Raw genomic sequence first — 144,179 nt, forward strand, 5'->3', positions numbered from 1 at the left:
AAATCTGTTCCCTGAGAATTCATAAACCAGGATTTGTCCACATCATTTAGGGGTTCATATTTGAAATATATACATGACTTGGGAAACACCAAACAGAAGAAATAATACAAAAAATGGTCATCAGCTGGTAACACCACTGAGGCACCAGTAGGAGCAAAGGTAAGCCTCTCTGGAGAGAACTACCCTCAGATAAGACTTCCGAGTCTCTTAGATTTCCCGGGCACAGTCCTAAATTTTAAAACACATGAAGTAGCATGCCACCTTTCTCCTCTATTTCTGTTTCCCTGTATTTCTGGGTTATCAGACAAGAAATAAAAGATTACAGAGATGAAAGAAAAACAGGGCATAAAAATTTGGAGTGTAGCCTCTGGATATTTATACCAGTATTATGCTGTTTTGGTTACTACAGCTTTGTATATAATTTGAAGTCAGGTAACGTAATGCCTCCAGCTTTATTCTTTTTGCTTTTCAGTGCTTTGGGCAGTCAAATAACAGCTTTGTGGATATATAGCTAGCTGAGTGGCTTTGTGCAAGATACCTAAATCTTCATTTTCTATTTTGTAAAATGGGAATCATTATAGTAATGTATCTCATAGGGTTATGAGAATTAAATGGGTTAATATATGGAAAGTCTTTAGAACTGGAACAGTGTCTGGCTTATAGGAAGCATTAAATAGAGCTGGCTGGTTTTATAGTCTTCGTCATTTTCACTAGTTATTGTAGGTAGTTGCATCATCCCACCTATCTCATAATTAGGTTGTTTTTTCTCCTATGTGCCCCAGATGCACATCCAACATCTGGCCTAGAATTCAATCTTTGGGTAAAGAGAGCAGTTATATATCCCCAAGTTACATGATTTCACAACTGGCTTCTTTGCTGAAGAGCAGTACAAGTAAGAACAGCAAGAAATGTAATGGGCAACTATTAAGACAGCTAATGGCAGCACATGTTTTTAGAATTTGCAATTTATTTTTTTTGTTTAGATATTATGTGCAAAGGCATCACCATCTCCCCAGCTCTAGCACCTTCCCCACCGTCATTACACACACTAGTGAACACTCACCATGAACCTACTCTGAGCAGCTAGGACACAGGATTAGGACAATTGGCCTCATCAGATTTCTGGTTGGAACCTTGAGACTGGGCAGCTCTACAAATTCTTGCAATAACTAAGTTCCATCTCTAGGTGGAAGTAGCTCCTCTAGCTCTAGGAGCTTTCATGTATCTCACCTTTTATCCAACCCTTTGGTTTTCCTTCATTAAATTACAGCAGGGACTCCTTATAGCACTTCTATCTTCTTGGTACTATCACCTGTTGATGAGGTTTGCTCTTCCTCTGAAAAATGAGATTGATGTTTACCTCATGATATAGTTGCGAGAATCCAGTAATACACATAAAAGAAAAACCACTGTATTTATTTTATGTAATAATTACTTAGCTTTGTGCTACAATTATTTATCTACTTGCTTTATCCTTGCTGAGGGATAGACTACATGTTCCTTTCTATCTTCTTGAACACCTAGCACCGTGTCATACACATATTTGAAATTTTCATTTACTCACCAATATTTATCGAGCATCTTAGATATTTCAGACACTGTCCTGTACTCACAGTTTACCATAATAAACAATCAATCCCTGCTTTGCTTGATGAAATTAGAAAAACTGACATTTTCAGTTACACCCACCATGCGTCCGGCTTGCAGATATAGCTATAAAGTACATCTTACTTACCTCCAGCAGGAACAGGAAGTTTCTCTGGGCATATGACACAAACAGCCTGCCTTAACTGTTTCATTAATTGGGACAAAAATATATTATGCAACACTTGAGATGGTGCTAATGACATGGCCTTTATTGAGTGTGCCAACATTCCACTGAGCATGTGTTCATTGTTGTCCTCAAAAATATGTGTTTTGTTTGTTTAAAAATCTGTCTTGGCTTGGCGCGGTAGCTCACGCCTGTAGTCTCAGCACTTTTGGAGGCCAAATCGGGCGGATCACTTGAGGTCAGGAGTTCGAGACCAGCCTGGCCAACATGGTGAAATCCCATCTGTACTAAAAATACAAAAATTAGCCAGGCGTGATGGTGGGCCCCTGTAATCCCAGCTACTTGGGAGGCTGAGGCAGGAGAATCACTTGAACCCGGGAGGCGGAAGTTGCAGTGAACTGAGATCACACCATTGCACTCCAGCCTGGGAGACAAGAGCGAGACTTCGTCTAAAAAAAAAAAAAAAAAAAAAAAGTTTAAAGTCTATCTTGTCCACTAGCCCATGAGCCCCTGAGAGTAGTAATTACATATTTTAACTTTTGTATTTCTCTCTGCCTTAAGAAAGAGCTCAGTGTCTGAATTTAGTAAATGTTCAGTAAAGTATTGATGGAATAGTGGAAAGGATAACAAAAAGTTTTACTGACAACCATAGCAAATATTTCAAATATATATCCACTTACTATATTTTTATTAATTTAGCAGACACTGAGTAAATACCTACCATGTGCTATTATTAACTATGCCAAATGTTATCACATAGTATATTATTCTGCCTTACTTTGACTACTTTGGAGGGTATCACTCTGCTTTTCTCTTTTTTGAGATTTACAATTTAAGAGCCCTAGAAGAAAATGGGAAATGCATTCTGTGAAGTTATGGAAAAAGATCCATTTTTAACATTAGCTATCACTAGCCAAACAGCTGAATTTGATATTAGTTTATTAAATCCAGACTTCTTATGGGTTTCTAAGCTTGCTTCTTTCAATATAAATTAAATCCAACCTTGAACATTGAGGGAAAAAAAGACTGAAAAGTAGCCAGCTGCTCCAACAGGAGCAATATACCATACTCTAGAATCACTCTGATTATTTTATACCTGAATTTGATTTAATATCTAGTTGCTCAGAAAAGTAGGCTATTAAATACGTCTTATAACCTGATCTTTGTATAATTTCTGGAAAATCTGGTCATTTAGAAAAAATGTTTTAAAATGCATCCTTCACTGACGGTTACAAATTCTAGTAACTTTTTTCTTCATGATATACTGACACTGAAATCACACTTGAAATTTAAATGTATCTTAGGAGGATTAGATATAAGCATTTACAAATAACTTGGTCATATAAGAAAGCTAGTTACTACTAAGCAACACTACAGAAATGATGTTAATAATATTACATTTATATTAGAAAGCAAAGGCCTTGAATGAACCTAATTATCAATAAAAATTACTTCAAAATCCATGTGAAAAAAGTATGTGAAGATTCAAAGTCAAAAAATAAAACAGTGTTTTACTATTAAGCATTGTATATTTATTTAAAAGCCATAAACAATATGAAAAAGCATGAAAGCATAAATTCCAGAGAATTTTTTTAATCAACCTGATCAATTTTACACAATAAAATATCATTAAGAAATATAGGAATTATGTGAATTGTATTAAAACTATGACATATGACAATATTTTATAAAGAAAGAAAATTTTAACTCTAAGAGACACAAATATAATTTTTTCAAAAAGAAATTTAAAATATCACATCTTATGCTAAATATATATAGATGTATTTATTATGATGCAGCAGGTTTTGGAATATAGGGATTCAGGCAAGTTAAAAATAAAAAGTTTATATGGTTAAACTTTGTGAATATTGTTTGTCTGATTTCCTATTTAAATATCAGACATCATTATAGGAAATATATAGTCTACTTACGATTACAATGGCACTTTCAAATATAAGGCAATTAATATTTTAGAAAGCAGCAACTTTTACTTTTTTAAAAAAAAGCTAGTAGCAGCATGTAAAAATGAGCATTACAAGAAACTCAGCAAAACAAATTTACCCTGAAAAGATGAATATAATTAAAAAACAAAGCACCTTTCTTTCATTTCAAAAAGAACTGTAGGCTAAGACCCTCATCTCAGAATAACCCCATCTAAGAACACTCAGGCTTTATTTAATAGGCAACAGCAGCAGAATACATCCCATTCTACATACTGACTGTGTTGAAAAAATGCAATCCATATGCAGGTAGAAAACTAAAGTGCAACAGAAGCAAGTTAATTAAAGTGTACTCACTTATACACTATGCTTTTAATTAGTTAACACAAAAATGTGTAATTGATAATTTATTATTGGTCCTACATATTATTTACTGGCATGCTGTAGACCATAAAGAAATAGAATGTTTGCTGTGTTTTATTATTATTACTCTGTGTATATACATATTTATCTATCATGTCAATAAAAAGAAGTAAAGCAGTATTAAGCAGCAGTGGAATTTGTCGCTTTCACTTTTTATAAAGTGCTACATAAAATGTCATATTTCCAAATTTAAAATTGTAACTCCAGTCCTTACCATGAGAACAGCATGGCGATCACCAAGTATCTTCTTGAAAAAAAAAAAAATTAAAAAAATGATCTCTTCTGGGTATCACATCAAATGAGATAAAAAGGTGTACCAGGCAATCTTAGAGATTTCGGAACTTATTTTATATATAAGGTGTCTGTGACCAAGAGAGGTTATGAATTTACAAATGTATTAAATGCAAGCTTCATATAATGACACCAAAGTCTCTAAGTTGCTCAGAGATCTTGATTGCCTGAGGCCCTGGCCAGCTCCTTTCCTGATAGTCTGATTCTGCCTTCATGCATAGGCAGCTCCTGATCATCCACGCCAGTAAATGAGAAAACAGGTGTGGAATATATAAACCTTAACATTAATGAAATGTTTTATTTTGTAATAAAATCAAATTTCCCACTGAAACCTTCAAAAACTTTGCAGAATGAGGTTTTGATACATGTGTATAAGTAGTACCTTCTTAGTACAAGAAAACATCATTATTTCTGTCTGCTTGCCTTTTTGTTTTTAAAGATGAAGACTACCATTGAAACAAGTTTGTCTTCAGTAGGAGGACATGTTGACGGGGAGAGAAGGTAGGAAAGGGTTAGGGACAGAAGCCAGGTTGTTTTATCCCAACAAAGTTTGCTCTAAAAAACTTTATTATTTCACTATCTATTAATATGAGAACTCTGGATTCATTTTCCCTTACCTCATGTTTATAGTGTTTTAAGCTTACTTTGTGTATGTTTACTGGGTTAATGAGTCACAGCTTTTTAGGATGAACTCCTATTCTACTAGAGAGACACTCAATTGAAACACACTTTTAGATTGTGTTCTTGCAAGCACACTCTCAGCTGTCAAAGTTAACACCCAATAAAAATACCCTACAAAGCAAAGAAATACACTTGCAAATAACTGAGTATTGACTGTAAGCCCAATCCAACTTTTCCATTTTTCAAAATCAACCATAGTTGATGGCTTTGCTGTGTCTATCCTGAACGTTGTGGTGGTGATCTTTCAAAATACATGAAGTCCTGAAATTGGAAAAAGAATTATATGTAGATATATAGACAATTAGGTATAATGCATGCAGTATTAGCCTTTGTAATTTATTAGGGGATTCCCCCATTCCAGTTAAATCAATTTAGGGAAATATTTATGAAGAGGACCTGCTCTGAAGAGCAGCAGTTACAGATTTGGAACTGTTAGTTTTCCATTTTAAGTGCCAATTAACTGAATCTCATCATTAAAAAGAGGAAAAACTTCATAATCTAAGGATTGGACAACCCCAAGGAGAACCCTGACAGGCAGAAAGGAAGGAGATATGAGACATCTTCTTTAGAGTTATTTCATTACGAAATCATAGGCCAGGCATTTTTAAGTACTGAGAATGACAAATAACATGCAATGATGACAATTATACCCATTGGATACCTAGTGTTATCCAAGTACTCTCCTGGTCATTTTACTCATGATAGCTACTATTCATAACCCTGAAAATTGTAAGTATTTTAATCTCCATTTTACAGAAGAGGAAACTGAGGCTTGCAAGTGTTAAACACTTTCTAAAACATGTAACTAGTCAGTGGCACAGTGATAAGTTGGCTTGGTTTCAAGGCTTATTCTTTATACTACACTACATTGTTTCTTCTCCATCAGAAGTAACAATTCTCTCAGGATAACTCAAAAATAGAAGACTCACAATGAGGAAGCAAGCTCCAAAAATCATGGCTTTCATCTTCACATCCAGATCTAGTGGGAAGTGAATGTCAAAATGGTCAGCATCTGCCATTGCTGACAACAAACCATTCCACTTCCGGATAATACTGCCGATGTTGGATACACCATCAAGGGATTTGACCTGGAATGACAAGAATGTGCCTTTATGATGACTGAAACGCATTGAAGCACAGGTTTTAATGTTCTGCATATCATTGTATTTATGTTGTCAGATAACATAGGAGATGACATTGTATTTATGTTATCACATAACATAAATACAATGCAGAAAAAGACTATGTAATCATATAATTTGAAATGAGAAAATAATGGCCAAAAAAGGGTTAAGTGCCTTGCAACTGGTTAATAACTGACCTGGGGTATATCTTAAAAGTCTCAGACTGCTGCTCTTTCTTCATCTTCAAATGAGTTATTAAGAGATTTTTTAAGAAGAGGTATGATTTGAACTGATTATGAAATTATTCTCAATATAGCAAAGGGTGGGAACTGGGAGAGAATCACTTCCAATCTAGGGAAACCTACGAGCAAAAACCAGGAAAAAAGTACTGTGCACTTCACATCACTTAAGTTTTTGTGAGCAAAATATACCTTGTCTACTTAATATATGGCCAGATACCAAAGAGCTTCAGTTTCTAAAAGGGGAAACCTGGCACTTGTCACAGGAAAAATATCCAAATACTAACTTCTAATGTCACTTGACAACGGGAATGATCACACACACCCTGCCCTAGCAATTTGGCTTATCTACATTGCTCTTTTAATACATAAGCAATGCTTAATGATATAGTGATAGAAAATAAGAACTAAGGAAAGTTTCTTGAGTATCATAGGAAACATAGGAACAACCAGTTTTGAAGACGATGAGTCTTGCCTAATTGTAAGGCATTTGAAAAACATTCTTTAAGAAGCCTAGGAAATATTTCTAGGAATTTCCTTTGTCAGACTTGCAGGGTAATGAACCAACATTTTGTAGCCAGTGAGATAAAGGCAAAACAAAGTAATTTTTCCTTTTATTCAAAAAATGTTATAACTATTATAAGTTTTATACATGTTGTTAGTGTTATCCAATTTCTTGAGGATGCTGACAGACCCGTATCCTGCAAATAAGTATTTCCACAGCTTTAGGAGTACTTGGTATGTTCTGTGACATGTTGGGTACTGGCATTACTTACAGCCTATATTCCCAGCCTAGAAATCTACGGGAAAAAATGGTTAATTACATATAGCTGAGAATAGAATAAATGAATTAGGTCAAGCTATTTACTCTCAGAATATTTAATGTTTTAAATGATTTCCTTTTATTTTTATCAAGCACTGAAGTCATAAAAAAAGCTCTCATTTTGGAAAACCTCAAACAATCCACTAACAATAATTTTAAAATCTTTTGATGTCAACTGGTTAATTAACTCTTTCCTCACACTATGTTACTCATTCACATTAAAAAAAAATTGTCTACAACCAGATCTTTCCACGGTCTGTTAATATGGGTAGGAAAAATATCAGAAACACTATTTTTACATAGTTTCACCTCAAAAACAGAATCTGAACCACAGCCATAAGTTGAGCATGGGCCACGAACTCTCATCACATTTTCTTTCTTCTCATTTTGGATACTGTACACGGCCCTGCACAGGTTCCAGTGTTCCGCAACAAAGCCAATGGTGACGCCAGGAGGACACTGCACCTCCAGCTGCAAATAAAACAGTGACAGAAGTTAGGATGCTACATGCACACACATACACATACACATACGCACATACACAACTTAGATGTGTCCTCACTCATTCAAAAGACCAGGGAAATTATTGTTGGGAGTGACAGCCTTCCATTTTACCCAGGCCATTCTTCGGGTTGTATTTCAGCAAAAAGCTTTAATGGATGAGGTCATGTTTGCCTCTGGAACAAACAGCAGGCTTAATTATAGCTTGTTATATAATGGACAGTTGTCCAAGCTCAGTGTTGGCAAGCTGCATAAACAGCTAATATTCATAACTCTGAAAAATATAAGTATTTTAATCTCCATTTTACAGAAGAGGAAACTGAGGCTTGCAAGTGTTAAACACTTTCTAAAACATGTAACTACTAAGTGGCACAGTGATAAGTTGGCTTGGTTTCAAGGCTTATTCTTTATACTACACTACACCGCTTCTCCATCAGAAAGAACAATTTTCTCAGGATAACTCAGAAATAAAAGGCTTACAATGAGGAAGCAATGGTCTTCTCCAAGTCAACCTCAGAGCTTGGAGATGAGGGGACCCTACACACTTATGCTGCTTGCTGTGCTGTAAAAGGGTTCACTGTCTCCTTCCTAGCAGTCTCATTTCTTCTGACTCAGTCTATGAAACAGTAACAAGCTGACTTTTTAGATTTGAAATTGGGTAAAATCAAATCTCAGACATGAAAATTATAACAGAAAACAAAAGACAAAAAAGGCATTTTGAAAATTACATATTGTGAAAACAACAAAATGTGTGTATGCATTTATAAAGCCATTTTTTAAGTTTTAAAATATTGTCCACTACCCTGTTTTTAGCTATTTATCTTCAACAATATTATTTTGTGAAGAATTAAGATCTTCCTGTTTAATAATAATGGATCATAAAGATTAAATTATTTGGTAAAAGCTCAAAGTTAAAGTTTTACTGACTATTTCTCTGGTATTACATGAACTTTCATAAGAATCTGGGGAAAGGATTACCCAGGACATGGACTAGGACTGCACAGATTCATAAATTGTTAAATTAAGGTATTAGTGTTCATATGTATAAATTCACACCTATATACAAATATATAAATTTGAGACCATCATAGAACTATCTCATATAAGTTTAAACCTATGAGATAAAAATCAAAATGTACAAAAATAAATTCCTTAAAAATTCATACCATGGTATACTACTCAGCCATAAAAAGGAATGAACTAGTAATAACAGCTTGTTTCAATCTCCAGGTAATTACTGTGGGTGAAGAAGATCAATCCTGGAAAGTTACATACTATATTATTCCATTTAATTAACATTCTCAAAATGACAAGATTATAAATATAGAGAACAGATTAGTGGTTATTAAGGGTTAGGGACAAAGAGGAGGGAGGAAGGTGGATGTGGTGACAAAAGAAGATTTTAGTGATGATGGAAGTGTTTGGTATTTGCATTGTGCTGACAGAAACAGGAATCTACACAAATGATAAAACTGCATAAACTAAATGTACACACACACACACACACACACAAATTAATACAAGTAAAACTGGATAAATCTGAAGAAAAATCCTGGGTAAAGTTATGAGACAAAAGTGTCACAAATTGGACTAGGCTTGTAATTTTTTTTTAGGAGTAAGGGTCTTTCTCTGTCACCCAGGCTGGAGTGAAGTGGTGCAATCATAAGTCACTGCAGCCTCAACATCCTGGGCTCAAGTGATCCTCCTACCTTAGTCACCCAAGTAGCTGGGACCACAGACACACATCACCAGGCCTGGCCAATTTTTTTTATTTTTTATTTTTGTAGAGATGGGGTTTTACTCTATTGCCCAGGCTGATCTCAACCTCCTGGCCTCAAGTGATCCTCCCACCTCAGCCTCTCAAAGTGTTGGAATTATAGGTGTAAACCATCCTGCCCAGCTGTAATTTTGATTTGCTTTCCTTTATTCTGGCTTCCTATAATTTCAGAAGGCTGTATCTATAGGCTTTGATTTTAAAAATCCAACTCATAAATACAAAGATAAATGCCTACTATATCCAAAAGGATCAAGGATAATAGGTATTCACTTCAGATATAAGGTTGTTATCACAAAGATAATAATAACAAAGGAGTAAGATATCTGAAAACAACAGAAAATATTCATTGAGTACTATACTATTTGCTAGGAACTGTGCCGAGGAATTGACTGAATCCCTAAAATGATCATCCTACCTGAAAAGTATTATTAATATTTCTATTTTACAGGTAAATAAGGCCCAGAGAGGGTTGTAAAAAATTAATATTTAGTAAAGGATGTTATTTAACAGATCATTTAAGTATTCCTGTTATCCTATGATGTACTGTACTACCCAGTTTATATATAAGAACACTAAGGCTCAAACAGGTTAATTAAATTTTACAGATTTAAGTAGCTGACATATCTAGAATTCAGACTCTGTTTCTCTCCAAAACTGCTTTTCTTTCCCCTACAGCAAATAACTTTCTTAGAAATGCACAGATAATGAGTAACCACACTGTAACTCAGCACATCTGTATTCTAGTTCCTGCCCTGTCCTTAGCCAAGTGTAACACCTCAGCCATTTAGTAATTTTGAGCCACTCTTTATCTGTGGCAAGGTATGGGTTGTGATGGGTACTCTAAATGTATTTAAGTCCCTTCCAATTCTAAAAGCATATGTTTATATTTAGCATTAGTTTATCTGGTGATAGGTAGGTACATTTAGATAAATATGGTAGGTAAATTTCTAATTAAGTAGATGCAACTGATGGAATCATAATTATTGACTACACAATGCCAATTGTGCTTGACCCACTTATTTAAGCACTATAAAGTAGCAACAAAAAGAAACAATCCTCTATGATTTTCCTTAGGTGAGACAATTTGGTTTTCTCTCTCCCAACTATCTTCTTCTATTCTGGCTGGCAGGGTCAGGGAAAGTCCTCCCTGTGTAATGGAAGGAGCATACTGTGCCGTGAAGAGTTGGATCAGAAGCAAACTGTGAATCAGACTTCCATTCTCTGACCTCTTGTCTGGCAGAGGGGCAACAGAAGCAACAGCAGGTGCATCTGAAGGGTCTCTGCATTGTCATGATTTCTTGGCCCATACAATCAGTGACCCGGAGGACGAAGGGCCTTAGTGTCCGATAGGCATTCCTGGTAAAGTCATCTGTGTCTTCGGTTACAATGTAAACCATCTGGTCTGAGTTGTTTTTAATATCATATCTATTATTAGTTTCAAAACGTGTCATCACTAAAAAATAAAATGAGAAAGTCATCTTAAAGTAGAAACATTTAAAATGGGCCTCAGAAAGTCCTTGTTTAGTATTTCTTAAGGGCTTAAAGCAACATAGCTTTTTTAAAGTTTCAGGTGAAATATGTGGAATTGATTAGAGTACCCCAAAAATCATATTATCTAAAAGTATTTAAGCAATTGTGAAAATTTAAAACACTTCTTTTAAGAAGTTCAGTGTAAACATTAACAAAATTTCTACATAAAAGAAAAGATTGAAATAACCCTTTTGTTTCAATTCCTGGAGTATCTGAATTTAGAAAACTTTAATTATAAAACTATTAAAAAGAAATTATACATTTGACCATTAATTAATCAGTTCATAAAACATGCTTTGAGGAGTAGGGTCATTACTAATTACAAACACGAAAACAAACCAAGAAAAGTCAAAGGCCTTATGTGGTGGCCAAATGAATGTGCATAGCTGGTTTAGTGAGGGTCCGTAATCCTGTAGAATGAACTGAGAATAGGCATCATTTTGACAGATCTTTTATTCTTACTTCCAAAGCAAGGGCACTGGACTATGATTCAGCGGTTTTGGATTCTATTTCCAGCTCTGCCACTGATTAGCTGACTGTGGTTTAAATACTATTTCCTGCTCTGGAGGTGATTAGCTGACTGTGGTGTCCCTGGCTAACTCATGTAGTCTCTTGGCTCCTCCTTTTACTCATCTTTGAATGGTAAATGTGGAGTAGGAACAATGAGTAAAGCGTAGGGCAATTGACCAGATAAAATGTAAGCCCTTTTCAAATCTAAGAGCTTATGATAATATGATGTATAGAAGGATACAATTACACAAAATAATTCACTTTATTACTTTCTTGAAGATACGGTAATAGAGCAGTTTTTTTTCTTTGAAACACTAAGACATGATCAATATAAAGAAGGAACTAGATATTAGATAATGCAGATTTCCATCTGATTAAAATACTGCTGAGCACTACAAAAATTATACATACTTTCCAGAGGCTCAAAATGCTGAAGAACATGTATGTTGTCCAACTGTTGGGATAAAACAAAGCAATTAGAAGACAGAAATAACAGAATTAAAATAACCTTGTAAAATAAACTGATGAAATATATATTAAAATGCATCAATTGATACCAAAATATATTTTTGAAAGTCAATAGAATCAAAAAAATTTTACCAACTGAAATCAGCTTATCTGCATCTGATCAGATGGATATTAGCACAGCTGTCCATATTAGAAAAACACTTTCTTTCAGTACCACTTTAAAAAAGTTGTCTGCTATATCAGAAAAACAAAACATCTACTTGCTGTAGTAATCACATTAGAAGAAGCTGTACTTACAGATTGTTCCTAGATAAGTCCCTACTCACTGGTCTCTCCACATGTCATCCATAGCCTGCAGTTGTTTAGTTAAGTTCAGAACGATTAACATGGACCAGCCATAGAGAAGGGAAGTCTCTCAGTGGCTTAAGGAGAACAAACAAGCCAGGATGAACCTCACATGAAGTGTCCCATTTTATATTATTTTATAGGTACTTCTAGCAGAGGTTTATACACTGACTTGTGTTCACTTGATCTACAAATACCAGGGTCTTTCCCAAGTGCACACTTTAATAAGGGAAGGGTCTATGACACCAGGAAGCATGTGAATAGGATTAGGGGAAGAGAAAGGAAACATTCTTAGATGGCAACCCATGAAAAGGATGGCTAGGTATATACCATTTGAGAAATATCTATCTTAGGAATCATTCTAAAGATGAGTAGCTTGATGGGCACATTATCTGTTACATGTGAGATCATTCTAGCAGAAGAGAATAAACCTTCTTGAGGATACCCTGATTATATTTGGATAATTTTACATCATTTAGACCATTAGACCATTCCTAATCCCTGAGCCCAGAACACTGCTTGAAGTGCCATATTTCACCAAACATTGGTTAAATACATTAATTAATGAATAATATGCAAATGTAGTAACACATGAAATTAAAATAACATACCTAAACATGACTGTTTTATGGTGTAATTAATTACAGGAGGGTACAAGGGCACAATCCATGCTTAATTAAAACCTTTTTCTTTTATAAAAACACAATTACATAAGGAGACCTAAACATGCCACATAAAATACCAAAAGTGGCTACTAAAATGGTTTATAGGTCATTTTAGAAATCTAGGATATTAAAATCTAGAAGTGAAAAGTAAAAATATAAACTACAGGCATACTCTGAAGATATTACAAGTTTGGTTCAAGACCAATGCAATAAAGCAATTATTGTAAGAAAGTGAGTCACCTGAATGTTTTATTTTCTTACTGAATATAAAATTATGTTTACACTATACTGTAGTCTACAGTGTACATAAGAGTATTAATTCTAACAGAAGTACACACCTTAATTTTAAAAAAAGTTTATTGCTAAAAACTGCTAACAATCATCTGAAACTTCAGCTAGTCACAATCCTCTTGCTGGTAGAGGGTCTTGTTTCTATGTTAATGACTGCTAACTGGTCAGGGTGGTGATGGCTGAAGCCCAGGTTGGCGGCAGCAATTTCTTAACAAAAAGATAATGAAGTTTGCCATGTCAATTGACTGACTCTTCTCTGCATGAAAGATTTCCCTGTAGCACGTGATTTTCTTTAATAGTATTTTACCACAGTAGAACTTCCTTCAAAATTGGAGTCAATCCACTTAAAACCTGCCACTACTTTATCAATTATATTTGTGTAATATTCTAAAACCTTTGTCATTTCAACAATGTTCACAGAATTCTCACCAGGAGTAAATTCCATCTCAAGGAAGCAGTTTCTTTGCTTATACATAAGAAGCAACTGCTCATCTGTTAAAGTTGTATCATGAGTTGCGGCAATTCAGTCACATCTGCAGGTTCCACTTCGAATTCTAGTTCTCTTGCTGTTTCCACCATATCTGAAATTACTTCCTCCACCGAAATCTTGAACTCTTCAAAATCATCCATAAAAGCGGCAATCAACTTCTCCCAAACACCTGTCAATGCTGATATTTTGACCTCTTCCCATGAATCATGAATGTCCGTACTGGCATCTAGAATGGTGACCATCCTTTCCACATGTTTTTCAATTTATTTTGCCCAGATCCATCTGAGAAATGACACCATCTATGACAACTATAGCCTAATGAAATTCATTTTTTAAACATTAAGACTTGTAAATCAAAATTACACTTTGATCCATGGGCTGCAGAATGGATGTTGTGTTAGCAGGCATTAAAACAACATTAATCTCCTTATACACCTCCATCAGAGCTCTCGGGTGACCAGACGTGTTGTCAGTGAGTAGCAGTGTTTTGCAAGAGACCCTATCAAGGGAGTCAGTCTGTGCTTTGAAGTTTTGACGTCAGGCGTTGACTTCCACTTTTTAGCTATGAAAGTCCTAGATGGCATCTTCTTCCAACACAAGGCTGCTGCATCTACATCCAAAATCTGTTGTTTAGCATAATCACCTTCATCAATAATCTTATTATAGCTAGGATCTTCTGAAAACCTTACTGCTGCTTCTACATCAGGACTTGCTGCTTCACCTTGCACTTTATGTTACAAAAGTGCCTTTTTTTCCCCCCTTAAGCCTTGTTAGCCAACCTCTGCTAGCTTCAAACTTTTTTTCTGTAGTTTCCTCACCTTTCTCAGCCTACACAGAATTTAAGAGAGATAGGGCTTTGCTCTGAATTATGCTTTGGCTTAAGGAAATGTTGTGACTGATTTGATCTTCTTTCTAAACCACTAAAACTGTCTCCATATCAGCAATTAGGCTCTTTGACTTTTCACCATTTATATGTTCATTGGAGTAATATCACTTTCAATTTCCTCAAGAACTTTTCCTTTGCATTCACAGCTTGGCTAACTGGTGCTAGAAGACTAGCTTTTGGCCTATCTCAACTTTCAACATGCCTTCCTCATGAAGCTAAATCATTTCCAGTTTTTTTATTTACAATGTGAAATTGTTTCTTTCACTTGAACACTCAGAGGCCATCACAGCATTATTAACTGGCCTAATTTCAATATTATTATGTCCCTCCCAGGAACTCAGTAACACGTGTTTGTTAAGGGACAGTTCTTTGACAAATTGGTAAAGTCACTGGCAAAGCCAAGACTCTGGAAATGATATAATCATGCTAATTTGGATGTTTTAGGACTCTTGGTAACCTTGATAAAGATTCATGTAATCTTCATGTGAGAGCTCAAAAAGACTAGGGTAGATAGTAGAAAAAGATTGGCTCTATGTCTTGCATTCACCCATAAGAAGGTATTTAAGCTAATAACAGCCACACAGTTTTCATCCATTGGGACAGCCCTCTATGTTCAAAAAATATTAGGCACATTGTGACCCTTATCTCATTAAAAATTCTCTTAACAATCTGATAAGGTAGGTATTGATAATACTATTTTACAGATGACAAAATTCAAGCAGCAAGAGGTTAGAAAAGTTTATTAAGGTTTTAGCGTTACTAGAGAGTAGGATAGAATTAAAAACCTGGTTTGTCTGGGTCCAAACCTGTGTTTTGTTTATTTTTTCAGTTATTTCTTTAACTCTAAATATTCCTAAAAGGGACAATTCATAAAATATGCTAAATGAACCTCCATAAGAATCATAAAAGAAATTAAGAAACAGGTTTTTAATATTTAAATAAACAAAGCTATACAATTTGAAAAGAGAATTGACTGTAGAAGATGTTAGATTCCCAAGAACAACTTCTGTATTTATCACAAAGTATGGAAATGAGACTTTCTAAACTTGATAAGCTACAAACATTTTATCTTCTAAAATAATGTAGATGTTTACTCTAGCACTTCGCCTGAATGAGTGGCTTTACATTTTGTCAATATTTTGTCCAAATAATAATTTAGGATAAATTTTGGCTTTTGTAAAATCCAAATTTTCCTGATCCAACTATATTGACTTCTATACACCAATGCTATAATATTATACAAATAGTTTTCAGCACAGAAGATTATCAGGGTCCCTGTCAATATACAGAATTGAAAAGAGAAATGACATATCTCCAGGAAATACTTGGCTGTCAACCTGGGGAGGTAAGTATTGAATTGGGAAGTTTCTTCTTTATAATGTATTTCAGCACTCCTTTCTCTAAAAACAAGATTCAGTCCTTTCTCTAAAAACAAAAAAGATTCAGAAGGTTCTATGGGATCTCCAATAAAGGAGTCTCCCTCTTATCCTCAGGGGATACTTTCCAAGCCCCCAGTGGATACCTGAAACCACAGATTGTACCAAATCCTGTATATACTATGCACAAATTTTTCTTTCCTTCTTTACAATTTCATGGACATATTAATTTACTGTAGATCTTAGTAACCTTTGCATAGGATTTTTTTTTATTATTAAGTCAAAAACCTTCACCTTTACATGGAAATGAAGACCTTATGGACTCTCTTTGGTCTTTCCTTGGCATATCCAAATTCCCAGCATTTCTACTCTTGTGTTTTGGAGACATAATTAAGTAAAATAAGTTACTTCAATGCAAGCACCATGATACTGTAAGTCAGTCTGATAATGAAGATGGCTACTATGTGACTCGGTCTGTATACTACAGGTAACATGTACAGTGTGGATATACTGGACAAAGGAATGATACATGTGGCAGTCCGAACAGAGAGGGACTGTGCAAGATTTCATCATGCTACTCAGAATAAATTTAAAATTTATGAATGGTCTATTTCTGGAATTTTCCATTTAGTATTTTTAGAACCTGGTTGACCATGGGTAACTGAAACCATAGGAATCAACGCCACAAATAAAAGGCAACTACTCTGCCAGCTTTATCTTATTTTCATTAAGCAGGTTTTTTAGTTTCAGACATGGGTTCTTAAACAAAACTAATTGTACACAAACTTTGCATATTACCCAGTTTTTGATCTGGATGCCCTGGTGGCAGCAGAATATCTATATAGAGGTTAATTAGGGAGTTACCGTGTTGTACGAAGGGGGTCTCTGGAACTTGGCCTGAAGAAATATTCTTTGTAGGGTTCATTATTTTTATTTATATTGTATGTTTTTGGGGGTGGCAAGAGTAGCTAATGAAAATAATAGGTGGTAGTAAAAAGCAATGGGCTAAGGCACTCAGCAATTTATCCATTGTGTTGTGTTTCGTTCTCTTTTGTGCTGCTTTTATTGATATTAACTCTTTATTTCTAAGCAAATAACACAACTACCCTCTATGATAGTTTTTCGATTCCTACTTGTACACTTCTTTCAAGAAAACATCTTATACGCCTTGAAGCTCAACATAAATCCTTATGAAAACATACTCATCCCACTATAAACATCCTTGTACTTGCTACTTCCCTTTCACATTTCTGAAACTGGTATCACTATTCTTATAGTTTCACAAATGGCATCTGTCATCACTGACCCATCTACCTTTATTCACTCTGTTCTGCTTTTTTTCTCTTTTTAATGGGTCCATATGGTCACATTTCATAAGAAAATAATTTGTATTTTCAGGGAGTACCTGCACTAAGTATTCCAGACCAGGAGGACAGTTTGCCATAGGAGTTGGCCCTGGCATCCATGTTATTGGAACAGGCTGATTTGGCACAGGATATTTGCCAGGCTGATACTGGACAGGATGGGTACCACCAACTGGCTGGTACAAAGGGAAGGTACTGGGTTGCTGTGGACTGTAGTATCCCATAGGCAAGCCTCCTGGGTAGCCTGCAGGTGGAGGGACAGCTGTTCCAGGGGGTCCTGTGTTCAAAAGAATTCAAAGTGTTATACATTATTAACACTACAAGTTAACATAACTTTTTACATGAGATGAAATAGATCACACGACATCCACTTAAATATAACAACTTGTTCCATTTTTGATTTGCACTTTATGCAGATCATTGTTGCATATGACCCAACGATGTATTAGAGAGACTTATTTACATAATAATTCATTTAATCCTTTTAAACCTTGTAATTATTCCCATTTCAATGGTACAAAAATAAGTTTTGAAACATTAGAAGACCAACATGTTAGCTTCTTAATAAATTAAGTTCCTCCTTGGAGATAATAAACTTACCTAATGAGGTTGGGATTAATTACTAACATATAATTACTACATATAATTACTCCTGCAAATTTTTTTTATTATGTCTATTGTTATTGTTTATGGTTACATAAAGTCTACTTTATTTCAAAGGGGTGCTTTTAATGAATATTTTAGGCTGCCTTGATCCAATCACTTGTACATATCTTCATCATTGAATTCTCAGACTGGTCCCCAATCCTGACCTCTTTTAGATTCAATTTCTTAAGGTTATTTTCTTAGCAGTTGGGCTGCTATAACAAAATACCACAAACTGAGTGGCTCAAACAACAAGCATTTCTTTCCTATAGCTCTGGAGGCTGGGAAGTTCAAAGACAAATGTTAGCATGGTCAAACCTGGTGAGAGCCTTTCCTGGTTTGCAGATGTTCACCTTCTTGCTATATGCTCACAGAGTGAAGGGGGAGAGAGAGAGAGAGAGGGAAAGAGAGAATCCCTCTCACGTCTCCTCTTATAGGGCATGAGTGCCATCATGAGGGCTCCACCATTTTGATTTAATTTTCTCTGAAAGGCCCCACTTCCAAGTAACATCACATTGGGAAATGGGGCTTCAATATGTGAATTTGGGGGCGATATAAACATTCAGCCCACAGCACTTATCCCTCTACCATTTCTCCCCATTCCACCTTCAATCAGAGATCTGATGAATTATCTTTGTCATTGTAAGTCTGTCAAGGAGCCTAGATTTCCTTAAATGGATACAGCATTTTATCATGCTTTAAGAGTACAGTCTACATATTCAATGCAATTCCCATCAAAATACTATCATCATTCTTCACAGAACTAGAAAAACAATCCTAAAATTCATACGCAACCAAAAAAAAGCCTATATAGTCAAAGCAAAACTAAGTGAAAAGAACAAATCTGGAGGCATCACATATCATTTCAAATGATATTATAAGGACATAGTCACCAAAACAAGATGGTACTGGTACAAAAACAGGCACATAGACCAATGGAACAGAATAGGGAACCCAAAAATAAACCCAAATACAGTCAACTCATCTTTGACAAAGCAAAGTGGGGAAAGGACACCCTATTCAATAAATGGTGCTGAGATAATTGGCAAGCTATATGTATGAGAATGAAACTGGATCCTCATTTCTCACCTTATACAAAAATCAACTCAAAATGGATCAAGGACTTAAATCTAAGACCTGAAACTATAAAAATTCTAGAGGATAATATCAGAAAAACCTTTCTAGATATTGGCTTAGGCAAAGACTTCATGACCAAGAACCCAAAAGCAAATGCAACAAAAACAATGATAAATAGGTGGGACTTAATTAAACTAAAGAGATTTTGCATAGCAAAAAGAACAGTCAGCAGAGTAAACGGACAACCCAGAGTGGGAGAAAATCTTCACAACTGATATATCTGACAAAGGACTAATATCCAGAATCTACAAGGAACTCAAACAAATTAGCAAGAAAATACAAACAATCCCATCATAAAGTGGGCTAAGGACATGAACAGACAATCCTCAAATGAAGATATACAAATGGCCAACAAATGTATAAAAAAATGCTCAGCATCACTAATGATCAGGGAAATGTAAATCAAAACCACACTGTGATAACACCTTGTTCCCGCAAGAATGACCATAATCAAAAAATCAAAAAATAATAGATGTTGACATGGATGCGGTGAACAGGGAACTACACTGCTGGTGGGAATGTTAACTAGTACAACCACTACGGAAAACAGTGTGGAGATTCCTTTAAAAACTAAAAGTAGAACTACCATTTGACCCAACAATCCCACTACTGGGGTACCTATCCAGAGGAAAAGAAGTCAAAAAAGATACTTGCATATGCATGTTTATAGCAGCACAATTCACTGCTATAATATAGAACTAGCCCAAATGTCCATCAATCAACGAGTGATTAAGAAAAATGTAGGAATATATATATATATACACATACACACACACACACGCGCACGCGTATACATACACGTATAAAAAGGAATGAATTAATGGCATTCACAGCAACCTGGATGTGATTGGAGACTATTATTCTAAGGAAAGTAATTCAGGAATGGAAAACCAAACATCGTATGTTCTCACTCGTAAGTGAGAGATAAGCTATGAGGATGCAAAGGCATAGAAATGATACAGTGGACTTTGAGGGCTCAGAGGGAATGATGGGAAGGGGGTAAGGGATAAAAGGCTACAAATTGGGTTCAATGTATACTGGTTGAGTGACGGGTGCACCAGAATCTCACAAATTACCACTAAAGAACTTACACATGTAACCAAATATCACCTGTTCCTCAAAAATCTATGGAAATAAAATATTTTTTAAAAAAGGGCACTTATAAAAATGAATTAGTACACAACAGCTAATGTTTGACTTCAGGAATTTTTTTTATCAAGGTCTCTTAAGATAAGCAGTGGTAACTTTGCATTTCACTATTTTAAATTCAAAGAATTGCCAACAATAGGTATGAGAATGCCATTACTGTATATCTATCTAGCTCTGGTTACTAGGAATTTTTTGAATAACTTTGATCATTGTTAATTTATTTTTGTTTCACTTTCCAAGTTTTTAAGATTAATTAATTAAAATTTATAAATAACTGGGTCCTGGTTGTCTACCCAGAAATATGCAACAGACCCTAACTTATTGCGAAGGTGTTGTAGCCCTAACTGAAATCCTGTGAGTAGTAGAGCCATAGCAGCCCACAAGTGATGTTCTCTGAAATGTTCAGAAGGCCAGGCTCAGATAAAGAAAGGTTTTTCTCCTTTAATAGAGAATTTAAGGAATAATGTCTTGTGGTTGAAAACAAAATAAATCGTGTAAGTCAAGATATTTTATGTTAAGATTTCTGTATAGTCGTCCCTTGATATTCATGGAGGATTGGTTCCAGGACTCCCTCAAATACCAAAACCTACAAAAGCTTAAGTCCCTTATATAAAATGGTGTAGTATTTGCATGTAACCTACTCACAGCCTCCCATATACTTTAATGATGTTTAGATTACTTTGTATAGCTAATACAATGTAAATGCTAATATAAATTGTTTTCATATTTTTATTGTATAATTTTTATTGTTATTTTTAATTGTGATTTTAAAATATTTTTAATCCAAACTTTTTTAAATCCATGGATGAAGAATTCACAAATATAGGGGTCCAACTGTGGATCTATTTTAGTTTAAATTAAATAAAACAACTTTTTATTAGCAGGGAATGCTACCTAAGACTTGAACTGTAAAATCTGAAGCCTTGGTGACAAGACATGAAGGCAATTTTTAAAAATGGAACTAGATTTTTCAGATTTTCAAAGATAGATGTTTAAATTTGGAAAAAAAAATCACCTCAACATATTGTTTCTTAAATTGTGGCTCAATATACCAAGTCCTTCAAAATAATCTGGAGTTCTTAGTAAAATTCCAGATTCTGGGCCTCATTCCAATCTATTGCATCAGGATCTCTACAGCAAAACTTAAGATTAACAAAACATTTTATTTCATCAATTCTTTTTTTTTTAATGCAAAATTCAGTGGTTTTAAGTATATTCTCAAAGTTGTACAATCATCACTGCTACCTAAACCCAGAATTTTCATCATACCAGAAAGAACACCCATACCCATTAACAGCAATTTCCATTTCCTCTTCCCCACAGTCCCTGAAAACCACTACTACCTCTGTGGATTTGCCTAATCTACACATTTCATATAAATGAAAACATATAATAGGCCTCTATGTCATTTTTTTTACACTCAACATGTTTTCAAGGTTCATCCATGTTGTAGCACATATAAGTACTTAATTCCATTTTATGGCTGAGTAGTATTCTATTGTATGGATATATCACATTTTAGGTATCCTTTAATCAGTAAATGGACATTTAGGTTGTTTTCACTCTGGGCTATTATAAATAACACTGCTGTGATCCTCCATGTACAAGTTTTAGTGTGGACATATGTTTTCAGTTCTGTAGCTAAGAGTGAAATGAGCTGAAATATTTGGTAACTCCATTATTAACTGCCAAACTGTTTTCCAAAGTGGCTTTACAATTTCACATGTCCACTTGCAAATATGAGAGTTCTACTTTCTCCATATCCTCCACCAATACTTGTTATTGTCTGTTTTTATTTTAGTCATGTTAGTGGGTATGAAGTTGTATCTTATTGTGATTTTTATTTGCATTTTTCTGATTACTAATGATGTTCAGCATCTTTTCATGTGCTTATTGGCCATTTGTATATCTTCTCTGGAGAACTATCTATTCAAATATTTTTGCCTACTTTAAAACTGAATCATGGCCGGGCGCGGTGGCTCAAGCCTGTAATCCCAGCACTTTGGGAGGCCGAGACGGGCGGATCACGAGGTCAGGAGATCAAGACAATCCTGGCTAACCGGGTGAAACCCCATTTCTACTAAAAAAAATACAAAAAACTAGCCGGGCGAGGTGGCGGGCGCCTATAGTCCCAGCTACTCGGGAGGCTGAGGCAGGAGAATGGCCTAAACTCGGGAGACGGAGCTTGCAGTGAGCTGAGATCCGGCCACTGCACTCCAGCCTGGGCGACAGAGCGAGACTCCGTCTCAAAAAAAAAAAAAAAACAAAAAACTGAATCATTTGTCTTTGTATTGTTGCGTTATAAATGTTCTTTATATATTCAAGATAAAAAGTCTTTTGCCAGATAGTTTGCAAGTGTTTTCCCTCATTTTGTAGGTTGTCTTTTCTCTTTCATAGTGTCCTTAGATGTGCAGAACTCTTTAATTGTTATGAAGTCCAATTTATTTTTTGTTGGTTGGTTGTGCTTTAGAGTGTCATATCATATCTAAGAAACTATTGCCTAATCCAAGGACATAAATACTTACATCTATATCTTATAAAAGTTTTATAGTTTTCACTCTTAGACATAGGTCTTTCAAACACATAGATCTTTGATTCATTAGGAGTTTTTGTGTATAGGGCGAGACACAGTTTCAAATCATTCTTTTGTATATTGATATTCATTTGTCTCAGATCCTTTGCTGAAAAGAGTATTCTTTCCCCACTGAATTATTTTGACATGCTTGTCAAAAATGTTAGCTGCAGATGTTTGGGTTTACTTCTTAGACTCTCAATTCTCTCATTGGTCTATATATCTATCTTTATGCCAGTACTATGGTATTGACTTCTGCAACTTTATAGTAAATTGGAAATTGGGAATTGTGAGTCCTCTAATTCTTTTTTCAAGATTGTTTAGGCTATTCTGAATCCCTTACATTTCCATATTATTTGAGGAATAGCTTGTCAATTTAAAAAATTCCACTGTGATAAGAATTGTGTTTAATCTGTAGATCAATTTAAGGAGCATTTCCATGTAACAATATTTACTTTTCATACCTGTAAAATGCCTTTCCACTTACGTAGTCTTCGTTAGTTTCTTTCAACAATGTTTCATAGTTTTCAATATGAAAGATATTTTACTCCTTTTATTAAAGTTATTTCTGGGTATGTTATTTTTAATGTTATTGTATGTGGAATTATAATTTTAATTTCTTTTTTACATTGTTTATTGTTAATATATAGAAATACATTTGGATTTCTGTATAATGATCTTATATCCTAACACACTGCTGAGCTTATTTATTGTGCTGTTTGTGTGTATATTTTTTTTGTTTTGTTTTGCTTTTTGTTTTTTTTTTTTGACAAGGTCTCACTCTGTCACCCAGGCTGAAGCGCAGAAGTATGATCATAGCTCACTGCAGTGTCAAATCCCTGAATTCAATCAATCCTTCTACCCTAACCTCCAAGTAGCTGGGACTACAGGGGTACAGGAGTGTACCACTGCACCCAACTTAGACTTTTTACATATATAGGATCATGTTTTCCACGAATGGAGATAGTTTTGTTTCTTTCTTTTTCTTGCCTAATTGCTCTGGCCAGAACTTCCAGTACAATGCTAAATAGAAGTGGCAAGAAAGATATCCTGTCTCATTCTTGATCTTAGATGAAATGAACGTTTTCAGTCTTTATTCCTAAATATAATGTTTGGTGTGAGTTTTCACAGGTAGTCTTTATCAGATTAAGGGACTTCCTCCTATTTCTAGTTTCTTAAGTGTTTTTATCATGGAGGATGTTGTATTTTGTCAAGTGTGATTTCTGTGCTTACTGATGTGGTCATGTGGTTTCTCTACTATATTCTATTAAAATAGCACATGCATTGATGGGTTTTAATATGATATTTAATATGATAAACCAATCTTACCTTGGGATAAATCCCACTTGGTGATGGCATTTAATCCTTTTTTATGTTCCTAAATCTAATTTGCTAGTAATCTGTTGCACAAGTCTGATCCTATATTTATTAGGGATATGATCTTTAGTTTTCTTTTCTTGTGATATCTATGTCAGATTTTGCTAATTGGGTAATACTGGCCTCATAGAATTAGCTAGGAAGAATTCACTATTCTTTCATTTTTATGGAAGACATTGTAAATGACTGGTTTTAAAACCTTCATGCAGCATTTAGTAAAATTTCCTTTTTTTTTTTTTTTTTGTGACATAGTCTCACTCTGTCACCCAGGCTGGAGTACAGTGGCACAATCTTCACTCACTGCAACTTCTGCATCCCGGGATCAAGCCATTCTCCTGTCTCAGGCACCCAAGTAGCTGGGATTACAGGTGCGTGCGAGCTAATTTTTGTATTTTTAGTAGAGATGGGGTTTCGCCATGTTTATCAGGCTGGTCTCAAACTCCCGACCTCAAGCGATCCACCTGCTTCCGATTCCCAAAGTACTGGGATTACAGGCATGAGCCACCGTGCCTGGCCAAAATTCACTATTGAAGCCCTCTAGGCCTTAGCTATATTTTGTGGAAAAGTTTTACATGACAAATTCAATCTCTTTACTTGTTATATAAGTCTGTTAAGGGTTTCTGTTTCTTCTTGAGTCAATTTCAATTGTTTGTATCTTTCTGGGAACTTGTCCATTAGTCTAGGTTTCCTAATTTATTGGCATATAATAAATTGTACAAACAATTGTTTATATTATTCCCTTAAGATACTTTCAATTTCTCTGTGGTAACAGCCTCACTTTCATTCCTGATTTTAGCAATTTGAGGTGCTTATTTTCATTTTTATTTTTGGTCAGTTTGACTTAAGGTTTCTTAATTTTGTTGATCCTCTCAAAGAACAATTTTTTGGTTTTGCTGATTTTGTTTATTTTTCTTTTTTCTATTTATTTCTGCTGTAATCTTTATTATTTGCTACTGCTTGGCTTGGTTTTTCTTTAAGATGGAAAGTTTGATTACTGATTTGATATCTTCCTTTTTTTAATGGAGATGTTTATAGCTATAAATTTTCCTCTAAGCACTTCTTATCTATATCTCACGTTTTGGTATACTGTGTTTTGTTTTCATTCATCTCAAAGTACGTTCTGATTTCCCTGTGTGTGATTTTTTTTTTTTTTTTGCCCCTATTGTCTTTTAAAAGTATTCTTCTACCACTGTGGTAGAAGAATATATTCTATAGGATTTTAATTGTTTTAAATTTGTTGAGACTTGTTTCATGACCTAACCACAATACTGTAGAATGCCATATGTTTCAAGAAGAATGTGTATTATGTTGTTGTTCGGCAGAGTGTTCTATTATGCTATTATGTCTAGAGTGTCTGTCGTAGACTGTCTGTTGTGCCCAGTTTGGTTTATAGTGTTGTTCACATCTTCTGTTTCCTTTTTGATCTTCTGCTTAGTTGTTCTATTTATTATTGTAAGTGGGATATTACAGTCTCCAACTATTATTTATTGTATTATCTATTCCACCCTTCAATTCTACCAGTTTTACTTCATATATTTTGGAGCACTGTTTTTATGTGTTTATATGTATATACTCATTCTGTCTTCGTGATGATTGACATTTTCATTATTATAAAATGACCATCATCTCTAGTAATAATTTTTTTCTCCAAGTATATTTTGTCTGATATTTCACCAATTCTTATCAACTACTAAGTTTGAGAAACACTGTTTTGATACAGCATTTTGCAAACTGAAGAAATATTCATAGATCATTAAAATCAATTTAATAATTCAAATATTAATTTTGAAAATATAGTCAACTAGAGAAGAATAAAATAGAAAATATGAAACTGTATTATTAGTATGCTATATATTCACTCTATATTCAGTATTGTCTAGTGAAACTTGTGTTACTTATATATAAATATATTGAATATATATATGTATTGTTCACTATGTGTTATATTAGATTATCATCAAGAATATTTGAAAGCCAATGATTTAAATATCTTTTTAAAGATCTTTTAAATGATTTAAAGATGGAAACAATGTTGCAACATTGCAATGTATAATCATATAAGTGCTTGTTTTTACTATGGTTGGAGATTTTTCTCTGTAGATTTCCACCTTGAAGAAAAAAAATAAATCTTACCTAAATATAGGTTAAACTGTAGTTTCCTTCTGAAAATTACCGCTTTTCCTTGTAATATGTGTACATGTATATATATGTGTTTTTTTGTGTATCTGCCCAAAAATTACTGGATTTTCAGTCGAGATGACAGCTGAAAGATGTTAGAAGCTGAGATTCACCTCGTGTCCAGATAAGTGTGCAAAAATGAACAAGGATACAACAGTAGAAGCCCAATTTGGGCTGTATTATTACAGCTCCACAAATGGTGTTACATTTCCCTAAGTAAACTCAGTTTTGGGAACTGTAAGTCTATAGGACTAGCGAATCTTCTGTCTTTTGTAATCAAAGAGCAATGCCACACAGCTTTGTAGGGAAGGGATTGACATCTCCTGAAAAATGTAGACACAGTCCCGGCTGGGTGCCGTGGCTCACGCCTGTAATCCTAGCATTTTAGGAGGCCGAGGTGGGTGGATCACCTGAGGTCAGGAGTCTGAGACCAGCCTGGCCAACATGGTGAAACCCTGTCTCTACTGAAAACACAAAATTATCCGGGCGTGGTGGTCCGTGCCAGTAATCCCAGCTACTCTGAAGGTTGAGGCAGGAGAATCTTTTAGAAGCCGGGAGGCGGAGGTTACAGTGAGCCGAGATTGCGCCACTGCACTCCAGCCCGGGCAACAGAGCAACACTCTGTCTCAAAAACAAACAAACAAACAAACAAACAAACAAACAAATGTAGACAGTCCCATAGGCAGCTGGTTTTTGAAAAGGTCACTCTTGTAGAATTAAAAATTCACTTAAATGTGATAAGGTGGAGATTATGGTCTCTCTCAGAGCCCCCAAAGAACTGGGTCCTGGATACCACCCAGATCTGGAAGAAAGTCCTATTAGAGAAAGCTATGTTTGTTAAAAAAAAGAAAAGAAAAAGAAAGATAATAACTAACACTCATTGAGCTCTCATCATATTCCAGCCCTTATTCTAACAACTTTACAAGTACTAAATCTTGTAATCTTTACATCAACCCTATATAGTAGATACTATTATTATCCTTAATTTATAGAGAAGAAAACTGAAGCATAGGGAGGTTAAATAACTTGGTGAAAGTCACTAGCTGATGTATAAGGAGGAGAATTAGAATTCCAGCATTCTGACTGCAGAAATGTCCTTAAATGCATCATGTTAATACTCCTCCTAGATCAGAGGCAAGAAAGAAGAGCACGCCAGGCGTGATTCTATGGAGGGCTTTGGCCTATACACTGGATTGGCACCTCTAGCTAGCAGCTATTTTTAAGTCCTTAAGTTCTACCCTTTCACCTCCATGGGACATCATGGGACTATGCAGTAGTCTGGGGTCAACCAAGACTGCGAAAGCCAGTCGTCTTTGAAGGTGAAGTCTAAGACATTTTGGTTACTCATAAAAATGCCACTCATAATAGTCATGAATTGTGAAATTCTACTAATACTAAAAAACAAGGCCAGGAGATAAATCAAAGATTCTTTTATCTATGAAATATTCCTCAAGCCCATTTCAAGGACCAGCTTCTGTGCTTGCTGCTAGAAATATAAGACAGAAAGACATACAAATGCATGCCTATCTCCAAGGGCAGCAAGTTCTGTGGAGGCTACAAAGATGGACAAAAAAAAGGTGAATGGTCACAAAACAAGTAATTGGCATAATCACAGATAGATGCATAGTGTATTAAGGGATTAGACAGGAGGGGTACCTAACCTATGCAGAGAAGGTATACTACGATATAGGCGCTAACCCACTAGACCTAACCAGCATCTCCATGATGGGGAAAGGTTTTACAGGCAAACAGACAAGAACAAGCAGGTGCATAGAGGAGGTTCACTATTGCAAGACAAACCGCTGTGTGTGGAGATTTAGTAGACAAGGCTAGAAAGATAGGATGGAGTGAAGATTATGAAAGACTTTGAACTTTATGCCAATCAAATGCAAAGTAAAGTGATTAGTTTTACATCTAGAATTATTTATATAGGAGGTCAGATTAGGTAGGAAGTACTTGCAAAGGTCTGGCTAGAAGGCAAGGAAGGCTGATTTTGGTGAAAGGAGCATAGAGTGGAGAAATGGTAATTGACATTTAAGATACAACATTGACTTTGAAGTGAACTGGATATGAGAAAAGATTCTCAAGTTTCTGGCTTGGGATCCTACAGGCCTCTAGTGTGTGGGAAGAATGGAGGAAAAAAATAGAGTTTAGAAGCAAGACAACAAAATTGGGCTGGTTGTCACTGAGTTTGAGATTCAATGGTTTTTCATGAGAAGCAGTCTATAGGCGGTTGGAAGTGCAAGTTTAGAGACTAGCAGACTGACATGATCTGTGGGTATGTAGCTCATACGTGATGAAGGAAAAGGAAACCTTCAGTATTAACAAGATCACTTAGAAGAGTGTGTAAAAGGAAGGGTGACCGGGAGAGGAGAGGGAAGGAGATGGGGAAGGACAGGGAAGACCAGGGAAGTAGACCAAATAATTCTGGAAACAACAGCTTTTAAGAGTAGGGACACAGTTTTTGACAGAAACTGAGAGTAAGCAGACTAACGGGAAAAAAATGGTAACAGGAAGCAATGTCAAATTAGAGTTAAGTGAGAAAAAAGTATAATGTATTTGGAAAAAAGTGAAGGAAAGTATGTATTTAAGTTTGTCATGAAGAATACACTTTAATTCCTTTAAGAATTGTATTTAAGAGTATCCAAGTTGGACTAGAAATCAGATATCCATACCTTCTTTTTTTAACCATTATTAAAAATAACAATGCAACTAAAAATCATATGAATTATCAAGAATATTAATTATATCACTTCAATTAGTTAATGATTAATTTACCATGTACTTTTAATAAAAAAGCAACTCATGTTATAAAACTTGAAGATCAATAAATCAGAAAAAAATTACTATTTAGATTTTGAGGCTATTCGTATGGAGATTATATCTTTTAAAATTAAATTTATATTTATTTTAAAATTAAATACACGTTTATGTAATTGAACGATTTTTGTTATAAGTGCGTATTATCCAGAGATAAAAGAAGGAAAAAATATGATCAAGTTATACGTGAGAAATTGGTATATTATACTTTCTTCTAAGCTTTGAAGTTTTCATAAGAGTTCTGATTGCTTCTGCAGGAAAACAAAGCAAAACAAAACAAAATAAGTTTAACTTTGTGTAATTATAGCATCTCAGACTTATGTAAATAAAGATCTCTGTTATGGAGTGTTATCATACGAATAATGGTGTAAGAAACACTGCCTGATAGGATTTGAGTTTTCCTAGTTATTTTGAACATCAGGAAATCATGCCATTTTCTCTTTAATACTAAATATAACAAAGGTTTCTTTATTCTTTTAAACAAGAATGGTGGATAAAATTATTTTTGGTGGGAACACATATCCAACACTATAATGCAAATTGAAATTATGTAAAGAAATTTAGATAAATTCATTAACACTAAATAATTCGAGTACAGATTTCAAGATTCTTAATTTGACTCACAGTGACAATTTTGGTCAGTCTTCGTAAGTTTACAGTCTAGCCACTAGGTGGCGATCAGAGCGAAATTTTGCTATATTTTATAACTGAAAATTCACTAGTTGTGTGGTCTGAACTATAATATTTTTACAACTTATCTTGTCTTTTAATTTGAAGGATGTAGCCTACTCTCTTGCTGAATTATTGATATAGAGAAGAACAGACATATGCTTTATCAGATGAGAACATGATGTATAACCAAAGTTTTTCTCAGAAATGGTGAAGTTTCTGTTCTAGTGGAGTCCAGGTTTCTGGATATAGAGTAATTGGTAAATACAATATAGATCTTGTATATCATGTTGAAGGTCACTGAAGTGACATATAGAGAAACTATCAGATAAAGCATGATTATAATTTAATAATTTAATTTTTAATACCCTGGATTTAGGAAAGATCAAGCTATTAATGCAGTATGTTATAATGCATTTTATCCTCATAACACACATACATATTAGGAAAAGAGAAAAAAGGAAATCCTGATGCTTTCAGAAAACACTGTAGGTAAAGAAGCCACCTGAGCTTCATGAATCATATGCCTAGAGCCAAAAAAAATAAAAAAACCTTCGGCCAGGCGTGGTGGCTCACACCTGTAATCCCAGCACTTTGGGAGGCCAAGGTGGGAGGATCATTTGAGGTCAGGAGTTTGAGACCAGCCTGACCAACATGGAGAAACCCTGTCTCTACTGAAAAAAATAATTAGCCGGGTGTGGTGGCGCATGCCTGTAATTCCAGCTACTCCGAAGGCTGATGCAGGAGAATCACTTGAACCTGGAAGGCGGAGGTTGTGGTGAACCAAGATCGCACCATTGCACTCCAGCCTGGGCAACAAGAGCAAAACTCTGTCTCAAAAAAAAAAAAAAAAACGAAAAACCTTTTGCCATTATGTTGTACATATCACAGTTTCTTTTCCCCCTTCAGGGCATAACGCAATGGTTTCTACTTCTAAATATACACGTAAATATATATTTTAAAGAAATATTACTGCAGTATCTACATCATTATGTAAGTCATTAAAATGTATTTAAAGACAATACTAACTGAAACTATTTCCTTGGCCAAAAGTAAGGGCATTTTTAATTTTTAGAATTTTAAACTTGGCCAAATTGTTTTCTAACAATCGAAATATCTCACATTTACACTAGCACTATATAAGTATTCATTCTCCCAAGACATCACCAGTAGTGCATTCAGACTTATAAAAATATTTGCCAGAAAGATAAGCTCCTTAATCAGCACCCATGGCCATTCACTTCCATTTCTCTGCACATCTGCCATGTGTCTCATGCATGCCTCACACCAGACTTTCATGACCCTGTACTTTCAGACATATGATTCTTTCTGCTAAGGATAGTCCTTTCCCCCTTTTCTTTGCTTGTGAAATTTTTATCCTGACAGCAAAACCTGACCTCCTTAGTCAGGGCTTTCCTCAAATCCCTGGCAATGTCAGATACTGTCTTCTGTGTCCTTAGAACACTCTCTTCATATCTCCATATAGAATGAAGAGAATGTCATCAATATTTGCACAACTTCCTTCTCAAAGTCTGTAAATCCTATGGCTATAGGAATGTATTCTAACTGACAGATAGTAAACTACGTGGCACCGTATCGGCATCCAATATTTATTTACTTATTAAATCAGTCAATTAATTTGTTAACTTAAAAAGCAATTTTAATCATTAGTATGGTTTTTAGGAAAGGAGAATATTCTTTATGAATATTTAACCCACCTGGTACAAAATGAGAATTGTATTCAGGAGGAGCATCAGGCCTTGGATCTGGTGGTTTTGTTTGATTTTCCATTTCACCTGCAGGCTGTTCAGGGGCTGTGGGTACTACACCTTCAGGAGAAGAGAGGGAACATGACTTACAAAGGAAACAATAATATGATGACAAAATGTATTCTTTTTTTTTTCTTATTGGTATGCATCAAGAAATATAATCAATTGGAAATACACTCCTATATTTCCTATAAAAAGAATTCATCATATATGAGACACTACCTATTAATAAATTTCACGAATTTTCCAACTGAACATATATTTAAAAATAGAACTAAACAATTATATTGTGCTTGTGATCAAAGCAATGAGCTTTTATACCAGTTGTTCAAATGCCCTGATGCTCTTACCTACAAAGTAAATTCCTGGCATAAGCGCAAAAATTATTTTTCCCATTACATAATATGGAGAACACAGGCATTTAGAGAGTGAAATTGATTTTTTTCCTAATTCTTTTTGGAAAGTGCTGTCTAAAAAGATTCACAACATAACACCATAAACACATAATGGTTTAATAAACAGTGGTGTCACACATAACTGAATTAGCAATAGTTTAGTCTAGATCTCCAGTGACTCACATTTTCACTGTATTCTTTCTAAAAGCAATCTAGGTCACAGTAATTGCTGCAAGGGAAGTACTGAAGTCAGTTTCATCATGTTGCACCTTGTCTTCTTATTGAGATTAGAGACTAATTTCTCTCTGAGCTTACTACAAAAAAAAGCTGTTTCCGAAACAACCAGTTGACTTTTATCTCCTAGCAAACAAAAATCCATAAATGTGGTTTTTCTCTCATTATGTAAGCTACTAGAAAATACAAGGCCTACTTTCACCCTCCTCTACCAAGGCAGGGCCTTGCCACAGGCTCTTTATTACTACAACCTCTCTTTGCAGAACTGCTTTCCTAATCTTGTTTTTATTACCTAATTTTCCCCACAAATTCAAAGATTATTCAGTAGATAAGTACCCCACTTTAAGTCTCTTTTTAATCTTTTTCTGACAATGATAGGAACATCTATATACATAAATAATAAATATATGCATACATATATACACATATATATACACAACACACACACACACGTATTTATATTTGCCAAATGTTAAACAAAAAAAATCAAAATGAAATAAAGTCCCCCTTAGGGAAAATAATCACAAAATTCACATTTGAAAATAAAGCATATTCAAATTTATTCACAAAAACTTACCTGACATTTCGAAGAATTCCAATTAATCCTGAAAAATAAAAAATGTTAATGCCTTTAAAATATATACATAATAAATAGTATTACTACTCAGTGACACAGGTAAGGACTTCTGTAATTTTTTTTAACCTCTAGTTACTTTACATTTGTCCCTTCATTAATTCATCAAATACTTACTGAGCACCTATTACGTACGAGGCACTAATACAGATGCTGAGAGTACAGCAGTGAAGCAGACGCTCTGCTGCCTACTGTGCTGCAGTTTATAATATAGTAGGATGAGATTTTAAAAAACATGTCAAGAAATGTTGAAGTTTATAGATAGTACAGTTATGAGGAAAACAATGTAACAGGCTTAAGAGAAACATGGATGGTTAGTTCTAGGAGAGTCAGGGAAAGCCTGTCTCAGGAAGTGACCTTTGAGCTGTTTGAACTATGAAAAATAAACATTACACTACAATTGTGGGAAGAGAGTTCTAGGAAGATAGGAAATTAGTGCAAAGGGTCAGAGATGGCAATGAGCTTGAGATAATGATGGGAGGAAAAAAGAAAGCGGTTAGGAGTGACTGGGCCACAGTGAGTGAAGGGAACTGAGGTAAGACATGGAGACAGAGAGGTCTGATCTCATCTGAAGGCCATAGCAAGGTGATTGGCATTTTCGGTATTTGGTACTAGGAAGTCTGGAGGATTCAGTCAGTGGAGTGATCAGATCTGATCGACACCATACACCGAGAGAAAGAGTAGAAGCAGGGAGCAGTGAGGGATGGCAGCAGCAATTCAGGTGAGAGCTGAGGCCGGCTTAGACAGGGGAGGTGACACTGCAGAGGATTAGGAGTGGTCAGGGGCATGACACAGTTTGGAAGCAGGGCCTCTAGAAGTTGCTGACGGACTAAGGTAAAGAGAAGAGTGGAAGAGGATTCTGAGTTTTAGCCCAAGGTAACTGAGTTGATGGTGATGCTATTAACAAAACTAGAGAGGAGGATAGTGGGGATGAAGGAGAGTAAAAATTGAAAGTTTAGACTAGGACATGTTATGTTTAGGAAGAGACCAAAAGAAGTTAAACATTTAAATTAAAAATATGTATAGGAACATTATGAGAATAACTCAGAGAAAGAGACTAGAAGTCGAGATGAGATTTGAAACAAGGAATGAGGGTGAAGGTAAAATTTTCTGAATTCAATCAGGCAAAAAAAAAGTGGCTATTATTAGAGAAGGGAGTTACAGTATATCTGAATTTCTGAGTTCTGAGTAATGACAAATAACAAAAAGAATATCAACAAAGGCTATACTTTACTGAATGCTTATCAAATGTTAGGCAAAGGGCCCAATGCTTTTCATATATCTCTGATTATAACAACTCTCTAATGTGCAAATGGCCAAATCTGCTAAAGGCAAGTGCTTCTAAATCCTAAGCCTATGTGCTTTTCAAGATGTGATCATGTTTATAAGAATGCAGAGTCATTTGTGTCATCCAAGTGCAGTAAAAAAGTTAGAGTAGGTCAAAGAAGCATTCAAACACCATGTGAGGGAGTCATCAATATGGGCACTGAGCTGACTCAATGAAAACTGCCATAGTATGAGCCAGTATGCAGATTCCCAGCTGAAATGATTGTCTTGCCAACATGGATGAAAGTTTAACCAGTCTTGGACCATCTCCACTCACCTCTGGAGCTGCAGTTTGTTGTATGGTGCCCGATGTGTCTCGAAGCTTAAAAAATATATATTTTTAAAGATATGTATTTATTTTTATATAATACATATTATGTAAAAAGTTTTAACTATATATTTAACATATAATATACATTTTTACATTTATATTTTAAATATATTAAATAATATTTAAATATAAAATAATACACATAATATATAATTATAAATAATATAAATGTATGTGTGTGTGTGTGTATATATATATATTTATTTATTTATTCTGGGACATACCAAAAAGTCAGATCCAATTCTGGGCCAGCCAAGGGAGTTCAAGGAGTTAGTCATATTCCTTAATGAGGTAATCCCTGTTGTTGAAGAAAATGACTACAGCTTTCCAGAACTTTAGACACTCCTAGGTATGTACCTGCAAGTGACTCTTGCACATGTACACAGGATATAGACAAGAATGTTCTTGATAACACTATTCATATTAAAAGGAACGAAAACTTGCCTAATGTCCATCAACAGTAGACTGAATAAATAAATTCTGGTATATTCACATGATATAACAGTATACTGTAGTGAAAACAAATTACATTTGTGCAGGTGGACAGAGATGAATCTCAAAGTTACAACACAACAGAAAAAGCAAATCACTGGAGAATACATGTAGTATGATTCCATATAAGAATGTTCAGTAGCAGGAATTCTAAACAAAGCACTTTATCGGATAAATATATAGAGGAAAACTTTAATGAAATGCTAGGGAATTAAAAACACAAAATTTCAGAAAAGGGTTATGTGTAAAGAAATGATGAGGGGTGGTTGTTTAGTTGTGGCCCACAAGGAACCCTAAGTTCCTGCCAATATTAAAGTTCTATTGGGGTGATAAGAACAAGGCTAATGTCTTGTCATTAGTTTTTAAAGGGTATGTATACGTTTAAATATGCATATTTATATGTATGGCATTATTTCACAATAAACAAGAACCATTTGACAGTTGTATGTTGAGCGTCAACTTCTTCCAAGTAATGGCCTGTTGTTACACTATAGGTTACAAGCTATCAAGGAGCCACAGTGGAAACTAATTACAAAAGATAATTAAATGTCTTAGTGAAAAGAGGCCAAATTATTATATCTATCTATCTGTCCACCTATCACCTATCTAGCTATCTATAGTGGCAAACTTTTAACAATTGCTGAATCTCAATGAAGAAATAAATTTGAATATTAATTTTTGAATATTTAATTTCAAAATAAAACTTGGAAAAAATATAGAATTCTGGACTCCAAACCTGAATTAGCACCTCTGGGGTCCAGGCCTGGAAATCTTTACCTTTAACACAGTTCCAGGTGATCCTTATGATCAGGTGTGTCTGAGACTAACTCAATGTAAACAAAAATAACAGTTCTCAACAATGCCAGGCATTATTAAGTGTTCAAATCTAATTCAAGTAACTGAATGATAACTTGAAAAAATAAATTAGTAAAATTTTAGAAATATTTAAAGTATTACAAAGCAACTAATCTCAATGAGTTTAAATAAAAGAAAAATACCTACATATTGCCTCACAAGCTTCAGATACTCGAAGTCTGCTTACTTTCCATCTCGTCTGAGCTGCTAGTATTTTTTTCTCACCACTCTATGTTCTATTCCCTTTCTTATAAAATTTTACAACATAGTTTTAGCCAAAATACTGTGCAAGACAGGATAATTTCCAGTTGGTAGAAGCATGAATGCTAACTTAGTCCTCCTTTAATATTCAGTAAATCACTTAAGATTTCCCTATCACTTAGCAACAACAAAAAGTGCCTTACCTTGAAAAAACTGATTTTTGGCTTTATATCTGTCAGAAACCAGATTGGAAAACTGAGCTGTATCTCCATAACAGTTTAGTATTACAAATCTGGAGAGCTGTTAATTGCAGAGGCCTTGGTATTTTAGGAGCATGATATGCATACAGGGGAATCTGGGCTGCCTGGAATGTAATTAAGAGAGAAAGAAGACATGGGCTAGACAGGACAAGGTTGGTGAGATTGAGGTTTGCTGCCTTGCAAGGCAGCCCTGATATCTTAAATTGCATCCCATAGCAAGAGTGTTGTATCTTATTATATGCTATTAAATGGATATCACTTGCAGCACCCAACAAGCGCAGCTGTTATATGCTCGCTTGTCAATTTCACCATTGTAAACAGTGACACACTCTCAGAACTCAATAAAACTACAAGTTCTAGAACTCACACCAGGGGTATTTGAAAATTCAATCACAAAACTCAAAAGAGGATTAAATCTTTACAGTAGAGTATTTACTGGAAGCTGTCCTGGCCTCTACACAAGGGAGGCTCTGGGCAGTGAGAATCTCCAGGCACAAGGCTTGGAAATGGCATATGCATTCTAAAACTCTGGGTCCTGTCTGTCTCCAGTGCCTTTAACCCTGTGAGGAGAAAAGAAAGCAGATAAATGAACAATTCCTTCTGCTTCTTAGCAGGGACAAGAAAAATATCTCGCTCCTGCGAAGTCCTATACCAGCTACCATGATATCCCTTTTGTGTTTATTATGTAACCGATAGGAGATTATATTCTTTGTCCATCTTAATTTTCCCTTAAGAATACCCGGAGAAAAGCAGAAGATTGTGTGACTACAAATAGTGTATTCCAGCACACTTCAGACAGTATGGACAGTGGTCCAGAGTGTGGGTTCAAATCTCAGGTCTTTTTCTGATCGCTGTGTAATCTTGAGTGACTGATCTGTTCTTAGGTTATCCTGTTAATCATGGGGATGACGATGGCTGGATCAACCTCACAGAAATATTGTGAAGACTAAAACAATTACATTTGTATAGCAAAAATCCTCAATAAACTTGCATTATTACTACGATTTCACTAGTAAGACATACTAACTGATGAAGAGACCAAGAATAAATGTGTGCAATAGTGGTATTAAAAAAAAAAAAAAAAAAAAAAAAGCTGTCTGCCAGTCAGCAACTCAGCACATATTACTGAGCATCCATATGTAAGATTCTATTCTGGGTTCTGAGCTGACACCACTAATTCCCACCTTCTATATCCAGTAATGTTCTAGCAAATGGGATTTCATGAGCACTGTTTGTAATGAATTTCAAAGTGGAAGGAGTGGGGAGAAAAAAAAAAATGGAGACATTGCCAAAGGGCTTTTCCTATTTGCAGCTAAATGAAAGACAAATGAGTTAGGGTACACCTTAAGTGGCTACAAAATTTGCTTTCAGTGCAGGATAGTGACATTACTTATATTATGCAGACGATGGATGTATCCTTTAGTAAACTTTAAAAAGATCAGAAAATTAAGATTATGTTAATGGCATATTCCAAAAATTAAAATAATATAGTGTTCATTATATCAACATATAAATATTAAGGTTTTTTTTATAATTATGTACTCTGAAAATTGAATATTTGTTTATATTGGTATAGTACTTCATGGTATAAGATGCAACGGAGCTAATATATGTGTAAGTAATTAGAAGTAATAAAACATTTTATTTATAAGAAAGTCTTTATGAAACTAAATAAAAATATAAATATTCTTTAAATGTTTAAATTTTATAAACCCTCTAATATATCACAAGTAACTAGGCTGGGTTAATATAAGTGCTAATAGATCTAAGAAAATGTATACACCTTGCTTTAAAAAAAGTATCTACTAGACGTTGCTAAATGTCTGATGTATTAATTATTTTCTTCTGTCTCCATAGAAAGTGATAGCTAATCAATTTTAGTTGTTACATGTAACAAAATAATGCATAAAAGAGAATTATTCTGGTCTTTCCCCTGGGTTCTGGGAAAGCAACTTCTAAACTCTTAGAATTTGCAAGTAATAGCAGTGTTTCTGTTTTTCTTGGTGGGTCCTTGGACCATACCTGAGATTTTGCTGAGGTGACAACATAATAGGGAGGCCGATCATGCCAGGAAGAATCATGATGTGATTAGAGAACTGGAGCTTTGAGTAATGTCATATTTGCCTGACCTCCAGCGAGGTGGGGGCCTTGAGACTGCGTTCAGTCCATGAAGCCAGTAATTCAAGTAATCATGCCAGTGTAATGAAACCCCAATAAAAAACCTGACTCTAGTTAGCTTCCTGGTTGGTAAACACATCGATGTACTGGGAGTGTGATGAATCCTAACCCCACAGAGAGAAGGCATGAAAGCTTTGTGTTCATGACCCTCCTAGGCCTCACCCCGTGGATCTCCTCAACTGATTGGTCCTAATTTTTATCATTTATAATAAAACTTTAATCATAAGTAGAGCACTTTCTTGAGTTCTGTGAGTCATTCTAGGAAATGATCATACCTGAGGGGTTGATGGGAACACCTGAATTTGTAGCTAGTTGGTTAGAAGTGTGGGTGGCCCGGAGATCCTCAAACCTGTCTTAAGTGAAGGCAGTCTTGTTAGGAAGTAGGCCCCTAAGCCTGTGGAGTTGCAAACTCTGGGTGTTTAGAGTCAGAATGAATTGCAATACTGTACTTAGATTGCTAATAATAATAATAATAATAGTAATTGTGTAATGGTTACAATGGTACACACACATACATACATATTTCTGATTACAAAAGTAGTATGTTTTCATTTTTAAAAATCATGAAATAAAAGTATAAAAATGTGACTATACCCTTAATTCAACTTTCTCAAAATAACTATTCTTAAAACTTTGGTGGATTTCCTGTGTGCATGTGTGCAGGTTTATGTTTCTATGTGTATGCATGCAGGGATAATAAAAAAAATTCTTAAAAACATATTGTGAACTGATCACATTCCTCCCTGTAAAGTGGCCCAAGAGGAGATCATATTTAGAAAGGGAGTGCTGAGGTCTTTGCCATCCTACTATGGCCCAACAAAGTCACTGGACCAAAAAGGAAATACTATTGTCTTTTTGTTGCTTGAAGGTGTTACTGTGTAACAGAGATAGTGAGGAGAAGCAGAAGAGGTGGGACAGTGGAGAGGGAGCCTCCTAGGAAGGACACTGAGAGAGGGAAAGGAGGAGAGGGACCGGAGGAAGAAAATTCGCAGCAGTAAAAGAGTAAACAGTTTTAAAGAGGTAAGAACCTTAAAGAGAATTAAATTGGACTGACGCTTCAGTTAGAAGATAAGCTCCATAAGGGAAGAAATTTAAAACATGTTTTAATGGTGTAGTCCTTTGTTATTATTTTTCCTTTTTTAACTTTTATTTTAGGTTCAGGGTGAATGAGTGCAGGTTTGTTACATGGCTAAATTACGTGTCAATGGGATTTGGTGTACAAATGACTTCATCACCCACATAATGAGCACAGTAACTGACAAGTAGTTTTTCAACTCTTACCCTCCTCCCACCCTCAAGAAGGCATTGGTGTCAATTGTCCTCCTCATTGTATCCATGTGTACTCAATGTTTAGCTCCTACTATAAGTGAGAAGATACAGTATTTGCTTTTCGGTTCTTGTGTTAATTCCCTTAGGATGATGGCCTCCAGCTGCATCCATGTTGCTACACAGGATATGATTCCCTTCTTTTTTAAGGCTGCACAGTATTCCATGGAGTATATGTACCATATATTCTTTATCCAGTATATCACTGATGGGCAACTAAGTTGATTTCATGTTGTTGCCATTGTGCTGCAATGAATATAGAAGTGGATGTATCTTTTTGGTAGAACAATTTATATTCCTTTTGGTATGTACCCAGTAATGGGACTGCAGGGTCAAGTGCTAGTTCTGTTTTCAGTTCTATTATAATCTCCAAACTGCTTTCCATAGTGGATGAACTAACTGACATTCCCACCAGCAGTGTATAAGCATTCCTTTTTCTCTGTAACTTCACCAACATCTATTATTTTCTGACATTTTAATAATAGCCATTCTCACTGGTATGAGATAGTATAGCATTGTGGTTTTGATTTGCATTTCTCTGATGATTACTGATGTTGACCCTGTTTTCTTATGCTTGTTGACCACGTTTATGTCTTCTTTTTAAAAATGTCTATTTGTGACCTTTGCCGATTTTTTAATGGGGTTGTTTTTTATTTGTTGATTTGTTTAAATTGCTTACAGATTCTGAATAACTGACCTTTGTCAGATGCTTAGTATTTGAATATTTTCTCCTATTCTGTAGGTTGTCTATTTACTCTGTTGATAGGAAATACTATTCTTTTACTCTGCAAAAGCTATTTAGTTTAATTAGGTCCTACTTGTCTATTTTTGTTTTAGTTGTAATTGCTTTTGGAGACTTCATCACAACATATTTGCCAAGGCCTATGTCCAGAATGGTATGTCCTAGATTTTCTTCTAGGGCTTTCATAGTTTTAGGTCTTACATTTAAGTCTTTAATCCATCTCAAGTTGATTTTTGTATATAATGAAAGGAAGGTGTCCAGTTACAATCTTCTGCATATGGCTAGCCAGTTATCCCTGCACCTTTTATTGAGCAGGAAGTCTTTCCCTATTGCTTGGTATTGTTGACCTTGTTGAAAATCAGATGGTTGTAAGTGTATAGCTTGGTTTCTGTTCTATTGTTCTATATGTCTGTTTTTTGTATTAGTACCATGTTGTTTTGGTTTCTGTGGCTTTATAATATAGTTTGAAGTCAGATAGTGTGACGCCTCTGGTTTTCTTCTTTTTGTTTAGGATCACTTTGACTATTTGGGCTCCTTTTGTTCCATATGAATTTCAGAATCATTTCTTTCTAATTCTGTGAAAAATGGCATTGATAGTTTGATAGGAATACCATTTAATCTGTACATTGCTTTGGGCAGTAGAGCCATTTTAATGGTATTGATTCTTCCTATCCATGGGCATGGAATGTTTCTCCATGTTTTTATGTTATCTCTGATTTCTTTCAGCAGTGTTTTTTAATTCTCATTGTAGAAATCTTTCACCTCCCTGGTTAGCTGTATCCTAGATATTTTGTTCTTTTTGTAGCTATTGTGTATGGTATTGCATTCTTGATTTGGTTCCTGGTTTGGCCACTACTGGTATATAGAAATGATACTGATTGTTGTACACTGAAACTTTACTGAAGTTGTTTGTCAGTTCTAGAAGCCTTTGGGCAGAGACTATGGAATTTTCTGGGTACAGAATCAGATCATCTGTGAAGATAGTTTGACTTCCTCTCTTCCAATTTGGAATACATAGTCATGTCTGCATATGGTAGGTACCCAATAAATAATGCCTAATGAGGTTTTTTTTTTTTTTTTTTTTTTTTACTGTGTACAAACTTATGCTACATCTTTTAAGAAAATCTACATTACAAGCTTGAATTATGCTTCCACATCTCTGGACATGCTTTCATTTCCCCGTATTTGACTGCCTATAAATTCTGGATGATGATGTACCACAAGATTGATGAAGTTTACATACATCAATTTCTTTGACAAAAACAAGGCTTTATATTTTTAAGTTTCATTTATTTAAAAGCTTTTTTATCATTAGTTAATTTACATGGGAGACAGTTCCTTTGAATTTACAAATTTTGTCACTTTTGCATTTATCTATATTATTTCATTGTGCTGCTGCTCATAATATAGATTACAAAATATAATTCTCATGGCCACATACTATCTTGGGAACCCTGCTATGTAGAAGTAACTGAATATGTTAAATTTTTTATAACAGTAAATCACAGCACTAGAAAAGGTAGGTAAAACAGTCATATTTCAAAATTTTTGAACAGATAACCATTGTTACATTTCAATTTAAAGCTAACTTGAATGGGGCCCAAGAGAAAATGGTGATTCTTAAAAATGAAAATTTCTAATATATTTAGAGAAGTTTTAAGGCATTTTTTAAAGGAGCAGCTGGCTATAAAGATGTTAAGGATTACCTACTGATTGTGACTCCAAATGACCTGCTATATTTTAAATTCTCAGTTTCTTTAAGTTTTAGATATGAATTACTAAACATCTATGATGTGCCAGGAACTTCATATATGTTGACAGAGGTGAATTATTATGGTTTCATTATACAGGCCAGGAAACAGAAGTTTACAGAGTTTAAGCAACCCATTCAAGGTTATAACTTTATAACCTGGAAACTACAGGTCAAAAAACCAGCATCACAGGCCAACTTAGTATTCTACAAAACAAACCCTACTGAAAGTTATCTTCTATATACTTGCTGCCTTCTCTTTCATACCCCCTCACCCTCATGGTGCTTTCAAACTATCAAGCACGTCTCACTACTATACCCTATAATAGGAAAGTAGGCTGTTCTGCTGTGTTCTTTTTCAAATTCTACTTGGTAAGGGTTTTGAAATATATTTATAATCTGAAGAGAAATTACCCATGAACTAAAAAACCCAAAAAACATAATAGGTCATATGTTCCAGTTATGGATAAGATGCAGTAAACAGATACTAACTTGTCTCTCCCACTAAATACAATTAATTAACCTAAACAGAACGAATGAACAGCTATTTGAAGACCCTGGAAATTAAAAAGTAGCAAGAACATGGGACAGAAGACCAGAAAAAGTACAATCAAACCAGAGTAAGCTTCACATTTTTCTCTGGTATCCCTGGCCCAATAGTGGTTCAAGGCATCCTGAAACATAGTAGTAGACACCAGATGCAGAGACAGCTCCAGGAGAAGCCCTCTACTTCTGGCTCGAGCAGGGAAATGAGCATCCCTAAAGTTCAAAAAGAGTTGGAAAATTCACGTTTTTTTTTTTTTTGTTTTTTTTTTTAATTTTTTTACTTTCTCCATTCTGTCATGTCCCAGATCCTGGAAGTCTCACTGTGGAGAAAGCAGTAATTTTATCAGAGAAGGTCCGCAGGTGTGGAAAACACTAAAGGAGAGAAATCCTCTTAACATAAGGAGCTGTGGCTCCAAAAGAATGGGGTGCACCCTGTCACATTTTTACTCTCTGCCCTTCCTGTGATGTGGCCTTGAATGCAAATGAATTTGAGGGACACACAGAGATGAAAAAGGTAAATAAAACCTCATTTTTTCTGGCTGAAAAACAAAATAGAAGAGACCCAGAAAACTGGTAAGTAGCAAGGAGATCATGAAGAAGATGCAGCTTGGGATTGTACCTATAAAGTTGTTTATGAACTCCTCAGCTAATCTAGGAGTAATGAATGCATGGATCTGATCCTAAACATCTGATCCTAACAAAGACTATAGAACTGAAATAAAGGAGACGACTGCTCAGGTCTCAGACTGGCCAAGGGTTGTGCACACACTAAAGAGATCTAAATATCATGGCAAAGACTTTCAATATTAAATTAACTGACATTGAAATCATAACTCACAAAAGACTGGCCAGAACTTTTGGCCTCAATCCAAGTGGATCAACTGCCTGCCAAAATAATTAGAAAATCAATTAGTTCCATGGCATTTCGGTAACACTCAGAATCTCATAAAATAATATGCAAAATGACTACAACACAATATAAAATTATAGTTCAAAAAGAACCAGAAAAACCTCCACTGATGTGGAAAAAGAAAATTGAAAGATGATGATATGGTTCAGCTCTGTGTCCCCACCCAAATCTCATGCTGAAATGTCATCCTCAATGCTGGAGGTTGGGCCTGGTGAGAGGTGACTGGGTCATGGGGGTGGTTTCTAATGGTTTAGCACCATCTCCCTAGTGCTGTTCTTGCGATAAGAGTTCTCATGGTATTTAGTTGTTTAAAAGTGTATGGCGTCTCTCCCATCTCTCTTTTCCACCTGCTCCAGCCATGTGAAGTTCTAGCTCTCCATTTGCCTTCTGCCAAGATTGTAAGTTTCCTGAGGCCTCCCCAAAAGCCAAGCAGACTGCCAGCACCACGCTTTCTGTACAGCTTGTGGAACTGTGAACCAATTAAACTCTTTTCTTTGTAAATTACCCAATCTCAGGTATTGTTTTACAGCAGTGCAAGAATGGACTAATACAGAAAATTGGCACCAAGGAGTGGGGTATTGCTATAAAGATACCTGAAAATGTGTAAGCAACTTTGGAACTGGGTAACAGGCAGAGGCTGGAACAGCTTGGAGGGCACAGAAGAAAACAGGAAGATGAGAGAAACATTGAAACTTCCTAGACTTGTTAAATTGTTGTGACCAAATTGTTGATAGTAATATGAACAATGAAGTCCAGGCTGATGCAGTCTCAGAGGGAAATGACAGACTTGGTATTAGTAACTAGAGCAAAGGTACTTCTGTTCCTTAACAAAGCAATTGGTTACATTGTGCCCTGCCCTAGAGATCTGTGAGACTTTGAACTTGGAAATGATGATTTCGGGTATCTGGCAGCAGAAATTTCTAAGCAGCAAAACACCAAGATGTGTCCTGCTTCTAATAACCTGTGCTCATACGCGTGAGCAAAGAAATGACCTAAAACTGGAACTTATATTTAAAAGGGAAGCAGAGTACAAAAGTTTGGAAAATTTGCAGCCCAGCCATGCAGTAGAAAAGAAAAACTCATTTTCAGTGGAGGAATTCAAGCAATCTTGAGAAATTTATATAACTGGAAAGAAAGAAATTGCTCCTAGCCAAGACAATGGGAAAAAATGCCTTGAATGTATTTCAGAGACCTTTGAGGCAGCCCCTCCCATCATAGGACTGGAGGCTTAGGAGCGAAGAATGGTTTCCTGGGCCAGATGCAGGGCCCTGCCATGTTGCACAACCTCAGGAAACTACTCCCTGCGTCCCAGCTGCTCCACTTCTATCCATGGCTAACAGGGCACTGGATGCAGCTCAGGCTGCTGCTTCAGAAGGTGGAAACCATTAAGCAATGGTGGTTTCCATGTGGTGTTAAGCCTGCAGGTACACAGAGTGTAAGAGCTGAGGCTTGGGAACCTCTGCCTAGATTTCAGAGGATGTATGGAAAAACCTGGAGGTACAGGCAGAAGCCTGCTAAAGGGGGAGAGCCTCATGGAGAACCTCTCCTACAGCACTGTGGAGGGCAAATGTGGGTTGGAGTCCCCACACAGAGTCCCCATTGTGGCACTGCCTAGTGTAGCTATGAGAATAGGGCCACCATCCTTCAGGCTCCAGAATGGTAGAGCCACCTGCAGCTTGCAGCCTTCACCTGGAAGAGCCATAGGCACTCAATATCAGCCCATGAGAGCAGCCATGGCCACAAAGGTGGAACTGCCCAATACTTTGAGAGCCTATCACTTGCATCAGTATGCCCTGGATGTGAGACATGAAGTCAAAAGAGATTACGTTGGAGATTTAACATTTAATAACTACTGGGCTGGGTTTTGGACTTGGACTTACATGGGGCCTGCAGCCTTTCTTTTGGCTGACTTCTCCTTTTGGAACAGGAGTATTTACCCAATTGCTGTACCCTCATTGCTCTCATTGTATTTTGGGAATAACTCTTTTTTATTTAAAAAGAAAAAACAAACAAACAGGCTCATAGGCAGAAGAGACTAGCCTTCTCTCAGATGAGACTTTGGACGTGGACTTTTGAGTTAATGCTGGAATAAGTTAAGACTTTGGGGACTACTGGGAAGGCACAATTTTATTTTGAAATGTAAGAAGGACATGACTGGGCGGGCGGGCGGGGGGGTGGGGGGGCGGGTAGCCAAGAACAGAATAATATAGTTGGGATCTGTGTCCCTGCCCAAATGTCATGTTGAAATGTAATCTCCAATGCTGGAGGTGGGGCCTCGTTGTAGGTTATTGGGTCATGGGGGCAATTTCTAATGGTTTAGCACCACCATACCCCCAGTGCTGTTCTTATGATAACAGTTCTCATGAGATCTGGTTGTTTAAATGTTTGTGGCACCTCTCCACTCTCTCTTTTCCTCCTGCTCTGGCCATGCGAAGTGATAGATCCCTGTTTGCCTTTTCCCTGATTGTAAGTTTTCTGAGGTCTCCTTAAAAGCCAGCAAATGGCCAGCATCATGCTCCTATACAGCCAGTAGAACCATCAGCCAATTAAACCTCTTTTCCCAGTCTCAGGTATTTCTTTATAGCAGTGCAAGAACAGACTAATGGAGATGTCAATGCCAAGATAACAAAGATGTTGGAATTATCTGACAACTTAAAGCATCTGTTTTTAAGATGCTCTAAGAAAAACTGGGTTGGCAGTAAAGAGGAAAGATTGAAAGTCTCAGCAAAGAAATAAAAGCAATAAAGGAGCAAATGGAAATTTTAGAACTAAAAAGTAGAGTAACAAAAATTTAAAATTCACTGGATGGATTCAAGAAAAAATGCAGACTACAAGCACAGTTACTGAGCTTAATAACAGATCAACAGAATTATCTAGTCTGAAGAACAGAGAGGAAAATTATTAAATTAAAAAATGAACTAAACTTTATGGGTCAGTGGGATAATACCAAGGGTTAACATTACTGGTATCAGAGTATCAGAAGAATAGGAAAAAAAAAAAAAATAGTGCAGAAAAAAATATTTGAAGAATAATGGCTGAAAACTTTCTTGATTTTGCAAACGATATAAACAAAGAAATATGTAAAGCTCAGTGAATCCCTGACAAGATAAACTAAAACTATCCACTCCAAGACTTATCATAATGAAATAGCTACGAACTAAAAAGATAAAGTTAAAATCCTGAAAACAGGCAGAGAAAACTAATACATTAACTAGATAAGGTTTAATAATTAGACTGACCATCGGTTTCTCATCAGAAAATCCAGAAGGGCAGAACAAATAAAATAATATTTTTCTATTTTTAAAGTGCTCAGGGAAAACAACTGTTAATCCAGAACTCTATATGAAGGAAAAACGTCCTTCACAATGAGTATAAAATAAAGACACGCCGGGTGCGGTGGCTCAAGCCTGTAATCCCAGCACTTTGGGAGGCCGAGATGGGCGGATCACGAGGTCAGGAGATCGAGACCATCCTGGCTAACATGGTGAAACCCCATCTCTACTAAAAATACAAAAAAAAAAAAAAAAAAAGCTAGCCGGGCGAGGTGGCGGGTGCCTGTAGTCCCAGCTACTCGGGAGGCTGAGGCAGGAGAATGGTGTAAACCCGGGAGGCGGAGGTTGCAGTGAGCTGAGATCTGGCCACTGCACTCCAGCCCAGGCGACAGAGCGAGACTCTGTCTCAAAAAAAAAAAATAAATAAATAAAATAAAATAAAGACACACTGCCAAAAAGTAAAACTAAGAGAATTTGTTGCCACCAGACCTGCTAAAAAGGAATTCATAATCAAGGTTTTATATATAAGGAAAATAAAATAGCAAAAGAAAACTTGGAACATCAGGAATTAAAAAAAACAATCAATAAATAAAACATACTATTTTCTGTTAAATTACTTTATTTTTATTTATTTGGAGATGGGTTCTTGCTATCTTGCCTGGGTTTGGAGTACAGTGCTATTATCACAGCTCACTGCAATCTTAAACTCTCGGGTTCAAGTGGACCTCCCACATCAGCCCCCATGGTAGTTGTGACTATAGGCAAATGCCACTGTGCCCAGCTAATTTTTAATTTTTTTTGTAGAGACAAGGGTCTTGTTTTATTGCTCAGTCTGATCACAAATTCTGGACTACAAGGGACCCTCTGCCTTGGCCTCCCAAAGATCTGGGATTACAGGCATGAGCCGCCATGCTTGGTCTTAAATTCTTCAAAATAGTTTTGATGAAGAAAGCAAAAATTATAACATTGTTCAAGGAGGTTTACAATGTCTGTAGGTGTAATACATAAGACAATAACATAAATTGATGAGTATAAGGGGACCTACATTCTATTTGAAGTGGTAAAATATTAATTATAAGAATGCTGTTAAAAGTTAATTGTACATATATATATATATATACACACACATATGTATACATATGGAGAGAGAGAGAGAGACGTGCCCAGAGTCATCAATAAAATCACTGTTCACAAAGATACCATCTAAGACACAATAAACAAATAAATGCTACAAAAAATTCAAACAGCATTAAAGAGCCCTTATAATGGATGAGATAAAGAAGAACCAAAAGGAGAACAAGCATGCAAAAATTCAAACCTGTCAATATTTACATGTAAAATCATGTACTAAGCATATAAACAAAGACTGAGGTTATCAGAATACTTGAATGCATATTTTTTAATGACCCTGATATTGTTTGGCTGTGTCCCCACCCAAATCTCATCTTGAATTCCTAGGTGTTGTGGGAGGGACCCAGTGGGAGGTAACTAAAACATGGGGGCAGGTCTTTTCTGTGCTGCTTTTCTTATAGTGAGTAAGTCTTACGGGATTTGATGATTTCACAAGGGGAAGTTTCCCCACACAAGCTCTTTCTCTTGGCCTGCCGCCATCCACATAAGATGTGACTTGCTCCTCCTTGCCTTCACTATGATTGTGAGGTCTCCCCAGTCATGTGGAACTGTAAGTCCGTTAAACTTCTTTCTTTTGTAAATTGCCTGATCTCAGGTATGTCTTTACCAGCAGTGTGAAAATGGACTAATACAGACTCAATTACATGCTCTCTAAAAGAAACTAACTTCAAATGTAAAGATAAGGTAGAAAAAGATGAAACAGAAAAGGGTTAAAGAAGAAAGGATAAGAAAGATATACCATGTATACACTAATAAGAATAAAGTTAGAATGTAACACATATAGAAAACAAGTAACAAAACATCTGACATAATTCCTACCTTACCAGTAATTACCTTAAATGTAAATGGATTAAACAATCCAATCAAAAGGTAGAGATTGGCAGAATGGATTAAAAAAAGAAACTGAAAACATGATCCAACTATATGTTGTAAACAAGAGACACAATTTATAAAGACAAACAGGTCAAAAAAGGAAAGAGGTGTACTTCGTGTTAACCAAAGAAGAGCTGCAGTGGCTATACTAACCTTATACAAATAAACCTTTAAGACAAAAACTATTACTGAAGACTAAGAAGAATATTTCATAAAGAGAAGAAAAAATTAATCTCTCAGGAAAATATAACAATTATACATTTATCTGCACATCACAATACAGCCCTAAAATACACAATCAAAAAGTGAAAAAATTGATGGGAAATATACATACATTATGAACCAATTAAATCTATAATTATCTATGTAACACTGCAACCAACAATTGTAGAATACCTTATTTTCAAGTGCATATGAAACATTCTCCAAAATAGAACATTCATTAGGCTATAACATGAGCCTCAATACATTTTTAAAAATTGAAATCATATAAAATATTATCTGAATACAATGGAAAATTAAATTATAAATCAACAATAGAAAAAAGTTGAAGAAATTAAAAATATGTGGATATCAAACAACAGTGTCCTTAATCAGCAACGGGTTGGCCAAAAAATCACAATGAAAATTCACAATGAAAAGACAAAAGGCCACAAACTTATGGGGTACAGCCAAAGCAATGTTTTGAGGCAAATTTATAGTTGTAAATAGAAATAATTTTAAAGAATAAAGCTCTTAAATAAATAACCTAATCTTCCTCTGTAAAATATTTCTGAAAGAGCAAATTAAAACCAAGCAAGAAAAAGGAAAGAAATAAAGATTAGAGTAGGAATAAATAAAATAGAGAATAAAAAAGAAAATCAAAAAAGCTAAAAATTGTTGCTTTGAAAAGATCAAAACTAACAAACTTTTGGATACACTAATAAAGAAAAAGAAAGAGAAAAGATTCAAATTACCAAAATAATGAATGAAAAGATCCATATTAATACTAACCTCACATTGAAAAGAAAAAAGGATTATAGGGGAATAATAATTAGCAAACTACCATATGCCAATTAGATACAGTAGATGAAATGGATGAATTCCTAGAAGACAGATCCTACCAAAACTGACTCAAGAAGAAACAGGAAACCTGAATAGAACTGTAATAAGAGGCTAAATTAGTAATCAAAAAACTTTCCACAAAAAAAAACCCAGGTACAGATGATTTAGTTGTGCATTCTACCTAATACTTAATAAAGAATAAATACCAACCCTTTGCAAACTCTTCTAAAACTCACTTTATTTCAGTATGACCCTTATATCAAAATCAGGTAAAGACAATACAACAAAACTACACTAATAACCATGAAGAATACTGACACAAAAATTCTCAACAAAATACTTGAAAACTGAATCCACAATATACCACAATATACCATGACCAAGTGGGATTTATTATAGTAATAAAATGGTTTATCAAGCAAAAAACCTCAATCAATGAATATATCTGGGTAATAAAATAAGAGACAAGGCCGGGCGCGGTGGCTCAAGCCTGTAATCCCAGCACTTTGGGAGGCCGAGATGGGCGGATCACGAGGTCAGGAGATCGAGACCATCCTGGCTAACCCGGTGAAACCCCGTCTCTACTAAAAAATACAAAAACTAGCCGGGCGAGGTAGCGGGCGCCTATAGTCCCAGCTACTCCGGGAGGCTGAGGCAGGAGAATGGCGTGAACCCGGGAGGCGGAGCTTGCAGTGAGCTGAGATCCGGCCACTGCACTCCAGCCTGGGGGACAGAGCGAGACTCCGTCTCAAAAAAAAAAAAAAAAAAAAAAAAAAAAGAGAGACAAAACCCACATAATCCTAATAGATAACAGAAAAAAATTCAAAAGAATCCAGTAGTCTTTCTTGATAAAAACAATAAACACTCAACAATCTAGAAATATAGGAGAACTTTCTTAATCTGATAAGACACTTGTGAAGCACTCCACAGCTAATGTCATACTCAACAGAGAAAGGCTAAATGCTTTCCCTTAAGATCAAAACAAGACAAGAGTATGTACTGTTACTATTTCTTTTCAACATTGTACTGGAGGTTCTAGCCAGAGTGATTAGGTTAGAAAAAAAGAAATAAAGCCATCTAAATTAGAAATAAAGAAATGTGACGTACATTTTTAAGTCATATCAAGGTTTCTAAGGAATTCATTAAAAACTAAGAATAAACAAGTTAATCAATGCAGCGGGATACAAGACCATTATACAAAGATCAATTGTATTTTTATACCCTGGCAATGAACAATGCAGGAAATCAATTACACTTATAATAGTATCAAAAAGAATAAAACAACTACAAATAAATTTAATTAAAAAGTACAAGACTTGTGTACTTAAAACCATGAAATGTTGAAAGAATTAAAGAAGATCTAAATAATAAGAAAGATATCCCAAGTTCATCTTAATATTGTTAAGATAGCAATACTCCCCAAATTTACCTACAGATGAAACAAAATTACTATCAAAATACAAGTTGCCTTTTTCCAGAAACTAATAAGCTAAACACAGAGTTCATATAGAAATAAAAGGGACCCATAAAGGCCAAAACAATCTTGGAAGCAAATGAAAAATGGAAAACTCAGACTTCCTGATTTCAAAACTTACTACAAATCTACAGCAATCACAACAGTATGGTATTGGTCCAAAGAATAGACATATAGGCCAATGGAACACAAATGAGAATCCAGAAATAAATCTTTGCATTTATGGGTAATTAATTTTTGACAAGGATACCAAGACAGCAAGGAACAGTCTTTTCAACAAATAGTGCTGAAACAACTGTACATCCACATACAAAAAAAAAAAAACAAAAACAATCCAAGAACTAAAACAAAACAAACTTGGACCCCTATAATACCCAATACAAATAATTAATCAAAGTATATTATAAACTTAAATGTAGGCCAGACGTGGTAGATCACACCCGTAATCCCAGCACTTTGGGAGGCCGAGGCAGGCAGATCACCTGAAGTTGGGAGTTCAAGACCAGCCTGACCAACATGGAGAAACTCCATTTCTACTAAAAATACAAAAATTGCTGGGCGTGGTGGTACATGCCTGAAATGCCAGCTACTTGGGAGGCAGAGGCAGGAGAATCGCATGAACCCAGGAGGCAGAGGTTGCTGTGAGCCAAGATTGCACCATTGCAATTCAGCCTGGACAACAAGAGTGTAACTCTATCTCAAACAAAAAAAAAAAAAAAAAAAAAGGGAAAAAGAAAACTTAAATGCAAAAGATAAAGCTAATAAATGTTAGAAGAAAACACAGGAATAAATCTTCATGACATTGGGTTAGGCAATGGTTTCACTGATACGACACCAACAGTAAAAGCAACAAAAATAAATAAATAAATAAATTGGACTCATAACAATTTAAAAGGTTTGTAGTTCAAAGGACACCAGCAAGAAAATGAAAACACAACCCACAGAATGAGATAAAATATTTTCAAACCATTTATCTAAGAGACTTTTGTCTAGAATAAAGAATACTCCAACTCAAAAATAAAGACAAATCAATTGAAAAATGGCCAAGGAATTTGCATATTTCTTCAAAGAAGATATATTAAAGCCAATAAGGACATAAAAATATTCTCAATATCACTAGTCATTAAAAAAAATGTGGATCAAAACTAATTAAGGCATTAAGGCTGGGCACAATGGCTCATGCCTGTAATCTCAACACTTTGGGAGGAAAAGGTAGGAGGATTCCTTAAGGTCAGGAGTTAGAAACCCTGGGTAACATCATGAGACCCTGTCTCTACAAAAAATTAAACATTAGCTGGGCATGGTGGCATGCACCTGTAGTCCCAACCACAGGAGAGGCTGAGGTGGGAGGATCTCTTGAGACCAGGAGTTCAAGGCTGCATTGAGCTATGACTGTGTCACTGCACACTAGCCTGGGTGACAGATCAAGATCCTCTCTCTTAAAAAATAACAACAAAACTACAATTAGATACTTTTCACACCTAGTAGGATGGCTATAATGAAAAATGTAACAACAAGTTTTAGGAAATATATGTAGATATTGAAACCTTCACATGTTTCTGAGGAATGCAAAATGTTACAGCTGCTTTGAAAATCAGTCTGGAACTTCCTCAAAAGGTTAAACACGGAGCTTCATTATGGTTAATACAGTTAACCATATCCTCTAGTAATTTCATTTCTAGGTATATACCTAAGAGAAATGAAAAGAAATGCCTTCACAAACACATGTTCATAACAGCATTACACATAATAGCTAACAAGTAGAAACAACTCAAATATCCATCAACTGGTGAACTGATCAATTTTTAAATATCCCTACAATGAAATATGGCTCAGCCGTACAAAGTAATTTAGCATTGATACATGCTACATCCTGGATGAACCTTGAAAACATGACACTACTAGAAAGAAGTCAGTCACCAAAAAAACCATATAGTGCCTGATTCTACTTATGTGAACTATCCAGAATAGGCAAGTTCATAAAGGTAGAAAGTAGATTTCTGGTTTCAAGAAGATGGGAAATGACTGCTATTGAGCATGGGTTTCTTTTTGGAATTATGAAACTATGCTAACATTAGACTGTGGTGATAGCTTCACAAATCTGAATACACTAAAAATCAATGAACGGTATACTTTGAATGGGTGAATTTTATGGTATGTGAATTATATCTCAACAAAGTCATTACAGAGAAAAAGAAAGCTGGAGTGGTTATATTAATATCTCACAAGTAGATTTCAGAGCAAAGAAAATTACCAGAGATAAGAAGGGCTATCACTTAAAAGTAAGAGACAATTTCTTAACAAGAAACAGCAGTCCTAAGTGTGACTGATCCTAACAATGGAGCTTCAAAATACATGAAGCTAAAACTGGCAAAATTTAAACAAATAAAGGCAAATCCACAGTTATAGTTGAGGACTTTTACACTCCATTCTTAGAAATCTATAAGAACAAGCAGAGGGAAAATTTGCAATGATACTGGCACAACTAGGCAGCATCATCAACCAACACTGACATTTCTAGGACACCCCACCCAACAGCATTCGAATAAGCATTCTTTTCAACATACAGAACATTCACTCAGACAGACCACATTCTGGCTCATAAAACAAATCTTACAATATTACAAAATTTAAAATCATACAGCTTGTTCTCTGACCATAACGTAATGAGCTAGGAATTACTAACTGAAAGATAACACGAAATTCTCTAACCTCATAAAAATAAAACAACACATTTCTACGTAATCTAAATCATAACTTGATAAATTAAATTGGGCCTAAAGCTGCCTCTGCAAGTAGCAGACTGCAACCTGATTTGAGGGCGTATTCTTGTAACAAGTAGCTGAGTCTCAGCCAATGACGGTAGCAGCGCTTCAGCCAGTCACGGGCTGTCAACTGATCAGACCATGTCCATTGAAGGCAAATGCCTCATCACACCATGACCAAATAAAGCAAATACTACGCTGGATCCAATCAACTGATTTATATATGTCACTTCTTTACTCTGTTTATGAATACTGCCTGCCCATGTTGCTGGGTGGAGCTCTCTGAAACTCTTCTGGTTATCAGTGCTGCCTGATTCATGAATCGTTTTTTGCTCAGATAAACTCTGCTGAATTTGTCTAAAGTTTTTAAGAGTTTCACATGAGAAGTCAGATCTTGAAGCAAACTTCCAGTGATCCCAGGAGCACCGAGTGACCAAGGTAAGGTACCCACCATGCCCAATGTGCTCACTGATCTTTCTCAGCAACTGGGGTCATGGGTGAGATTTTTTTAAATCTGAGCTTCATGAACTTCTGATTTGAGCTGAGTCTGAGTATTTTTGATCTACACTGGTTTCAAAGTCATGACAAAAACAGGACTGGGCCCAGTAGGGAGGCCTCAGGTATTTGACTGGGTCAGACATAAAATAAACTCAGTTCAATAGGTAGGAAAGGTTAATAAAAGACATGGAATCATGGGTTTATCTGGTCAAAGGTTGCTAGAACTTCACCAACTGCAATTGTAGGCAACTTCATGTATAAAAACTAGAGACCCAGAACCTGTGTTTTTCGAGACGAATGGGAGAACCTTACCAAAAGTAACTTAGAATGGCTACAGTGGGAAAATTCCTTACAAAGGCAAACAGGTTTATGTCTTTACAGTTGTAATGGCTACAGGGCCCAAGAGTACATATTTTCATACATATTTTAAATCCAAACTAATGGATCCCAAAATAAAGAACCCTATGCCTCAAGATGTCTGCCTTTATGGTAAACAGTCATGCAACTGGAAAAGACATTGTCCACTTTTATACCAGCCATCTAATGGATCCACTCCCTTTTGTCTGAACTGTTTCTCCACTAGAGGAAGCCCTCAAAGACTTTAATCCCAAAACAATAACCCATCAGTCTCTCAGAAAGGAAAAGCAAATTCTGTGATGGGGGTTTCAAACCTGAAAAGTTCCTAATTGACAATTGGACCATTTTCTGAAAAAAAAAAAAAATTGTATGAATTCTTCAAATTCAAAAAAATGTGTAAGAATTTGTTCTCTCTGTTATTTGTATTTCATCCTGCTTCTTCCATGGGAATCTTTCAGTTGACTGAAACCCCTCTTCTCAAGCTCCTGCTAACTATATGCTCTGCCAACTGTATACATCTCTTTCTTGTCATCATGATCCTGACTATGCTCCAAAACTGTTGAAGAACAAAAAAAAAAAAAAAAAAAAAAAAAGAAAGCAAAACAAAAACTGTTATGTCTGTCATTTATTCTTGAAAACAAAGAAATGAATAGAAAGATAAACCAATCTCTATCTTATATAAGACAAGATTAAAATATTCATGCAGAATTCTGGCACATAAAATGCTATATAGACTAAGCATCCCTAATCCAAAAGTCCAAAATCTGAAATGCTCAAAAATCCAAAACTTTGAGCACCAACATGACGTCACAAGTGAAAGATGATGAGGACACTGTTAACACTGCAAAGTGCCCATAGATGACATGGTGAAAATATGTGATGGGTTTATTGAAGGACTAGAAGAGCATTCATTCATCACAGAATAAGAAATTGTGTCAGTTTGTAAAATCAACAGAGACTTCTAAGACAAAACCATTGTTAATGAGACAGACGACTCCAGAGGAAACATTTTGAAAAGCCATCCATCAGAATGCTTTCTCATTTGTAGAGAAAACACTTGCTGGTCACTTGGCTACTTCTGATATTTCTTCTCACTTAAAATAATAAAATACAGTGAACAATAACCTTGTAATCAAAATACAGCATTGTCGGTAAAGAATGAAAGCCTGCAATTGCTTATTGGCGACTTTCTGATACAGGCATTCTGGAGATACTACTGTGCTGCTAGTTACCCCAAACACATTGTCTTTTCACTGTATTAATGATACATCCTATTTTTTACTATTAAGCACTTATTTGTGAGTAATATAAGAAAATGATTACTTATCAGTAGCATAATGAATTTAGAGTCAGGAATGATGGTGATGTCACATAACCACAGATTGTCCACACAGGTGATTGAGATACTGATACCTTTGCTTTCCAATGGTTCAATGTACATAAACATTTCATACCCAACATTATCAAAAATATTGTATAAAATTATCTTCAGGCTATGCGTTTAAAACATAATGGGACATAAATTTCATGTTTACTTGAATCCCATCCTCAAGATAGCTCATTATGTACATGCATGCCTTGTTTTATTGTGCTTTGCTATACTGTGATTCACAGATATTCCATTTTTTTAAACAAATTGAGGGTTTTTTGGCATCCTTGTATCGAGGAGTCTATCAGTACCATTTTGTAGAACAGCATGTTATCAGTTTGTCTCTTTGTCACATTTTGGTAATTCTCACAATATTTCAGACTCTTTCATTACAATTAATCTGTTATGGTGATCTATGATCAGTGTTATTTGATGTTACTATTGTAATTGTTTTGGGACCCCATGAACCATGCCTATATAAGATGGTGAACTTAATAAATGTTGTCGTGACTGCTCCACAGAGCAACTATTCTCCCATCTCTCTCCCTATACTAGGACCTCCCTATTCCCTGAGACACAACAATATTGAAATTAGGCCAGTTAAGAAGCCTACAAATGCCTCTAAGTACTCAAGTGAAAAGAAGGTTCGTGCATCTCTCACTTTAAGTCAAAAAGCTGGAAAAGATTAAGCTTAATGAGGAAGGCATGTTGAAAGCAAAGACAGGCCAAAAGCTAGGCCTAGATTCCTCTGATGAATCTAGGCAATGTAAATTGAAAACTTCCTAAGAAAGATCCACCATTTTAGATACCATTAAGAACTTTTGTTATTCATGGGAGGAAGTCAAAATATAAATATTAACAGGAGCTTGGAAGAAGTTGATTCCAACCCTCCTGGATGATTTTGCATGATTCAAGTCTTCACTGGATGAAGTACCTGCAGATGTGAGAGAAATAGCAAGAGAACTAAGAATTAGAAGTGAAGCATGAAGATGTTACTGAATTGTTGCAGTCTCATGATGAAGTTCTAAAAGATCATTGCTTCTGTGGATAAGGAAGAAAATGGAAGCCATTTCTCAGGTGATTTTAATATGTCCCCTCCCCTCCTGGCCCCAACACACACACCTCCAGTTATAGATCTATGAAATTTTACCCCATTCAGATAAAAACCTATCTGCTGTAGGAATCATAATACACTCAATCAAATGTTCAATTTACCAACATAAGACATATCTATTTTTTTCTCAAATCTCATTTGTAAACCCAAGTAAATTTCCTCTATACCAAATTCAAAATAAATTCAAAATATGCCATATAATAATTTTAAGTGATGCATTCTCATTTTCACAGAAGGAATGCACAATGAAAATAGTAGTAATTGTAAACTACATAAATATCAAGCACAATTGTTAAGTAAACACATTATAGTAAAACATTATGATAAAATCATGTTCCTTTAAAAATATAGTAACAAATAGTTTTGTAAAAATCATTAAATATTTACATTCAAATGTTACACATATAATCTGGATAATTATAATGATAGCAATGTTTTTAAAAGTATGGAAAATCTGGAGAAAATATGCTAAGATATAAACATTTCCTCTTTAAATTTTCTACAATAAATATATAATAGATTATATAAACTGAGTTTTTAAAATAATTGTAAAAACCTGACAATGTACTCTCTTGTAGTGAATCTGTAACTAAAAAGACATGCATGTTCATCAAAAATAAAATTTTATGCACACCTTTCCAAGTATGATCCTCTTTATAGACTTTAAGCCAAATTTCTTGGCTCCTATGGTGGACTGTGTTGATTACTTTTATGGGTTTCTTGGCTACAGGGAACTGGGTAGTTCAGTGGGCTCAATCAGTGGATTAAATCATCAGTGGATTAAAGTCCAATGACTGAAGGATTCAGTCATTTCTGTAGACATCTTGTAAACTTAATAAGTTGCTGTCACATGGGCTGGAATTAGAGAAACTAATTGCAGGCTTGCACAAAAGATAAACCTAGGTCCATGTTGATAAAATATGCTGCAGCAAGAATGTCCCACAAATACACAGTATCTTCATTATAATTACATGTTAACACATATGTATTTAATTGTATCTTTGCATAAAATCAATTCTAGAAGAAACTTAGGGAGTGATTAATTTTCAACAAATTAAAAGGGCAAAACCTAAGATTTTGTAGTGTTTTTATAACCTACATCAATATATTTATTATTTTATTAACATCATGACTCCTTCAAAAGAAAACATGTATGGTAGAATATTTCATTCTCTGTAGCAAATGTGAAGGATCTTGGAGGTTAGCTATTTGGCTTTAATATAAAATAAAAGATGAGATTAAATGAAAGCAAATTGATAGCCACAGTCCATACATAACCTTTATTAAACATATTAATTTGGTTCAAATTGTTTAAAGAGAATATCAGGTGTCTCCTTTATAGCTTTCAAGAGGGAAATGTTTTTGTTATTTAGAGTACAAAAATATCCGAACAATATTCTCATGATGTTTATACAAGACATTAAGAAAACATTACCATGCCAACTATGATTACCAATAACGCCTCATTGTGTCACTTTACAGCTAGTCTTTCAGTATTTAAAACTGTAGTAAAACAAGATGTCATGTTGCATACAGTTAAGTTATTTCGATAAGAAACTTTACATTTATGAAAACAGACTTTTAAAAAAATAGATGTTACGTGCAAACAAACACAAATATAATTCAAGGAGCCAGCAGTGCATAAATTTACACAATACATTTATACAAAAAAACCCCACCTACTCCAATTCCCATTTCCCATTTCAAAAGGCAACCACAGACATTAGATTTTTTTTGTCTTCCAAGAGATTTTCTAAGCATACATAAAGTAATATACATAGTTTTTATACAAATGGTAATCATCTATATACTTTTCTGTGTCTTTTTCTTTTCATTTATTAAAATGTCTTGATGTTAATTACATTTCAGTCCATATAACCTTATTCTTTTTAATGGCTGCAACATAATGCATTTAACTGGTTGCTTAATGACAAAAAACTTAAATTGTTTCCAAATTTAGGCTATTATCAAAAATGCTGAAAAAAATATTTTCTTACTGTGTATCTGTGCATTAAATTATTGAAAAGAGAATTGATGGATCAAAGTTTTGTACATTTTTAAAGATACTATCCAATTGCACTATAAAGAATTTGAATCAATTTAGACCCCAGACAAAAAGTTACATTCCTAACACAGCATTTTATCAACATTTTTGTAGTTGTCAATCTGATATATATATATATATATATATATAAAATTGGTTTTATTTTCCATATATCTTATAATGAGGAGGCTGAGCCACTTTTATTATTTATTTGAAAGCAATTTGCAACTCTATTTCTGTGAACTGCCTGTTTGTCATTTGTTCATTTCTGTTAGCTTTTTATTTCTGTCTTCTTTATATGAAAGGTATTAAAATTTTATATTAAAATTATCCTTTGAAAACTTACCGTTTGTCTTCACTGCATTTGTCATGCAATTTTATTTTTGAGACCAGGTCTCTTTCTGTTGCCCATGCTGCAGTGCAGTGGCATGATAATGGCTCACTGCAGCCTTGATCTCTCGGGCTCAATCAATTGTCCTGCCTCAGCCTCCTGAGCAGCTGGGACTACAGGTGAGTGCCACCATGCCTGGCTAATTTTTAAATTTTTTTAGAGGTGGGGTTTCGCCATGTTTCCCAGGCTACTCTCAAACTCCTGGGCTAAAGCAATCTGCCCACTCCTGCCTCTCAAAGTACTGTGATGATGGGCACGAGCCACCGCCACCCAGCCTTATCATGCAATTAAAAACAAATTTTTTTGCAGTCCAATTTTAGATGTTTTCCTTCTTAAGGACTAGCATATCTATCTCTTTCATACTGAAGGACGAGCACTATAAAAATGAATTTTAGTACAATGCTGGTGAACATATGGGTATGAACATTCCTGTATTTTTTTGTTTATGAAAGTTAACTGGTTGTGAAATCTCTCAGGCAAAATTCTTCACTGCTGTGCTTGCAATAAACATCATAAACATCAATATTAGGGAAGGAGAAAAAGGAAGGGGACTTTAAAGGAAGCACCTGAAAGAGGACACTTATAAAAGAAAAAAAACGAGACAATATGAAAGGTTTTGTGAAATATATTTCTTCTGTAGTAAATGACAATTAATATATTCAAGAAGGCAATAGTCTGTATAAATTACCAATCACTATCAATTTTTTCTTATACACATGCATACATTATAGAAGTGTGTAATACAACATCCCTACTCATAATATAATTCAGCCTATATTCCAAATTATTTACAAAAATATTTACTACACACACACACACACACACAGTGTTTCAACTTGTTCTTTGTTTCATTTTGTGTTTTAACTTTAACTTATGTTTTGGACATATTCCAAGTTAGAACATTTAGAGCTATAATGTTTTAAACTTTGAAGATACCATACATTATGTAACCAATTCCCAATAAATGGCTACAGAGTTGTATCCACGTTTTCTACATTGTAAAAAATCCTACTTTAAACATCTTTGACAGATATTTTTATTTGTACACCTGGGAGCATGTTTTGATGGAAAAATTCCAGTAAGTAAATGAACATTTGAAAATTTGAACAGCTTTATAATCCTAAAAACAGTTTCACCAATTCACATTTCCATTAAAAGTTTGTAAAATTATATTTTCCTCATTGCATTTTCAACACCTAAAGTTATCAGACTTTCAAAATTTGTAAAATTAATGCAAAAATTGATGTCTTACTTTATATATGTTTTGGATAATTAGTGTGGCTAACAGTATTCACTCTGCTTATTATTTGCTTATTATTTCTTTTGCTTTGAGTTGACTCATTTTATCCTTAACTGGGTCATTGATTTTGAAGGTCATTAATAAATTTTCTAGGTATATTAGCCAAATTATCTTTTTTTTCTATTAACAATGTCCCCAGTTTGTATCTTTTTTGGGGAATGGAGATGTTAATAAAAATCATGTCCCTAAATGGGTCTAGGTTTTTGTATTATGCTTAGAAATGCTTTTCCCGCATCCAATGTGCACAAATACCTATTTGGGCTTTCTTTTTTCCTTTTTAGATTGCATATATTTAGATTTAAACTAGTAAGCCATCTAGACTACATTTGTCTGTTAATAGTGAGGAAAAGTTCCAGTTTTATTATTAGGTTTCCCAAATAAATTCCTGTTTGTCCAAGCACATTCAATTAAATGTTATTTCTTCTTCCCTCCCACCGATTTAAAATGTAAGCTTATCAAATCCCAGCTTTCCTTTTATTCGTCCATGTCTCTTCAGTTTCATTTACACATCTGGTAGTAGGTCTATTGTAGTGACTTTTAATCACCACAGTTTTATAACACCCCTTATTATATGAAAAAGTCTCCACTATATATATGTGAATATGTATCATATTAAATGTTAAAATTATATATAATATATACAATAATTATATATTTTGTATATTATTATTTGTAATATACATAACATTAATATATGTTTGTTCTTTCACATGAGCTAAACAGTACAGTTAAAAACAGTAACAAAAATATTCAGTTAGGATTCTACTTATACGTTGTTTTAGAGAAATGATATCTGTACCCAGAAAAATGTTATGTACTTTATTGGATTCTCATGCATACCTTTTTATATCTTCTTAAAAATAATTTCTCAATTCTGTGTTATTTCATGCCAAACTGAATTTTACTTTGTTTTACTGTATTATCTAGTTTATGTATAAACATCAATTGATTTCTAGAAATTAAGTATGATGCAATTGGAAACTTTGATAAATTCACTTATGCTTCCCATCAAATTTAAGTGTTTCCTATGGACATTAAGGTATCCACTCACATCGTGCATAAAGTGATTATAGGTCCCCTACCTGTTGTCACTCGCCTATAGAATTCACAACCATGTCACAGAGTGTAATGATTAGCATTCTTGTCTTTTTTACATTTAATGGAAATGCCGCTAGTATTTCACAGCTAACCATGAGGGCAGATAGACAGATGGAGGTTGTCTTGTATTACTATTACAGGAGAATGCAATTAAATTAGGAAATCTACTCCCTTTAAGTAGTATCAAGTTTGGTGCACTATATCTTCATGTACTTATTTTGGTGGCTCCATTTTAAATGCAATATAAAATTAAAAACTAAATTGCAGATCCTAAGGGAAGATAAACGAGGCCACAAAATAAAAGAAAATTCTAAGTCTTTAAATATGAACGTTTTATTTCTAAAAACAAATCAACCACAGCCCCAAATCGCCCTAGCTTGCCCGAATTGACAATATGAGAGACTGATTCTCTCCTGTCACCGCCTCCACTCGCGGAGCAGGTAGAGAAGTTACCACAAAGCGTTTTTACCTGCGAGTGGCCTGGCCTGAGTTCGTGAGAGCCAAGCCGTAGAAACGCCAGTTAGAGATCCAAGAGAAACCCAATCAAGCGAGACCTGTCACGCAGACCGAAACGAAAGGGCCGCCCCCGTGAAGTGCTGCCAGGACCCCCATCCCTGGGCAGGAAACCGCTCGCTCCCAAACCCGCTGCGTCTCCACCGCAGACGCACGCCCGACACCACGAAACGTCTGCAACCACCTGAGGATGCGACGCGAGCGCAGTGTCTGGGAACCGCCAGCGCAGGACGCCGCGCGACCCCCGCGCCTGCCCGCAGGCACCGCGTCCTCGGGCCTCCCCTTACCACAACCTCTGCCCCGCAGCCCGGGCGCCCGCGCCACCCAGTCCTGCTCTGCGCCCGCCTGTCCAGCCCCACTCACCGCCTGCCCCGCAGAATGCTGGGCACCGGCGACGCCAGACGCGGGGTCTAGTTGTATTGGCAGAGGAAAGGGAAAGGAGAGGAGGCAGGGAAGGGAGACGGAAGAGGATTTTTCAAGTTATAAACAAAGTAAACGCGCGGAGGGGAGGGCAAGGCGCGGGGTCCGGGGGCGGGTCCGGCTCGCCTGGACCCTCCTTCCCCGCGCGCGGCCGCCCCGTCTGGGACCCCGCCCGGCGCTGGGAGAGCCGCCAGCCCGCGGGGGCGTCTTCCTGGAGGGGGTGGGGCACCCTGAAGTACGCTGAAACCTAAAAGCCGAGGAGGAGGAAGAAATGAAGAAAACAAGTTGTCACTACTCTAATAAGAGGTGAAAGAAAAGATAAAAGCCAGCCCACGGTCACTTCCTATCAGAGGGGCGGGTTACAGGGCCTGGGAAAAGGAGCTTTGTTCATAGATTACTGAGCCTAGAAAGAAAATGAAGAAACCCCTCTTTCTCAAGAGCCTTTTTGATTTGCATTTGCGCCCATCCCCAGGTCCTGGGCTTGGTGATTTAGCCTTGGCAATGCCGTGCTGGCTGGAAACACTTGGGCATGGGGCCCAGGGATTCTGTTTTCTTTTCCACAAAATTGGGGGAGGCCAATTTGATCTTGGAGGGAAGGTGGGAGAGACGCCAAGAAAGGGGGAAAGGGAGCAGGTTGCCCATGTTTTCTGACATTGGGAGAAAAATGTCATTTGTTTATTACTATTAGGCACAAATACTTCTTCCAAACCAGTGGGATTCAGTTCTGTGGTGGTGCTTGGAGAGAAGCACAATACACTGACGGGAAGTGGGAGAACCTGAAGGTCGTCTGACCTTATAAAGAATCAGAACTGGACAGAAGTAAGTTTGATTAAGCTCTGAGGAGTACTTGGCAGAACCCCATTGTGGGAGAGGGTTGGATAGGGGAAGGGATGTGGGAGTGGAGTTCTAGCATTTTCCATTTTATATGTGTGTTATTTGTTACTATTCCTGTGAGAATAGATTTAAAAATTCATACTGTTCTTCTCAGGAATAATTGCACAGAACATTTCTCAAATGCAGACATAGTATTTTATTGAAAGCATAAAACAAAGAAACTGGTGGTGAAACTAAATTATAACAGCATGTGTTACCTTTGTTTTAAATTTATGAAAGAGGCCAAGTAATTGAGCTTACGAATGTAAACATCCATAGTGGCCACATGAAAGATGCCAAAAATTTCAAGAGCAAAACATGTCTTGTGAAACATTTTGCTTTGAGGCATTAAAATAAAATCAAGTATGTCATACACCCCAAATCACAACTTTCGAGGGGAAGAAGAAGTAATCAATTTCCTGTCTTTCTGAAATTTCCTGATCTGATGACTTTCCAACCTGGACATTTCCAGGGATGACAAATTCACTACTTTTTATACTAATACCATTTTAGTTGCTCTGTTGCTCCAAGCTGTATTTCTTCGCGTTATTTCCCTTTCACTGGCTGTTCTTATGTTACCACAGGCTACTTAGAGTTAATAATGTACCACTTCACATAAAGTTAAGAAATTTACAACTACTTGACAGTTCCTCAATTATATGTGCAAATGCTGTCAGATTTTACATACCCATTAGTTACGGACTACACAACACAATGTTTTAAGTTTTGCTTAAATAGTGTGTTGTCTTTTACAGAAATTAAAAGAAGAAGAAAATAGCTTTTTTATATTTCCACATACACACAATTTCCTGGGCTCCTCGTTTTTTTCTTGCAGATCTTAGTTTCACCTATTATCACTTACCTTCAGGCTAGAGACTTCCCTATAGTAATTCTTGTTAGTTTTGAGCAGGGTCTCACTCTGGTTGCCCAGGCTGGAGTACGGTGGCACAACCTCAGTCCACTGCAGCCTTGAACTCCTGGGCTCAGGTGATTCTTCCACCTCAGCATCCCAAGTAGCTGAGATTACAGGCTCACGCCACCATGCCCAGCTAATTTTTTTTTTCTTCTTTTTTTGAGAGACGAGATTTGGCTATGTTACCTGGACTGGTCTAAAACTCCTAGATTCAAGCAATCTGCCTGCCTTGACCTCCCAAAATGCTGGGATTACAGGTGTGAGCCACTATACCTAGTCCCTTTAGTATTTCTTGTAGTGCAGAACAGCTACAGACAAATTCTTTTTAGATTTTTTAAATCTAAAAATGTTTTTATTTTGTATGAATTTTGTAATGGTATTTTTACTGGTTATAGAATTCTGGGTGTACAGATTTTTTTATTTTATTCCCCAACAATTTTGACCTCCATTTTTATCTGACAGATGCATATTATTGATTTTAAGAGTAACTTTTTATCATTGGTTTTCTGCAGTTAGTCTATGATGTATGGTTCTTTTTGTATTTATTCTGCTGTGGTTTTCTGAGCTTCATAGATATGTAAGTAGATATTATTCACAAAATCTGAAAAACTTTCAGTCATTATTTCTTTACTGCACCGTCCCCATATCTCTCTCGTCTCCTTCTGGAAATTCAGTTCAATTAATTGTATGTTGGATCATATGATACTGACTCACAGCTCACCAAGACTTTATTTACATTTTTCTAATTTTTTTCTCTTTAAGTTAAATAATTTCTATGGATCTCTCTCAAAAATATGCTGACCCTTATTTCAATCTACTGTTAAGTACGTTACAGTATTAACACTTTTCAGTGCTAGTATTTCTGTTTGGTTCATTTGTGCAGCTTCCATGTCTTTGGATGAGATTTCACATCTGTTCATTCACTAAGACCACTGTCCCGACCCGCAGGACAGTCGAACGGGCCCTGGAAGGGGGAGTGGGAATGGAGGAGACAAGAAAACACGAGAAATTGAGACAAGACAAATAGCCTGATCACGTCTCGTTTAATAATGGTGGTGTGATGCCTTATATAGGCTGACAGGGGAAGAGGTTGGGTCAGGGCGGTGACGGGGGGGCGGGTCTTCTCAAATTACAATTGCGCATGCGCCGTGGGTTTGTAATTTTCCCGGCCCGGGATCGCACCTGCGCCGTAGGCTGCATATCTTTCTGGGCGGGAAAAGGTTTGGGCGCGTGCGGGAAAGGTTTATAATAAAGAACCCGGAAATGTGCCATTTTGTCTCCGATTTGCGGAGATCAAGCAACAGAGGTCGGCTAACCCCGGGCCTCATGGCTCCGGACAGACCATGATTTTCTTAACTTTTTAAATTATAGTAACTGTTTGATATGGTTTGGATCTGTGTCCCTGCCAAACCTCATGTTGAGATGTAATCCCCAGTGTTAAAGGTGGCCTGTTGGGAGGTATTTGGAATATAAGGGAGAATCTCCGGCTTAGTGCCTTAGTGATGAGTGTGTTCTTGCTCTGGTAGTTCCTATGAGATCTGGTTATTTAAAAGAGTGTGTCCCCTCCCGTCTCTCTCTCACTCCAGCTCTTGCCATTAATACACCTGCTCCCCTTTGCCTTCTGCCATGATTGTAAGCTGCTTGATGCCTCACCAGAGGCAGATGCTATCACTGTGCTTCCTGTACAGCCTGCAGAACCATGAGCCAATTAAACCTCTTCTTTATAAATTACCCAGTCTCAAGCATTCCTTTACAGCAATGCAAGAACACCCTAACATACTGTTTTACTACTTTATACCAACATGTGTGTCACCTTGTCATGTATTTGTATGGGCTGGGTTTTTTTTGGGGGGGGGTGATGAGTCATGATTTTCTTTTTCTTACAATGGATATTACTTTTTTACTATACACAGGGCATTGCAAATAATATATCTGAGTTACGTCTTCTTCCTCTAAGGAGAAATCTTTCTCTGGCAGGCATTTGAGGGCTGATCACTTTTAACATCCAGAGCCATTGGTTTATGCTTTAAAGCAGGACTATTGAATACCTGAAGATTTTACTAGGCTCCTCTATCCTTGGTGTTATTCAGATTCCAAACAGTATTTCATTTGCTGTATACAGCAATTGAAATCTCTGTCCAGTCCTTTCAGCTGCAGCCTTCTGCTTTCTACTGGCATCATTGAAGTGCCCCCAATAGACACACAGTTCCACAGTCAGTCAAGGATTTGAGGAATTTTAAATGGCAGGTATTAATGTTATTGTCTCTGTGTCTCCCTACTTTCTGGGATTACTCTTCATTTATAACCACGCTGGCAGCCTGAAATCTCTACACCGATATCACAACTCAGTAGTTCTGATGCATTCTACTTGAGTTCTAGCTGTTACACTTGAGAACTGGGCGTACCCACAGGGAAAGTGTCTATAAATATGGGTCTCACTCAGTCACTGTAATTCCCTTTACTAGTTGAATTAGGACATTTTTGCATCACCACAAAAAAATACCTAAGGCTGGGTAATTTAAAAGAATAATGATTTAGTTGACTTGCAGTTCTGCAGCTTATACAGGAAGCATGACACCTAAATCTGGTCTGCTTCTGGGGAGGACTCAGGGAGTTCTTACTCATGGAAGAAGGCAAAGCAGGAGGAGGCATGTCACATGGGAAAAGAGGGAGCAAGAGGGAGAAGGAAAGGTCCTAGACTCTTTTAAAGTCTTTCAGGTCTCACATGAACTAACTGAGCAAAAAGTCAGTTATCACCAAGGGGCTCGTCTAAACCATTCATCGGGGATCCATCCTCATCATGTAATCACCTCCAACCAGGAACCACCTCTAATATTGGGAATCACATTTCAACAGGAGATTTTGAGGGGACGAACATTCAAACCATATCATTCTATTCCTGACCCCTCAAAACCTATGTCTTTTTCACATTTTAAAATGCAATATCGACTTCACAATAGTTCCCCAAAGTACTGAAAAAATACTTTTTCCAGTATTACTCAAAAGTCCCAAATTCCAAGTCACAAGTCCAGAGTTTCATATGGAGATGAGTTTTTTTTTCTTTTTTTTTCACCTATGAACCAGTGAGATTAAAAAGTTATTTACCTACAATATACTGTGGTGGTACAGGCATTGGGTAAACATTCCCATTCCAAAAGGGAGAAATTGGCCAAAAGAAAGGGGCAATAGGCCCCACACAAGTCTGATCGCAAGAGAGCAGTCATTACATCTCAAAGCTCCAAAATCTTCTTTGCTTCTATGTCCCACATCCAGGGCACAGTGATGCAAGTAGTGAGCTCCCAACACCTTGGGCAGCTCCACCCCTGTGGTGTTCCAGGGTGTAGCCCCCGTAGCTGCTCTCATAGGTTGAAGTTGGTTTCCTGTTTTGGTTCCAGGATGAGGTTGCAAGCTGTCAGTGGCTCTACCATTCTGGAGTCTGGAGGCCGGGAGCCGCCTCCCCACAACTCCATTAGGTAGTGCCCTGGTGGGGACTCTGTGTGGGGGCTCCAAACCCACATTTCCCCTTTGTGCTGCCCTAGTAGAGATTCTATGTGAGGGCTCTGCCCCTGTAGCAGGCTCCTGCCAGGGCAGCCAAGCTTTCATTTTGTTTTGTTTTGTTTTTGGTTTTGGTTTTTTTTTTTTTTTTTTTTGAGATGGAGTCTGGCTCTGTCACCCAGGCTGGAGTGCAGTGGCTGGATCTTGGCTCACTGCAAGCTCCGCCTCCCAGGTTCATGCCATTCTCCTGCCTCAGCCTCCTGAGTAGCTGGGACTACAGGCGCCGGCCACCACGCCTGGCTAATTTTTGTATTTTTAGTAGAGAGGGGGTTTCACCATGTTAGCCGGGATGGTCTTGATCTCCTGACCTTGTGATCCTCCCAACTCGACCTCCCAAAGTGCTGGGATTACAGGCTTGAACCACCGTGCCCAGCCTTTGATTTTGTTTTTTTGACACAGAGGTCGCCAAGGCTGGAGTGCAGTGGTGCAATCTGGGCTCACTGCAAGCTCCGCCTCCCGGGTTCACGCCATTCTCCTGCCTCAGCCTCTTGAGTAGCTGGGACTACAGGTGCCCGCCACCACGCCTGGCTAATTTTTTGTATTTTTAGTAGAAACGGGGTTTCACCATGTTAGCCATGTTAGGATGCTCTCTCCTGACCTCGTGATCTGCCCACCTCAGCCTCCCAAAGTACTGGGATTACAGGTGTGAACAACTGAGCCTGGCCCAAGCTTTCTTATATATCCTCTGAAATTGAGGGGAAAGCTGCCAAGTCTTCTTCAAACTTGCATGCTGTGGGCCTGCATACTTAACACCACATGGATGCTGCCAAAACTTATGGCTTATGCCCTCCAAAGCAGTGGCTCCAGCTATGCCAGAGGCTCTTTGATCTCTAGCAGCAGCTGGAGAGGCCAGGATTTGGGGAACAGTGTCCAGAGGCTGCGCAGGGCAGCAGGGCCATGGGCCTGACCCACTAAACAATTTTTTTCTGCCTAGGCCTCTGGACCTTTGATGGGATGATCCACCTTAAAGATTTCTCAAATGCCTGCTAGATCTTTTCTTATTGTCTTTGGTATTAGCATTTGCTTCCCTTTTTTGTCATGCTAATCTCTCTAACAAGTTGCTGCTCTGCAACCTGCTTATATTTCTCTCCTGAAAATGCCCTTCCCTTGTCAGCCACATGGCCAGGTTCTGAATTTTCCAAATTTTTAAACTTTGCTTCCCTTTTATATTTCAGTTCCAACTTTAAGTCATTTCTTTGCTTCAGTACCTGATGGTAAACTGCTAGAAGCAGTCAGACCACATATTGAATGCTTTGCTGCTTAGAAATTTCTTCCACCAGATATCCTAGGTCATCACTCTTGAGTTCAAACTTCCGCAGAACCCTAAGTCATGAACACACTGCAGCTAAGTTCTTTGCGAGGGCATAATGGGCTACCTTCACTCCTGTTCCCAATAAATTCCTCATTTCTATGTGAGACCTCCTCAGTCTGGACTTCACTGTCCATATTTCTATCAGCGTTTTAATCACAGTCATTTCACCACTTAAGAAATTCCAAACTTCCCCTCATCTTTCTGTCTTGTTCTTAACCCTCTAAACTCTTCCAGCCTCTGCCCATTACCTAGTTCCTAAGCCATTTCCACATTTTCAGGTATCTTTATAGCAATACTCCACTCCTGGTACCAATAGTCTGTATCAACATGATGTTTTTGTGTTGCTACAAAGACATATCTGAATCTGGCAGAATTATAAATAAAAGATATTTAATTGGCTCATAGTTCTGCAGGCTGTACAGGAAACATGGTGCCTGCATCTGCTTGGCTTCTGGTGAGGCCTCCAGAGCCTTTTCTCATGGCAAAAGTCAAAGCAGGGGCAGACATATCACATAGTGAATGAGGGAACAAGAGAGAGAAGGGGGAAGTCCCATACTCTTTTAGACAACAGATCTCATGTGAAATAACTGAATAAGTACATACTTATCAAGGAGATGGTGCTAAACCATTCATGAGGAGGTGGGACCCACCCTGGACCCGCCCTCATGAGCCAATCACCACCTACCAAACCCTACTTTCTTTTTTTTTTTTTTTTGAGACGGAGTCTCGCTCTGTTGCCCAGGCTGGAGTGCAGTGGCCGGATCTCAGCTCACTGCAAACTCCGCCTCCCAGGTTTACGCCATTCTCCTGCCTCAGCCTCCCGAGTAGCTGGGAACACAGGTGCCCGCCACCTCGCCTGGCTAGTTTTTTTTGTATTTTTTAGTAGAGACAGGTTTCACCGTGTTAGCCAGGATGGTCTCAATCTCCTGACCTCGTCATCCGCCCGTCTCGGCCTCCCAAAGTGCTGGGATTACAGGCTTGAGCCACCGCGCCCGGCCCTCCAAACCCTACTTTCAACATTGGGAATCACATTTCAACATGAGATTTGGAGAGGACAAGTATCCAAACAATATTACCAGTCAGATGCCTGACAGTTTCTGTCAGCTTTTGATTGTTCTCCAGTGCCTGCAAATAGTTTTTATTTTATATTTTCCCCAGAGTTTATTATTGTTATCCAGGGGAAGATTATTGCAATCCAAGCTATCTTATCATCATTGGAACTCCAACTCTCACAAACTCGTAACTTGAAAGCAGTTTATTTTCAGACATGCCAAACTGTTAGAAATATTTTTTATTAAACTAAACCTACATATATCCTTTATTCCAAAAGAGAATACTTTTCTTACTTATTTAATAACCCTGTAAATTGTGATAAATAGCTGTTAACTTTTCCTTAAGTATTTTCTTCCTAAGACCAAACATCTTTATTTCCTTTTGCTGTTTCTATTTGTCTTTATTGCTGATCCCTTACATTGAGATTACCTTCTTTAGGTTTATTCGTTGCCTTCTAATATTTGATCTGATGTTTAGGTAATACAATATCAATAGGTATCTATTAATGAGGCCTAATTGCATTAGTTTTATTGGCATATTATTTACTCCTAGTATTAAGAGTAATACTATATATGTGGTTCATTAAACCCTAACATTATTACTCTACAGTCAGTCTTTTCATTGTGTACTGGAAAGAATATTATCATTGTTAATATCTGATAGATGAGCATTTATTTCTTGAGCTCAGTTCTTTAGTCCAATAAGTTCTACATGCAAAGGATAAGAGAAATGGAAACCAAATAGTTTTAATAAAAATGTACACAAATATATTAAGAAGTGATCCCACAGCTGATGTTGTAGGGGGAGGTAGAGGAGTACAGTGAGAGAAAGGCTCTTTCTAGCACCTGAAGTAATGGTTTGGTGGTTTTGCCAGTAAACAATATAAAGCAAATTGTCCACTATTTTCAATACTACCTTCGTAATTTTTTGATTCAAAGTACTTCATCGGTTTCACAATTTTTATACATTTTCACATAGGCCAAGATAATAAATTTGCCCTCTGAACGATCAGTGTGAGAAAAATATTTTAAAAATGGGAAACATTTCTATTTATGTGCTGCATTAGATAGGAACAGGACACCAGCAACAATGTGTTTCAGGATATAGTTTCTCATTATCAGATCCTCTTCATAGATGGATTTGACATAAATGTTATGCCAGTTAAGAACACAATCAGGTTAGCCATGTTTAGGAGGCTCTCATCTAACCAGTTTTTTAAAACTTCAGATATGGTTATTGTGTGGACAGCTGATTTTTGGTTTCAGAAATAGAAACTCACACTGTGCCTATATAATTTTATCTACTTTATTAAGCCCATTTGGCTTCTCAGCCTTGTGACTAAAATCAGATGTAGCATATTAAGGTTACTTGAACTGTATTATGTTTACCTATCATGTTAGCCATTTTCTTGGATTTTGTCACATGAAATTTGATAATCTTTTTCTTTATGTCTAAATTTATGTCACTGAAACAAATGTTGGGTTAGATAAATAATCCAATAGGTCATTTCTGAGATTAACCTCTAGGATGACAGAAATTCAATAATCAATACCTTCTGTAATTGTTCAACCAGCTAAAAATCCATTTAGACTTTCCTTTTACATAATCCACATTTTAAAATTTCTTGCTCACAGCAATGAATATTAAAATCTCTGCTTAATGTGTTAAAAACAATGTTAATTATGACATGCTCTTGATCTCTCTACTCCACCAGTCAAGAGGGAAGGGGAAATGAGTCCATTTTATAAGATTTGATTGATAACACAATATTGCCTTTGTTAAATGCTCAAGTGCTATTATTTACAACTTCTGTACTGTAAATTTGCCTGAAACTGACATTACAATGCGTTGTTAGTTGAGTTATGTCCCCCCAAAAGATATTTTGATGTGATTTTATTTAGAAATTGTCTTTATAGAGGTAATCAAAATAAAAGAAAACCAATACCATATTAGAGTGCACCCTAATCCAATGACTGTGTCCTTATAAGAAGAGAGAAATTTGGATACAGAGACAAACGCACAGAGAGAACCCATGTGACAATAAAGACAGAGATTAGAGTGATATGTCTAGATAAGGAGTACCCAGAATTGCCAGCAACCACTAGAGTCTAGGAGAGAGGCATGGAACAAATTCTGAGTCTACAAGAAGGAAATAACCCTACCAACATTTTTTTTTTTCAGTTTTCTGACCTCCACAACTGAGAGAAAATAAAATTCTGTTGTTTTAAGTGATCTCGTATGTGGTAATTTTTTAAGGCAATACTAGGAAACTATTGCAAAGTGTGTGAGTGTTTCTGTGTGTAATTTCTACAAGTCAGTATTTTCTTGTCTTGAAAATTGGGACACAATTTGCCTTTTACTAGTTTTCTGAATCTTCACACATTCTGTGATGTTGAAAAGAAAATTGAGAGTGATTTCAATATGATATTTTCATGATTTTTGTCCCCATGGGTATAGTTTGTATGATTTTAAAGGCTTGAACTCATTTATGCTATCTGGGTCAAATTTCACCTTGATACATGGAGTAGAAAGTGAGTTACTTCTCCAAGAAAACAAGAATAAAGAACATAAAAGAGCAACTGAAGTATTTGGGGAAACATATGGAACTTCTATCAATTATCGTTTAAATACATTGAGAAGCATATTTAGAAATGATTGCTTAAAAATGAAAAAGGATCTTAAATCTTTCTGAAGTAAAATTGCGCTAAAAACACAATAGTTAAATTCGTTGGAAAAAAATATTTATATATACTTACATATATGGATATAGATATATACGCCAGGCTTATATGTATGCATATACTAGATATGCTTATATGTGATTACATAAGCGTGGGGAAAAATGGAAGAACAAACTACTTTTATAAATATGGGTTATCTGGGGTGTGGCAGTAGTGGAAAGAGGAAAAGAATGAGAAAACTGTGGCTTGAGAGAGTAAGTAACTTGACCCAATAAGTGATGGAGCTGAGATCTGAACCAAAGTCTACATTGAATCTAAAGCTTACTGTCATAAACTTTGTTTAAAATGTTATGATATTCAATTCAACATAGAAAGAGACAGTAAAACAATCTTTTTCAAAAGCATGCTCTATTGCTTGAAATTTAATTATAGTGTATCTCCTTTTTCCTTTCACAAACCATATTAACCAACTTTTCTGTCTATTCATAATTGATATATTTAAATCTTTTTAACTTAATATTTTGTTTTATCTTAGGTATACTTCAGACAGATTAATACAAATATATCTGTGAAATGTCTAAAACTATTTTAAATTTAGAGTATTTATATTTGCTTTACTAATGGCTAGGCCATGTGATCATTATGTATTTATACATTTTTGCAAAATCCTAAAATGGTTAATGCAGTTCAACAAAAATTTGAGGAACTAGAAAATTTTTGAGGCTGGCATTCCCAAAAGCAAAAATGAGAAAAAGGAAATATTTCTTGAAGTCAAGCAAGTAATTTAACTATATATCAATGAAAAGAGTATTTTAAATTCAAATTCTGTACACAGCAGCCTCATATGTCACAATCTGCATAATTATTATGACATCAGGCATTTAATTCAATAGTGTGAATGTTTAAGTTGTGATTAAAGACATATAAATTTGCCATTGCCCTTAAATGTCGATAAATAACAGCTTCTTTTTGTATAATGTCTATATGCAAAGTGAATTATTTGCTGATTTAAATAATTTTGGCTGAATCAGAGCTACTGACATTTTATGTATATATTTAGGAATGTGAGTTATCGGAGTATGTTTCAGTGATTCAAAATAATGAACTTTAAAAAATTTACTAAGGTCTTAGACATGTAATGAAAAGAGTCTATTTTTTGTTCACAACTGTTCAAGACTTCTAGAATACAAAGCTGATAAAGTCTTTCATTTTTCAAGAACCATTTTTCATTTTAAAGCCTAAGAGAAAACTCTTAATGTATATTGTAGAACATAAAGCCCTAATTTTCTTGCATTTGCTTAATTTTTTTTTTTTTTTGCTTCACCATGTAGCACTTCCTGTTTTCCATGTTCTAGTGATATCCTAGATTATATATATATATATGTATATGTATCAGTTCACCATTGTATTGTATTGGTTCATGACACTGTGAGGTTTATGACTTCATAAATATTTTACCACTGCCTTATCCTCATTTCTCCATTTGGCTACATTCCATTCATTCTCCCAGACTCATTTTAAATATCACCCACTTTGGGAATCCTTCCATGACCTCTCCATTCTGATTTACTAAGTACTTTGAGCTGTGTTCTACAATAGGTGCTGGAGATTCAGTAGAAAATAAGACGGGGCTTTTGCCCTCCTAGAACTTACATTGGTGTCAGTTTATTGGTGCCAATAAACAAGGAAGTGGATCGCAAAATAATTTTAGAGCATGAAAAGTAGTTTGGAAGTAACAAAGCAAGGTGATATGGAGGATGGTGAGGTGGGACCACATTACAAATAGTGTTCAGGAAAGGCATCTTGGTCACTGGAGAAAGTGACATTCATGCCAAATGATTAGAAAAAAGTGACTATGCAAACATATGATGTTTACTAGTATTCCAGAAATACAGAACAACTAGCATAAAGATCCTGAGGGAGGAATATTGTATACTGACAGAACAAAACAATACAAAACAAAACAAAAATAGGTGGTGCTGGAGCAGGAGAGAGAGTGGCATGAGAATAATGTGTAGTTCATGAATTCATTTTTTTTTTTTTTGTTCAACCCCTTTTATATGTTTGTCCATGCAACTCCTTGCCTAGCCCTTCCTAATTCTGTTACATTTACTCATAAAACTAATTGCTGGCATAGGAATTCCCAAAGTGATACTACTCTCTGCAGATTACTTTTATAATTGTGGCCTATATATTTAAATTTTAAATTAGATCTGGATATATAATGATTTGTATTCAATATATATTTCAACTAGATATTTTCTGAAATGTTATTATTACACATAATAAGGCCACGATACAATTATAAAAGATGCAAATAATTTCAGCTGTATCCACAGGGTGTTTTGCAAGGAGGAACAATCTAGAACTAGACACCTAACAAATTTGAATAAGGGTTGAAGCTAAATTTATACAGAGAAGACCATCAGCCAGTTTTCATAATTTGGAAAGCTAATAAATTCTGGCTTTAGAGCTTAACATGATGAGGGGTTTGAAACACACATAAAAACACCATTATCTTATTTCATTCAACAGATATTTTTCAGGTACTTATTTACCCTGAGCTATCTGTTTGGATTCCTTGGGAATAAAAATAAGGAACAAACAGTGAAATACAGCATCCATTTGAAAACACAAAACAAACCCAAAAATATGTTATTTACTTGCATCTGTAAAAAGCAAAAGGAATAACATAAACTGACTCAGAAGCCTGTGGTCTCTGTCTTATATCTGTGAAGCCACGTGTAAAAGAAACCCTGGGGTGGGTACAGGTGATAGATATTCTCCTTATGACCTTAATGATGTAATTACTGCCTACCTATCACAGGATGGTAGTCCCAACTCATTAGCAGTCCCAGTATCTTATCTCTTCCAAATTAATACTTTTTCACCTACCTATTTGGATGCAAAAATTGAAAAAATACATTATAACTAGAAACAAAAAGAAATTCTTGACCTGGGAAAGGAAAACTAAAAAAGAATTGTGATTACTCTTACCTGTCATTTCTCAATGATATCTTAATCTTGCTACACTTTGGGTAGAGAACAAAAGAGGAAGGGCAAGGCGTGGCGAGACAGTGAGACAAGGTAGCCTGAAGAATGTTTAAGTTTTTCCAGCTGTATATAGTTGTTAAGTGTCTACAGGGCTATGTTTACATAGAAATGTAATTATAGAACACAATTTTAAGAAAGCAAGTCTCATTAATGAGACTTAAGTTAGTGTATGGATATATTCATTGGACTTTGTAAGAAAGACTTTGAAGGGAATAAAGTATGATTTTACAGTGGAGCTGAGATAAGAAATGTATATTAATAGAAAGAATTGAGATATTCTAATGCATAAGAAGCATATTGAACAATGCCACAAAAGCAGAAACACTACAGTTTAATAAAAGTAGATGCAAAATTGCTCATGCTACTCAGCTTAGTTAGGATGGACTTCATCTGTCAGATGCATCAAAAGATAAAAACAAGGGCAGCAGGTTTAATGTAAAGAATAACCAATTGAGCACCAGAAAGTCTGTACTGATTTTTTTTCATTAAATTGGAAGAAGTTCGAGAAAAGCCAAGCATAGTGCCTGAGATATAACTAGCACTAAATTATTTGCAGAATTAAGGAATGAATCCAAGTAAAGAAGCAAGGAGGAGCAGTCATAGCTACAATGGGATCTCTTGTTTGTGTAGAGTTTGCTATGAAATAAGCAACAAGGTTACATTAATTTCAACTATATAAAGTATTTGAGCTAAAAAGAACGGTACGTGAATGGTACTACCTAAATTATTTTTCTTAAATTTATTTCTTAAATTTATTTACTGTCTTGATAATACTTTTTTAAAATTACAGTTATTACATGTTAAAAAAAAAAAAACAAGCAAAAAGGGAATACAGAGATTCAAGTTTCTGTTTGAACCAAGACAATCCATTGAATCTTAATTCTTAGTTACTATTGGCATAATAATACCAACCCCAACCCTAATGCTTCAAAGAATCTTTTTGATGATCAAAAGAGGTAAGACTGAGTTCCGTGAGAGTAGTAGTCTTTACTTCTGAATCCTCAAGGACTAGTACAGTCCTGGCATAGTAGGTGATTAATAAGTACTTACTGTACATTTATCAATTGAATAGTTATTCAAATGAAATTTTCTTAATAACTTTGTAAAGAATACGTCTTTGATCTTTCTAGTTTGCCAGTTTGATTAATGATTTGTTTTACTTTTTGATACCTGGCCATCATTTCTGAACTGATAGAAACAACGGTTTCTTCAAATTTTCACAAAACATTTCTCCCAATAGGAAAGCACATTAAAACATTCTTTGCTCTAAACTTTGAATACATTCCTCTTCTAGGCTATTTGTAAACAGTGAATCTAGAATGAAATAATTATTCACCTTTTCAACAATGTGTTATCTATCTCTTGAAAAAAAATGAAAGTTTTACAAATAACTATAAAGTTTCTGTAACATTAAATGGCATCAAAAGAAAAATTTCAGCTAATGGAGAGCAAGACAGAGTTAAGAGAGAGGGAAGAGAAGGTGAGATAAATGTGGTGATACAAACAATTAGGATGAGGTAAATAGACACAATATTGCCAAAACCCAAAGACTAAGGAGGGTACACTCAAAGAACATTTTTGTCAGAGAAGTAAAATTTTATATAACCATACTTGTTTAGTTCTAAACAAATCTTGAGATCTGAGTGAACAAATTTTCATTGCTATAATTTATGGCAGATTACATAGAATTGAAATATACTGTACAAAAACAACCAACCAATCAAGCAAACCAACAAGAAGTGCAAAAGTAACACTTCAAGAGGAAAGCCACCAACTGTGACTCTGATTTCAAGGTATAAAAAGTATGTAGGACCACCTGCTAAGTAGGTACTAAGCATGTGTAAGTGCGTATCTGACCACCTGCTAAGCTACGCAGGTGGTCAGAAACACAGTCGCAGTGGGCCTCCACAGTGAACCCTGTGTGAATATAAGGAAAATGGACAACAGCATCTCAGAATGGAAGCATGGTGATATTTTATTATTGTTTAGTTAAAGGAACTATTTGGATTTCCTATACCTATGTTTACTCTATGACCAAGAAAATTTCTGGACATAACAAGCACAATCTAAACTATGTGAAGATGTTTTTTACAAATATATTTCTTCCTCAACAGTAGATCTAGAGAGACAATAAGGTAACAAAGCTGAGTGATATATCTGCTTTTTCTTAATTTGGACATTGAGAATTAAGTAACAAGCTAAATAAATGTGGTTTACAGAAATAAAATTAAAAATAAATTATGTCAAAACTAGGATGAATATTCTAGCATATGAAATGTATGTCAAAAATCTGGATCATATGCCAGAAGAAAAATGCAAAAGCTCATCAAGAATGAGAAAAGTGATACAAATTTGGCCCAGGGTTTGAAGGGTATAGGGGAAGGGAGCCAAAGAAGTTTTGGAGAAAATCTGACTAAATCAATGCTTTGAAGATTGTACTTTTGATGAAAAACAGATAAAAATTTCATGAATTCCTCGGGTCTACTTTCCAATATAGAAGATTTACCAGTTTTTCCTACTTAAAATACAGATGGAGACGCTAGAAATATCACTTCATACACATCTGGAAATGCTGATCACATTTAGGAAACAACTGTGGGCATTGATCTCTGATGGAAGGAGCCTGGGAAATATTTCAATTTCTTATACTCAATCTTGAAAAGCATGAAACTGACACTGCTATTAAACCCATGCAATTACATATACACTCAGCCTTCTGTATCCATGAGTTTCGCATCTGTGGAATCAACCAATTTTGGGTTGAGAATATTCTTTTTAAAAAATTGCATCTGTACTGAACATGGACAGACTTTCTTCTCTTATCATTATTTTCAAAACCATACAGTATAATAACTATTTACATAGCATTTACATTGTATTTGGTATTGTAAGTAGTTTAGAGATGATTTAAAGTACACAGGAGGATGTGCGTACATTATGTGCAAATACTATGCCATTGTACATCAAGGACTTAAGCATCTGTGAATTTTGGAGGAGGTTCTGGAACCAATTTTCCATGGATACCAAGGGTCAGCGGTATTTCATATTTTACCTTTTTCTCGTCTTTTTAAAGACGACTCTGGTAAAAAAGAATTGTATTTCAAGAATATGCTATGAATTTCTTTTTGAACTATCTCATCAAAATGTAAAATGGCATGAAACTGGTATATTTCTGCTTTTTAAAATATGATTTGCTTTGCCATGTCTCTGGGTAACACTCCTGATGTGTTCTAAAATTCTGGCAGACAAACTACAATTAACCCAGAGTAATTTAATGGATAGATATTGAAATTGTCTTTCAAGCCCCACATTGCAAATGCACTTGAGCCTCAGCAACTGTCTAGAAACATGGTTTTCAAAACTGGCTGTCCAGGAGACTAATGTGGCAAGATTTTGAAAAATACTAGTGTGTGAGTTCCATACAGAAAGATTCTGGTTTAATTGCTACAGTATGGGGCTCAAAAACAAAGGACTGGGTCCAGCTCTCGTATTTCACAACAACCAAGTTAATTATCTCTCTCCATCTCTTACCTTTATATATTACATTTTTTATTGTTGTTGTTTGTTCATTAATTAAAGGCTGTTCTCTGCTTTGGATTTCACATCACAGAAAATAGTCCCTGAACGCATGAACCAATTGACTGTGTATAGAAAAGGTGATCATCTTGTAAAAGCATGAATACTTTTGTAGTAACATGTAGACAAAGATAAAGGGTATGGTAGATCACCAGTTTCCAGAAAAACAGGTTCAGAGAAGGTAATATTAGTGTTCAGTGACAGAAAAACTATCTTGAATCTTTAACTTCTTATGTTGACATGTGAAACAGAACACTTCAACAGAACTTCTCTAATTACATTTTTGATTTGATAGGTAAACTGAATTTTTGCTAATGAAACTCTTATGTTTGCTTTAAGCTGACTAAATTGTATTTATCATTTTTAATGAATACATTTGTTTCTTCTGCTGTGCACATACAACCACCATTCTGTGCCAGGCATTACGGTCCTGATCCTGTCTGACTGTTGAATAGCCTGATGAAGGGCATGGGGAGGCAGTAGAGGAGTGGGGAGGAGGGGATGTGGGAGTGTTAGGTGATGTTAAAGAGACATGATTTTCCTTTTTGATGACCTGGTACAGCATGCACCAAGCCCACATCTTTTCTAAGGTCAAAGAGTCAACCTGCTGATTTTTAAGCAAGAATTTCATCACCTTTGTTATTGATGTCTCTATGACTCTGAATCTAATCCCCTTCCACCTTATGTTCTTGAAACTAGTTCTTCTTTATTTTTTAACGCATCATTATAAATGCAGTCAAGTTTTTATTTTTAAGGCTTCTGAAGGTACAACTTGTCTAGTTAGAAAAAATTAATAATCTGGGTTTCTTTGCTGCCACAAGAACTTTCTCTTCTATATCTCTTCATTCATCCCTCTGCTAACGGGCTTTGTCAAAGAAGGGAGGGCTTTAGCAGTATCCCCGTCACAATTGCAGCTTCCTGAGAACATTGGGAAAGTGCTCACCTTGGCTTCAGTGTGGCCAGTAATCATTACATTACATTACATTACATTCAAATCATTACATTTGGCCTTGCTGCCAAAGCTTTTCTGGCCCTTTCTTTTTTGCTGTCTGATATGGTTTGGCTGTGTCCCCATCCAAATCTCATTAATTAATTGTATATTAATTAATATACAATTAATCAGAAAAAAGATATACAAACATTGAAAACAAACTATATATACTCACTGGAAGTAACAGACTTATTTTTTAAATGCTCTATATTTTTTCATTGTTTATTTTTAGGGTCTGTAGACCAACCCATTTCTACTAGTCCTATTTCTCTAAGATTTTACATTCATCGTAGTATAATTAGGAAAGGAAGAAATACTATGAAGGTCAGACCAGAAAAATTAAAAAATCGTTTAGCAAAACTTTTTTCTTCACTCCTTAAGTAGCTATTCATTACACAAATGTTTGAATTAAGAATATAGGTGTGTGGTACAAATCAGTAATTAATATTTAGGGTGAGGTTTCAAAACAACATATCTTGTTTGTGATATTCTTCCATACCATTAATATTACATATTTACTCACTATAAGTCTCCATTATTCTTATATGGAGCTATGGACTATATGTGAAATAGAGGTAACAGCAGGAAATATCCTAGTCATAGCAATGTGGATTAGCAAAACTTTTGATAATTTTCATATATTTGTGAGTTTAGAGCACTAAGTTGCTGACAAAGAAATTAAGTTTTTAAAGCTAATGGACATGGTTTCCAAAATTATTTTTTTGAAGGGAGGAGTGAGTGAAGGTGTGCCAGACTTGCTCAAAGTTTCAAAGTGTTGTTATCTTCAAAGGGCTATGATTCTTTTTACCAGTGCATATTGTTCATCATAGCGAAACCCAGTTGTTTTGAGAAGCAGGGACTTGCTGGGGGTGCTAATCTCCTGGGACATGACTACAGCTACCATGTCTCAGCATAGGCCACACTGAATGTAATGATTACTGGACTAATGTTACAAAAACAACAAAAAACAAAACAAAATCCTCCATATATTTCCCACTCACTGAATTTAGTCGGCTGTTTCCTAACCTAACCCATTGATCTTGTTATGGTCACCATGAAAATACTCTATATTTTTTCCTAGCCAGGCATAATGGTTCACACCTGTAATCCCAGCACTTTGGGAGGAGGGCGGATCACTTGAAGTCAGGAATTTGAGACCAGTCTGGGTAACATGGTGAAACTCCGTCTCTACTAAAACTACAAAAAAAATTTAGCCAGGTGTGGTAGCGTGCGCCTGTAGTCCCAGCTACTGGGGAAAGTGAGGCAAGATAATTCATTGAGCCTGGGAGGCGAAGGTTGCACCGAGCTGAGATCGCGCCACTGCACTCTAGCCTGAGCAACAGAGTGAGTGAGACTTTGTCTCAAAAAACACAACACAGGCCGGGCGCGGTGGCTCAAGCCTGTAATCCCAGCACTTTGGGAGGCCGAGACGGGCGGATCACGAGGTCAGGAGATCGAGACCATCCTGGCTAACATAGTGAAACCCCGTCTCTACTAAAAAATACAAAAAACTAGCCGGGCGAGGTGGCGGGCGCCTGTAGGCCCAGCTACTCGGGAGGCTGAGGCAGGAGAATGGCGTGAACCCGGGAGGTGGAGCTTGCAGTGAGCTGAGATCCGGCCACTGCACCCCAGCCCGGGCGACAGAGCGAGACTCCGTCTTAAAAAAAAAAAAAAAAAAAAAAACACAACAAAACACTCAATATATTTCCTGATTGTGAAAATGATTTATGAAAATTCAAACATCACAGAAAAGAGGGACACACTTGAACCTTTCCTTGGATATAGAACATGAGAGAAAGTTCAGTTTATTCTTAATTTCAAGATTGTATTTGTCAAATACAAAACATACAAGCCCATTCTGGCAGTATGTGAAAGTTGGACGTGACAATCTGGTCGAGTAGGCTCCATTTCAATTAACCACCCTGTACCAGCGTATTGTGCCAACCTTTGGGTCCTGGGCAGACAGATGTTGCATTTGTGGATTGAGAACATGCACGAGAAAGTATCTGCTTCCTTCTATGCCCCTTCTCTTTTGTCCTGGCTGTCCCTCCGTCCCTTCTATCCCTTTGAAATGCCTGCCTCCTGTATCCTGAACTTGTTCCCTTTTTTTGTTTTCCTCCCCTTAGCCAAATTAAGGCCTGTCTCTCCCATCCAAAGTAATTCATCTATTGTATCCACTTTTCCCTACATTCAAAATTTCACCTTATTTCTTCTCTTCTTCCCTACCAAGATTGTTATTGTATTTAATTTCCCATTCATTTCTCAGCTATTTACAATCTGGCTTGCTCTCTTCTTTTTCTGTTGAAGTGATTCTGACATAGTTCTCCAGTGACCTTTGAATTTCCAAACTCAGTGGAAACAATTCAGACTTTATTTTACTCTCCCTGGCTCTCTGTTCCCTGACATCATACCCTCTGGTTCTCATATTTTTGGAATTCTTTGCCTCTTTCATGACATCTTTTCTACACAACCCTTAAATGTTCATGTTCTCCAGGATGCATTACTTGCAAACCCCTACTGGATAATCTCATCTTTTTACAAGTTTTCAGTGATTACCCAGACACTAAAAATTCCCAAACCTCTCGTTCCTACATATATGTCTGTCCTCAGCTACAAATGCAACCAGCTACTGGACATTTCCATCTGGTTATCACATGACATTCTAAATTCAACAGTTTCAAAAGCAAAGTGATTGTATCCCAGATATATTAATGTATGTTCTTTGTCTTGATTGACAGCACTGTAATCCACTTAGATAGAAACCAGGATTCTTCCCCCAAACTTCTCTGTATTTTACTAACCACTTCTAATCAATTCTTATACATGTGTAGATTTTGTCTCCCAAATATTTCTCAAATTGTTTTCCTCTTTTATCGTCTTCATACCACTAAGGTATTTAAACTGTCTTCATCTTATAGACAGTCATAATGACGTAATCAAAATACATTCTAATCACTTAGTATCCTGAATAAATCCTTCAGTGTTTCACCGCCACCTACAGGATAAAGCCCAATCTCTTAGAATGTATATGTGGCCCCTCTGCTTGTCTGTCACCTTCTCTCTCATCATTTCCTAACATGTGTTCATCAAAACCCAGTTGCTAGCAAATGCTCCATGCCCCATGCTATTTGTCATATCTCTTTCTTTGCTCACGTCATCTCCTCTTTCTGGAATCCCCTTCTACTTGTAGTCCCTATTTCTGCCCTTTACTTGTGTAACTCCTATTATACGACTTGGCTTAGGCCTTGCTGCCAAAGCTTTTCTGGCCCTTTCTTTTTTGCTGTCTGATATGGTTTGGCTGTGTCCCCACCCAAATCTCATTTTGAATTCCCATGTGTTGTGGGAAGGACCTGGTGGGAGGTAATTGAATCATGGAGGCAGTCTTTCCCATGCTTTTCTCGTGATAGTGAATAAGTCTCATAAGGAGGAGTTTTATAACTTTATAAGTAGAGTTTCCCAGGACAAGCACACTCTCTCTTTTTTTAGCCTGCCACCATCCACCTAAGATGTGGCTTGTTCTTCCTTGCCTTCCGCCATGATTGTGAGGCCTTCTCGGCCACGTGGAACTGTGAGTCCAATTAAACCCCTTTCTTTTGTAAATTGCCCAGTCTCAGTATGTCTTTATCAGATGCGTGAAAACAGACTAATAAATACACTATCTTTACTTCATCCCATTGGGTTAAATAATATTTCTATGGGTTCACCAGTGGCTCTCCCTATCATCATTCTCACATGGTATGTACAGTCAGCTTTGTGGGTATATGTATGTGTTTATCTTCCCTGTAAACTACAGTAAAGACTACATCTATGTTGGCACCTATAAAACCCCAGTTCTTAGCATGGTGGCTGAGATAGAGTGGTTGAATTCAATATATAACTTTTTCTTTTTGAAAATAAAGATAAGGTCTCACTGTGTAGCCCAGGCTGGTCTTGAACTCTTGGCCTCAAGTGATCCTTCTACCTCAGCCTCTCAAAGTGCTGGGATTACAGGCATGAGAAATCATGCCCAGCCTGAATATCTATCTTGGATGGACAAATGCATTGTATCTTTTACTAGAATTCTAGAAGATTCACTTGGTGAGTGTTAATTAAATAAAAAGTAGCAGCACAGACATTGTTGTCAAGGACATATTGTTTGTTTCATTTTTCTAATTTTCACCTTGTTTTAATTATATTAAAATCCAAGAACATTTTTAATTACATCCTGAAAGCTAACAATCACTAAACAGGTATTTCTTAAATTAAATATTTCAATGGCAATTGGTATAGTATTTGTTTTTTCCATTACTATTGTACACTTTTGAAGAGGAAGGTAAAACTATTGTTTTATTTAATCATGTTTATACATTCCTATTCTTTGCACTAAGGAGGTTTTCAACCAAATTAGAATGTTTTTGGATATAGGAACAAATAAGTTAAATGTTATTACATCTACCCCTAAATTAGACATGAGCCAGACATGGTCTAATAATATCCATTAGATATTTATTTTACATTTTAATATTTATTTTGTTATGCTAGATGTAAGCCAAGCCTTAAGTGATTAATTTAAATGATTGGATAAATCAAGATGTGACTGAGCTTCATATTGGTAAAAGAAAACAAAGATGTACTGTCCACATACATAGAAAAATAATTATAAAACAAGAATACTTTTCAATAAAGATTTAAAGAAAAGCCTGACATGGTAGCTCATGCCTATAATCTCAGTGCTTTGGGAGTCTGAGGCAGAAGTGTCACCTGAGACCAGGAGTCTGAGATCAGCCTAGGCAATGTAGGGAGACCTGTTTCTCTCTAAAACAACAACAACAACAAAACAACAGTAAAAATTAGCCAGGCAGGGTTACGCATGTCTGTAGTCCCAGTTACTTGGGATGCTAAGACAGGAGGATTGCTTTAGCCCAGGAGTTTGAGGTTTTAGTGAGCTATGATTGCTATGATTGCACCACTGCATTCTGGCTTGAGAGACAGACTGAGACCTTGTCTCTAGAAAAAAAAAAAAAAAACAAAATAAAACAAGATTTAAAAAAATATTTTATATGAATCCTATTAATAAGATCATAAGATACAATACTTTGGAATTGCCTTTTATATTCCTGACAACTCCAAATATCTCAGAATAGAAAATAAGTTTACATTCGCATACCATAGGGTGCTGTTCAGATCAAGTAAACAAATTTAATCCCTCTGTCACTTTCTCAAATCTATGATATCTGAATCTCACAACTTTTGACTGCTAATAGCCATGGCTGAGATTTGTATTCAGCTTCTCTCACTTCTATATATACACAAAGATTTTGAGTTTAAAGATCTTGAGACTACTAGGTTCACAGATTACTGCCACATTCTGTCTTCTTGATTTATCATTTATCGCAATAACCATATACTTGTGAAAAATAACAGCTTTATTGATACATAATTTATATAGTATAAAGTTCACCTTTTCACACTGTAAACATAGTGTTTTTTGTTCTATTCACAGAATTGTGCAAGTTTTACCATTAAGTAATAATAACTGGCCCAAGACACACAATAGTCTGGCTGTCATCCCAGACCATTCCAACTCTTATGTTCCCGGCCTGCTAATTCTTAAATTCCATCTCCATCTGTTTCCTGACTTTTGATCCTTTATTTTTCATTTTACACTTGCTTCTGCCCTGGAGACTTGGCGTTTTTCTCTTTTCTCTAATTAATGACAGTCTTTTAAGGACTTTGACTTAGAATTGTTCAACAGAGCTTTCATTTTGGTCACCTCTGAAAGTTCTTCTGCCTTACTTGTTCTCTAAGAATTTACCCATGGATATTGTCACTCTAGCCAGATGATTGTTTTCCTATCAGGAAGTCATTCAAACATTTTGCTTCCAATTTTTGTTTCTTTGGACTCAGTCCTGATGAAGCTATAGACACATGGATGAACTCAGATTCTCTCTTCAAGATGAAGGAAAAGTAGAGGTCTTGTTTAGGAGAAATTTGGGGCATGTCCTCAGGAATTGGGAATTACTGCAAAGCCAAGTAAATTAAAATATACGGTACATTGCAGCAGGGTACAGATAATTTGCCTGGGACTCCTGATTCTAGATCGCCTGGTGATTCTCAGCGATGATTCTCAAACAAATCATAGAATTCATATAGGAAATGGGAGAATGTGTGTGAGGGAGCATTTGTAGGTGCCACTTTGATACAGACATTGCTAGCATTGAAAGGACAATGTACAGAGATATTAGGCCTCCTGCAATACATAGAACAGTCCTGCACAAAAAGTGTGTTGGTGACTTTCAGGATTTTGAATGCCTAATGGGTGACATGAAAAAATGTGTCATCAACTGTCATCTGATAGATTTAAGATTATTGGTTTATCCCATCAACTCCCTGCATTTCTGTTGCCTTTGGCCTTATCCTACCCTAACCAGTGATTTGGGTCACAACCTTGGCTCTGCTTACCTGGAGATACTTTGCACAACAGCCTGGCTCCCAGTGAAGAGATTCTTCCCTTTCCATGCCTCAGGAAAGAACTGGTCGTTTGACCCAGAATGGCTATGTTTGGACGGCATTCTTAGCACTAGGAAAGGGTTCCTGAACCAATATGTGAGTTTCAATACAGCTAGAGGGTAAGAAAATGGACTCTGGCCCCAGGATATCTGGATTTGAACTTGAGCTTTGCAACTCACTAATGGGGAGATGACTTCCAGGAAGTTATCAAACTCCCTTTTGCCTCAGTTTCTTCCACAGTCAAAAGGGGGTAATATTAGTACCTGTCCTAGAGATTTGTTATGGAATTAAATGTGTCAATAAATAAAAAGCGCTTGTGAGAGGCTCTGTAAGTCATATGTTAGCTTCCCCTCCACCCTCAAGACACCTGCATCACTGATGATTTATCTTGGAATAGGAAAGTCAAATGACAATTAATGCTGATCACTAGATTTGTGACCTTGGTAATTTCACTTCACTCATCTTTATGTTTCTCTCTGGTAAATAAGATCAAGAATTCCTTGAGGACATTGTGCTAAGTGTAATAAGCCAGCGACAGAAGGTCAATGACCTGATTCCACTTATATGAGGTAACTAAAATAGTCAACTCATAGAAGCAGAGATTAGAATGGTTGCCAGGGGCTAGATGGAGGGGGAAATAGGGAGTTGCTATTCAATGGGCATAACGTTTCAATTTTGTAAGATGGATATTAGATCTGCTGTACAAAATTGTGCTTAAAGTTAACAATACTGTATTAAAACTTACAAATTTGTTTAGAAGGTAGATCTCATTCACTGTTCTTGCCACAGTTTCTTTTTTTTTTTTAAAGCTACAATTTTTCTTCAGTTATTCCACAATGACTTACTAAGATTACTCTTCCAAAAACCGACAGCAGCACACAGCAGCAAGCATCACATAATGTATGTAAGAACTCACAGGCAGAGGGTCAGCAGGAATGAGGGTCTCTTGTTTTTGTCATATGCTAGAGAGATGTGATTGGACCATGGAGCTGGGTCCTGACAGAGATATTCTGCCCCTCGCTGTTTTTTTTGTTTGTTTGTTTGTTTTAATGGAAGAAGCATAACAATGATCCTGCTCAGGGAAATAGACACGTTCAGTTTTGGGGCCAGTTTCTTAATGATGTACTTTAAAAAGCCAGTTCTCCAGCACTGGAAGACAATGAAAAAATTTGCCAAGCCACTCAGAGAGAGAGCTTCACAGTCCAAAATTAGCACTCCTGCTTTTCTATATAAGACTGAAAGACAAAATATAAATAAATGAATCTTTAAAATTATTAAGCATGGTGTAATTTAAATGGACCTACCTATGAGTATCAGAAAGTAATTTTGAATGATTATAATGAAGAATACAATATACAGTATATACAATGCATTATATTGTGTTCTTAATTCTAAATTTATAACTTTTACTTAAATATTAAAAACATCTAAAATATTTTAAATCATAAATCAAACTTTTGATTAGTAGCTCACAACTGAGAATGAGATAAAATTGATAGCCAAGGGGGCAAGAAAAAAAAAACTCCAAAAGACTGTTTTAATTAGTATATAGTTGTCCCTTGGTATCCATGGGTGATTGGTTCCAGAATCCCTACCAAAATCTATAGATGCTCAAGTTCCTCATATAAAAAAGGTGTAGCATAATAAGTTCTCATCATCATTGGTAAGATCTTGAAAACTGCAACTTTAAGTAAAACAATATATAACAAAATCAATTTAATCATAGGCTAATTGATATAAATAAGAATTAAGTTATTATGGCATATTTCTTGTCACAAAAACATCACCAGACTTCTAACTAAAGACCAAAACACTTCTAGTATTCAACAGTGAAATAAATATGAGCTATATATACCTTTAAGAAATGCTCAAAAAAAAAAAAAAAAAAACAAAAACAAATCAGATAAATGCTTATCCAATTATTCTAGTTCAGGATCCTGAGTAGCTGGAGCGTATCCCAGCAGTTCAGGGCCAAAGATGACACCATTCCATTGCTGGGAGCAATTAGACACACACACCCACACTCACATAGACTGGGACCATTTAGGCATGCCAGTTAAACTAACATGCACATCTTTGGAAAGTGAGAGGAAATCAGAATTACCTGGAGAAAACCCACACAGACATGGAGAGAGTGTGCAAACTCAACACAGACGTGGTCCAGGCCAGGAATTGATTTTTTTTTCTCTTCAATGTTATAACAAAACAACATTCATGCTGTACTTGCATATAACCTATGCACATCCTCCCATGTACTTTAAATCACCTCTAGATTATTTATAATGCCTAATATAATTTAAATGCCATATAAATAGTTGTATTACTGTATTAATTAGGGAATCATGACAAAAAAATCTACATGTTCAGTACAAACTCAATTATTCATTTTAATTTTTCTGATTATTTTCTATCCATGGTTGGTTGAATCCACAGATGAGGAACCTGTGGATATGAACAGCCATCTGTAGTTACTACTCTAAAACAAATACCAAAATTTTAAAGCCACACACTTTTATACATTCTTATTTTATAATACATAACATTATTTGTAAATTCATAAGAATAGGACTGACAGGTATAATTTATATGTGATGTTGGCATGTGAATGCAAGTTTAATTTGCATGACTACATTTCAGTAATGAAATTCAAAATAACTTGTCCCAAATCCAGTAGTTGATACGTGATAGAGCTAGGATACTGACCTAAATTTGCTGTATTCTAATGTCCATGATATCCCGTACTAGACAGAATAGGAGAGATTTAGCTTGCTTCAGTGTTTAAAGTGACATTACCTTCTGGGCAAGGCTGGCTTTGGGGGCCTAGGAGTTGTGCAATTGCATGTGGCTTAACGTGTTACATCTTCATCTTGAAGATATTAATATTTCTTAAAAGGGGCCTAGCTTTTTTAGTCTGCCCTGGGCTCACTGAATTATGTAGCCAGTCCTGTTTCTGGAAAAGATCTGGACAACTCTTTAAATAGTCTCCGTGTGTGCAATCAGTGTGATAAAAACATAGAGTAAGCAACTAGCAAAATTGTTCCTGGACAACCCTGGGATCAGCATGCTCACTTGCTGAAGTGCTCTCCATCCATGGTGATGTCTTCTGGAGTTCTCCAAAAGAAGATACCCCACTGGGTCTTTCTGTAGCTGTCTAGAATGCTCTTCATTAGGCTTAAGCACACCTCCTAGCAAGCCACAGGACATGGAACAAATGTGACTTCTAATATCCTGAAAGGATCCTTTGAACCTTCTCAGAATTTATCTTCAAAATGAGAGACAAGTGGGAATGATAGAAGAAGGGAAGAAGAGAGAGAGTGAAGAAGGCAGGGAGAAAGAGAGGGGGGGAGAGAGAGCGAGAATAACACTGTAGACTTTGTTATAGAAAAAGAATGTATTTATATCCTACCTATAAAGATTGTATTGCTGTCTCATTTCGTTTCTATAATGGTGTATATGAAGCTCTTTAATTGCCCCATCACCTGGTAGAGGTTTATGTGTATTGCCCCTCTACTAACCTCTTTAAGTAGTGGAATATTGCCTTGATCATCTTCTTGGACCACCAAAATTTTGGAAAATTTTGAAGCGTTCGGTGAAGTTAAATAAAATGAAATGACAGAGCTCTGCCTGTATTCAATGACTTTGGCATTTATACATTTCCATCAAAATTACGTGCTTTTCAGGTGAGTTATGTGAAGCTTCCTAAAACTAAAACTTAATGAATCTCCAAAATAGATGCGTAAGTGCTTCATTACCTGAAAGCAATGTGTCCAATTAGTTTCTGCCTCTGAGCTTTATTTTCCCAATGCAATTTAGCTAATGTTTTAGCTAAAGAGAAAGTGAGCCACTGATTAAATTAATGTTTTAGTAGAAGATTAAGTAAACCACTATTAGCATAAATCCTTCTTCAACAGCATTTGACAAAACTGCTGCTAATTATCTAACCAACTACAAATGTTCTTGTCAGGTAGTAGAATCATGAGGTTCTTTTTGCCTTTTGATTTTCTTTTTCTTTTTCATTTTAGTTGGATTTTATTTTTTCTGGAATATGTCACATTTTAAATAAGAGTGTCTCTTGAAAGAAAATGTGATTGAGGCCATCCTCCTCACAGAAAAAAGATGATTTTTTCTTTTTAGTTGAAGATATATGATTTTCAAGAGCAATAGCACCAGTGTTTAAATCCATCAGTCAAAACCCTGTGAATGCTAAAAGAAAATTTAAAGAGGAAACAGTAATACCAATCTTATGCCAATACTTTCAAAGAATAAATCATGATTCCCAACCTGTTTTATGAGGTCGAAACAGGGGTGTACTGTAGTCAGTTTGCACAGGCTAACAAAAGTCAATTACAAACATCTCTTCCCAACTCTGCATTTCATACGTAAGAACCACCATTGTATAACAAACAGAACTAAGCAAATTATAATGTCAACAGATATATTTATACTTCAGTGAGACAATATTAAAAATTTGGGAAAAAGTTTGAAAAAAAGAAAAAATGGGAAATCTCAAGAAAAATAAAATCTCCTGTATTCTCTCTGATCAAATTTACTTTGAAGATTGTGCTCAACTTGACTAATGAAATAAATGTGCAAATCATAACTAATGAGACCAATACACTGACTTTTCCCAAATATACGGAAAAGCTGAAATGCATAGTTAACCTCCATATACCTGTCACCTACAACAAAACATCAATAGTTTTTTAAAGTTCTCAATCTTTTTTTTTTAAAGCTGGTCCAATGTGCAGCTAAGTTTGAGAATCACTGCATTAAATTATAGAGTTTCTCACACTTCATTAACAATTTAAATTACACAGATTGGTGTTGATTATTCTTTAACTTATCGGAGAGCAGCTGTGGGGAGTGGGCTTAACTAGGAGCCGGCATGTCTGGCCACATTCCAATGCTTCAAAGGAATGTCTTTCTCCTTGAGCACAGTGTTTATAGATAAGAGAGCAGGTCATGTTCTGGTCATGGGAACATGATGGCAATAAGAAGGCTTTCCTACTCAGAGGCTTCCTGTGGCTTTCCACAACTTATTGTCCCATATTTTTATGGCCAACTTATACAGGCACCCTGTAAGCCTTTTCCCCAACATAGACTGCTATGTCCCATTTCCAGAGTTTCTGATCCAGTAGATCTAGAGTAGGGCCCATGAATTTGCCTTTTATATAAGTTCCCAGATTATGTTAATGTCACTGACTCAAAGCCACATTTGAGTAACACTCTGCTCTGCAAAGGGAGATAAGAGATAAAGGAAAACAAGGGGATAACTGAGTAGGGAGTGTCCTTTGGAAGACTGGAAGCAACCAGTGCACCAGTGGTTTCGTTGTCTTTGTGATGGGAAGAAAGGAAGACACAGTTTTCTTTGTGACAAATAAAAAAAGAAAGTATGAATGTAAATTCAAATGAGTTTATTGGTGGAAGATTAAGAGGAAGTTAAAGAACGTCTGCACAGATGATTTCAAACATCTTAAGCTAACACTGGGGATCTAGAATGGTCACGTAAATCTGATACATATATACTCATGAAGTCATAACCTACATTTATTCATGTGTTGGCAAAATTACATTCCACACCACTATATACATTATCACATTGATAATGTATGTAAACAGGACCTATTCGACCAGGGAATGTGTGCAGTTGTGAACACTTTGATTTTAGCATTCTTTTTTTTTTTTGCTTAAAAACCAAGAAAGTAGTACTCCCTTACTAATGTTTCCAACATCTGCACAATAGCAAAGACGACTCTTTTGCTTAGTAGTAAGAAATAGGTTTGGACAGTCATTCAAGAGACATGTGGGTTATAAACCTATGGAATCTAAATTAAATGAACCTAATCAAAACAAGAAAACTCCTCTATTTATATATTATTTGAGATATTGACAATTTTTCAAAATTATCGTTCAAGCTTTGCATGTGAAACAGATGTCGACTGGTTCAATTGCACTGCCCGTTGCACTGGGAGTGATGATCCTTATGAAGCCTGTGGAACATTTTGGAGAACATGTACTGCTATGAAGTGTTGCATTGAATGACACACTGCAGTTTTTAAAAATCCATTGTCCTGTAGAAAAATGAACTATTTGTAGGCTTTTGCCATTATGAATGAAATGGCTATAAACATTCTTCTACAGGTGGTTTTGTGGAAATGTGTTTTCATTTCTCTCGAGTGTAAAATGGCTATAAACATTCTTCTACAAATGATTTTGTGGATATGTGTTTTCATTTCTCTTGAGTGAATACTTAGGAGTTGAATTACTGTGTCAAAAATTAATGCATGCTCGGTTTGATAGGAAATTGACAGTTTTTCCAATGTGGTTGTACCATATTATACTCCCTTCAGCAATGTAGGAGAGTTAGAACTGGTCTACATTCTACCCAAAGCTTAGTGATGTCATTGTGTTTCATTTTAGCTATTCTGGTGAAATATGTGGGTGTCTTCTTCTAACTTTAATTTTTGTGTTGACCAAATAACATTGGGCAGTTTTTCATGTATTTTATTGGCTATTTGTATCTCTTCCTTTGTCAGATATCTGTAAAAATATTTTGCTCACTTATAATTAATTTTGTCTTTTAATTGTTTGTGCATAATAAGTTTTTCATATATATTGAGGATAGCAGTCTTTTGGCAGATATATGTTTGCAAATACTTCTTGCTAGTCTTTCCTTTCATTTTTTTGTCTTTCAATGACAAATTTTTAATTTTGTGCAGTCCTATTTATGACTTTTTTTCTATTATGATTATTACTTCCTTAATTCTGTCTAGGAAACTTTTGCTTAGCCCCATTACAAAGGTATGTTTGTAATGTTTATGTCTGTATGTTTATTTTGCTGAAAGTTTTATAGTTTTAACTACTATATTTTAGTCTGCGTTATAACTTGAGTTAATCTTTGTGTATGGTATTACATAGTGTTTGAAGTTAATGATTCCTATATGGCTATCCAGTTGTTCTCAAACTGTTATTGAAAAACTTTCTATTTCCATTGGATTCCTTTGACATCTTTTTCAAAACTTGATTTACCATCAATGTGTGCTTATATTTCTGGACTTCATTCTATTGTGCTGATCTGTTTATCAATACCTATACCAGTACCATATTGTCTTGATAACTATAGCTTTACAGTAAATACTAGGGTTAGATAATGTAAGTCTTCCAAATTCGTTCTTTTTTTTTTTTCTTTCAAAATTGCTTTAGATATTCTAGGCCCTTTGTATTTCCATAAAAGTGTTAGAATCAAATTTTACAAAATCACCTGCTGGGATTCTGTTTGGGATTGCATTGTATCTATAGAACAATTTGGGGTGGACTGTTATCTTAAAAATATTAGGTCTTGAAACTGATGAACTTTATCAAATGAACTCCATGTATTTAGGCCTTTTTTATTTACTATTTCATCAATACATTGTAATTTTCAATGTGAATGTCTTTTATACCTTTGTGTCAAATTTATTTCAAAATATTTTGTATTTTTAATGCCATTATAAGTAAAATTATTTCTCTAATTTGAGTTTTAAATTTTTCTCTGTCAGTATATGAAAATACAATTGAGTTTTAAATTTAAATCTTGTATCCTGTGAACTTATTTATTATTTTTAATATCTTTATTTTATTTTCCTTACAATTTTCTGTTACAAATTATGTCATCTATATATAGATGTAGTTTTATTCATTTCTTTTATAACTTTAGTCTTCTAAATACTTTTAATCCCTTCTTGCAATCAGCAAGGACCTTCAGTAGAACATTCAAAATAAATGGTAGAAGTGGGCATCCCTGGCTTTTTTCAGATCTCAGAGGAACAGTTCTCAGTGTTTCTGCATTAAGTAGGTTTTTCATAGATGCCCTTTGTCAGGTTGAGAAAGTTTCTTACTATTCCTAGTTTGCTGAGAATTGTTATCACGAATAAATTTTTTTAAGTTATTTTCTTAATTTTTTAAACGATTGCATTGTTTCTGTCTTTTATTGTGTTAATATGGTGACTTACATTGGTTGGCTTGTGAATGTTAAACCAGCCATGCATTCTTAGAATAAGTCCTTTAATCGAGATGTATTCTTCTTAAATATATATATTGTAAAATTTCTAGTATTGTGTTAAAGTGTTCTTTGTTCCTTTGTTTATATAATTTTCTGTTTTAGTAATATCTTTGTTAGGTTTTGAAATTAAAGTTATACTGTCATCATAAAACCAACTATAAAGTGTATCTTCCTTCTATATTTTGTCAAAGAGTTTTTGTAATATCGGTATTATTTATTTCATTTGTTAGTAAATGAACTTGGCCTGGAGATTTCCTTATGGATAGGATTTTGATAGCAAACTGAATAGTGTGTAAGATACAGGACCATTTAGCTTTCTGTTTTACTTTGCATCAATTTTTGGCAAGTTGTATATTGTGCTTTCAATAAATTTATTTATTTTATCTTATTTGTTCAATTCCTAATAACTGTAATTTATTTTCTCCATTTTTCTTCTTGGTAAGTCTAGCTAGGCTTATTAATTTTATTGATGTTTTCTATAAAGGTTTATATTTCATTGAGTTCTTTGCCTATATTTATTTTCTTTCTTATATATACATTTGGTTTATTTTGATTTTTTAAATAATTTATTAGACGCAACCCTAATGATTCACTTTAGAACATTGTTCTTCTTTGGTTTAAGAAAGAAATTTTCCTTTAAAAACGACTTCAGATGCAGCCACAAATTTTGATATGCTGTGTATTTTTATTATTATTCTTTGCAAATGCTCTTTTGATCTCTTATTTTGTCCACAGATTATTTATTAAATGTGTTGTTTAATTTCCAAATATTTAAAGATGTTTTATTGTCACTAATTTATAACTTACTTCTATAGTGACTAGAGAGCATACTCTGTACGATTCAAATTCTTTTAAATTCATCAAAACTTGTTTTAATGTTTAGTATATGGTTTATCTTACTGAACATACCATTTGTAACTGAAAATAACAGATATTCTATAGTTCTTAGATGTGCTATTTTATAAATATCTATTAGCTTAGGTTCATTAATAGCATTCAGATCTTCTAAGAGCTTAGAGGAAATGTTTTCAGTTTTCCTCCATTCAGTCTGATACTAGCTGTGGGTCTGTCATACCTGGTTTTTATTATGTTGAGGTATATCACTTCTATACCTAGTTTTTTGAGGGTTTTTATGATGAAGAGATGTTGAATTTTATCAAATGCTTTTCAGCATCTACTTAAATTATCATATGGCTTTTGTCCTTCATTCTGCTGATATGATGTATCACGTTGACCGATTTGTTTTTGTTGAACTATCCTTGCATCACCAGGATAAATCCCACTTGGTCATGTTGAACGATCTTTATAATATATTGTTCAATGTAGTTTGCTAGTATTTTGTTGAGAACTTTTGCATTAATATTCATCAGATATATTAGTCTATAGTTTTCTTTTATGCTATGTCTTTGTCTGGTTTTAATATTAAGGTAACAATGGCCTTGTAAATGAATTTGGAAGTATCTCCTCATCCTCTAGTTTAAAAAATAGTTTGGGTAGGATTGGTATTAGTTCTTCTTTAAATGTTTGGTAGAATAAAGCAGTGAATCAGTTGGGTCTCAGGCTTTTCTTTACTGAGAGACTTTTTATTATAGCTTTGATCTCATGAAATGTTTTTGGTTTGTTCAGGTTTTGGATTTCTTCATGGTCCAATCTTGGTATGTTGTATGTGTCTGGAAATGTATCCATATCTTGCACATTTTCCAATTTACTGGCATATAGTCACTCTTAATAGCCACCAATTATCCTCTGTATTTCTGCAGTATCAAATGTAATGTCTCCCTTTTCATCTCTTATTTTATTTATTTTGATCTTTTACCTTATTTTCTTCATTAGTCTTATAAAAGGTTTGTGAATTTTTTTATATTTTCAAAAAAACAATTTTTTCTTTCACTGATGTTTTGTATCATTTTATTCATTTCAAATTCATTTATTTCTGCTTTAATCTTTATTATTTCTTTTCTCCTACTAATTTTATGATCAGTTTGCTCCTGCTTTTCTAGTTCTTTAACATGCATCATTGTTTATTTGAAGTTTTTCTTCTTTTTTATGTAGTCACTTATAGCTGTAAATTTCCCTCTTAGTACTACTTTTGCTGTATCCCATAGGTTTGGTATATTATGTTTCCATTATCATTTGTTTGAAGAAATTTTTCAATTTTCTTCTTAATTTATTCATTGACCCACTGGTCATTCAGGAGCATATTTAATCTTCTTGTGTTTGTATAGTTTCCAATATTCTTCATTTTTGATTTCTAATTTTATTGTATTGTGTGCAGAGCAGAGGCTTGATATTGTTTTAATTTTTTGAGTGTTTTAAGACCTGTTTTGTGACAGAACATGTAGTCTATCCTTGAGAATAATCCATGTGCCGAGGAGAAGAATGTGTATTCTGCAGCCTTTGGAAGAAATGTTCTGTAAATATTTATTAAGTCCATTTGTTCTACAGTGCTGTTTACATGATTTTTAGTGTTTTTTTCTAGATTATAATATAAATCATTAACTTTTTACAGCATATTAGAGGTAGTATTGTGCCGATTATTGTAAAAGTAGAAAGACTGAAATATATGGGTCCGTTTACTCTATGCACAATCATTGTGTTACAGTTTTGATGTAAGGCACATCTTTATACATTATAAACCCTGTTGTTTATAATTGTGCTATAAATTTTTGCTTTAACAATTAAAAGGAATTAAGATAGAAAAAAGGTCTTTATTTCTTCATGGGCATACAAGTTTACAGTTGGTCTAATTTTGCTTCAGCCTGAAAGTTTCTTTAGCATTACTTGTAGTCCAAGTATGGTATAGACAAATTCTTTATTTTAATTTACCTCAGATTATCTTTATATTACCTTCAAAGTTTAAGCATATTTTCATTTGATAAAGAATTCTAGATGCACAGTTGTTCTTTGTTTGGGTATTGAATTTTGACCATTATTTCTGTACTCTGGGTACTTGTTCTTTTTACATGCAATTGGCAATTATTTTCTCCTAATCTGTAGCTTATCTTTTCATTCACATCAGAGGACCTTTTGCAGAGTAAAAAAAATTTTTAAATTTTGTTGAGGTCAAGTTATCATTTTTTCGTGTTATGTATTGTGATTTTGTTCTCAAGTTTACAGTCTTTGCTTAATCCGAGATCATGAAGATTTTCCCCTATTTTTTTTCTAAAATTGTTATAATTTTATGTTTTATATTTAAATATTTGACATGTTTGCATATAACTTTTTTGTGTAAAGTGTGAATTTAGGTCATGTATAATTTTGCCTTGGATGTTTGATTACTTCCACACCATTTGTTGAAAAGTCAATTTTTTCCTTCATCAAATTGCTTTTGTACCTTTGTCAAAAATCAGTTGAACAATTTTTTGTGGGTCTATTTTTCTACTTTTTCCCATTGACCTCTATGTCTATGCCTCTATCAGTATCACATAGTGCTCATTATTGTAACTTTTTGAATATTATTGGGTATTCTGAGATCTCTCTTAATTTTTTTTTCATTTTTTAAGCTATTCTAGGGCTTGTGCCCCTAGAATAAATTTTATAATAATTTTATGATAAGTAAATTTTATGATAAGCTCTAGGTCTACAGAAAACAATTTTGAGGATTTTACAGGAATTACATTAAACTTAGAAATCAATTTGGGAAGAATTGACACCTTTACTATGTTGAATCTTCCAATACATGAAAACAATGTATTTCATCATTTATTTCTATCTTCCTTCATTCGTTTAACTAGAATTTTCTGATTTTCAGCATATAGATTCGGTACATGTTTCAGTGAATAAATTGAGAGAAACCATTCTACCTAAATTTAAGACTTTTTAATGAACACATAAGTATTTAATTTTCTTTGAGTGATTATAAATGTTATGGCACTCTGAAATTTGTTGTCTACATGCTCATTGTTAGTAGAAATGCTATTGATTTTCATGCTTTGATATGTGTCATGTGGCCTGGCTAACCTCATTTACTAGTTTTAGAAGTTTTGCTTATTTGGTATATAGATTTCTTGGGATTTTCCATGTAGATACATGTCAGTGTTTGAACCTGTGGGCTTATATATTTTGGAAAGTTTTAAACATCATTTTTTTTAATGCTCTTTCATCCTACCTCTCTTTCTCCTGTCTAATGATACAAATGTTGGATGCTTTATTCTTCTACAGGTCCTTGAGGTTCTATTCATTTGTTTTTTCCGTCTATTTTCTGTGTTATTCAGATTGGAATAACTGCTTCCAATCTGTAAATCAGTATTCAGATTGGAACTTAACGATTCTATTCTCTGCCATCTCCATTCTACTACTGAGCCAATCTAGCAAGCTTTAAAAATTTATCTTACATTATTTTTCAGATCAATAATTTTGATTTGTTTCCTTTAACTACATTCTATTTCTGTATGGAGTTTTGCTATTTTTCATCGTTTCAAGACAATTTGTAACTGCTTGTTGAATCATTTTTCTGTTGGCTGCTTTAAAATCACTTAACACATAATTAAAAGTGTTTCATGGATGTTAAACCTCCTCCATATTTGTATTTACATAATTTTTATTTGGTAAGTCTTACCTTTGTAACTGTATAGCAAATTACATATTATTAATTTTACATACCTTTTAAATAATTACTTTGTATGTGGACACACATACACAGACTAAATTTACTGTTTAAATTTCCAAAATTATTTCCCCAACAAACAGTAGATTTCATTTACTGAGACAATGGTTTTCAAGAGTGGTCCTCTGACCAGCAGCATTAATATTATATTTGAAATACTTAGAAGTACAATATTTTAGGCTCTACCCTAAGCATATTGAATGAGAAACTATGAGGATGGGCCCAGAAATTTGTAGTTGAACAATGCTCCAGGTGATTCTGATGTACAATTAAATTTGACAGTCACTGCTGTGGGAGATCCTTAGCTTAAGGGTTAGTTGTAATGAATATGTTTGTTTTATTTCTGTTAAATCAAAATTGAAATAGAAATTACGTTTTAAGTATTTTTTTTAAAAGGCAATGCTATTGAATTGCTTTTCAAATACTGAATCATACAGGTCTGATATGAATCTCAAATATCAAGTTAACAATAGAATTTCACTTTAAAAAGAAAAAGTAATATAATAATAACTAATACATTTGTAGTGCTTGCTCTCTATATGCGAGGTGTGATTCTAAGCACCTTACATATAATAAACATGTAATTCTCAAAATTTATATAGGTAAGTAGTTTTTCCATTTTACAGACGGAAAAACTGGGTTATAGGGAGGTTAAAAAACTTGCTCAAAACATAGACCTGGTAAGAGAAAGCTGAGGTACAGAGCTAATAATTGGCAGAGCTGGAATGTAATTCTAATTGAGTGTTTTCATAGTCCCCACTTTGATCATGATGTAATACTTCTACATATAATAAATTGTTTTAAGTTCTTAATTTTTATTAATAAGATGTTTGCCTCTAAAAAGTAGTGCATAGGGATGACAACAGTATTTATATATGGTTGCAAATGCAAATGGAGACTTTTGCGTCTAATCACGCCAAACTACAAGTTAGGATTTGGCCAGCAAAGTAGTTTGCTTGTTTGTCTGATTGTTTTAGAGAAACATTAGATTGGGCATCGCTGTCAGTTCCTCTGCCTTCCCCTGTCACTTCCTGATGTCTTACACTGCCCCGTGCATTTTTTTTTACTTTCACAGTCTCAGGTGGCAGATAAGTCATGAGCCTGAGTTAACTGGTTCAGTTCACTAATTAATATGAGACCTAAAACAAAGCTCTCAAAGATATATGAGCACACAGATGGGAGATTTAGCATGGGGGTTACTTTATTCCAATTTGGCTCCTACCCACATGAGGAGTTTCTCTGTGGGAGCTTGACATTATTTTCTTAAGAAGGCAGAGGGCGATATTGTATACATAATAGCAAATTAAAAAACAAGCAGAAAATCAGCCAGGGCTGCTTGAGTCATGAGATCTCCAGGGTATATACTTACCATTGAGCCTCAAATTGGAAATTGACCCAATGGACACAATTTATCCAAATCAGAATCAAGTTATTTTTTTCTTTTTAATGACCTGCATTAACTGAGACCCTCTGTTCCCCTTCCACCTAATCTACACGTGACTGAAGCTCCTGGTAAACAGAAAGGACAAGGGAAGCAATCTAATTAAAGGCTGCTATGGCTGCCTCTAATCACAGTTACCAGGAAATAAACTTCCATCTTTTCCCAGGTCTCCATTTTCCCATTTGGTGGAACAAGCTAGAATGAACATTCATGACATAATTTATTAACTACACTGGTTCTGACTTGAGTTAGCAGCAGGAGAAACAAGAAGCTTAGAAACTCTTTTGAGTATGCAGGTCAAAAAACTTTACATATTGCAAATTCCTTCTTTGCTGTTTCTCCCTTAATCCATGGAACAAATTTCTCCCAAGGAGAAACAATTAGTTCATATTTGAATACAACTCTAAATACTCTTGGCCTCAGTTCTCAAAGATTTTCCATAATAACACCAGCAGGGTGTGGTTGATGACTCAATTGCATGGTCTGTAGGGGCAGGACTTGCATAGATTTAGCTGTAACTGAGACCTTACTCCAGATTGGCCATACTCTCACTACATTGTTAACCTTGAACTGATATGAAATCTAGGACACACCCTTCTTGGGTTCTGCCCCTGTCTCAGGTCATTTGTACTGCTACAATAAAATACCTGAGACAAGGTAATTTATAATAATCAGAAATGTGTTTCTTCCATTTCTAAAGGCCGGGAGAATCAAGTCCTTTCAGAATGGCATTAATCCATTCATAAGGGTGGAGCCTTCATTACCCAAACACATTCTATATTCTTGTGGATAATTCATTTAATACTTTTTACTCCTGAGGAAAATGAATAACTTTTAAACAATAGAGATCTCACCCCCATACCAACACTGTTTGTAAAATATTAATGTTTTAGACTCCGTTTATATGGGACATAACTTTAAAATAAAACATGTTCCATAAATCAGACATTTGTTAGGCCTACTTAAATGAAGGATACGTCATCAATTCCTCCAATTTTTTCCCAACATTTTTCTACTAAAAGCTTGAATATTTGATGATACAGAAATATGCCTAAGGAGAGGCAGAACAAGATGGCAAAATAGCAAACTCCACTGATTATCCCCGCTGCAAGGACACCAAGTTAACAACAATTTCATAAGAACCCAAACTCAAGTGAACATTCACAGTATCTGGTTTTAACTTCACATAGCTGAAAGAGGCACTGAAGAGATAGGAAAAAGATCCCCAAGTCTCCAGTGCCACCCTCTTCCCCTACCCATGGCAGCAGTAGTATGGTGCAGAGAGCATCTCTGTGCTCCAGGGGAGGGAGAACGTGGTAATGCAAGGCATTGAGCTCAATGTTGTCTTGTTAGAGTAGAAAGGAAAACCAGACTAAACTCAGCTGATGCTGGCCCATGAAGGGAGCGTTTAAACCAGCCCTAGCCAGATGGGAATTACCAATAGCAATGGTCTGAGCTTGAGTGCCCACAAACCTCACCACCAAGGACTATAGCACTCTCTGTCTCCAAGTAAACTTGAAAGGTAGTCTAGGCCATAAGGACTGCAACTCTTAGGTGAGTCCCAGTGCTGAACTAGTCCCAGAGAGACTGGACTGAGGGGACATGTGACACACCAGCTTGGGCAGCAAAGGGAGTGCTGGCATCACCCCTCCCCTAACCCCAGGCTGCACAGCTCATGGCTCCAAAACAGATCTCTGCCTTCTGCTTGAGGAGAAGAGAGGGGAGAGTGGGGAGGGCTTTGTCTTGCATCTAGGATACCAGCTCAGCCAAAGCAGGATAGGGTATCAGTCAGAGTCATGAGGCCCCCATTCCAGGTCCTAGCTCCTAGACAATATTTGTAGACACACTCTGGCCAGAAGGGAACCCACTGCCATGAAGGAAAGGACCCAGTCCTGGCAGCATTAATTACCTACTAACTGAAGGGTCCTTGGGTGCTGAATAAGCAGTAGCCATACCCAGGTATTACATCTAGGGCCTTGGGTGAGCCTCTGAGACTTGCTGGCTTTGGGTAAGACTCACACATCACTAGCTGTGGTGGCTATGAGGAAAAACTTCTTCTACTTGAGAAAAGCAGAAAAAAAAAAGTAAAAGTTTTGTTGTTGTTTGCACCTTAGGTGCCAGCACAACCACAGAGGGGTAGAGTGCCAAGTGGGTACTTGGGGTCCCAATTCCAGGACTTGACCCTTGGATGGCATTTCTGGCCAGTGTGGGCCAGAGAGGAGTCCACTGTCCTGAAGGGTGAGTCCCAGGCCAGGCAGCATTCAAGACAAGCTGTCTTGAGAGCCTTTGGGGTTTAAAAGAATATCAGTGGTAGGCTGGCAGTAGCCCTGTGGCCTGGGGTAGCACAGTGGCTACGGGGTAAAGCTCTTCTGCCCTTGGAGAAGGAAGGGAAGCGTGTGAAGGACTGCGTCTTGTGGTTTGAGTGCCAGCTTGGCTGCAACACAATAGAACACCAGGTAGACTTACTTGTATGGATTTTGACTACAGTCCATGACTCCTGGCCAGCACTTCTGAATTTAACGAGAGCCTGGGGGACCTCACAGCCCTGAAGGGAAGAACACAGACCTGACTGACATTTCCATCAAGTCTGACCCAGCACAGTCATAGTACTGGTGGCCACGGGGGTGCTTGTGTCACTCCATCCCCAGCTTTAGGTGGCTCAGAACAGAAAGAGAGACTCTGTATGTTTGGGAGAAAGTAACAGAAGAGAACAAGAGTCTCTGATATTCCAGGGAATTCTTCTGGATCTCCTAGACCATCAGGGTGGTGCTTCCACAAGTCAGCAAGAACTACAACTTTACTAGGCTTGCGGTGTTCCCTAAAGATACAGCTTACATCATAACACCCAAGTTCTTTCAAATATCTGGAAAGCCTTCCCAAGAAAGACAGCTACAAATAAGCCTATACAGAGAAGGCTATAATAAATACCTAACATCAATGCTCAGACACCAAAGAACATCTACTAGCATCAAGATCACCCAGGAAAGCATGACCTCACCAAATGAACTCAATAAGCTGCTAGGGACCAATCTTGGACAAACAGAGATATGATACCTTTTAGACAGAGATTTCAAAATAGCTGTGTTGAGGAAACTCAAAGAAATTCAATATTACATACAGAAGGAATTCAGAATTACATCACATAAATTTAACAAAGAGATAGAAATAATTAAATAGAATCAATCATAAATTCTAGATCAGAAAAATGCAATTGGCATACTGAAAACTGCTTCTGATTCCTTTATTAGCGGACTAGATCAAGCAGAAAAAATAGTGAGCTTGAAGACAGGCTATCTGAAAACACACGGTCAGAGGAGACAAAAGAAAAAATAATGAAAAACAATGAAGTTTGCCTACGGGTTCTAAAAAATAGCCTCAAAAGTGCAAATCTAAGAGGTATTGGACTGAAAGAGGAAGTAGAGAAAGAGACAGGGGTGGAAAGTTTCTTTAAAATGATAATAACAGAGAACTTCCCAAACCTAGAGAAAGATATCAATATCCATGTACAAGGTTATAGAACACCGAGCAGAATAAACCCAAAGAAGACTACCTCAAGGCATTTAGTAATCAAACTTCCAAAGGTAAAGGATAAAGAAAGGGTTCTAAAAGCAGCAAGAGCAAAGAAAAAAATAACATACAATGGTGCTGCAATATGTCTGACAGCAGACTTTTCAGTGGAAACCTTACAGGCCAGGAGAGAGCGGCATGACATATTTAAAGCACTAAAATAAAATAACTTTTACCCCAGAATAGTTTATCCAGTGAAAATGTCCTTCAAACATGAAGGAGAAGCAGACTTTCCCAGACAAAAAAAAAAAGCTGAGGGATTTCATCAATGCCAGACCTGTCCTACAAGAAATGCTAAAGGGAATGGAATACTTCATCCAGAAAGAAAAGAATATTAATGAGCAATAAAGAATCACCTGAAGTTACAAAACTCGTTAGTAATAGTAAGTACACAGAAAAATACAAATATTGTAACACTGTAACTGTGGTGTAAAAACTACTGTTACCATAAGTAGAAAAACTAAACCATGAACAAATAGTAATAAAGAACTACAACCATTCTTCAGGACACAATCAGTACAATAAGATATGAATAGAAACAATGAAAAGTTAAAAAGTTGGGGGATAAAGTTAAGGCATAGAGTTTTTATTAGTTTTCTTTTTACTTGTTTGTTTATGCAAATAATATTAAGTTGTTATCAGATTAAAATAATGGGTAATAAGATAGTATTTGCAAGTCTCATGGTAACCTAAAGCCAAAAACCATACAATGGATATAGAAAAAATAAAGAGGAAGAAACTAAATCATGTTACCAAGAAATTTACCTTCACTAGAGGAAGACATGAAGGAAAGACAGAAGGAAGAGAAGACCATACAACAACCAGAAAACAAATGACAAAATGGCAGGAGTACTTCTTATCAATAATAACTGGAATGTAAATGGACTAAACTCTTTAAACAAAAGATAGAGACTGGCTAAATGCATGGAAAAAAACAAGGCCTATTTATTTATTGCCTACAGGAAAAAACACCACCTGTAAAGATACACATAGACTGAAAATAAAGGGATAGAAAAAGATATTCCATGTCAGTGGAAACCAAAAGAGAGCAGGAGTCACTATACATATATCAGATGGAATAGATTTCAAGACAAAAAATTTAAGAAGCTACAAAGACCGTCACCATATAATGACAAAGGGGTCAATTCAGCAAGAGGATATAACAATTTTAAATATATATGCACTCAGTATGGGAATATCCAGACATATAAAGGAATTAGATTTAGAGCTAAAGAGAAAGATAGGCCCCCAAAACAATAATAACTGAAGACTTTTTATGGTTAACATTGAACAGCTCTTCCAGACAGAAAATCAACAAAGAAACATCAGACTTGATCTGCACTGTAGACCAAATGAATCTAATAGATATTTATGGAACATTTCATCCAAGACCTATAGAATACACATTTTTTTCAGCACATGGATCGTTTTCAAGGATAGATGATATACTAGGTCACAAAGCAAGTCTTAAAATATTTTAAAAATTGAAATAATATCAAGCTTATCTCTGATCACCATGGAATAAAACTAGAAATTAATAGCAAGAGAAATTTTGGAAACTATACAAATACATGGAAATTTAAAAATATGCTTCTGAATGACCAGAGAGTCACTAAAAGTCCAAGCTAGAGCATTCAGACAAGAGAAAGACAGGAAGGGCATCCTAAATGGAAAGGAAGATCAAATTATCCTTGTTTGCAGATGATATGATCTTATTTTAGGAAAAAAACCTGTAAGACTTCACAAGAAAATTATTAGAACTGATAAACAAACTGAGAAAAGTTGCAGGATACAAAATCAAAATGTAAAATTCAGTAGCATTTCTATATGCCAACAGGGAACAATGTGAAAAAGAAATCAAAAAAGTAATCCCATATACAATAGCCACATGTAAAATTAAATAACTAAGAGTTAGCCAAAGAAGTAAAAGATTTCAACAACGAAAATTCTAAAACACTGATGAAAGAAACTGAAGAGAAACACCAAAAAATGAGAAAATATTTTATGCTGATGAATTGGAAAAATAAATACTGTCAAAATGTTCTTACTACCCCAATCAATCTACAGATTGAATGTAATCTCTATCAAAATACCAATGACATTCTTCACAGAAATAAAAAAAAAAAAAAAACTGGAAATTTATAGAAATGACAAAAGACCCAGAATAGCCAAAGCTATCTTGAGCAAAAAGAAAAAAAAAATTGGAAGAATCACATCATCTGACTTCAAATTACGCTACAGAGCTATAGTAACCAAAATAGCACAGTAGAGGCATAAAAACAGATACACAGACTTGTGGAACACAATAAAGAATCCAGAAGCAAATCTTCACACCTGCCGTGAACTAATTTTTGACAAAGGTGCCAAGAATATACACTGGGGAAAAGATAGTCTCTTCAATAAATGGTGCTGGGAAAACTGAATATTCGTATGCAGAAAAATGAAACCAGACCCCTCATCCCCCACCATATACAAAAGTAAAGTCAAAATGGAGGAAAGACTTGAACACCTCAAACTGTGAAACTGCTACAAGAAAACATTGGGGAAAATCTCCAGGACATTTGTGTTAGTCTGTTCTCATGCTGCTATAAAGAACTACCCAAGACCGGGTAATTTAGAAAGGAAACAGGTTTAATTGACCCACAGTTCTGCATGGCTGGGGATGCCTCAGGAAACTTACAATAATGGCAGAATGGGAAGCAAACATGTACTTTTTCACATAATGGCAGGAAGGAGAAATGCTGAGCAAAGGTGGGGGAAAGCCACTTATAACGCCATCAGATCTTGTGAGAACTCAGTCACTATCACGAGAACAACATGGGGATAACCACCTCCATGATTAAATTACCTCCCACCAGGTCCTTCCCAGGACATGTGGGGATTATGGGAACTACAATTCAAGATGAGATTTGGGTGGGGACACAGCCAAACCATATCATTCAGTCCCTGGACCCTCCCAAACTGCATGTCTTCACATTTCTAAACACAATCATGCCTTTCTCCAAAGGCTTAACTCATTCCAGCATTAACTCAAAAGTCCAAGTCCAAAGTCTCATCTGAGACAAAGCAAGTCCCTTCAGCCTATGAGCCTGTAAAATCAAGAGCAAGTTAATTACTTCCTAGATAAAGTGGTTACAGGCATTGGGTAAATACATCTGTTCCAAATGAGAGAGATTGGTAAAAACAAAAAGGCTACAGCCCTATGCAAGTCCGAAATGCAATAGGGCAGATGCAAAATGTCTCACATCCAGGTCACACTGATGCAAGAGGTGGGCTTTCATAGCCTTGGGCAGCTACACTCTTGTTGCTTTGCAGGGCGCAGCCTTCCTCTCAACTCCTTTCATGGGCTAGCAATGACTGTCTGTAGTTTTTCCAGGTGCATGGTGTGAGCTATCAGTGGATCTATCATTCTGGGGTCTGGAGGACAGTGGCCCTCTTCTCATAGCTCCAATAGGCAGTCCCCCAGTAGGAACTCTCTGTGGGGACTCTGATCCTACATATCCCTTCCACATTGCCATAGCAGAGGTTCTCCACGAGGGTCCTGCCTCTGTGGCAAACTTCTGTCTGGACATTCAGGTATTTCCATACACCCTCTGAAATTGAGGTTACCCAAACCTCAATTCTTGACTTCCGTGTACCTGCAGGCCCAGCACCACATGTACGCCACCAAAGTTTGGGGCTTGCGCCCACTGAAGCAATGGCCTGACCTGTATATTGGCCCATTTTATCCATGACTGGAGCTGAAGCAGCTGGGATGCAGGGAAGCAGGTGCTTAGGCTGCATAAAGTGGGGGGCCCTGGGCCCAGCCCAGGAAACAATTTTTCACTCCTAGGCCTCTGGGCCTCTGACGGGAGGGGCTGCTGTAAAGGTTTCTTACATGCCCTGGAGACATTTTACTCATTGTCTTGGTGATTAACGTTTGACTCCTTGTTACTTATGTAAATTTCTGCAGCCAGCTTGAATTTCTCTGCAGAAAAGGTTTTTTTTTTTTTTTTTTTTTTTTTTTTCCTATCACATCATCAGGCTTCAAATTTTCCAAACTTTTATGCTCTGCTTTCTCTTGAATGCTTTGCCACTTAGAAATTTTTTCCACCAGATACCCTAAATCATCTCTCTCAAGTTCAAAGTTCCAAAAATCTCCAAGGCAGGGGAATAATGTTGCCAATCTCTTTGCATAGCAAGAGTGACCTTTACTTCAGTTCCCAACAAGTTTCTCATCTCCACCTGAGACCACCTCAGCCTGGACTTCATTTTTCATACCACTATCAGCATTTTGGTCAAAGCCATTCAACACTTCTTTTGTATTTGCAATATCTTAATTTTTAAGCTGAGATGGGTGATTTGTTTTTCTAAGACCAGCCCAGCGGGCACAAAAGAACCAGCAGGTAGGCAAGTGTAGGAGCAAAACTGCACATTTATTTTTGGTAACCTAAGGTGTGGGGGAGAGGTCTATTGACCTCTGGCAAAGGAGGCCGACAGAGTTCCCCCGTGGGGCTCTCCGACGGAGTTCCCGCAGTCTCGACATCCCGACAGGAGTGGGGCTGGAAAGTCTGCGTGGGACTCTGGCCAAGAGCGGCTTTTCTAGGAGTGGGAGGGCAATAGGTGGGGCAGGGGCGTGTCAGGGGGGCGTGTCAGGGGGCGTTCCGCAGGTGCGACCAGGTAAATCTTGGTCTCTTCTGATTGACGTCACCTGGCGCATGCCCAGTTGATCTGCACCTTCCCGGGCGTCGGCTGCATTTTCCTGCGCCGGGGAAGAGTTGGTGGTGAAGAAGAACCGGTAAGTGCCCCATCCTGCCTCCCTTCATCCAAACAATGGGGAACCCAGGTGTTTATAAAAACATGTTGTAAACTTGTGAGATATTAAATGCGAGTATAAGAGCTGCTACGAATGCTAGTGTGGAAAGTACACCCCATCTCCCCACCACACACAAATTTTCTTTAGAAAATAATACATTTTATATCAATCAAATATTTTAGGTTGGCATATTAATTTGCTAGGGCTGCCACAACAAAATACCACAGACTGTGTGGCTTAAGTAACAGAATTTCTTCTCTTACAGTGATGGGTGAGATTGGGAGCAAAGATCAAGGATTTGGCAGGTTTGGTTTCTTCTGAAGCCTCTCTCCTCACTTCTGCATCCAAATTTTCTCTTCTTATAAGGACAGCAGTCGGATTGGATTAGAGCCCACTCTATCGACTTCATTTTAAATTAATCACCTCTTTTAAGGCACTGTCTTCAAATGCAGTCACATTCTGAGATACTGGAATTTAGGGCTTCAACATAGGAACTTGGAGCACACAATCAGCCCATTAACAGTTAAGGAATCTAGCAAGGGGTGAGAATAAAGTGTAACCCTTAGATAAAGAATGCAGCGTAAATTACTTTTTATCATCACAAAGGATGAAGGATTTATATATTTTCAAGACTTTCAGAGTAAGTACCCCTGGAATAAACAGAGTAGTAAAATATGTTTATCTTTATCATTAGCTATTTTAAAGGCCGAAGAAGGAACTCCAAGTTAAAAATCTTCTGTTATCTCTATACAGCATAATATCTCGGAATATTTTTGATAAAAAATTTAAATATCCCCATACAATTAAATACATTCAAAAGAGCATTTCCATAACTGTTTCAGTTAATCGTGGATATTCTTTAATTCCACACCAAAATTCAATGCGTGCTAAATTCTTAAAGATTCATTGTAGTGTGGAATCTGCAACTCTTATCAATGAACTTTTGTGCTTTGTTACAATAGAATCCATTGGTCTATTTTGCACTTTGGATTCATCTTTTACTCAAGTGTGATTTTGTAACATTGTGCATTGGATATGGGAAATACACTGGTTCACTGAATTATGTCAACCTTCTAAATATACAGTGAAAAATTCCACTGTATATTTATGAGAATGAAAAAGGCAAATAGCAATGCTAATACTATTATGAATACAGTTCTGACACTGCAGATTCTGCTCTAGACAGTAGTCTAGGGGTTAAGAAAGCAGGATCTCATGCCAGACTTCAGGGTTTGACTCAGGATTCGAGAGCCAGACTGCTAGCTCTGTTCAAGCCTCATCATTAGTACTTTTCTTTCTTTATGCATTGGTGTTTAATCTCTAAAATGGATACAAGAAAAATACCTACATTGTAGACTGTTGATATATTGAAATAACATAATACATGTAACATACTTAGAACTGTGTTGGCACATAGTAAATGATCAGGAATAATAGCTCTCATTACATTTGCAATTTTTCCTAATTTTATTTGGGCTTTAAATTCTACACCCATGTTCTTGATTTTACCTTGTTTTCTTCTCGCGACCTCTGTCCCTCAAGCCATGTGTCGTCTTACATCCTAACTGAAGGAAAATTTCAGGAATAAGGATCGTCCCTTATCTAAACTGGAGCACAAGAAACAGTAATGAATGCATTGCAGGAAGTGAGATTGCAAAAATTTGGAAGGCAAAGTATTTGAGTTATTTAATCACAGGAAACCCGAAGTTTTCCTGGAGGAACTCCAAACTTTCTCATGACAACTGCTCTGTTTTGGGGCCAGGGAATGGAGGTTTTCCAAAGCTTTTCAGATGATTGTAATGTACAATGAGGAGCTGGTGAATGACAACACAAACCAACGATTCTCAGTCTATGTTCCATGTAAGGAACACCTCTGAGACTTAAAAAAAATACCACGCCTGAGTCCCATCCAGAGTGATTAAATTAATCTTTGAAAGTCGGGGGGCCTTGAACTGCTGTTATAGGAAAGTTACCCTTATTAATTTAAATGTGTCCTCAGGGTTAGAAAGCCTTAATTATAGTCTAATAACTAACATCCTATAGGGAGCCAGCTATTACAGGCAACATTTAAAGTTTATCTTTCATTTTTTGAATTGTAAAATTGATAGTATTTATTGAAATAAATTCCAGCAATGCATATGCCTCTGAAATGAAGATGAACTTACTCAGTTTTACATCCCAGAAGAGCTATTATTAAAATCTTGGTCTATGCTTTACCTATCCTTAGCAAATCTCCAAATAATCTTTTTATTATGAAAAATGTTAAGCATATACCAAAATCTAGATAATTGTATACTGAACCCCTTTGTACCACTTACCCATTTTAAACAAATACCACATATAGACCAATAAATCTTTTCTTTTTTAAAAAAAAAGCTCTATAGAGATATCACTGACATATAAAAAGTTGTATATATTTAAAGTATACAACTTGATGTTTTGATATACAGATACAATGTGAAATGAACACAAAATCTAGTTAATTAATGTGTCTGTCACCTCTACGGTTACCATATGTGTGTGTGTGTGTGCGCGCGCCAAGATTTAATTTAAGATCTACTCTCTTAGCAAATTTCAAATATACAATACTGTATTAACTATTGCCACCATGCTGTGCCTTAGGTCTCTAGAACTTACTAATATTGCGTAACTGAAACTTTGTACCTTTTGGTCAACACTACCCCATTTCCTGTCCCTGCACCCAGACCCTGGAAACTACTAATCTTCTCTATGCTATTATGAGTTTGACTATTTTAGATTCTACATGTACATGAGATTTTGCTGTATTTTTTTTGTATCTTGCTTATTTCACTTAGCATAATGTCCTACATGTCCATCCATGCTGTTGCAAATGGCACTATATTCGTCCTTTGAAAGTCTAAATAACATTCCATTGTGTATATTTACCACATTTAGTTATTTATTCATTCATCAAAAGACATTGAGATTGTTTCCGTATCTTGGCTACTCTGAATAATGCTGTAATAAACATGGGAATGCAGATATCTTCCTGCAGTTCTATCTTCCATTTCTTTGGATATATACCAAGAAGTGGAGCTGCTAGATCATATAGTAATTTTATTTTTAATTTTTGTAAGTGTGTCCATCTTATTTCTATAATGACTGCACCAATTTACTTTCCTATCAATTGTGTATAAGGTTTTCTTTATTCTACATCCTTGTTTGTACTTTTTCTCTTTTTGATAACAGCCATTCTAACATGTGTGAGACAACATCTCATTGTGGTTTTGATTTTCATTTCTCCATTGATTAGTAAAGTTGAGCATTTTTCATATACCCATTGGCAATTTGTATGTCTTCTTTTGTGACATGTCTATTCAGGTTACTTGACCATATTTTTATTGGATTATTTATTTTTGTTGCTAATGAGTTGTTTGAATTTGTTATATATTCTTCTTATTCGTGCCTTGTCAGAAGAATAGTTTGCAGATATTTTTTTTCTCCTATTCTGTAGGTTGTCTCTTTATTCTGTTGGTTGTTTCCTTTGCTGTGTAGACATTTTTTGGCTTGATGTAATTCCATTTGTTTATTTTTACTTTTGTTGTCTGTGTTTTTGAAGCCTTACTTACATAGTGTTTTAACAGACCACTGTCCTGAAATACTTTCCTAATGTCTTCTTCTAGGAGTTTCATTTCAAGTCTTGAATCCATTTTGATTTGATTTGTGTAAATGGTGAGAAATAAGGATCTAGTTACATTTTTCTGCATATAGATATCTAGTTAGTTTCCTACCACCATTTATTAAAGAGACTATCCTTTCCCCAATGTATGTTCTCAATGACTCTGTTTAAAATGAGTTGGCTGTAAATGTGTGGATTTATTTCTGGGTTCTCTATGTTGCTTCATTAGTCAATATGTCTGGTTCTATACCAATATCATGCTGTTTTGGTTATGATAGCTCTGTAGTGTATTTCAAGTCTGGTAGTGTGATTCCTACAGCTTTGTTCTTTTTGCTAAGATTTGCTCTGGCTATTTGGGATCTTTTTGTTCCATCAACATTTTAAGATTTGTTTCTTACATCTGTGAAAATAACATTTGTATTTTGATACGAACTGCATGAAACCTGTAAATTGCTTTGGGCACTATGCACATTTAAACAATATTAATTATTTTAAACAATGAGCATAGTTTATCTTTTCACTCTTTTATGTCTTCTTGAATTTTTTTCATTATTATTTTATAGTTTTTTATTGTAGATTTCTTTCGCTTCTTTGGTTAAGTTTATTCCTTGATATTTAATTTAATTTTATTTTTGTAGTAGTATAAATGGAATTGCTTTCATCATTTGTTTTTCAGATTGTTTACTGTTGGGATATAGAAATGCTGCTGATTTTTGTGTGTTGATTTTGTATCCTGAACCTTTACTGAATTTATCAATTCTAACATTTTTTTTGGTGGAGTCTTTAGGTTTTTCTAAATATAGGATCATGTCATCTGCAAATAAGCATAATTTGACTTCTTTCTTTCCAACTTAAATGCCTCTATCTCTTTCTCTTCCCTAATTGCTCTGGCTAAGACTTCCCATACAATGCTGAATGAAAGTGGTAAGAGTGAGCATCCTTATTTTATTCCGTATCCTAAAGGATTTCAATTTTTCCTCATTCAATATGATGTTAGCTGTGGGTTTGTAATGTGTGGCATTTATTGTTTTGAGGTATGTTCCTTCTATATGCAATCTGTTGAGAGCTTTTATTATAAAAATATGTTGAATTTTATTGGACATATTTTCAACATCTATTGAAGTGATCACATAGTTTTTGGGTTTTAATTAGTTAATATGATGTATCTTATTTATTGATTTGCATTTGTTGAAACATGTTGCATCCCTGGGATGTATTCCACTTGATTATGATGAAATGATCTTTTTAATGTATTGTTGAATTCAGTTTGCTAGTATTTTGGTGATGATTTTTGCATTTATGTTCATCAGAGATTTTTCCCCATAGTTTTATTTTATTTTATTTTTTTGTTTTTGTGACCTTGTCTGGTTTTGGTATGAGGGTAATATTGGCCTCCTAGAATGAGTTTGCAAATATTCTCTCTGCTTCCTTCAATTTTTTGAAATAGTTTGAGTAGAATTTATATTAGTTCTTTAAATGTTTGATAGCATTCATGAATGACTCTTATATGGTTTGGTTGTCTGTCCCCACCCAAATCTCTTCCTAAATTGTAATCCCCACGTATCAAAGGAGGGACCTGGTGGGAAGTGATTAGATTATGGTGGCAGTTTTTCTCATGATACTCTCATGATAGTGAGTGAGTTCTCATGAGATCTGATGATTTAAAAGTGTATGGCAGTTCCCCCCAATTTCTTTCTCTCTCCTGTCACCAAGTAAGACGTTGCTTGCTTTCCCTATGCCTTCCACCATGTTTGTAAGTTTCCTGAGGCATCTCCAGTCATGCAGAACTGTGATTCAATTAAAACACTTTTCTTTATAAATTACCCAGTCTCAGTTCTTTATAGCTGTGTCAAAACCGACTAATACAGAAACCATCAGTTCCTGTATTTTACTCTGGGAAGAGATGTTTTATTACTATTCCAATCTTATTTCGCACTCTTGGTCTATTCAGTTATTCTATATTTTATAATTGAGTCTTGGTAGGTTGTATGTATACAGGAATTTGTCCATTTTTTCTAGATTTTCCAATTCATCGTGTGTAGTTCATAGTAGTCTCTAATAATCCTTTTTATTTCTGGGTATCAGTTGTCATATCTCCTTTTTTGTGTCTAATTTTATTTATTCTTTTTTTCCATAGTCTAGCTAAAAATTTTCAATTTTGTTTCTCTTTTAAAAAAAAACTTTGTTTTATTTATCTGTTTTATTGTTTTTTATTCTCTATTTTATTTGTATATCTGTCCGGATATCTGTTATTTCTTTCTTTCTACTAGCTTTTTTTTTTTGTTTTTGAGTCAGGTTCTTGCTATTTTGCCTAGGCTTGGCCTGAACTCATAATCTTCCTGCCTCAGGCTCCTGACTAGCTGGGACTACAGATATGTTCCATTTAGCCTTTCTTTTCTTCTGCTGATTCTGGGTTTGGTTTATTCTTGCTTTTCTAATCCTTAGAGGTGCACTGTTATGTTGTTTATTTGAAGTCTTTACACTTTTTTGATAGAGGTTTCTGTTTGCTATAAACTTTCCCCTTAGAATCACTTTTGCTGTATCCCATAGATTTTGATATGTTGTGTTTTCACTTTCATTTGTCTCAAAGAATTTTTAAATTTCATTTTTAATTTCTTTATTGACACATTTATTGTTTAGGAACATGTTGTTTAAGTTCTATGAATTTGTACAGTTTCCAATGTTCCTTCTGTTATTGATTTCTGGTTTTATTCCATCGTGGTCAGAACAGATACTTGACATAATTCCAATGTTTAAAGGATTTGAGCTGGGTGTGGCAGCTCATGCTTGTAATCGGAGCACAATAGTTCAGGACTGCCATGAGCCATAATCTTGCCACTGTGCTCCAGCCTGGACAACAAAGTGAGACCTCATCTTAAACAAAACAAAACAAAAAGCAAATGTAATAGGACCTATTTTGTGACTGAACACCTGATCTCTCTTGGAGTATGTTCCATTGTGCTGTTAAAAAAAATGTGTATTCTGCAGCTACGGGATGGAACGTTCTGTGAAATTTGGGCTGGGTGCGGTGGTTCATGCTTGTAATCCCAACAGTTTGGGATGCCAAGGTAAGAGAATCACTTGAGGTCAGAAGCTTGAGATCAGTCTGGACAACAAAGAGAGACCCCATCTGTACAAAAATTTTAAAAATATATATAATCACATGTAATACTGAATGCTGCAGTCCCAGCTACTTGGGAACCTGAAGCAAGAAGCTTGCTTGAGTTCAGGAGTTCAGGGCTGCAGTGAGTCATAATCAGAGTGAGACCTCATCTCAGGAAAAACAAATTTGATAGGACTTATTTTGTCACTGTACATATGGTCTGTCTAGGAGAGTGTTTCACTGTGCTGTTAAGAAAAATGTGTATTCTATAGCTATTGTGATATTGTCTTGCTGTACTGATCTCTTTACAATTGTGTAATGGAATTCTTTTTCTTTTCTTTTTACCATTCTTGACTTAAAGTCTCTTTTATCTAAGTATAGTTATGCCTGATTATTTTGGTTTGAATTTGCATGCAATATCTTTTTACATCTCTACACTTTCAGCCTATGCATATCATTATTGGTGTTACGAGTTTCTTGAATACAGTATTAATTCGGTCTTTTACTTTCATTCATCCACTGTATGTTAATTGGAAAATTTAATCCAGACAAACTTTGATTTAGAATCAAGGTTGTTATTGATAAGTAAGGGTGTACTACTACCACTATGGTACTTTTTTTTAAAATCCTTTCTTTTATTTTTCTCTCTTACTACCTTCCTTAGTGTTATGCAATGCTCTCTAGTCATACGTTTTGATTCCATGTTATTTATTTTAAGTGTATCTGTTAGAAGGTTTTGATTTGTGGTTGCCACAAGACTTACAAAAAATATAGTTATAACAGGTTATTTTTAACTGATAACAGCTTAATTTTGATCACAAAGCAAAGTAATAAAATCAAACTGTACATTATAACATTATCTCCCCAACATTTTGATGTATGGCTATTTCAATTTATATCTTTTTATATTGCCTCTCTCGACTAATTGGCATAGTTACTAATTTTAGTGGTTTTGTCTTTCAGTCTTCATACTGTAAATATATATGATTTACTTACTCAATGACAATATTAAGGTGTTCTAAATTTTTCTTTTTTCTTTCTTTTGTCAGTAAATCTAATACCTTTAGTTATTTTCTTGCTAAATGTTAGTGTCCATTTATTTCAGATTAAAGAACTCCCTTTAGCAGTTCTTCTAAGACATGTCTGGTATTGATGAATTCCCTCAGCTTTTGTTTATGTGGGAAAGGCTTTATCTCTCTGTGTATGAAGGTTAGCTTTGCTGGCTACAGTGTTTTTGATTAACTTTTTTTCTTTAGTATTTTGAATATAACATTAAGGTTTCTTCTCAGCTACTGGGTTTCTGCTGAGAAATCCACTGAAAACTCTATTGAAGCTCCATTAAATGTGATGCTCCTTTGCTTTGTTCCTTTAAGTATTCTGTTTTTTTCTTTATTTATTTTTCTAATTTGATTATAATGTGTCCTGGAGATTTGTCTGTGGGCTGAATTTAACTGGTGACCTCTAAGCCTTCTGTACCTGAATAGTGTCATCTTTATCCAGATTTGGGCAATATTCAGCAATTATTTCCTTAAATATGCTTTCCTCTCTCATCTCATTAAGAAATTTGTATTATGTGAAGGTTATTCTGTGTATAGGCCCATTCTTATGCTGCTATAAGGATATACTTGAGACTAGGTAACTTATAAAGGAAACAGTTCTGTACGGCTGGTGAGGCTTCAGAAAACTTGCAATCATGACAGAATGGGAAGCAAATGTGTCCTTCGTCACATGGCAGCAGGAGAGAGAAGAATGAGAGCCAAGTAAAGGGGAAATCCCCTCATAAAACCATCAGATCTCGTGAGAACTTACGCACTATCTTGAGAATAGCATGGGGGAAACTGTCCCCATGATTAAATTGCCTCCTACCAGATCCCTTCCATGACACGTGGGGATTATGCAATTATGAATCAAGACGAGATTTGGGTGGGGACACAGCCAAACCATATTCTGACCCTGTCCCATCACTAATCTCGTGTCTTCACATTTCAAAGCGCAATCATGCCATTTGTAACAATCCCCCAAAATCTTAGCCCACTCCAGCATTAACCCAAAATTCAAAGTCCAAAGTCTCATCTGAGACAAAGCAAGTCCCTTCCACCTATGAGCCTGTAAAATCAAAAGCAACTGGCTGGACATGGTGGCACATGACTGTAATCCCAGCACTTTGGGAGGTCAAGGTGGGCGGATCACGAGGTCAGGAGATGGAGATCATCCTGGCCAACATGGTGAAACTTTGTCTCTACTAAAAATACAAAAAATTAGCTGGGCATGGTGGTGCATGCCTGGAATCCCAGATACTTGGGAGGGTGAGGCAGGAGAATCACTTGAACCAAGGAGAGGGAGGTTGCAGGGAGCTGAGATCCCACCACTGCACTCCAGCCTGGTGACAGTGAGACTCCTTTAAAAAGAAAACAAAACAAACAAACAAAAAAATCGAAAGCTACTTAGTTACTTCCTAGACACAAGGAGGTTATAGGCATTGGGTAAATACACATGGTCCAAATGGAAAAAATTAGACAAAACAAAGGGTCTAGATGCCCCATGAAAGTTTGAAATCCAATAAGGTAGTCATTAAATCTTAAAGTTCCAAAATGATCTCCTTTGACTCCATGGCTCACATCCAGGTTAGACTGATGCAAGAGGTGGGCTCCCACGGCCTTGGGCAGTGCCACTCTTTTGGCTTTACAGAGTACAGCTCCCCTCTCAGCTGCTTTCATGTGCTGGCATTGAGTGTCTGTGGCTTTTCCAGGGGCACGGTACATGTTGTCAGTGGATCTACTATTCAGGGCTCTGGAGGACAGTGGCTCTCTTCTCACAGCTCCACTAGTCAGTGCCCCACTGGGGACTCTGTGTGAGGTTTCTGACCCCATGTTTCCCTTCTGCACTACACTAGCAGAAGTTCTCCATGAGGGCTCTGACCCTGCAGCAATCATCTGCCTGGACACCCAGGTATTTTTTATATATCCTCTGAAATCTAGGTGGAGGTTTCCAAACATCAATTCTTGACTTCTGTGTCCCCGCAGGCCCAACACCTCATGTAAGCTGCCAAGGCTTGGAGCTTGCACCCTCTGAAGCAACAACCTGAGCTGTATGTTGACCCCTTTTAGCCACATCTGAAGCCGAAGCAACTGGGATGCAGGGCACCATGACCCAAGGCTGCATGGAGCAGGGGGAACCTGGGCCTGCCCACAAAACCGTTTTTCCCTTCTACGTCTTCAGGCCTGTGATGGGAGGTGCTGCTGGGAAGGTCCCTGACATGCCTTAAGACATTTTCCCCATTGTCTTGGTGATTAGCATTCAGCTCCTCATTACTTAGAAAAATTTCTGCAGCTGGCTTGAATTTAACCCCAGAAAATGGGGTCTTCTTTTCTATCAAATTATAAGGCTTCAAATTTTCCAAACTTTTATGCTCTACTTCCTCTTAAATGCTATGCCACTGAGAACTTTTCACCAGAATTCACCTAAATTATCTCTCTCAAGTTCAAAGTTCCACAGATCTCTAGGGTAGGGTCAAAATGCCACCAGTCTCTTTACATAGCAAAATGCTACCAGTCACCATTACTCTGGTTCTCAACAAGTTTCTCATTTCCATCCTAGACCACCTCAGCCTGGACTTGATTATTCCTATTAGTAATGGCATTTTGGTCAACAAGTCTCTAGGAAGTTCTAAACTTTCCCATATTTTCCTGTCTTCTTCTGAGCCTTCCAAACTGTTCCAGCAGAGACAGAGCCTGTTACCCAGTTCCAAAGTCGCTTCCACATTTTCCTGTATTTTTACAGCAACACCCCACTCTCTGTGGTACCTATTTACTGTATTAGTTCATTCTCACGCTGCTATAAGGACATACCTGAGACCAGGTAATCTATAAAGGAAAAAGGTCTAATTAACTCACAGGTCTGCATGGCTAGAGAGGCCTCAAGAAACTTACAATCATTGCAGAAGGGAAGCAAACACATCCTTTTTCACTTGGTATCAGAAGAGAGAAGAATGCAAGCCAAGTGAAGGGGTACGTCAGTTAAAAAAACCATCAGATCTCGTGAAAACTCACTCGTTATTACAAGAATAGCATGGTGGAAACCACTCCCATGGTTCAATTACCTCCCACCAGATCCCTCCCTTGACATGTGGGGATTTGGGGATTACAATTCAAGATGAGATTTGGCTGGGGACAAAAGCCAAATCCTATCAGTTTGCTTGATGGTGTCCCATGAGTCTTGTAGGTTTTCTTCACTCTATTTTATATGTTTTTTCTTTATTCCCCTCAGATTAATTTTATATTTTGCTTTGAGGCTTATTAATTATTTTCTCTGTTTTATCAAGTCATCTGTTAAAATTCCAATAAGTCTTTCTGTTCGGTTATTGCATTTTTTATCCCTAAAATTTTTATTTGGTTTTTGAAAATTGCACTTAGTTATTGGGTAAATTTCTTATTGCTCCTGGATTGTTTTCTCAATTTTACTTAGTTTTATATGTATTTTCTTGTGACTTCATGAACTTTTTTAAGAGGATAATTCTGAATCTGTCTCACATTTCATAGATCTTTAATTCTTCTGGTTCCTATGCTGGAGATTTGATGGTGTCATATTTCCCCAAGTTTTCGTATTCCTTGCATCTTCATGTGGATTCCGCACATCTCAGGAGACAGCCACCTCTTCCAGTTTTTGCAAGTGTTCTTTGGTAACATTGAACCTTCACTGCTCAGTATCAGAACTTAGAGGCCGACCTACTGTTTATTTCTAGAAGGATTTATAGTGAGTACCAGAACTAAAATAGGGCACTGGAACTAACTCATTGCCCTGCTGTTGTTTCCTGATTTGGGGGGGGGGGGGGGGGGGAAAAAGTAAACACAAAAACTTGAATGTCTTGAAGCAGAAAACTAACAAAGATATTCAGGACCTAAACTCAACATTTCACCAAATTGACATAACAAACATCTGCATAACAGTCCACTCAACAACAGAATATATATTCTTTGCATCTGCACTTGGAATACACTCTAAAATTTACCACACGATTGGCCATAAAATAATTCACAAAATATTCAACAAAATTCAAATTATACCTATCACAATCTAGGATCACAGCACAATAAAAATAGAAGTAAATACTAAGAAGATATCTCAAAACTGTACAATTACATAAAAATTAAGCAACCGGCTAATGAATGACTTTTGGGTAAAAAATAAAATTAGGGCATAAATCAAGAAATTTTTTGAAACTAATAAAAATAGATCAGAATCTCTGGGACACAGTTAAAGCAGTATTAAGAGGAAAGTTTATAGCACTCAACACCCATATCAACAAATTAAAAAAATCTCAAACTATCAATCTAACATCACACCTAGAGAAACTAGAAAAACAAGAGCAAACTATGAAGCTAGCAGAAGAAAAGAAATAACTAGAGATGAACTAAATGCAATTAAGATGCAAAAAATCCACACCAAATATAAACAAAACCAAAATTTGATTCTTTGAAAGAATAAGATTTATATAGTTAGCTAGTCTAATTTAAAAAAGCAAAGAAGATACAAATAAACACAATTAGAATGAAAAATGAGACCTTATCACTGGCCCCACAGAAAAACATAAAAAACAAACAAACAAACAAACAACAAACAAACAAACCCAGAGACTAGTATGAATACCTGAATGCATAGAAACCAGAAAATCTAAAAGAAATAGCTGAATTCCTGGAAACACAGAATCTCCCAAAGTTTTACCAGGAAGAAATAGAAACCTTGAATAGGCCGAGACGGGCGGATCACAAGGTCAGGAGATCGAGACCATCCTGGCTAACACGGTGAAACCCCGTCTCTACTAAAAAAAAAAAATACAAAAAAGTAGCCGGGCGAGGTGGCGGGCGCCTATAGTCCCAGCTACTCGGGAGGCTGAGGCAGGAGAATGGCGTGAACCCGAAAGGCGGAGCTTGTAGTGAGCTGAGATCCGGCCACTGCACTCCAGTTTGGGCGACAGAGCGAGACTCCGTCTCAAAAAAAAAAAAAAAAAAAAAAAAAGAAACCTTGAATAGACCACTAATGAGTTCCAAAATTGATTCCATAATAAAAAGCCTCCAATCACTAAAGACACTGGACCAGAGAGATTCACAGATGAATTCTATCAGATGTTTAAAGAAGATCTGGTACCAAATCCACTAGTACTGTTTCAAAAAGTTGAGGAGGAGGGACTCCTCCATAACTCATTCCATTAGGCCAACATAGATACCAAAATCTGGCAGAGACACAACAAAAGAAAACCCCATAAGAAAACTTCAGACCAATATCCTTATCCAATATACATGGAAAAAAATCCTCAATAAAATACTAGCAAGCTGAATCCAGCAGCACATCAGAAAGCTAATTCACCACAAACAAGTTGACTTCATGCCTGGGATGGAAGGTTCATTCAACATGCACCAATCAATAAATGTGATGAATCAAATTACATTTATTGATTTGTGCATGTTGAATAAACCTTGCATCCTAGGAATAAAGACAACTTCATTATCACATCAAATCAATGATGTGATTAATCAGATCATCACATAAACAACTAAAAAAACCATATACGATCATCTTAACAAATGCAAAAAAATGTTTTCTGTTAAAATCAACATCCCTTAATGTTAAAAAGCCCTCAACAAAGTAGAAATCAAAAGAATGTACCTCAAAATAATAAGAGCCATCTATGACAAACCCACAGCCAAAATTGTACTGGATAGGCAAAAACCAGAAGCATTCCCATGGAGAACTGGAACAAGAGAAGATTGTCTACTCTCACCACCCCTATTTAACACAGTATGAAAAATCTTAGGCAGAGCAATCAAGAATGAAAAAGTAATAAAATATATCCAAATAGAATGACAGAGATTCAAGCTATCTCTCATTGTAGAGGATGTAATTTTATACCTAGAAAATCCCTTAGTCTCTGCAAAAAGCTCCTAAATCCGACAAACAACTTCAGCAAAGTTTCAGGATACAAAATCAATGTAGAAAAATCAATAACATTCATATACACCAATAACTTCCAAGCTAAGAGCTGAATCAATAATGCAGTCCCATATACAAGACATACACACACACACACACACACACACCCATATACAAATACCTAGGAATATAGCTTACCAGGAAGGTGAAAGGCCTATAACAAGATCTACAAAATTTTGCTGAAGGATATCAGAGAAAATGCAAACAAATATAAAAATATTCCATGCTTATGGGTAGAAAGAATCAATATTGTTAAAATGGCCATATTACCCAAAGCAATTTACAGATTTAGTGCAATTTCTATCAAACTACCAATGTTATTTCTTACCAAATTAGAATAAACTATTCTAAAATTCAGATGGAATCAAAACAGAGCCAGAATTACCAAAGCCATCCTAAGCAAAAAGAACAAAGACAGAGACAACACACTACCCAACTTCAATCTATACTCCAAGGTGACAGTAACCCAAAACAGCATGATACTGGCCCAAAATGGACACGGAGACCAATGGAACAGGTTAGAGAACCTGGAAATAAAGCCACACACCCACAAACATTTGATCTTTCATCAATTCAACAAAAATAAGCAATGTGGAAAATATTTCTTATTCAATAAGTGGTGCTGAAATAATTGCCTGGCCACATGCAGAAGGTTGAAATTGGACCCCTTCTTTTTACTATACACAAAATTCAACTGAAGATGGATGAAAGACTTAAATGTAAAACCTAAAGCTATTAAAACATTAGAAGTAAACTAAATAAATACCATTCTGGACATTGGCCCTGGCAAAGATCTCATGACAAAGACACCAAAAGCAATTGCAACAAAACCAAAAATTAATGAATGGACCTTAATTATATTAAGGATCTTCTGCACAGCAAAAGGAACACTCAACAGAGTACACAAATAACCTACAGAATGAGAGAAAATATTCACAAGCTGTTCATCCAACGAAGGTCCAATATCCAGAATGTATAAGGAACTTAAGCAAATTAACAAGCAAAGAAACAAACACTAAAAAATGGGCCAAATATGTGAACAGACAAAATAGAAGAGATACCTACAGCCAACAAGCATATGAACAGACGAGATAGAAGAGATACATGTGACTGACAAGCATATGAAAAAAATGCTCAGTGTCACTAATCATATCACTAGTCATAGACAGATGCTAATCAAAACTACAATAATATACCATCTCACAGCAGTCAAAATGGCTACTATGAAAAAATCTAAAAATAACAGATGTTGGCAAGGTTGCAGAGAAAAGGGAATGCTTATACACTGGTGGTAGATGGAAAACTAGTTCAGCTGCTGTGGAAGGTAGTTTGGAGATTTCTCAAATAACTTAAAACAACTATCATTTGATCCAGCAATCCAATTACTGAAGTTGCATAAGTAATGAGAAGACAAATGTTAATCACCAATACAATGATGAAAATGACTTCAGGGCAAGTCAGAGATCTTCACAGTAGCCCCTCAGTCACAGGGCCCAGGAGGGAAAATTGGTTTTGTGGGCCAGGCCCAGAGCCCTCCTGCTCTATGCAGCCTCAGGACATGGTGTCTTGCATACTAGCTGCTTCAGATCCACGTGTGGCTAAAAGTGATCAATTTACTGTGGAGCTGTGAGAAGAGGGCCACCATCCTCCAGACCCCAGAATGGTAGATACGTTGGCAGCTTGCGCCAGGCACCTGGAAAAGCCACTGACACTCAATGCCAGCTGGTGAAAGCAGCCAGGAGGGGGACAGTACCCTGCAAAGCCATGGGGCAGAGCTGCCCAAGGCCATGGGAACCGACCTTTTGCATCAGTGTGACCTAGATGTGAGTCATGGAGTCAAAGGAGATCAGTTTTGAACTTTAAGGTTTGATGACTGCCCTATTGGATTTCAGACTTGCATGGGACCTGTAGTCCCTTTGTTTTGGCCAATTTCTCCCATGTGGAATGGATACATTTACCCAATGCCTGGTACCCTCACTGTATCTAGGAAGTAACTAAGTTGCTTTTTATTTTACAGGCTCAGGCTGAATAAACTTGTCTTGTCTCAGATGAGACTTTGGACTTGGACTTTTTGGTAAATGATGGAATGAGTTAAGACTTTGGGGGACTGTAGGAAGGGGACGACTGTGTTTTGAAATGTGAGGACATGAGATTTGGGAGGGGCCAAAGGTGGGATGATATGGATTGACTGTGTCCCCAGCCAAATCTCATTGTGAATTGTAGTTCCCATAATCCCCATGAGTTGTGGGAGGCATCCAGTGGGAGATAATTTAATCATGAGGGTGGTTGTCCTCATGTTCTCATGATAGTGAGTGAGTTCTCACAAGATCTGATAGTTATAAGGGGCTTTTTCCTCTTTTGCTTGGCACTTCTCCTTGCTGCCACCATGTGTATGTAGAAGGACGTATTTGTTTCTTCTTCTGCCATGATCGGATTGTAAGTTTCCTGTGGTGTTGTCAGCCATGCAGAACGGTGGGTCAATAAAACCTCTTTCCTTCAGATTATGAGACTGATGCACTGCTGGCTGTGCTAAGAGGGCTAGCCATATGGAGAGAACTGAAACGGGACCCCTTCCTTATACCTTATACAAAAATTAACTCAAGATGGATCAAAGACTTAAAGGTAAGACATAGGACCATAAAAATCCTAGAAGAAAACCTGGACATTACCATTCAGGACATAGGCATGGGCAAAGATTTCATGTCTAAAACACCAAAAGCAATGGCAACAAAAGCCAAAATTGACAAATGGGATCTAATTAAACTAAAGCTTCTACACTGGAAAAGAAACTATCATCAGAGGAGCAGGCAACCTACAGAATGGGAGAAAATTTTTGCAATCTATCCATCTGACAAAGGGGTAATTTCCAGAATCTACAAAGAACTTAAACAAATTTACAAGAAAAAAACAAACAACCCCATCAAAAAATGGGCAAAGGATATGAACAGATGCTTCTCAAAAAATGACATTTATGCAGCCAACGGACTTATGAAAAAATGCTCATCATCACTGGTCATTAGAGAAATGCAAATCAAAACCACAGTTAGATATCATCTCATGCCAGTTAGAATGGTGTTCATTAAAAAGTCAGGAAACAACTGATACTGGAGAGGTTGTAGAAAAATAGGAGCGCTTTTACACTGTTGGTGGGAGTATAAATTAGTTCAACCATTGTGAAAGACTGTGTGGCTATTCCTCAAGGATCTACAACTAGAAATACCATTTGACCCAGCAATCCCATTACTAGGCATATACTCAAAGGATTATAAATCATTCTACAATAAAGACACACGCACGTGTATGTTTATTGTGGCACTATTCACAAGAGCAAAGACTTGGAACCAATCGAAACGTCCAGTGATAGACTGGATTAAGAAATTGTGGCACATATATACCATGGAATACTATGCAGCTGTAAAAAAGGAGGAGTTCATGTCCTTCTCAGGGACATGGACAAAGCTGGAAACTATCATTCTCAGCAAGCTATCACAAGATCAGAAAACCAAACACTGCATATTCACTCATAAGTGGGAGCTGAACAATGAGAACACACGGACACAGGGAGGGGAACATCACACACCTGGGCCTGTCAGCAGGTGGGGAGGCTAGGGGAGGGGAAACATTAGGAGAAATACCTAATGTAGGTGATGGGTTGATGGGTGTAGCAAACTTCCAGGGCACATATATACCTATGTAACAAAACTGCACGTTCTGCACATGTACCCCAGAACTTAAAAGTATAATAATAAAAATAATAAAAAGTCCTTCTACTCTTTCCTGGCCTTCAAAATTTCTATTGAGAAGTACTTCATATTCTCATAGGATTTCCCTAGTGTGTGATGAGTTGTTTTACTCCAGCTGCTTTCAAAATTTTCTGTTTTTTAATTTCTCAGTTTAATTTTATTATATCAGAATGTAGACCTCTTTCTTTTCAATCTATTTAGGGTCCCATGAGCTGCTTCAGTCTGGATGTCTATTTCCCTCTCCAGATCTGGGATGCTTTCTGTTATTAAATCTTTAAGTGAGAATTATACTTCTTTCCGTTTCTCTTCTCCTTGAGTTCACATTATAAATTTGCTAGTTCACTTCAGTGTGTGTCATAAGTCCCCTAGGTTTTCTTTATTGTTTTTCCCTTTTCTCTTCCTACTGGATAATTTCAAGTGGTCTGCCTTCACATTTGCTGATTCTTTCTTCTGCATGATCAAGCCTGCTGTTGGAGCACTCTATTTTATTTAATTTATTTTTTTTTTTCAGACAGAGTCTGAATTCCAGAAACTGTTTGGTTCTTTTTTCTATTTTCTTTATGTTGTACTACTCACTTTGTCCTTGTACTGTTTACTGATTTAAAAAAATGTTTAATCCATATTCTCTCTTACCTTACTGTGCTTCTTTAGAATAACTGTTAATTATTAGACAGTTATTACATTCCTTTGATTATTTCATGTTTCCCTCCTTTTTTGTGTGTTGTTTCTTTGTGTTGGTGTCTGCACATTTGAGAAGCAGTTACCTATCACAGACTTTATGAACTGGCTTTGGTAAGGAAAAATCTTCACCTGCAGAGGAGGAATGAGGATGAAGGGATTCCAAAAGTAGGGTTGTTTGTAGGTGTACTCTGGGCCCTGGGTCTAGTGGTGTTCAAGACAAAAACTGTGGGGGTGTGCACAAACTCTGGGTTTGGGGCAACTGGTGGTGGACCAGTGATCAGGCAGCTGGAATGTGCAATGTTGACAAATGTGTGGTCTTGGAATTGATGTTTACATGGGGCCCATAATGGCCACTAGGGTTGCTGGGATTCACAGTGGCACCTCTTGGTCAAGTGGTGAGCATGACTGCGTAGGTGGATGTTGAAGTAGGCAACATGTTTGTACTTAGCTACAGGGGCCAACGGCAGGTGTGCTCACTACAGTGGGAGCTGAGGTTGGTGATGGGAGCAGAGCCTAGTTGTATACACTATACAAAGTGGCCATAATGGGTCCTGATTTCCATGGCATCACTGGCTAGTTCCCTTCAGTGGTTGCAGCAGATACTGCAGCTCAGGCAAGTGAAGTCAGAAAAAGAGAAAATATGGAACCCTTTGTGGTAAAGGCTTCAAGAGTCTGCAGTGACCCTAAAGGTTGTTGAGGTCCTTAATGGTGATGTTATTGGGGTCCTCGGCAAGGGAGGCCACTGGGAACTGAGGTAGCACCTGCTGCCATGTACTTGATACCAATAGCTCCTCCCCACTTGTTCCTAGCCATCTCCAAATCTGGCTGGGTTAAAACCAAAGTAAGTCCTTCAGTCTAAAAGCTGGGGAAACTGGTTATTCATCTTGATCCTCTTTTCCTTCATTAGGAGAACTCATGGGCCAAGATGATCTCTCTTAGTGAACAGCTGTGCTGGCCTGAGGAATTAAAAAAAAAGTAGGCTAAATGAAACTGTTCTTCCCATGCTATCTGTGAAATTATTTTGGGTTCTATTGCCCAACTGTGTGGCTGCACCTTCTTAAATAGATTCTTGAACTCTACTAGAGCTATTTTCATTTATGCATAGCTGAATAATTATTGTTTTTGTGAAAGGACAAATATGTCATTTTTAAACTGAGGTATAACATACAATTTGTAATGTGCGCAAATTTAAATAAGCAAGTTAAATATTTTTTCAGTGTTATACATACACCCATGTATCAACTAGATGGATATAGAACATTTCAAGTACTCCAAAATGTTTTCTTCTGTGACATACCATTCAGCACACTCTAAAGAGGTGGCCACAATGCTTACTTCTATCTTCAAGTCATTATTTTGACCTATATTGAACTTCATCAAATGAATTCATCCAGGGTGTATTCTTTTGACTCTTGCTTATTTCATTTAATATAGCATAATAGTGAATTTTGTGTGTCACTTTGAATGGGCTATAGGATACTGAGATATTTAGTTAAACTAGTTAAACATACTGGGTGTGAAGAAGAAGTGCAGATGTTTACCAGATTTTGTGTACAATGATACTTGTAGTAGCTATATACATAACTCCAAATGCAAACATCCTAAATGCCACCAATAGAAAAATGGACAATTAATATGTATTATACTCACACAATGGAATACTGCACAGGAAAGAAAATGAGAAACTACTGATGTGCAATACAACATGGATAACTCTCAAAAGTTATCTCTATTAGTAGAATCTCTCCAGCAAAATAGAATGAATAGGATAGCTTTAGACAAAGATGTACATTTGTAGGTTTACCATAAGAAATTGGCTCTTGTGGTTATGAAGGCCGGGAAGTTCCATGATCTTCAGATAGAAAACTGGAGACACAGGAGAGCCAGTGCTATAGTTCCAGTCTGAGCCTGAAAGCTTCAGATGAGCTGAAGAAGAAGAGACTTAAGGGGACAAGCAAAACCTCTACCAAAATTACTCTCATTGCTGATATTTCCATGTAGAGATACTGGCATTAGAGAAGACTTCTGGTCTTTATCTGTTCCCTCATTTACTTGCCTCAGGATTAGGGATAAATGATTGTTCTGGGGAGTTTGAGCAGAGAAACTGGGTATGAGTAGTTCAGCTGTGTTTCTCTTTGAAGAGACAGCCTGTTAACAGCCAGTGCGAATTCCTAGGTTTTTCATGGAGTGAGGTTGTGGTAGGCCTCTAGAATAAAGGGCTGTGGTTTTTTCCAGCTCTGCTTGAGATAGTGAGAGTAATTCTGATTCTGCACCCTTTTGCAAACTTATTATTGCTAGAGAATGAAGCCTTGTCCTTTTAATAGCTTTATCAGGTTAATGATAATGTCAGTTTTACTCCTTTGCCTATCTCTCAAGTGATTTCATTCACAGGCAAATAACAGTGATAGTATACAGTGATCTCTCAAAAGGTCAACAATATTAACTTGCTATCAATTAAGAAAACACCACATTTCTCTGATTTCCATGTCTAGGAAGGTCCCATGGCCGTATCTCAAACAAGTGGCAAAAATTACAGGTAGACAGGAATACACAAAACCAGACAGAACAGAGAGAGCTATACAGACACAGAAAACAAACAGAAATATTGAAATGTTATAATATGTGGGAAAATAACAATAAACAATTCAAGGATATAGAAAATATAGTAGTAGTCCCCAGAATAATTTTTATAACTGACTGTGAATCTGCCAGAACTATGAATAAAATATTCCCACATCTCCGGACATATTGTCTTTTCCATGATATCTGTCAGTCTAACAGGCAGGCTAGGTCACATCTGGACAAAGTAGTATTTTACTGCCTATTAGCTATAGTTCTTTCCCTTCTTCAAGATAATGGTTTGAGTCTGTCTATGATCATCTGATATTCTTTGTATGACTAACAATTAAATTTTTCAGTGCAAGTGAATCTGTCAAATAATAAATATCTTTCTCAAAAGAATCTAAAAAAAATCTTAATAACTGAATTAAACTCAGATGTGAATGGTGGCTGTGAAAAATATGACTGTATCAATAAATGAATGGATGAGTAAATTGAAATACCTCATAGATGAGAGATGTATTTTAAATGCTTTTGTTTTTGTAACATAGTAATTTAGTTTTGCCTTCATAGGTAGAAGATTGCTGTGAGATCATTGGTATTGTTGAGACGTGCTATGTTAGCATTTGCTTACAATTAATTTACAACGGTAGATAAATTTGAAACAAATCTTTACAAATTTTCTATTAACCATTGTTACAAAAGATTGCACATTAAGGCCGGGCACAGTGGCTCACACCTGTAATCCTAGCACTTTGGGAGGCCAAGGTGGGCAGATTGCCTGAGCTCAGGAGTTTGAGATCAGCCTGGGGAAAAAGGTGAAACCCCATCTCTACTAAAGTACAAAAAATTAGCTGGGTGTGGCGGTGGGTGCCTGTAATCCCAGCTACTCGGGAGGCTGAGGCAGGAGAATTGCTTGAACCTGGGAGGTGGAAGTTGCAGTGAGCCGAGATCGCGCCCCTGCACTCCAGCCTGGGTGACAGAGGGAGATCCATCTCAAAAAAAAAAATTAAAAAAATAAAAAAAGATTGTACATTAAATGTTTAAAATTTCTTAAATTTTTTGTGTGATTGCAAGAATACTGGGGGATAAAAGGAATCCGTAATTGCAGTCCTGTTTCTACTATTTGTGCTTAGTGTAACTTTGGACACATGACCTTGGCCTCTCTGTTTTCTCATTTGATTAGAATGTAACACAAGTAGTCCTCAATATTCCTTCTAACTCTAAAATATTTTGGTACTATTCATTAAAATTTATAGATTAGTAATAGCATAATTTGGCTAAGGAAATAGTATATTTTAGTAGAGAAAGCAATGAATTACTGCTGTCCCATTTTGTAGACTTGTTTTATTCAGTTTTATGTCAGGGAGAGGGGGGAAAAAAGAATAATTCACCAAATTAAATGAATAATATTTAATTTATTAGTGAATTAAATTAATTATTAAATAAATAAATAATAATAAATTATATGATTATAGATATAAGTAATAAATACATAAATAAATTTAAAATCATTAAATCTAATTATTAAATAAAATTTAATTATTAATTAAATATTTTATTCCAGTAGCAATAATTTCACAAAACTAAATAAATAATATTTTGTCTTTCTAATTGATTCTCTCTGGTATTTCTCATCTGCCTATCCTTGCATAAGCAAGAGTTTCTAATGTTGTCTTCTAAATCTGTTTTGCTCAGACCAAGATTTTAACAAAAACAGAACAAATAATAGTTCCTGCTAGCTAAGACAACTGAGAAAACATGTTTTTGAAACTTTCAAGAAAATCAGTTTTAGTAATTTCTTCAAGATAAATTTTTTCTGTGCCTGGATTGCAAAACAGTTGCTATTATAATAATTGAATGATTTGTTACCTATATTAGTCAGGTTTCCCTAGAGGAACAGAAATAATAGGATATATATATGTAAAGGAGGGTTTATTAAGTTTACATATATATATATATGTGTGTGTGTGTGTGTGTATGTGTAAGGGGGAGTTTATTAAGTATTAACTTACACAGTCACAAGGTCCTACAATAAGCTGCTTGCAAGCTTGAGGAGCAAGGAGAGCCAGTCTGAGTCTCAAAACTGAAGAACTTGAAGTCTGATGTTTGAGGGCGGGAAGCATCCAGCATGGGAGAAAGACATAGGCTGGGATAATGAAACACTGCTGGAAACAAACATTTTCAAAGGTTTTGAAATTCTATAGTATGAAGACATAAATATCATACATGTCTTTTCAACTAGAAAATGAAGGAATATCTTTTAAATTATTGCCAAAAATCATAATTCAAAACTGGAACATTATTTTAATTTTTATGTTGAGATTAGAATATTCTCCTGTGTTCTTTACATTAAAATCTGTATGTGTTTTTAACAATTATGTCACATCCATATTTGACAATGTTGTAAAGTACATCATGTGAAAACCTGAAAGGCTGAGCTAGGCGTAATTAAAACCTATATACATGCAAATTTGAGCTCCAAGAAAATTTAGAGAAATCCATGGGGCCAAAAAGTAAGAAACAATCTGAAAAATCTGAGTGTTACACAAAGACTAACACCGTCTTTGGCTTCTGCAAGAGAAACAGTTGCCAATCTTCCTTAGAATGGGGATCTGATTTACCAATCATGGCCAGGCAGTTGTGAGGGCGTGGGCTTGAGCAAGGAGGTTACTGTAATAGAGACCCTCAATAAAATGGGAACCCTTGAAGGGACACATTCCTATATAAAGAGTGGAATAGATAACATTCTTCCACTGGCAAATGAGAAGTAAATTTGGATAAGGATTTAAGGGAGCAATTGGTTCAGCTCCCCCATGGTCTCCAGGTCACCTTCCTCTAACCCTTCTGTTGCCCCTTGATATTTTATGCCCTATTTTGTGAGACATAGGCAGGGGGCAAGCATGATAGGGGTCCCAAGGCTTTGAGTGAGGACTCTTTACTAGGCTTTTTCTTCTTCTACTTCTTCTTTGAGGGGGAACATGGCAGTTAATTCCTTGATCCAGCAGAAACTGTAACCTATCTCTTGTTGTGAGGATGCGTTTTATCATTCACACAGAGAATTAAAGTTTGGCACACCCAATCTTCATCTGAGCCAAACTTAGACCAAAAGACTGTAGGCTTATGAATGGGATCTTTGGGCCAGATAAAACAGCAATACTTTATCATCTTTTTTTATTTCTTGTCCCTGGTTCGAAGGTTGTCCCTTCAAACCTGCAACATTCTCCCCAAAGGACTGTCCGGGGGAATGTGAGAGGGAGTCTCTTTGGCTCCCTGCTTCCTTTGTCTCCTAGGCCTAGAATTCCTGTTTCCCATTTTCAGTCTCTGTGTCTGAGCTGTTCCCTGTGTACTCAACGCCCCCTACTGGAGGTTTCTTGCACACCCCAAGAATTGGTTTGTCCATGTCCGGCTGTTTCCCTTGCAGGAGAACAGAACTGCAGATTGGGACTCCGCACTCGCTTTGTATGCTGGATAAGTCTCAGTTACACACACTTAACCTCCAAAAATGCCCAACTACCACAGCAGAACTTACAGTCCAATTTTCCTACTTTGGCTCTAAGAACAAGACTTGAGTTGCTTCTCTGTCAGTCCAATCAATTTGGTTATTATATCTTTAATCAAATTGTTACCCTTTCCATTTTTGTTTCCAAACAGCTAACTACTACTAGCACTAAAATAATTGGGGGAAACTCATGACATAAAATTAAATTAATAAAAAGTATGACATTTAGGTTTTAAAAACTAATGACTGCCTTTTGCATAATCACAAAGGGCCTCCTGGCAAGTATATTATACAGAGGATTCCAGATATACATGGTCCCTGCCCAGCCCTGGCAAAATTATCTGAGAAGGGAAGATGAGAGAGCTTCACTTCTTAGTGCAGTAGATCAGACACAATACTTTAATCATGGAATGAACTGATCTATAAATACTGATGATAATGATGATGATGATGATGATAATGTGAATAAATTATGCCAAACCTGATGTTTTCACATTTAGGAAAGTGGAAAATGCATAGATTCTGTTGCTTTTCTCACTTTCTTTTGAGAATTTTAAATTGATAAAATACATTTCACCATTTGAAAATACTCTTTGGTTTTCAGGAGACAGAATAAAAAGCAGAGACAGAGTAAAGTGTCCTCTGTACAGAAGCTGCATCTTTAAGGGAGAGAGTGCCCTGCAACTAAAAATGTAATTCTTGCTCTGCAGTATCATTGCAGAGGATGGTTTGAAAATAGAGTAGACAGCTGTTTCTTCACGACTTTCTTTTGTTGAAAGCCTCATCATGCTCACTAAAATAAGCCTTGAACTGCTCTTCTTGTCTATCTGAATAGGTCAACTAGAATGGAGAATTTTGCAATACAGCTTCTTGTAAATGCTATGCATCCTTTTCATTTGGATAACTCCAACCTTTTCAGTGGTTTTGTAAACAATGAACAAGTGTTAAGTATCCTAGATTTGGCGTAAGCCAAGACCAGCTCTGCCACCTGGCATGTGTTTGCGTCTATATATTTCATCCTCTGTGGTAGTAAAATATCAGTAATACTTACCACACTGCATTGTTTTGAGAATTGAGATAACCACAATATAAAATATTTAACAGAATACTTGGCAAACAGAAGGCACTAAAAATATTTGTCATTTTTATTATATTCATGTTCATTATTTCAAACAATGGTGATTCCACAGTCACAAATAGCTCTGTGAAGAAGCTAGAGCTTCTTTGTACACAGCCAAGACTTTTTGGATTGCTGGTTTGCAAGTCATCTAAAGTAAAATACTGTTTGTTGAACAATATCATGTTTTGTACAAAGTTCAGTTTAGAGTACCAAGGTCAAATAAATTACTTGAATGCTGTCTGTTAAAATACAGAAATAATTTTGATTTGTGACTTTTTGTCTTCTCCAGGATAAGGAAAGAGAAATGAAGAGAATTTGTGGAATTGAATTGAGCTAAACATAGTTAGAGATTCTGGAACAGGGGATTCTATGAAAATGGTGACTGCACAGTAGTACCCTTTCCCCCACTACCTACTTATATGCGTCGGTGTCTCCTCCCTGAGTTCCTAAGAACTCTTTCCTGAAATTCTTAGGCCCACTGGTGTCTGTGCGTATGTGAGATGTTGGTTTGGACAACTAATGCAGAGCCATGTATCATTTGGGCTTGATAATCTCTGTAAGCCAGGACTTGCATAGCACAGATCACAAGAACTTGACCTTCATGCCCCTCTGTCTAGGAAAGTCCTGGTAGATTTGGGTGTTGAAAATCTTCTTCCAACTGCCTCAGAAGGGGACAGGTGACTCCCCCTGCTTTTATTATACAGTCTTCTCAGAATACATACCAATGTCTTTATAATGACCTGCACAGTTTCGCAGTTCAGACCTCATCTCTCATTCGCTCTAATTTCTTGCTTTTACTCTAGCCACATTGGCCTCTTTTTGTTTTGTGAGCATCTGCAGCATACTCCCACCTCAGGGTCTTTGCAAATGCTACATCCTCTGATTGGAATGCTCTTCTCAGATGCCCACAAGTTTTGCTCTCTGGTCCTCCTTAAATTTTCCGTTAAATGTAAAACTTTTTCCCCATCATTCCACTTAAAATTTTGACCCCAAAGTGTATGGGTTTTCCTAGTTTCTTGTTTTTTACCTAATGCACTTATAACTTTTTCAAATACTTTTACAGATTGTTTTGTCAAATGTCATGTATCTTATTTCTTTAAAATTTGTTTAGCTTACAAATGTATTTATTAAATTTGTCTTCTGCCTCCCCCAAGGAATACAAGCTTCTACAGTTCTAGAAAAGTAATAATAAAATAAAAATAAAAATTTATGCACTGGAAAGACAAATTTAGAATTTAAGAATAAACTTAGAAATGAAGATATTCATGAGAAAGTGAAATTTTAATGAATGTTGAAAATGTAACCAATGCTTTTGAATAGGATCACTAAAGATAAAGTGAACTCATTCAAATTTAATGTATTAATTTAATACATAATAATCCCAGCATTTAAAAAATTATCTAAAATGGTATTCAAATTATGGGAGAAATAACCTTCCCCACGTAGGCAAGGAAAATATTGAAAATATAATTTAAATGATAATTCAAAGTAATGGAATCTGAGTATTTTCCACATTAGTGATTCTGCGCAAGAAGTGATTTTTCCAGTCCATTTCCATGAGTAATTCAGTCCATTTGATTAGCTTTCAAAGTGTAGCTTCTCAATGCTTTAGACTCACAAATACGTGACAAGTGTTAAAAGGGTTTGCTAGTCTCTTCTCTTGTTCAACCCACAGTGTAGTTTTTTCATCCTAATTATACAGTGGTGTGTTGTGAATTTGAAGAACAAAGATTCAAAATATTTTGTAGTTTAGAAATTGTCTGCAGGTTATAGAAATAAAGAGTAAAAATAGTGGAATATTTTAAGTTGTTTATTTCCAGTGAAGATGTAGAATTTAATTCTATTTTTAAAGTTTTTTTTTAGAATTACCATGTGTTACATCTGAGTTTATTGCTGTCTGAATTGTTACAAAGAAAGAATCTCTGTCCACTTTCTATTTATTAAATTTAGTCATGTTTTTCTTCAGTATCTCTATCCCATCAATTTTTGTTTTGTTCATAATGTGCATAATGTGTATTACTTTGGGTTCTCCAGAGAAACATAACGAATAGTGTAAGTGGATAGATAGCTATATAAAGATAGCTACGTAAATATATCTACCTTTAGTTTAGTCTATCTTTAGTTTATCTTTAGTCTCTCAGTTTCTAAGTTTTCCATATGCTTAGGAAATCCTCAGAATTAGGGCACATGGTGAGACTTACAGTTATTCTTTTAACATTTTTCTGCGGCAAGCAAAAAGAAAGGAGAAATTTGGGGTTCTGAGAGTAGACAAATAAAGGTGGGTACTCAAGGAGATGTGGAATCCAGGTGGCAGCTGTTTCTTCCCCATTCAGGGTATCTTGTTTACTTGAATATGCAAATGACAAAACTGGCACTTTGCCACTGAAAGGTTAATTTATCTTGAATGTTAGCATAATTTTAGAATTTATTATACTGAAAGAAAAGAAAAAGCATGTGGGGTGTTTTGTTTTCTTTTCCTATGACCTTCAGGCAGTCAACTACTCTATTATGTAAACTTAGGCTAGACTATCCCATTGCCTCCCACTGCCTGGTAATTTTTGTAAATTTAGAAATAATTACATATTTTTGGAAAAGTTGCAAGAATAGTACAAAAATTTTTCATATAATCCTCACCTACGTTCCCCTATTTTTTCACATTTGCTTTATTACTCTCTTAAATATATACATACGTACATATAAAATAATAATTGTAAATTGCAAACATGGTATTGCTGTACTCCTAAATACTTCAGTGTGCATTATCTCCATGCAGGAGCATTCCCTTAATATTACCACAATTAACATATAAGGAAATTAATGTTGACACAATATTTTACACAATCAATTGTTCCTTTCTGATTCCTTGTTTTATAATTTACTTTTAAACATTAGGGCACACATACTATGGGCAATTTTTTTGTTGTTTTCACTTTAATAAGTACCAAGTGTTATTTCAATTAAATTAAAATAGAACTATGTCATGGTTTTTATTCTTACATAATACTACACTATGAATTCACCAAAATTGGCCAATATGATCTTCAAAATCTTGTGGGAAAAAATCCCTAAGAATATGCAAGCAAAGTAGTAGAATAGAATTACAATTATAGTTTTTCTTTTTTTGCAATAGAGTCATATGAGATAGCCCATCTTCACTGGTAAACATTTTTATGAATGTCAATAATCTCTACCTCCCTTGTAAAGCCACTTGTTACACTATATTGTTACTACACATTTATGCATCTTCAAATCCCACTAGACTGTTAGACTGCAAAATTAGTACAGGCAGAAACTGTGCCTCCTTCATTAACCAATGCATTGTGGATACTGAATCAACTGGTTGAATGAATACGTGAATAGTAAGTATGACACAGAAGTGAATCTAGCTGCCACCTTGTTATGAAACGAATGGCCATCAGGAGTAATCCTCCTTACTCTCCTGGCCGACCTACCCAAACTGTTATCAACATGTATGTCTATACTCACTTTTCTTCTCATTGCAGAAGATTAGGTATGCCCTCCTCATGTCTCCTGCTTCCTATTCCATCCTTAGGTTCCAGGCTCTTGCTCTGTTGGTCATATGTAGTATTCCTCTCCTATATCTTCAACTATTTTTTTTCTTTTTTCTTTTTCTTTTTTTTTTTTTTTTTGGTTTTCTTCTCCATATCCAAAATGTAGGCTTCGTTCTTCCCACCAAATAAAGCCATCTCTTGTTTCTATTACGTGTAGCCAGTATCTAGTCTCTTACTTCCCCTTTTCCTGCAGAGCTTCCTAAAAACATAGCTTGTTATATATATATCTGTTATCTTATCTCCTGTGTATTTCTCAAGTACACTTGATCTATATTCATTTCTTAATATTCTAAAGGTAGTTCTGGCTTAAACAATGATATGCATATTTTCATATTTTGTGGACACCATTCCATTTTGATTGACCCTCTGCTCCCTGACATCATTCTTTCTGGTTTCTATACCTTGGAATTTAGTTGGATTTGATGTTTCTTGAATGGACAAATGCATCTCCTGCATATATTTTACTAGAATTGAGTAGTCATCTAGAGAATGCCATGTAGATGAAAGCAGAACAGGTCAAGACATATTGCTTGTTCCATTTTTCTTCATTTCATCTTGATATGGCTTGGCTCTCTGTTCCCACCCAATCTCATCCCAAATCCCCATGTGTTGAAGGAGGGACCTGGTGGGAGGTGATTGGATCACAGGAGCTGTTTCCTTAATGCTGTTCTCATGATAGTGAGTGAGTTCTCATGAGATCTGATGGTTAAAAGTGTGGCACTTCTCCTAATTCTCTCTCTCTCTCCTGCCACCATGTAATAGGTGCCTTGCTTCCCCTTTGCCTTCTGCTATGATTGTTTCCTGAGGCCTCCTCTGCCATGAGGAGCTGTGAGTTAAACTTCTTTTTTTAATAAATTACTCAGTCTCAGGTAGCTCTTTACAGCAGTATGAAAATGGACTAATACACACCTCATTTTATTTTTATTAAGATAAAGAACATTTTTAAATGCATTCTGAAAACTAATGACACACTGAGTGAATCATTGTTAAATTAGATGTTTGTATGTCAATTTGTCTGATAATTTTCTCTTCATTACTATGATAGCCATCCAAAGATAAGGTTCCTTTTTATTTAACAAGAGGAGGACGCTAACAAAATTATTATGCTTTGGGACACAGAAAAATTTATGAGAAATGTTACCATGTATACCACAAAATAAGACTGAGCTTCACCCATGAGCTGATGAAATCTATTATATAATATTTTTGTTTTGAATATTTCTTATTTTCTGAAGGTCTGAATACATCCTAAATTGTTTGAGTAAATCAGGAGGTGACTAAGCTTCATGCTGGTAAGAAAAGAGAGAAGAAATATTTAAGTCCACAAAATGTATGTATTTACAATAATTATAAATGATATTTTATAGGGAATAATTTGAAGAAAATACAATGATCTTATCACTAAATTCATAAAAATATAAATTGTGGATTATGTTTTTATAGTTTTGATGAGTTTGAATACCCAAGAATAGAAAAATAAAGTCCTTACTTTCAGAAATAGGAGGTGTAACATGATGCTTTTCAGATTAAGAAAAGTGGTATAATATTTCCACCTCTCTCTTAGTTCTATTGTGCCTATATCTCATACTTCTGGCTGTGTTAATATCCCATAATATCTCATACTTCTGGCTGTGTTATAGGTTGGACATGCTACTTTACTGTTAGTCCTATATATCCCCAAGATATTGTGTTAACATTTAAGGACCCGCGAGTAATAGGTACACAGTTTAACAACTGAAACATTTGTAGTTTTATTCATATAGTCGATCTCAATTAAAACCAAAAAAAGAGCTTCAATATTACAAAAACTCCCAGTTAATACAGGCATCTTGAATTAGCCTACATGCCAACTTGACCACTGATAAGGAGATTCTTCTCTTTCTTTTTCTCAAAACCAAGTGGTTATATGGCTCAGGGATAGCGATGTTTGGGTAGCTCTCCTAGCTCTGAGAAAGGGTTTCTAAGTCAGCATGTGAGTTTCAGCACTCCTACAAAAAAAGAGCATGAACTCTGGATGATTTAACCCCCCACTTTCCAACAGTAAGGTGACTTTGAGGAAGTCGCCAAACTTTCTTTTGCCTCAGTATTTTCCACTGTAAAAAAGGGATCACATTGTTACCTGTGAGGTTTGTTGTAGGCTTAACTGTGTCAATAAATGTGAAGTACTCATGAAAGGAGCTGGTAGAAAGTAAATAATGTTCTAGCTGTTTGGTTTTCAGAGGCCTATATCACTGATAATTTATCTTCGAATAGAAAGTTCAAGTGCCACATCAAGGCTCACCACTAGATTTGTGATCTTGGGCATTTTACATGATCCATGTGACTTTATATTTTTCACTGGTAAAATGAGATCAATAATTCCTGTCCCCATTATCCCACAATGACTTGATAGGTTTTCTCTTGTGAAGGTTCATGGTGGTACAGAATGTTTCTCGGCCTCTTCATCAGGCTCGCAACAGGGGTGCCCCATTTACTTGGCCAACCATGCTCCTCCTTGAAGGAGGAAGCACATAAGCGAGTGTGTGAGGGATCAAGTGAGCCATTCCGGGAGCCAACATGAGCAAGCTCTGTGCAGCAGTGACCAGGTGGGGTGCCTGTGACCCTGAGGCCCCAGAAGAGGTGATACAATGCTCCTTTAGTTCCACTGGTTATGGATGGCTGTGTGTTAACAGCTCAATTTGCCCCTTGTCTCATCGTGTGGGGCAATTGCCCTCCACCAGAGAGGGCAAAGGGCTGGTGTGACAGCCTGTTTTGGGTACCTGCACTCAGTGACTCCTGAGCTCTTGTCTGGTGTCCAAGCGAATGAGGTCGCATGGACACTTGAAGGATGCTGAACGTGAATAATTTTATTGAGCAATGGGAATGGCTCTCAGTGGAAAGGAGCGCTCCAGAGGGAACGGGAAGGGCAGATAGCTCTCCCTGAAGTCCAGCTGTGTCTTCCCCAAAATCAAGCCATCTCTTCATCGCCAAAGTCCAACCATTTTGTCTCCAAAGTCAAGCCGTCTTGCTGAAGTCAAACTGCCTCTCTCCCTTTACTGACCAAGTCTAGGGTCTCTAGAGGCAAAAGATGAGAATGGGGCAGGCCATAGGTAGTTTTGGAAAAGGCAACATTCAATTGGTAAAACTGGATTATTCAGAAAGTACCAATCAGGAGAGAATAGGCAAACAAGAATAGAAATTCTCACTTTGGGCCACAGGTTTCAGGCTACTTTGGCTTGAATGTGGGATTTCAATGGAGATCTGCCCCTATCTGCTTAGAATTTCTCTGCCTCCTGCCTGTACTAATGGTACACAACAGCAAACATCACACAATGCAGGTAGGAACTCACAGGCTAAGGGTGAGCAGGAACACAGGTCTCTGTTTTTGTAATAGTCTGGAGAGATGTGCTTAGACAATGGGACTGGGTGCTGACAGAGGTCATCTGCCTTCTGCTGCTTTCTATTTTTAATTGAGGAAGTATAACAATGATGTTTCTCAGGGGAACAGATACTTTAACGTTCGGAGCAAGTTTTCTAATGATGTGCTGGCAAAAGCCAGCTCTCTAGGACTTGGAGATGGTGAAGGAATTTGCCCGGCCACCCAGAGAGAATGCTCCAGCATTCCTTTTCTTCATATAATTAAAGGACAAAATGTAAGTAATATATTGTTAAAATGGTAAAGCATTACATAAATTAATTGAGTCTATCTCTGAATATCAAAAAGTAATAATGAAATATTAAAATGAAGAATGTAATTTTCTGTGTGGAGATTATAAAACACACATGAACATTATGTTCTTAATCTTCAATAGATGACTTCTATTTAAGTATTTTATTCATTTATTTATTTTTAGAGATGAGGTCTCACTCTGTTGTGCAGGCTGGAGTACAGTGGTGCAATCATACCTGACTCTAATTTCAAACTCTTGGGCTCACAGGATCCTGCTACCTCCTAAATCGCTGGGATTACAAGCATGAGCTACTGCACTTAGCTATTTAAATATTTAAAAATCCAATCTTAAAATAATCTTTTTAATGGTGAATCTTTAGTGCACAACTGGGGTGAGTGGTGGAATCAAAGGCCAAGGAAATTAAAATAATAACTGAAAATGAACAAATTGTTTTGCTTTAATAAAATTATATTTCTAAAATCAGTAGCAATATTTGAAAGCCACTAATTTGGATACATTCTTTTTTAAATAACAAAATCAGTTTTTTGTATATTCAGCAGAAGAAAATTTACGTGTATATTTGTATATAATATTGGAGCTTAAGTGGAAGTTTTAATTTGCATGGCCACACTTCAATGAGGAAGTAGAAAGTTTTATAACTTGCTCAATATACAGTAGGTAATATGTGATAGAGCTAGAACTCAGATCTGCATTTGCTGTAGTTCAAAGCTATGGTTTCTCATTCTAGAAATATTTAGCTTGCTACAATATACAAACCGATACTGCCCTCTGACCACTGCTGGCTTCATAGGCCTGATTGCCAGGAAGTCACATGGGGCCCTGTGCTTGCATGAATGTGCTGCTGTTTCCATCCCGAATTCTTAATAATAGTTGAAGAAGGAACATCACATTTTAGTTTTCACTGAGCTCAACAAATTATGTAGCTAGTCCTGCTTCTGGAAAATATCTTCACATCTCTTTAAATAGTCTCTGTGTTTGTAATGAATGTGATACAACCTAT

At 36.1% G+C, this 144,179-nt stretch overlaps 1 protein-coding gene across 5 annotated transcripts; it reads right to left on the reverse strand.

Annotated features, from left to right (window-relative positions):
- Window positions 1–3,280: 3,280 nt before the first annotated feature.
- PLSCR4 (phospholipid scramblase 4) lies at window positions 3,281–63,816 on the reverse strand. 5 transcript variants are annotated; one of them, XM_023215426.2, is made up of 11 exons: window positions 63,598–63,744; window positions 63,191–63,275; window positions 34,678–34,722; window positions 33,018–33,045; window positions 31,761–31,871; window positions 17,537–17,772; window positions 12,022–12,064; window positions 10,797–11,023; window positions 7,602–7,763; window positions 6,036–6,194; window positions 3,281–5,367 (listed from the first exon to the last, which is right to left on the reverse strand). In XM_023215426.2, the coding sequence occupies exons 4-11, from the start codon at window positions 33,022–33,024 to the stop codon at window positions 5,323–5,325; spliced, it is 990 nt and encodes a 329-aa protein (XP_023071194.1). In that variant the 5' UTR covers window positions 33,025–33,045; window positions 34,678–34,722; window positions 63,191–63,275; window positions 63,598–63,744; the 3' UTR covers window positions 3,281–5,322. The 5 variants fall into 5 exon arrangements, with proteins under 5 accessions (XP_023071194.1, XP_023071195.1, XP_023071196.1 ...); XM_023215427.2 differs by lacking the exons at window positions 34,678–34,722; window positions 63,598–63,744 and having other exon boundaries at window positions 63,191–63,442; XM_023215425.1 differs by lacking the exons at window positions 34,678–34,722; window positions 63,191–63,275 and having other exon boundaries at window positions 3,349–5,367; window positions 63,598–63,816.
- Window positions 63,817–144,179: the final 80,363 nt, after the last annotated feature.

Source organism: Piliocolobus tephrosceles, chromosome 2 (assembly GCF_002776525.5).
Source record: "Piliocolobus tephrosceles isolate RC106 chromosome 2, ASM277652v3, whole genome shotgun sequence".
Classification (NCBI taxonomy): Eukaryota; Metazoa; Chordata; class Mammalia; order Primates; family Cercopithecidae; genus Piliocolobus; species Piliocolobus tephrosceles.

Coding starts and splice junctions, on each gene's coding strand:
- PLSCR4 (XM_023215426.2), bottom strand. Junction 17,773..31,760: donor CAATTCTCATTTTGTACCAG/GTGGGTTAAATA, acceptor TTTTGAACACAG/GACCCCCTGGAACAGCTGTC. Junction 12,065..17,536: donor GTCTGGAATACTTAGTGCAG/GTACTCCCTGAA, acceptor TTATCCCAACAG/TTGGACAACATACATGTTCT.